Source organism: Bufo bufo, chromosome 4 (genome assembly GCF_905171765.1).
Source record: "Bufo bufo chromosome 4, aBufBuf1.1, whole genome shotgun sequence".
NCBI lineage: Eukaryota > Metazoa > Chordata > Amphibia > Anura > Bufonidae > Bufo > Bufo bufo.
Window position 1 is genome coordinate 568,349,404 of NC_053392.1, and position 144,179 is coordinate 568,493,582.

Consider the following 144,179-nt stretch of genomic DNA (forward strand, 5'->3'; position numbering starts at 1 on the left):
TGTATTGCAGCCTCTTACGTTAAAAGTGGTTATGTGTAGATCTGTCATGAGAAGATTGGTGAGAGATGCTGTTTAATAATCAGGGTAGACATGTATAGGGGTGTAACCCATGGTGAGGACAGCAGACTGAGTCTATACTGGTTAGAGTAGTTGAGAGTATGGCTACTGAGTGAAGTGAGCACATAACCTGGTAACAAGCTGAGCGCAAATAAAAGGGGGTTTAAGAAATCGAAAACAAATAGGGTAAATGAACTAGGTATATGAAACAGTAGGCGTAGTGGGTGGTTACAATTGAAAAGGTGCCACCATTGTGAGCCGTGGCTAACCATGTAGGGACCGAGAAGTGTCCTAACCCGGATCATCATAACCCACATTACCATTAACTAAAAAAAAAAAAAAAAAAAAAAAAATCAATCACCTTATGCAGGCAAATTCAAACTTGAATTAGTGAAGTAAACAATTTAGGTGGCTAAAGGAATGCACATCCAAAGCATATTGAACATGTCCTATTGCATAAGACTCCATATGGAAGGATCCATACAGTTATAAAGCATAAAACAATATATAGTAAAGGCTAATAATATGACAGAAATGACCTGTGGCGCTGTTGGCAGAAAAATCGCCTTTGCTGCAGGCGACACTGTATTAGATTTCCCAAAAGTCCCAGCTATAGAGACTCTGAAAACAGCACGTCCCAAGTTCAGATGAAATCAGGTAAGGTCTCTTCTCCCCTGTATCTTCCTGTTGTTGTGCATTTTATGATTGGAACGCGTGGACCAAGCTTCTTGAGTGAGAAGTTGTGGAAGTCTAGGAACCGAAATATCCACTGCCAGCCAGCTATCCATCTTGATGGGAGGAATGTCCAAGGTCTTCCAGGCTTGGGGTAGGTCCTGTGGAGAACGAATAGTGCAGCGTCGACCATTCCTGGCAAAGGTAACCCCGAACGGATACAGCCACTTATACAATATGTTGTGATTTCTTAAATGGTCGGTTAGGGGTTTTAAGATTCTGCGCTTCGCTAAGGTGGATGAAGCAATATCTTGATATAGCGATACTGAAGAGCCCTCGATTCTTAGGTCTGTGCTCTTGCGGGCAGCTTGTAAAATGGCTGTTGTATCCCTGAAACTTAGCAGACCACAGATCACATCCCTGGGGGCTTCACCCTCTTTAGGTATAGGGCGCAGTGAGCGATGAATTCTTTCAATAGTTATCTCTGCAGCTCTGTTTTCGGCTAGCAATTTAGTGAATAAAGACTTGGCAACTGCTTCTAGTTCAGCTGGGATAATTGATTCATCTAACCCCTTCAGTCTTATATTCTTACGTCTACTCCTATTCTCCTGGTCCTCAATCATGAGGAAAGCGTTATTGAGAGAGGAGACTTGCGCTTCCATTGCCGTTATTACATCAGCACTGTGTGACGCAGCATGTTCCTGACGGGTCTCTAATTGTTCAACCCGATTCCCCAGAGCGCGCATATCATGACTAAGGTCACGTACCTCCTGAAGCAGAGGAGCTAAGGCTTGGGACAGTGTTTCTTTGAAGAAGGCTTTGGTGAGTGTGTCGCTGTCTTTCTGTGCAGATTCCTCTTCAGGGGTATCCATATAATCAGCCTCACCTTCCTCCTGTTCAGATTCCCGCTCTGCTTCTTTCTCAATGCGGCGGGCCGCCATCTTAGCTGCACGGGCAGGGGACAGTGCCGTCTTTTTGCTGAAGAACTTGTCCATGTCTCCCTGATTTTTCTTAGATCTTGGAGTGTCAGGGGCTTCTCTGGATCTATCTTTACCGATTTTGACCATTTCGGAATCAAATGGGGTGTGCAAAAGCTATGTAATGTGGGTTTGAGGGAGAGAGCTCCTGCTCAAACCTCCGTCTTGTTCAGCGGTTAGGCTCCGCCCCCCACGCAGTGTATTTCTATGCGAGTTTGGTATCGGCTGGTACCTCGGTACCAAAGCCCACTTCAGGTTCCTATTTTAAAATGTTTTTAAAGACACAGATAGGAATACTGTTGTAATTCCCCAAAGTCTCGCACAACTTCGGCCGACACAGTTTGCCTACACGGAGCCAATACATACACAACATTAACGACTCTTTTGAACGAATTGACTTTGGATCTATGATCCGACGTTCGATCCGCTCAAGCCTAATGTTAAAGGATGTTGCATAACTGTTTGGATGAACACAACCAAAGTGAATGCTGGTCAAACGAAATAAATATAAATGGCGCCCAAAAATAGAGATTCGAATAATTAGAGTAATGGAGTACCTTAAAATGTATATTTATTAAATACCATTAAAATAATAGGCCCAACGATGAAGGATATACAACCCCTTACTAGGAGGTAACATCTGCCAACCAGAGAAAAACTGGTAGGGAAAATGAAAAATAAATGAGCCAGGTGGTGTGTACACTGGCTCACTCAGAGGGTGAGTTAGGAAAAGACAGGGATAGAAATATGGGAGGGAGACAGATGCTGGGTCTCAACCCCTCAATATGTCCCTGTATCCTAACTATAGAACATAACCCTCTCTGACTGCCCCTAGATGGCCCTCAGACCTATCCATTGACTGCCCAGCTTCGTCAGAAGCAAAAAGACCAGTCACTCACTAGGGCAGGCAGACAAGAGAAATATATGTGAACAAAAGAAAAGAAAACGTCCCTACGCGTTTCACTGACCGATGTCAGATCATCAGGGGACCAAAATATTAACACCAGGAGCGCAGGCAGACAACAACAAGACAGTATACGCCTGTTGTATCCTAAATCATAGGTTGTGGCAGTTAGTCAAACAATCCATAGAGTGCAACTGGATGTACTTAGCTTGCCCATGTAGTCAACCTGCGTCCTCGGTCCGCACCTCTCCTGCGTATGGCAGTGGGAGCGGATCACTAGCGCTGGCGTCCTTTTTAAGCCTCGCGCGTCATACACGCCCCTCCCTCCTGCCGCACATGATCAAACCCGTGACGCATGACGTATACAGTCGCGTCACCCTCAGAAGTCACATGATCGGGTGCGGCGGTGAAACTATCCCATCTACTGTTAACGTATCTCCTATGTATCTGATAGGTCCAACAGTGTAGGGGAGGGGTAGTGGGGGGGGGGGGCGGATACCTGGGTATGCACATAGCGATGTGGAGATGGGCTAATTCCACTCGCCACTAGCAACCTAATAACACGGCTGGTATAGCCTATTGGAGGTGCGTCACTCCGTATAATAACAGGAGGCGCTACCTAGGATATTCAGTGGCAGATTAAAAAGACAACATACTGGACAGGTAAAAATCAAAGTTAGTAGGGATGATGCATAATAAACTGTGCTTATGGACACCCCACATAAGGTGCCCAAACACAGAGAGAGAGCGGCCTGAAAAGAAGGGGAACATATCAAGATAGAAGACATCATAGAATAATGGAAGACATAATAGATTCAATTAGCCCAGCTCGACAACCTGGGTAATAGGCTGAAAAAACTGTGATTGAATCAGGACTAGACACAAGATGATGGTATAGTATATACCTGGCTTGTACACATTGGGCATAGTGTGATCCATATAGAGGGTGAATGAAGGATGTATTCTTCCTAAGACAAAGACACATATTCTCATATCTGGTATAGGGCTATATATATATTCATTCATAGATAGCTATAGCTGAGTGTACTATGTGGACAGATATCCAAATGAATTGTACAGGAAAGCCTAAGTTAATGAGTGGATCTTGACTCCTCAATGAAACAGCTGAATGAGAGCTGCTCATTAAGGCCTGTGGGATTGGTAGTCTTAAGCTCAAATATCCACCATGTCTCACGCTGCAATATCCTCCTATCCCAGTTACCACCTCTTTTCGAGGGAGGGATTATTTCAATGCCCATAAAGGTAATACCTCTATACAGGGAGTGCAGAATTATTAGGCAAGTTGTATTTTTGAGGATTAATTTTATTATTGAACAACAACCATGTTCTCAATGAACCCAAAAAACTCATTAATATCAAAGCTGAATATTTTTGGAAGTAGTTTTTAGTTTTAGCTATTTTAGGGGGATATCTGTGTGTGCAGGTGACTATTACTGTGCATAATTATTAGGCAACTTAACAAAAAACAAATATATACCCATTTCAATTATTAATTTTTTACCAGTGAAACCAATATAACATCTCAACATTCACAAATATACATTTCTGACATTCAAAAATTAAACAAAAACAAATCAGTGACCAATATAGCCACCTTTCTTTGCAAGGACACTCAAAAGCCTGCCATCCATGGATTCTGTCAGTGTTTTGATCTGTTCACCATCAACATTGCGTGCAGCAGCAACCACAGCCTCCCAGACACTGTTCAGAGAGGTGTACTGTTTTCCCTCCTTGTAAATCTCACATTTGATGATGGACCACAGGTTCTCAATGGGGTTCAGATCAGGTGAACAAGGAGGCCATGTCATTAGATTTTCTTCTTTTATACCCTTTCTTGCCAGCCACGCTGTGGAGTACTTGGACGCGTGTGATGGAGCATTGTCCTGCATGAAAATCATGTTTTTCTTGAAGGATGCAGACTTCTTCCTGTACCACTGCTTGAAGAAGGTGTCTTCCAGAAACTGGCAGTAGGACTGGGAGTTGAGCTTGACTCCATCCTCAACCCGAAAAGGCCCCACAAGCTCATCTTTGATGATATCAGCCCAAACCAGTACTCCACCTCCACCTTGCTGGCGTCTGAGTCGGACTGGAGCTCTCTGCCCTTTACCAATCCAGCCACGGGCCCATCCATCTGGCCCATCAAGACTCACTCTCATTTCATCAGTCCATAAAACCTTAGAAAAATCAGTCTTGAGATATTTCTTGGCCCAGTCTTGACGTTTCAGCTTGTGTGTCTTGTTCAGTGGTGGTCGTCTTTCAGCCTTTCTTACCTTGGCCATGTCTCTGAGTATTGCACACCTTGTGCTTTTGGGCACTTCAGTGATGTTGCAGCTCTGAAATTTGGCCAAACTGGTGGCAAGTGGCATCTTGGCAGCTGCACGCTTGACTTTTCTCAGTTCATGGGCAGTTATTTTGCGCCTTGGTTTTTCCACACGCTTCTTGCGACCCTGTTGACTATTTTGAATGAAACGCTTGATTGTTTGATGATCACGCTTCAGAAGCTTTGCAATTTTAAGAGTGCTGCATCCCTCTGCAAGATATCTCACTATTTTTGACTTTTCTGAGCCTGTCAAGTCCTTCTTTTGACCCATTTTGCCAAAGGAAAGGAAGTTGCCTAATAATTATGCACACCTGATATAGGGTGTTGATGTCATTAGACCACACCCCTTCTCATTACAGAGATGCACATCACCTAATATGCTTAATTGGTAGTAGGCTTTCGAGCCTATACAGCTTGGACTAAGACAACATGCATAAAGAGGATGATGTGGTCAAAATACTCATTTGCCTAATAATTCTGCACGCAGTGTAGTTACCATTATGGCTGATTTCAATGTGCTTGGCCAGTGGAGTGTCTCTTTTGTGCCTGATGTCTCCAAGGTGTTCCCCCACCCTCCGTCGAAACTCACGTGTGGTTTTACCCACATATTCCATACCACAATGACATGTGGCTCTATAGATGACTCCTTTGGATCTACAGTTTATAAATCCCTTGATGGAGTAGATTTTACCAGTGACATTACTTAGGAATTCATTACCTTTATTGATATAGGGGCATGCAAAGCAGCCACTGCAACGAAAGCACCCCGTAGGTGGTTTCAACCATCCACCTGACCGGTCCTTGATCTCGTCGAAGTGGCTGCGCACTAGGCGGTCACGTATAGATCGCCATCTACGATACGTGATGTTGGCCCTGGGTGCAACGATATTCCTAATGTCTGGATCAAGCAAAAGGATGTTCCAATGTCTAGATAGCACCTCACGTACCTCTTTTGCAGCCCCATCAAAGGTGCCGATTAGGCGAATCTGTTTTTCCTCCTTGACAACCTTGTTGGGATGTAACAGTTCTGTTCGATTTTTTAAACAGGCCCTCTGGAACGCTGTTCTAAGGGTCGAATCGGGATAACCCTTTTCCCTGAATCTTAAACGTAAATCATCCGCCTGTTTAAATTCTGTCATTGTGGAACAGTTCCTCCTCATTCGCAGGTACTGCCCTGTGGGAATGCCCCTTTTGAGGGGAAGGGGGTGATGGCTATTCCAATTGAGGAGGGCATTAGTGGATGTAGGCTTTCTATATGTTTTAGTTTGGAGTTCGCCCTGTCTCCCTCTCATTATGACAACATCCAGAAAGGGAAGGGAGTCTTTTTGGACCTCAAACGTAAATCGTAGCCCCACATCATTAATGTTGAGTGTTTCAACAAAATGCTGCAGTTGACCTTCCTCTCCATTCCACAGTAAAAAGACATCGTCGATGAATCTGACCCACGTCCCCACATTAGTGACGACATGGGCCAGTGATTCACTGAACACAATTGTCTCTTCCCACCAGCCCAGGAACAAGTTGGCATACGATGGGGCACAGGGACTCCCCATCGCCGTGCCCCTGAGCTGGTGGTAGAAGACACCATCAAAGAGGAAATAATTAGAAGTCAAAATGAATTCCAAAGGTTTCATGACAAAATCATTATGGGCATAGTGTTGTCGGCCCCTGGTCAGCAGGAAGGTCTCTGCAGCTCTCAATCCCAGATGGTGTGGAATAGAGGAATATAGCGCCTCCACATCAATAGAGGCAAGCCTAGTATCCCCCATCAATGCAGACACCTTCCAGTCGACCCAGGTGGTCACTGGTGTCCCTGATGTAAGACGGTAAAGTCTTCACAAAAGGGGCCAAAATGTGGTCCAAATAAATCCCTACATTTTGTTCTAAGCTGTTCACTCCGGCCACTATTGGTCTTCCTTTAAGGGGTGTGGTTCCCTTATGAACCTTCGGGAGACTGTAGAAAGTCGGAGTAGTGGGATATTTCTTATACAGGAACTCAAACTCATCTCCTGAAATTAGACCAGATGATTTGGCCTCACAAAGAATAATTTTTAATGTAGCTTGATAGCCAACAGTAGGATCAGCTCTGAGTTTTTCATATGTGTCAGTGTCCCTCAGTAGGTCAAGGCAGAGCTTTTTATAGTCTGGCGTGTCCAGAACCACCACATTACCCCCTTTATCGGAGGATTTAATCGTGATGGTCCCGTCACACGCCAGGTGCTCTAAGGCCTTATACTCTTTAGAGCAGTTGAATCTGGGTTTCTCCAGAGTCATCTGCTCCAAATCCTGCGATACCTGATTCAAAAACACATTGATGCAGGAGGGGTCCCCAACTGGTGGCATTCTTACACTTCTATTTTTCAAAGTGGTAAAGGGCCCTTTACCCTCCTGCATAGTACAATCACTCAGACTGAACAATAGTTTGACATCCTGTAAAATAACAGATGAAATGCCTAGCTCTTTACTCTCTCGTCTGTTGATCAAGGCATAGTGCTTGTGCCATTTGAGTTTCCTGGCAAACAAACTCAGGTCCTTGATCCAACTGAATAGATTGAAAAAGGAAGTTGGCACAAAAGACAGCCCTTTGCCCAGGATTGCCATTTCTGCCTGTTCCAATTTGCGTGAGGACAGATTCAATATCTGCCCGCACTGCTTTGACTTGGAGTTGTGGGTGATGCAGTCTGGTTGCGGTTTCGCAGATAATAGGGTATTCCTTGGTCTAAAAAACGGGCACCACTATTATCATAAGAGCCACGTGGACCACTGTTCTCATAGCCTCCCCGTGGCCCTCTACCCTTTGTGCGTCCACGACCTCTCCCACGAATGGAAGGATTACCCTCCTTCTCGCCTTCAGTTTCACTTGAGGAAATGTCAGAATCGGGTTTCCCTGTTGTTTTTTGGGTTCCACGTTCAATATTAGTATAAACTCTGTTTTCTCGGAAATCTTGCAAGTCCCTATTAAACTGACGGTGTTTTCTTTCCTTCAAGTGAAACTGAAACCTCTCTAGCGTAATCTTAAGTTGTGCCTCCTTATTAGCAAAATCCGGTTCCTGTTTAAGTTTGTTCGTAACCTCAATCTGTTCCTTTAGTTTATTATCCAAAAGGTTCAGATTGGTCCGTTCTTCCTCCAGCAAAAGAGACATAAACCGTAAGGAGCTTTTTGTTGCCTCCTCCTCCCATTTAGTCATAAGTGCAGAACTTCTGGCCTAAAATAAAACTGTGGCTGCAAATACTTGTAAAAAGTAAAGAATGTACCCTTGCCTCTAGTCCTAAATGCTATAAAAAAGGGACAACTGCCTGAAATGGGTATTTTTTTTCAAAACTCTATATTCATTGAAAACCATTTTTAAAGAATTTTTGGCTTTTGCCTTTTAATTTTGGCAGTACAATGAAAATTAAAGACGACCCGTCACCACGAAATGCACTGCATTCTGCAGGTAACATATAGAGCAGAAGGAGCTGAGCAGATTGATATATAGTTTTGTGGGAAAATATTCAACTGGTAATTTATTAATGAAAAGTTCTGCTCTTTCTGCACTTAAGACTGCTCCCCCAAATTACAAGCATCAGTGACTGACAGCTACATCTGTATAAACACATAATGCTATCAATTTCTGATTAGAATGCTCTATGCACAAATTGACTCAGAAAAATTAGATTTAAAAGTATAAAATTACAATTTAAAAAAAAAAAAAAACTCTCTTCACAAAGCTATATAGCAATCTGCTCAGCTCCTCCTGCTCTATAACATGCTGCCTCTAGATTGCATTTTTTGGTTACAGGTATTCTTTAAATACAAAATATTGTCCTTCTGTTTCATTTAGCACAGAGATAAAACTCCTAACCCAATGTTAGGCTATTGCTTCTGCTATGGAAAAAAGTGTTATATTAGTAAAATAGTAGATTAGTAGAATTAGGATAAGGCCCCTTGCAGACGAGCGAGCATTGCGCCCGCATGGAATCCGGACATATACATTCCAATGGGTCTGTGTACATGAGCGTTGGTTCACACACATCACTTGTGCGTTGCGTGAAAATCGCAGCATGTTCTATATTCTGCACTTTTCATGCAACGCTGGGCCCATAGAAGTGAATGGGGCTGTGTGAAAAATCGCATCCTCAAGCAAGTGCGGATGCGATACGATTTTCACAGATGGTTGCTAAGAGATGTTGTTTGTAAACATTCAGCTTTTTATCACGCGAGTGCAAATCGCATTAAATCGCATTGCACCTGCGCGATAACTGAACGCGATCGCAAACAAAACTGAATAAACGTGCTTGCGAAATCGCGCATGTTTCACTTTACGCATCCGGACCTAATCCGTTCACGCTAGTCTGCAAGGGGCCTAACAGTGCAGATTTATTGTACTGTTGCTCGCCCTAAATAAAGATGATCACTGAAGAGCATTGTATTTAGTGTAATGAGTGATGCTCTAAATTGAGTGACTCATTCCTTTCCCTCTCTGGTCGCAGTGAATGGGTGAGAAAGTCACGCGAGGCTTTTTGCTGTGGGGAGGACGTTAAAAAGCCAGGACAGGAAGTAGTATACATGGAGTGAAAAAATATTTTAAAAAAAACCACCTTTTTTTAAGTAAATAAAAATACATTAAATATTTAGATATAGGCTGTTAATACGTGATGAAAAATTGATTATGGTGTCCCTTTAAAGAGTTACTATACATTCACACAAATTCATTTAACAGAGAATGGTGTAATTACCAAATTTCTAAAATCGCTTAATTTTAAAAAAATATGCCTGCGCTGCATCCACCTGAAAAAAGCTGCAAAGTCATGGCCATTGGAGGATCTCACTTTCACCTATCATATTTTTCACCCCATAAGACGCACTTTTCCCCCACCAAATTGGTGGGAAAATGTCCCTGCGTCTTATGGGGCGAATACTAATGAGCGCTTCCATTATGGAAGCACTCATTATTACCAGAGGACCAGGAAGCTGTGAATGCAGCAGTCCCCGGGCTCTGTACTCAGTTTCCTGGTCTTCTGCTGTCGGATGTACTGTGACTGCGCACAGCGTGAGGAAGCTCTGTGACTTCCCGCTGTGTGCATCGGGTGCCAGTGCGCAGCAGGAATAAGAGCTGGATCCTAGGAGCGACATCTGGAGCAGAAGAGGTAAGTTTATTTTTATTTATTTGCTCTGTGCCATGGGGGTCTCATCTGAGGTCTTATTGGAGGTCATTCACATTGGGGTCTTATTAACATTGCGGTTCTGATCTGAGGTCTGATTGAGTGTCTTATTAACATTGGGGGTCCGATTGGTGGTCTTATCTGAGGTCTAATGAAAAATGTTTTTCTTATTGTCCTCCTCTTAAATGTAGGTGCGTCTTATGGGCAGCTGCATCTCATAAGGTGCATCTTATATGTCCCTGGTTACATAGACTCAGAAGATGGCCGAGAAGGAAGTGTTGATGTGTCAGAGCTAGCCAAGATACTGAACCTGATAAAAGAACTGCTTCTAAACATCACAGGAGCTTCATGTGTATCTGTCCGATTTATCCCTCCTTATCTGTTCTGTGAGCTCCAGAGCTGAAAACAAACATAGCGGGAAGTAAGAGAAAGGATGTCACAGCATGACAGTGCTGGCAGACTTCCATAGAAGGGATAAACCCACTGATTCTGAGTGAAATGCATCTAGCTGCGCAGCTGAAATAGGAAATATGGCTGAAAAAATCATTAGGGAAGCCTAAACATAACTGTTCCTTCAAAGTTCTGTTTGTACAAAGATGCACAGCCATTATTCAAACAAAAAAAAACTCTGGTACAGAAGGCAGTGCACTGCAACTTACGATGTTTTTTGCCCTATTCTGGTTACAGAGACTCAGAAGATGGCCCAGAAGGAAGTGGGGCTATGTCAGAGCTAGCCAAGATCCTGAGCCTGATAAAAAGAACCGCTTCTAAACATCACAGGAGCTTCATGTGTATCTGTCTGATATATCCATCATCATCTGTTCTTGAGTTGAAATGATATATAGTCACGATCCCTCAGTTAATTCCTAGTGCGGAGCTCACTATTTAGGACGATTATATGTTCCACAGCGATATTACAAATATCTGCAAGATATCCTATTGTTATTGTCTTGCTATATATGATATAATTGATTGTTATGCAATAGTCTTGTTATTGCTACTTTGTATATTATAATTGGCACTTCGTGTCAGTTACATTGGCGACGTATTTGTTCGATATTTAAATCAGCATTTAAATTAGGCGCAGCATGATATTTCTCCGCTTACCAGACTCCCGATGTGTTGTTTGGTATAGCTGGTAGCTAAAATACATACGTGATTCCTTCTTTCGTATGCAGCTGCAGATCTCTCATGCTGCCGATTCCCACACTTTGTCTGCACGCTAGTGCCGGCACTTACGTCTCCGCACATGCGGGTTGAAGGCTTTGAGAAGCTGACTGTGTTGAAGGCTTTGGAATGCTGAGTTCCGTAACTATGCAATTTTCTTATTACCGCAGATTCTTGTATTTTCTTTGTATCGCTGTACTTGGATGTTTCACCATAATATACAAAATAGCAATAACAATCAATTATATCATATATAGCAACACAATAATAGGATATCTTGCCGATATTTGTAATATCGCTGTGGAACATAAAATCGGCCTAAATAGCGCGTAAGCTCCGCACTACGAATTAACAGAGGGACCATGACTATATCATTTCAACTCAAGGACTATATGTATAATAATATTGTTTTTTTTTACTTTTTTTTAAGGTTTTTGTGATTTATGTAGAATATATAGATTTTTTTAAAGGGATAATAAGAATAAACTGGTATGTGCTCTGGATATGTTGTTCTTTTGGTATGAAGCCAGCCATTAATTGAATCTTATTTTTATAACAGCTAGGTGGTATAGCAGGCTGAGCTATATTCCGGGGAGCTCCCTCTATAACACTATTTTTACGCCTTACGTTTGGTTGGCTCGGTGGTTGTTGAACCCTCTGTGTGTATAAACTTGAGCTGCAAATGATTGCTAGAAAAAGGCTCCATTGAGTGAGCCTAGATTTAAAAAAAAAAAAAAAAAGATTTGTCAAAAACTCAGCTTATTGTGTGCAACTAATCGAATAGAAGACGCAGTTGAGAATTTATACCTTTTTACCTTTAAAATGGTATAATTTACCGTTATCCTAAACCATATTTCAGACCCATGGGTAGAGCTGTGGCAATCTGCATCCAGACCAGCTTAGAGATTGAACATGAGGTCAATACTCCAGCCTTCTTTAGCTTTTTCTACGATCCGTTCCAATCTACAGCGAGTTAACCACAGCCTTTATTTCTATAGCACTGAGTAATGTTAGATTAACCACACAGTGGAAAAATCATCTGCCTGAACTTCTTATAGCTCAGACATTACAGGCTCTGTTATTGTTGGTCACAGAACAGAAAGAGCTTGGCCAGAGCGACAACGATACAGGTCATGGAGCAGCTTGGAAAACAATGAATGCACATTCTTTTTTGGGGGACATGCTGGAGATGTGTTGAGCGGTCTTACACGAGCTCTGAGCCATTACCTGACAGCTTCATGAGCAGAGGAAGAGGTTTCATTGTAGATGCATTAAGCGCGGTTTTAAGTAAGAAACCAGGGCTGTTCATCGAGGACATTTGTTTCTTTTTATGCAGCTGTGTCCCTCTCTGTAACTTCCACCGTAGCGTGATAACTGGAACCTCCTTTTTGCTATTGGTTTTTGTACTTGGTGAATACCAGACTTTACTTTTCCAGTGAAATATTTTATTCCTAGTGCATTTCACAAAAACAAGGAAAGATGATAATTCCACTTTACAGTAATTTGATTTTCCATTTGCCTCAAGAACGGCACTGACAGGGACAGGAAACAACGTAGAAGTGAAGGATAGAAGTCCCCTCCCCATTATCCCGAGGGGGTAATCACATAGAAAACAAATGTGTCTCCCAAAACGAAGAAATATTATAAATGAACAGTTGGATGCTAATGTCTGTAAAGCGCTGCGGAATATAGTAGCGCTATATAAAAGTGCATAAAATAAATAAATAAAATTAAAGTACAAAAAAAAAGAGGGAATGGGTGGGAATCCCCAGAACCACTCTGCATGTTAATAAAAAAAAAACATAAAATTACTGGCAAGAGTTATTATCATCTTTTCTTGGCACCTCTACAACAGCACTGACAGGAGAATTTACAGAGAATTTTTTTTTAGGGTGTGACTGCTGAAGAGGACCTTGTGGCTGTAGCATAAGTCCTGATTTGCAAGAATGTCCAAACTTACACTTATTCAAAAAAATTACAGTAGTCATTTGATTAGCCCCGGTAGCAGTCTGATAAATCTGAGAAGCCCCCTCAGCCAAGAAGGTAGAAAAGTCAGTGAGCTTTTACCAAACGTTGCAATAATCAATCGTAGTGTGTAAATGAGGAATAATAGGAATTCTGGTCATTATGTAACCTGTATCTGGCATTTTAGCAGTTTTCCTCTGTTCATAGGGAATGTGTAATTTCTGGTTCTCTCAGATATTGTTGGCAGAGACTAGCTGACATCCAATGCACATAGAAAGTAGAGGAGAATCTGCTTCATAACCTCTCCATCATTCAGATGCCCCAGAATAACATCAGACATCATTGAATATTGACCTGTATTTTTGTGAATAAAGCACTTGTGCAGAGTTATAACCTTCCTAAGTAGCAGTCTTTGTCTATGGCTGTCTCCTGCTCAATCCTCCACCCTACCATCTCCATAGATTGGCATTGACATGTGTAATATGATTCTTCAGCAGAGATTATGGTAAAAAGTCATTTTTCAAATTGAAAACTAATTGGGGTGTTGATAAGCAGCTCATAAAAGGAGAACTAGACATTTCTCACTGATTACATATTAGAAGGTTTTTTGTGGTCGCTTGTACTATTGATTTATGCAAAGTTGTGTGAAAAGTTAGTGACTATTTAAGGTGTACTGGTGCCGACATCTCCTTTTCTTGGTGTGAGGGATACCACCCCTCGTGCCCACTTGACGTCAACTATGTCGAGCTCACGAGACGCGGTATGGTCCCGAATTACCAAGACGTGACGTTACGCCCTCCTGGAGGAGCATGCAAGGTCAGCTTGGTACAGTTTACACAGACATCTCCTGTCCACGCGGGCACAGAGAGGCAACAAGCTGAGAGAGCCTCATCACTGCCACAGCGAAACAGCACTTTCTCAGCCTGGGTAATATGCCACCAGCTTCTCGTTTGATATAAGCCCGGTCCGCTACCGGGATTATTATAGGGTGAGAAACCAACCTGCGGTAGCTTATAACTAGGCCGAAACACGGACGTGGGGATTCGTGATCGAGATACAAGACAGCACAAGATTATATATTTTATATTATATATTTAATCGCCTTAAGGGCACACTAGATAACACAATATACACTAAGAATATATACAGTGGTCTGAGGTGACAAATACAGGTAATATGGTACAAACAGGATTAAACAGAGTTCAAGTCAGTTACCGGGTAGATGAATGTTCCTTTGGGTTATGGTTAGTCCTTTGCTGTATTCACATGGAGGGCAGTGATGTCAGCTGGTTGCAGGTCCCTCTAAACACATGGCACGATGTGACCCTCCTTCAGAGAAAAGACACACCCACTTGCTGGCACAAGCTTTTTAAAACTGTAGCCGGCCCCTCTTCTGGGAAGGGTCTACTCCCCCCTCTTCTGGGCTGGCATTAAATGACCCACAAAACCCTTTAGGTGTTCATAGCTCAAGACTAGATCACAGGGGGCTTGTTCTGGGACCAACAGATCTGCCTGGGTTCCGGCTACAAGTAGAGTCCAAACATGGTACCGTTATTTGGTTTCTTTGGGGAGATATGTATATCTCCCTTCCCTGGCAACCCAACACCAAACTAAGACCATGGGCATGTTCATAGTGGCCACCGGGACACAAATATGTATCCGGTTTGCGCTGATTCATAATTCCTTATGAATCACTGGTTCCATGCTGTCTGCTAGATTTGATTGAACTGGGGAATGGCTTAGACCCCCTGCAGGGAGGTTTTCCTGCAGGATCCATGCTGTCTGAATGGGGTGTGAAATTGTAAACAAAGGTGGCCTGCAAGAAGTTCCCTGCCATATGGCTGGGGCTTTGAAACAGGGCCCTCCTGTGGAGTTCACTACCTCTGCTATCTTTCAGCAAAAGGTGGGTGTGGGGACATGGCTGACAGTAAATATTAATCCATATTCCTCACACTTGGTAAAAGAAGGAAATAGGGTGAGTTTTATCCAGTGGCTTTACTGGCAGCCAACCCTTTATTCTTGCCTTCATGCTTAAGAAAATGGTCAGATCTTCTGAAAACTTCTGTGGCCTTCAGGTAGGCCAGGACACATCTATTAACCTCAAGGTGATGGCCAAAAGAAAGGTGGCCTTGTAGATTAGCATCTTTAGAGAAATGCCCAAAAGAGGTTAAACTGGAGAGTCCATAAGGACCAACAATAAAATAAGTTCCAAGGAGGAACTGTGTAATTATGACATTCCACAAAAATTACCCAACTTCATTTTCATAAAACTACATAGGACAGCAATCTGGACTTCAAGAGTAGTGATCTGTAAACCCTTATCTACTGGGCTGCACCTAGCCTTTTATGCTCCCCTAGGCTGAAAACTAAAACGGCGCATATTTGGAGATATTGAGGGATTCCATCTGTGACCTGCAAAGGAATGATTTCTATGTTCTAAAGTAGATTTTTGATGTAATTGGCATTTGGCTATTGAGCTAAGTAGAGCCTAATGGATCAGACAGGCTCTTTAGTCTTAGGATTAACGTTTCCCCCTCAATAGTTGATAGAAGCAGTTGTGGAACACTTAGTTGAAGCACTGAGCATCAGGAGATTATTAATTGATGGTACAGTCCAGAAGTCTCCTGATGACCGCTTGAGATGAACAAACCATGCTCTTTTTGGCCACAAATCCGGAATAACCAGAGACCTACATCACAGACCTGCGGCTACCTTTTACATGAAGGGCTTATGCCAAGAATGAAAAGGGGAAGCCTGGTGCCATGCTGGAGCCTCTGTTCTCTGCACCAACCCAGTCATCACTCAAGGGGAGCCAATCGGACTATCAGTATGTTTTTGGAGAGTCATATACAAACATGGAGAGAATATGCAAGTATATGCAAAAGGAATGTAGCCAGAGCTCAGTAGTAATTCATCGATGGAGTAAAAACAACAGCACAAAACAGACAGCCCAAATATTTGTCAGTGTGTTTTGTCATTTGAATTTATTTGCTAGTATTCTAATCACAGGGCATCATAAGATATATTAGTAGTGCATATTGTTAGGCAACTAGTCAAGAGATCAAGCCTCACTTAAAGCTTTGTACGTCAGAATACACCCTTCAACATGAAAGAAATTGAAATTTGGACTTCCTTATTGATAACCTGTCATTAGGATAGGTAATCAATATCAGAAAGGTAAGAGTCCGACTCCTGGCACCACTGATGATGCGGGAACTAGAAACCAGAACTACACAGTTCCCACATACAGTGTAGTAGATGTCCATAGTTAATGCAGGGCTGCTCCCATACACAGCTCTGTTAATTCATAGGAAAAAACAAACATATGGCTGACATCTTCTGTCCATAGCAACTCATCGACACAGACCTGGCTTCAACATTTTTTGTCAGTCATCCGATTGCCAGCTGGTTAGTGCCATTTTGGTAGCCTTCTTTTTTTGGGGTCAGCAGCATTTTGGCAAAATATAACTCGTTCTGTTAAGGATTTTTTCCCTCCCATAATAGTACTTTAAACTTTTTTTTCCTCCTGCATAAACAAACTGCATCATTGGCCCATATTTACTAATCCTGTCTAATTTGTAGACAGTAAATGTAGACGGTCTGAAAAGGCACCAAATTTATCATAGTGGGTGATGCTGGAAGTTAATTCTGATGACTGTTTAGTCTACTTTATACTACCTACTTGTTGGCTTAGCTTGCGTTCAAAATGTGTCCACATGCTTGGAAACTCTCACCCAATGTGACAAATTCTGCATCACCGAGCCAAAAATGTGTCCCATTGCTCCAAAATTTCTCTTTAGACCAACTCTAAATTTGTGTTATCGGCGCCTCTGTTATGCTCCAGAAGTATGGATTTCAGCTTCATAAATGAATCAAAAACGTAGTCTAAAAGCTGGCCAAGATGCATTCTACTTTAAAACTAATGTTGGGAAAAATATATATTTTTGGGACATTTGAAAAAGGAATGTATCTAAAATGAGGTGCACCAAAAACTTTGACACAAACAATGTCAGAAAGTGGCGCTGCTATCATAGTGTTCATGTACAAAAAAAATAAACTCTTTAGGTTAAAAAAAAACATACAATTCTAGAGCAATGGAAACACCTTTATCCAGAAGCCTCAAACATCGAGGATTCTCGACGGTCACAAAAAAATAATAATTTCAGACTGAAAATAACACACAGAGCAACAGATACATAATTACTTTATTTAGATTTAAGACAGGATTATAGAAGTCAAAGCACCAAAAATGTCAGCTTTTGAGTAAAATAAAATTGTGGCCTCTAGAGTTTAATATTGTCAGAGTTATATGGAATTCACTGACAGAACAGGTTTTAACAAAACAGAGATTCTACCACAACGGTAGGAAACCTGCGGCTTTCTCCGTGGAGCACCTTCTTTTCCCCCCCAACATCGGTGAAGAGAAAATCACCCAAAAGCCTCAGATTGCCTACCGTGGTTCTACATGAACAGCATATGGATGTTAATACATCTGCATATACAATACATAAACCTTTTAACAAAATTCAAAGTTTTCCACAATAGTGAAACGTGATAGTCACCATATAAAGTATAGCATATATTTTTTTTTTCCACCGGAGTAAAATTAAAGAAAAAAATTTAATAAATAACAGAAATTGCACCAAGGTTCTGTATAAGGCATTGGGGTCATGTATCTTGAAAATCCCAACTCTAATGTCTTTTCAGATTGTGACAAACGAAAAGCGTGGCATGATTCTATTAAGAAAGGGGATCAGATCGAGGCTAAGCCATTAGATAAGTCTTTTAACATCTGCTATAAGGGATGATCTTTCAAGTGGGTTTTTTTTTTCCAATGAAAAAAATAAATATAAATAAATGACTTGCCGTGCCTTCACATGTGGCTGATTATGTTACACAAAAAAAATAAAAAATAAAAAATCAATTCTATTCATTCCATTCTTCATTCATGGCAGAAAGTGCATGGATTCCTGCAAAACCAATTTGCATAAATGGAACCGAATTTCAGTCGCAGAAATTTCTGCAACAAAATCTGCTGTGTGTGAAGGCACATGTAATTTTAATTTTTCCATCTTGTCTCAGCTTAGGCACCTACAACAGTGTGGTTTCTTCACCAGGTATTTCGAAAAGGCCATTTATTTAGGGTACTTTCACACCAGCGTTTTTCATTTCCGGCATAGAGTTCCGTCACAGGGGCTCTATACCGGAAAAGAACTGATCAGGCATATCCCCATGCATTTTGAATGGAGAGCAATCCGTTCAGGATGCATCAGGATGTCTTCAGTTCAGTCGTTTTGACTGATCAAGGAAAAGATAAAACCGCAGCATGCTACGGTTTTATCTCCAGCGAAAAAAAACCAGATCCGGCATTTTTCCCCATAGGAATGTATTCGTGCCGGATCCGGCATTCAAAATACCGGAATGCCGGATCCGTCCTTCCGGTAAAAATATGAAAAAAGATACAAGACGGATCCGTCTGTCCGCATGACAAGCGGAGAGACGGATCCGTACTCGCAATGCATTTGTGAGACGGATCCGCATCCGGTTGAGTCTCACAAATGCTTTCAGTCACATCCAGATCGGCGGGCAGTTCTGACGACGGAACTGGCCGCAGGATCACACTGCCGCAAGTGTGAAAATAGCCTTAAACGGGTAGTCCATCCAGAAGCATTTATCACTTATTCACTGGATAGGTGATGAATGCTAAATCTCTGGGACCCCTACCAATCGCCAGAAAATGGGACCTCACCAGGCACAAAAGAACCATGGCTCGGAGGAATTTTATGCAATGGCAGTTCATCATACACCCTGCCACTCTATTCAAAGTTTATGACACTGACTAAACAGCCTAGTGCTGTGCTCCCAGCTGTCAAACTTCCACCAGTAGGTCACAAAAGCTTCTGTCTGGAATACCCCTTCAACGGCGTATACTTAAAGGGGTTGTCTCACCTGGAACATTGGTGGCATATTGCTAGGCATCTGCACCTCTCTTGAACGGAGCGCACACCACACATGCTTGGCCGCCCTTCATTCAATTCTATAGAGCACCCAGCTATTTTCTGCACTCCCACAAAAATAAATGAAATAAATGAACTGCGGCCACGCATGCACGGTGAGCTCTCGTTCTTTTTGGGAGCTTCGTTCTAGAGATAGGTTCAGGTATCAGAAGTGGGACCAGCACCTGACATTGGTAGCATATCCTAGCTATATGCCACCAATGTTACAGGTGAGACCATCCCTTTAATGTAGCCATGAATGCTCGTTAGTAGCCATCAACATTGCCACGTCACTATACCACCAACATGTGCCATGATGCTCTAATGGAGATCGATGGTGTTCCAACCAATGTTAACAAGGTAGTGGTAATCCATGTTCAATCTTGAGGAGCAACCAACGTTACTTGAAATGTTGGAATCACTACAAAAAAGATTATATTGGCATTTATCAATCAATATGGTACTTGATTGACAAAAAAAAAAAAAAAAAAAAGCTGAAGGAGGGAGAGCAGTACCACTATGCTCTCAGCTACTACTATTTATAAAAATATTGACACAAGATACTCTCCAGTCCGTCTTACCGTAAGCCTCCGATATAAAAATAGTTTTGTTAAACTTATTTGGCTGATCTGCAGGATCAGCAGTGCAAGATGAAAAATCCTCCATTAAAATTCCAATATTTTTTTTTTTACTTCAAGCATTCAATTGATTTCTCTTTTAGAAATTACTTTTAATTAAAACATTCCCCCCCCCCCTCCCAAAAAAAATCCATTCTCCATAATCAATACTGTATTCTTCAGCAAACAGCTGCAAACCAACCACCACAAAATTCTAAATCTGCTAAATCATGATCTTGAGGTCTTCTCTAACCGGCACAGGATATAGGATCATGCCACTGGAAAAGGTTCACAAGTATGCAACATTGTGGAAAATATAATTCTATTATCTCCCTCCTCCAATAATTCGGAAGGTCATTTAATACTTTGGTAAGGTTGGAGATGCGTGATGTAATTTTCCATGAGATCAATGGATGGCCTAATATGCTCAAACGAAAGCATGGTAAATATTTCTACTATCATTTTCATATAATTTTTTTTTTTTTATTACATAAAATGACATTGTTCTTTAACACCATAAATGTTTTGCTCAAAGGAAATATCCAATTTTGGCTTCCCTTGCTCACTCACTCCATACACTTACCATTGATTTTTTTAGATAATTACACCAGGTATGGCCAGCCTAAGAAGAAACCGCAAACACGGCTTGAATCTAGACCACATTCTTCGAAGGTTGATCATGCATATTGAACCCATGCTCTGCCCAAATGATGTTTGACCCATTTTAGAATAAATATACAACATTTTAGGATTCTGAATCATGCAGTTATTCACGGGTTTGTGTCACAAACTACTTTTCACTCTAATGTGCATTTTCATCAATAACCTTCTTGGATTGTGTGTTTTTGTTTTTTCAAATTTACCTCAATTGCAGTTTTCTCTTATCCCCCATGCTTGAATCCTACTTCCTGGCTTGTCGTGTGTCTGCTGTCCCATCATGCCTTAGGGCAGCGAGTTGTGTCCTGACATCAGCAAATCATGTGACACTAACCACACCCCTTGTTCTTACCAATGAAGCTTCCTGCGTCCTACATTATAAGGCTCCAATGCAGGACATGACCAACAGCAACTGAAAATCAAGACTTACCTACCCCAGGGTGCAATGGTATGCTAATAACTTTTGCAAAAAGGCAGTTTCGATAAATGCTGGTATTTGGAGAAAGAGATAACAGCAATATCTGTTGGGCGGGATACATTTATATTAGTGGCACAACCCCTATAAGTACTTAAAGGTAATCTGTCACCAGTTTTATGCTGTTGGGATGCCCCAGAGCTGTGAGAACCCGAGTCCGGACATTTGCAATCTTCCGGCTCTCTCCATTACCCTGCCACTGAATGTTTTTTCCAACTGAATCAGTAGCAGGAGGGGCAGAGAAAAATCAGGGGCTCATAAATATTCAGGACTCGTCATTAGGCGATTAAGATTTAAGCAAAACTCATCCAAGTCTATGGTCATTATTTCAAGACAAACTTAGCCCCAGACTATCGTAACTGAAAAGTGTCCCGTTGACTGCCTGCTGTGGTGAAGGGAACATTTCGAAGATGAAAATAAGTCAAACGGTTATTTCCATCTTTACATTTATGGCATATGCACAGAATACGCCATGAATGTCCAACAGGTAATGAGCCATTATGGGAACTCCCATAAAAGTGAATGGAAAGAGATGTACATGCATGGCCATCTCTTTAAGTAAATAACCCCCATCATGTACAGACGAAGTTCATGATTCTACTTTATAGGGATTAAAAATATGCAACTATCACCAATATCTTAATTTACTTGAAAGCATAAAATTCCATAAATCAAGGGCAGTCACAGCAGTAGCACCCTATATGCCATAATAGCCAAGTGTTCTGGGAAGAGGGAGCACAGAACAGAAGAAACCTTCTAGCACCTGTCTAGCACCACTCTGACATGGCATTTGTTGAAGGACAGCAGACAAATACGCTACACAGATAAGCTTCACTGTAGCCATCCTGGAAGCCTAAAAAAAGATCAAAAATTGCACTAAACACCTACAAATAATAAATGTAGCCATTTTTCATGGTAGAAAACCTTTCACCAACGGCATGGAATTCGTTAAGTTGAATAGACCTCCAGGAAGCCACCCGAAAACAGTTGCATCACTGTACCCAAGACCAGCTGTACTTATCAGATTACAGTCGGCCAAACTATTGTTCAGCTGACAGCCATTACTAACAACTGCCCCATACACACTTAGCCAAGCATGCATGCATTCTCAACAGCATTCTCCTCCCATACACATTAGATGGTACTGCTGAAACTGGCAGGTTTAGCCAATATTAAACAGTGTATTGCCACCTTAAGATAAGAAATTGGTCCACTTACGCAACACAAATAGAGAACATCGAGAAGCTGCTCATCACGACCAAGATGTTGAAACAGACAATCTCATTACTTGTTGCTAACAGATTAAGAAGTTTATTTTATTTGAAAGCGTACACCATCTCGCATCGATGCTTTAAGAATATTGACTAAACCTATACAAAAGTGACTGCTGAATAGAGACTATTCTGAAAAAAAATCTAGTTCTTCACATCACACAAATAATTAGAGGGCACCCCTCTCGAGACTAGTTAGGCTGCAACTACAAGGATGGTAGTGCATGAACTTTGCTAGACACATAAAGAAACCGCAATACCAGTCACCACTGCAATTAAAGCGGGTGTGACCATTTCATCTAGAGGCCGTATGGCTAGCAGCCATGACAAGAAGAAAATAGGTTTCCTGGTTTTGGGCAAGCTTAGGTGGGGGGCATTATGCCAAATGACTAGCATGTCAGGATATGGCAACTACAGAGACAGCCAAGCTTAAACAGACAAAATATACAGATCTGGTGCAAATTCATGCTGGTGATTTCTTTTTAGGTAGATAAGCAGCTAATCTATCAGAGTACTGGTTTACACTGGTATGTACTGTACACTCACAATGGCTGAAAATACAAATCTGATACTAGCATGTATAGTTTTATAAATTTCAGGTCTATATTCAGATCCACATACACATTTTACAAACACTGGAATCTCTAGTGTTACTAAGGAGTCAAGAACCTTGTATAGCCTTGCACTACTGAGGGCAGTTATGCAGCAGCCCCCTCCGGGACGTGAAGGGTTAGTCATCCTCCTGAAATACCTATACGCTGTGGCCAAAAGGATAAGAATATGTAAATGCATGTCAGCAATTTACACTTTACAACATCAAAGGCAATTAAAGTGCACACTTAAAGAGAATTGTTCCAGCACAATTGCATATAACGCATTAGTAAAGTCTAATACACTTTGGTATACACATGAATGGTAGAAAACAGGGGGTACTATGCTTTGGTACAACAAACTGAGTAAGGGGCATTTCAATGGAGTCTAAATGATGTTCAATGCAGGAGCAATATAGGCTATGGAGAACGTTCCCCGATCAACACTTGGTTGCATTAGCACATACATGTGGGTCTTTAAGGACCAGACTGTCCCACAGCAGAAGATATTAATAGCAAATGCTAGAACCAATCATACGCAAAAGGTGTCATCTTTCCTCAAACCTTACCCCACATATCTATTTAACGAGAATTCAGACGGCAATTGCCAAGCTGGAGGAGTGCGCCTTCCCCCCCTGGCAGCTGAGCCCAGTGGAACTGCTGCCTGAGGCCATCAGAAGAGTGGATTCATTTCTCCTCTTGCCAGCTTTTAAGACCTTGAGCAACTCGCATGGCTGGCTAAAGAGCAGTCAGTCCGCCCCACTTACAGCTTTGTCAATGCCCCCAATTGGTGCAAAATTTTGTGCATTAATAATGTTATACATAATATATAAAAATATAGTTTATGATCAAACCTGATGTTGTACCCTCTGTTCGACTTTTACGTGGTTATTCTGAAAATGCCAATAGATTACCAAATACTCGATCAGATATTTTTGTTTGTGGGTTGCATATTTCCCTGCAAGCTGTTTGGGGGAACAAATTATTTGCTCCCCATGTAGTTTGCCTTGGCCTGGGTAAAGGCCATTTAAACAAGCATAGATCAACTTATTGTATATTGCCAACTGGCGCTCTTTATGGGCAAGCATCAGGGTCTTTAAGAGAACCCTAAGGCTAGGTGTCTACTTCCTAGCCCCGATAGTCATGGGAAGTTGACCGCTCAGCCAACCACTGACGCCAGCAACAATCCGCTACAGCCAGTGAATGGCTGCAGTATCGTATGTCCACATCAAGAGAGATCAGGAAGGAGAGACAGGCTGCGAACCCGGGAAGCATTGGAACTGGAGCAGCGGCAGAATGCAAGATTTTTATTTTTTTATATCTTTTTAGCGGCTGGACAACCACTTTAACATTCAAGCCCTATACTGCACCCAGCCTTGTGGAGAGAGAGAGAGCTACAGTTGCTAATACTGTAGTAATAAAATATTAACACCTCTCATATCTTGTCGATTAAGGTCAAAATAGGAGGGTGGGCCCCACGAGACAACTCGTGATAACTTAAATCTGCAAGATCTTGAAAATAATGGGACTGTATTGTTAAAATTTACATGCACAAGATATACATAATTTAGAGGGTGTGAGTCTATCAGCAGTTTTGACACAGTCTAGGAGACCTGTTTAAATATAAATATCTATTTATTAGCATCATCGAGATGTAGAGGGCACCTTGCCGTAAGGACGGGCACCAGATTTAAACTTTTTCTTTGTGACGTTGCTACTAAAGGCACCCATAGACATTAAAAGGGATTCACCCATAGACTTTGGTGAAAATCCTCCCGTGTGTGGACCTTTGGCAAGTCGGGACTTACCCCTTCATCACACCACTATCTTCACTCACGCTCCTGCCGAGACTGGATGCAGACTTTCGCTTAGGTCCTGACTGAATGTTCCTTAGTGTTCCTGTTCAGCAACATATACTGTAAATGTAACTGAACAGGAAGACTCGGGAACACAACCAGTCAGAATTTGAGTGGAAGAGCCCGCGTCCAGTTTTGATGGTCACATAAGAGTAGCAGAGACGGCAGCATGATGGAGGGTTAAGTATTGAGCAGACCATGTTCCCTCCACAAGTCAGGAGGACTTTTACCAAAGCACAGAGAAACCCTTTAAGCCGATTTCCACCATTTTCAGTGAAACCAGCCGACAGTAATGTGTAAGGGGGCCTCCTGAGAAATGTCAGGGTAAAGAGAGTTGTGGTTGGGTTCTCTCCTCTCTCGATTGAGAAACCCATACATGCCTGGCTGAACCGAGCATGCATAGATATGGGGAGTTAAGAGATTGCCGTTAGCCGAATGGACGTTCAGCTGACAGCTACTGGAGGTTTATGGGCAAAGTCAACCACATACATAAAGGTAACAGGTCTAATAACTAGTGAGGCAGAGTCATAACTGCGCAGTTCTGTCAGACTCCCCTTTAATGTACATTCACTCTGATTCTTAAGGGGTTCTCTGGGAATAAAGACTCTCTAATGCCTCAGTACATAGAAGTCATACTTACCTGCTCTCCGCCATTCTAGTCCTTATTGCTGGCTCCTGCACTTGCATGTTTCGGTCCCTGGACTGTTTACATCCAGCGCTGCATGCGCATGGTCCGGGCACTGGAACATGAACATGTAAGCCAGCGCGGAGGACCAGAGCAGAGGGGTGCTGCCAAGTATGAATCTTCTATTTTATGGATTCAAGCTTCCGATAGAAAAAGTCCATATTCCCCGAGAACCCCCTTAATGTGTTATGATTTCACTCAATTTTCAGAATGCACACCGGTTGCCTCAGTGTGCTTGATCGGAGGGAGATGGGTTAAGGCTACTTTCACACTTGTGACAAGGAACTCTGGCAAGCTGTTCCAGTAAAGCACAGCCTGCCGAAGTTCTCCGGATCCAGCATTGCCAGACACTACCATCTTCCTGCTAGACCCCAGTGCCTATAATGGGGTACTGCAGAGATCTGACAGCTGCCCGGCAAATATGTTAAATATTGGCAGGACTATGTCCAATGCACGCAGTGGTTTTTGATCGGCCAATTCCCAGCATTGCCTGCCCGGACCTGTCGGCTGGAACAACCAGCTGCAGGTGTGAAAAAAAGCCTAAAAAAGTAGATTATCCATTCACAAGTAAAGCAAATTTTTCAAGGTTCAACAGTTCAAATTAATATTTTATTTTTATCTTTTAATCTTACATTTTTAGTTTACGGTAACAATGCAAAATAAAGAAAAAAATATAACTTTTTTGGGGTAGGGGTATTGTATAGACCAGGTTACCTAGTATGTCTGGGTTTACACGTGTAAAAAAAACAAAACAAAAAAAACAAACCTGCAGTCAGATTTGAGAAATAGATGTGTAGGCCAAGAATCACATCTTATCTCAAGCCCTACTCTAGATAACCAACCGGTTGAAAGATGTGGGAGGATCAGTGTCAACGCTTGTGTAGACTTAAAAGTAAAGCACCAAAGACAAGACTAAAAAAGGGAAATAAGGGTACTTTCACACTTGCGTTGTTGAAATCCGAATGCAAACGGATAGCATTTGTAGACAAATGAATTGCAATACCGGATCCGTCTCTCTGGTGATCTCCTATAGCTATAAAAAAGGTACAGGAAGCAATAAACACGTATTGTTAAGTTTGCATAGAGATGTACCATCTCAGAACTAAACTTCAAAGGAGGATTACAGGTATGAATATTGTCTAACGGTTTCCTACTGGGCATCGATCTCAGGTTTCCACCGTGGAGACCATTTTGCCAGTTGAACCTGAATACAACAGAACACAGCCTATCAATTTACTAAGAGCTAGGATCATCACTAAGGCATGAGGCAAGGAGGCCCAGCTAGCAAAATATGCAACTTCAACCATGCTCACGAAAAAATATATACTCAAAAGAATCTGAGCAACCACGCTCATACTGACACGTACAAGGATGAACACACAAACATTTTTAGAATGCTCGGCCAGGGAGCATTTGCAACACTGTCCAATGCCACAGAAGTGTCTGTCTCAGACAGTGGCAGAGTACACTACTAACCACCCCCCACCCCCCACCCCCCTGCTTAAACCAAAGGGGTTAACATTTAAAGTGCCAATGCAGTCTTAAAAAATATTTACAATTGCAAAGAATGCACAGTACCTTCAACACTTTAAGAGTTCCGAAACGGGGAAATAAGCCGATAATTTTATATGAATCTGATGCGGAAAAGCGGAGATAAAACATGAAGTAGTGCAAGAAACATCGTCACTCGGTCTGAGCGTACTCCGAGGAGCTGGGATCTGCAGTCAAGTGATGCCATTAAGTTTACCATCACTGGTACTGCAGCCACTCTCTGTGACCCATATGCACATGGCGGAAGCATGGACATCGATGGAGGAGTTCGCAAGAGCCGGGTCATCGGCTCGACACTGGTTCATAAAGGGGGTTTAAAGAGCGGGACAGTTTTTCTTTTTTGTACACTATGTGGATCTTCCAGAAGTGGAAGACAATGGTAAGACACAAGGGCAATGGTAAGTTGAGCCGTCCGAATTAGGCTAAAATGGTGTGCACTACACTTGAAAAAAATGATAAGCCTCGTGATATAAAAAGGCAACAAAAACAGGCAAATAATAAACTTTAAACAGAAAACCGATCACCTAAACACTGTGCTCACATCCACTTGGTGGCCTAGGTCAACAATTAGCCCATCAATACACTATAGTGACATCATACAGGCGTTACATGTTCGGTTACTCCCTGTTCACATCACGTTAAGCCCCATGTTTAAAAAAGGGATTGTCCAGCCATTGATTACCTATCCCGACGATAGGTTATCAATATCTGATCAGTGAGGGTCCGACAATCCTGCCGATCAGCTGTGAGACGAGGAGGTGGTGCTCCATGCCAGCACCGCTTCCTGGTCTTCACTCTACACCTAGTCTCCTGTAGAGCGGTGGCGTAGTGTAATTACAAGCCCTGTAGAGCGTGTACTTCTATTACACTGCACTTCCGAGACTAAGTGCAGTGTAATGAACAGGAAGCGGCGCTTGTATGGTGTGCTGCCTCCTCTTGAAACAGCTGATCGGCGGGGGTGCCGGGTGTCTGACTCCCATGATCAGATACTTATGACCTCTTCTGATGACAGGTTATCAACATTAACGGATGGACAAGCCCTTTAGGTTTAAAGCTCATAGAGGCCAACAGAATACTATTTTGGGCTCTGCTGGGCCAAAGTTTTATACTTTTTTTTAAATACTGTATAGAAAAGAGTATAGTTGTATGTATGCCTATCCAACGCCATAGGTTAGAGTCTTCCAATGGTGGCATACGATGGGCAATACTCCTGAAGTATTTGATGGAAGGGTCAAATGTGATAAGAACAGGGACCAAGTCCTACAAAAATGGGAAGCCTCCACTGTGTTAAGTTGACAAGTCCCTGAAGCTCTACAGGCGCAATAGACCTAGATGCCAGGTCAATCTACCTATACCATGCGCCAACGCTGGCACGTACAGGTTACCATACAGCATAACAGCCTAGGACTTTAGTGTTTTTCTATATCTATATCAAGATTTGAATAAATGTTTCTTGAACTAACCCATATTTTATGCCCCCACTTGTGGGATAAAAGTGAGGAAACAAGGCCTGGAACAAAAAGTCAAAAGATTCCGAAAATTAAAACAATTGAAGCACTGGAAAGTGCCCAAAAAAAAAAAGAAAGTTGGTTGAACTTTCTTTTTTTGGGGGAATTTCCAGTGTTTCAATTGCCTTCATTTTTGGAATCTTGACTCTTTTACTGTGTCACATGGCACAGTAAACCATTTTATTAAATTGGTTTTGAGGAAAAAAAAACAAAAAAAAAAAAAACTATTCATTATGAAATGATCATTCTGATCAATGACGACGACGTTATTGCATAAGATACATTGGGATGTAAATGCGAATTCCCCTCCATGTAAAGAACCTCCCATTGTATTAAAGCCTGCATTTACATCCAACAGAAAGGAGCACTGAATCCATACAACGTCACTGGTACCAATAACATTCACAGGTGAAGCTGTAAAGACTAGAAGACCTCGAAGGAGCCCCACATAAGTTACTGGTCCTTTGAAACAGAGATTATTAGCCTGACTGATCCGAAAATCAATGGCTGATCAGCCTGTCAAGTAGATTTCATGTGAGGAATAGGATAGACCAAAATCGATGATGTCAATACTAGAAGAACTACAGATATCACAAAAACATTTATATGAACGACCCCCCCCCCCCCTGCAGGGTACCAACGTACATAACAGCCACTAGCTGTTACTGCGTAGAAACCATACTATAATAGGGGGAATATCGGGAGAATAAAGTCTTTCAAGACACTCCGGCAAGAACTCCAAAAACACACACCAAGCATTTTGGACTTGAATTTTCCTTTAATGTTGACCAATCTGTGAATGTTATTCATAGATGGGTCATAATGACTTTAGGTGCCTATTCAACAGCAATCTCCCCCAAATCCTCCATACAACCACTCGGTGCAGCCAAGCATGTATGTGTTTTAAATGTGGAGAGAGGAGAAAGCCGCTGCCGGACATCTCTAGGGGGAGAAGCCGCTACAATAGAACAAAGATGATTGGGCATAGAAAGTCAATGCGCTCGATCCTTCTGTCTTGACATCATGACTGGGAAAAGTCAGGAGCGTCCCCACACACACATTATTGGCCAGTCCTGACAAAAACGGGTGGTTTCAATGAATAGTGGGGGTCCTCAGACCTCTGGTAACCAATTAAATGAGCATCAGCACCAACTTCAGTGAAAACAAAAAAGGTCACATTTACCGATATTGCCGGCTACACTGAAGTTACATCCTACTGACCTTTAGCTTCACGAAAAGGCACCTAATGTATTTCCTATTAAAATCACCTGAAACGTGCCATCTTTCTAGTGTTTTATTGGGAATCTGGGATTTTACTTTGTTTTTCAGCTTGGGATTTTATTTAGTTTTTTCACTTGGGATTTTATTTAGTTGTGAACAATTAACGTTTTATTCTAAACTACTGTTAATTTTAGAAGAAAAAAATAAATAAAAAATAAAATAAAAGCCAGGTAGACACCTCAGCTCCTGCAAGAGAATGAGCATGGAGAACATCCAAGCGTTAGTACGATAAGGGTCAGCATTCGTAAGAACATGCAGCATAATCGTTGGGCTTCATAGTTCTGAAGAATGCACAGCGGCCTTCCTAACAGGCAGATTATAGGTTATTCATAGACTTAAAGCTTGAAGTGTCATACTCTATTACTTCTAAATACAGGTACATGTGCTTTGTTATCTGATACAAACTGAGCATATCCTACATCTAGGAGGTGATATTTTGGAAGGTAGAGACAGGAGGAACAGAAATGCGTTTTCTTTTTATTTCGACTTAATTGGCTCCCTCTCCAACCATCGCACTCTGACCTTTTGCTTATAATGATACTCCTTAAGGAAGTCTTGTAACATGGATGGCAGAGGAAGGAAATCAATACCATCGTAGGTGGTAGACCTGCAGATGACTGCTCTGCAGATGTACTGCAGGCTAAACGGGAAAGTTCTATTTAAAGGTACCGTGAGTAAGGGTTCAAAAAACATGCAAGAGCTAGGATCTTTATAATGCTCTAAGAGTCCTGTAACAGTGGAGGAGTGAAATACACAGGGATCATGGGCATCAAAGCTGAAGTTGTGATTCCATTGCTCAATGCGAGCGTGCAGAGATCGGTTGTAGCGACGGAAGCTCACAGAGAAAAGGTAGTCCTCTTGTGCTGAATCCCTGAGCAAAAATGTGCCTTCTGGCCTGCCTTCCAGCAATGCTTCTGCCTCATATCGATCCATGACTCCCCAGTAACAGGGGTTGCCTGTAATCTCTATTAGATCTGGCACAAGGCAGTGAATATAATCAATTTGTGTGTGGACTTTCCAAGCCCCCTGTCTATTAGTTTGCATATGGCCGTCTCCTGAAAACTGGCGCTGCTTCTGTCGACGTGACTGTAGACAGAGAGTCGTGCCATCTTCTTCGGACTCACAACCACCATGTGACACTACACTATTGTCCGCTGACATGTCTGCCATGCCAGGAGCAAGTTTTGGTCCAAGCTTATATACTGGGTTAACTTGTGCTGTAGCTTCGAATGTGTGGATCTGGGCATTGGGAGGAGGATCAACACCTTCTTCAATGCTAAGTCTACGCCTCTCACGCAATCGATCTTCTTCATCTTCAGTGGAGAGAGTCTGCTCGAAAGTATCCAATATGCTCGAGTGGGGACTGACGGGGGCTGTATGTTGTTTAATCAGGTGCCATTTCTGAGCCAGGTCAGAGCCTGGCGGAAATGGGCACTTTTCAAGCATCAGCTCCGAAAGATGAATTTTTCTCTTGGTTGCAAAGAGTGGCTTTGATGGTCTGTTGTATGTTCTAATAGGAAAGCACAACCCTACAGTCTCATTGAGTCTCTGTCTTATACTGCGACTTCCGATAGCTCTACTTGACACAACCTCCATGTCGTGAACGGATCCTACTACATGTCTTCGATCTCTTCGTGGGAGGCCACTCCTCTGTCTGACAATTTTCTTATCGGAATCAAGAGAGTTCTGGGTTTTGGTGGAGCAAGAATGTTTCTTCTTACCGCCCCATGGAGCATGGCGAGTGTAGGAGTCCCTTCGGGCCAGACGGGCGCTGGCACTGAGGCCCACATCATTGTCTTTTTCAATACTTATTTCAACTAGCTGTGGCATTTCAGACACGCAATTTGGATTTCTCCTATTTGAGCTACTACAGGCAGTCAAGTTTAGTTCAGATGAGACGCTCCTCTGCAAAAGATTTGCTGACGACACGGGTGACTGACTAAAGGAAGTTTCTGCCTTCTCCCCGCCACCCAAACACCTGTTTGCATTAACATCCACCACGTTTGTTTGATTTCCGTCATCTTCATGGCTGAATAGATTCTGGCACCGATATTTGAATGTATTCCACATCTTCCCAACTTTATCCATCGATCAGTAAACCTGACAAAAAAAAAAAAAAAAAGAGTCAGACATGGAACCCAGAATTAAAGCCCACAATTCAACAATGACTTCAGGGATTCTGCTGTTCTTAAGCGATCATTTTCCCATGAAACAACCCTTCTCAATAAGTGATGGCAAACAGCTAGGATGTTTCATCATTTTAGGATCGTGGGGGGCCAAGTGGGTCCAACACCAGGCCTGTCACCAATCTGAAAACATAAAAGGGGCTGCAGGACAACTCATAACGTGATGGAATATCCTTTGGAAATGCCATTGACTGATTTTCCCCAGACATCAGTGTTCATGGTCTCCTGGCTTCGCGGTGAATGGGCCAAAGCGATGCATTAGCACTGCGGCCTCTTCATGCTCAGAGATCAGACCTTCACAAATAATAAAGTGATGGCAGATCCTTGTGCTATGTCATCACCTTATGAGCTACGTATAGCCCTTTAACCAAACGCCAAAGGCTGTACTCTTGTCCGTGTGGGTTTCCACCCACACTCCAATGACATACTAGGGGTAAGTGCCTACCAATAAAATTTACCCTGGCGAGTGTGCAAAATATGGGATTCAGACTGAGACCCATTGGGGACAGAGGACCACGCTGGCACTATGCAAGCTACAGGAAAGGAATTCATGCAGAACAATAGTTCAGGAGTTACGTAGGGTTTCGGAAACATATTTGCAGATTCTGTAGTCAGTGTACAAGAGGCCTATGTCTCAAGGGTTAAAGGGGTTTTGTTACCTCAGCAAATGGCATTTATCAAGTAGACAGAGTTAAAACAAGGCACTTACTAATGTATTGTGACTGTCCATATTGCCTCCTTTGCTGGCCGAATTATTTTTACATCAGATTTTACACTGCTCACATCCATGGTCACGACCACTTTGCAATCCAGCAGTGGTGGACGAGCTTTCACATTATAGGAAAGAGTTGGCCTCTTTTTTTAGCCGGAATCGTGGGGGTGAACATAGGCTGGTACATTTTCCTAAAGTGCTGCTGGATTGCAGGGTGGTCGTAACCATGAAAACGAGCAGTGTATAATGCAATGGAATATGAAAGGCCGGTTCACTCAACTCTAGAAGAGTGCCCACTAATTTAAACAGCCTTGACTAAGCGATGGCCTATCCTCAGGATAGACCACGGTTAGATGATCAGCGGGGGTCCGACACTCCATTGTTTAGCTGTAGCTCCGTTGCTAGAAGTTGTCGTTGGAACACCGCCCCATCAACCTTGTAGCAAAGGGCGTTCTCTATTACAGCGCTGCCACATTTGGAGTCAATACTAAAAGCGCTGCAGTAACGAGCTCCCTCTACTACTATTTTGAAGGTGCTTTGTAGTTCTGACGCCGACTTCTGGCAATAGAGCTACACCTGAACTGCGAGGGTACAGAATGTTGGACCCCTTGCCGATCATCTAGTTATGGCCTATCCTGAGGATAGGTCATCAATTAGTCAAGGCTGGATATGCCCTTTAATGGGTTTCAGCAGTACTTCTGGGCAAGATGCTGTACTCACCGGGTGAATCTCTCTTTTCCCCAGCCTCACCTTGGTGCTTTATTTACTCGGCAGCAGAAATAGCATCACATCTACAACATTAACTGCTGCAGCCAGTCAATGGCCATTTTATAGTACCACTAAGTCCAACAAGTTCAAATGGAGGTGACAACGTTGCAGCAGAGTTAAAGCACCAGCAGCGGGGATTTACCAGGTAAGTACTGCATCTCAAGATTTTACCAATATTGCCCAATCCTGGAAGACACCTTTAATTGTTTTGAGGCATGAGAAAGAAGCCCCCATATAAAAAGGGAACCTGACAATTCTTTTGCCCATCAGTTGGAGCCAAACCAGGTGACCCACCCAAGACTGGCAACATTCAGATACTCCATGCAGCACGATGCTCGGTCGCCCTGTAAAATGAGTCTCTCCTTAGAAATCCTCCTTATTTCTAAACACGGCTGCACCACAATCATAAATGGTGACTGACCGGGCCCGATAGCTGGCGACAGCCTAACAGCATGGCCGAAAATAGAGAGTGGAATAAACACACAATGATGTATGAGTAATACCGCTACAGAGCTGCCGTAATGTGTGCGGTGACAACTAGGCTAGAAATCCAAAAACAATAGCAACCGCCCTCCACCCGTCTCACGTGTGCATCAAATAACACCGGCCGCCGTGTGGGGAAACATGAGGATAATCACATAATCCCACAACTACATGAACTCTGCATTGTGCACAGTTAGAGGGGCAGTTCTAACAAAAGTGGGTGTTTTTTACTTCGTATTCATACAAAACAACTATTTTTATAATTTTTACCGCTTTATTATTATTTCAGTAAGTACTACACCATAGAAAATGAAACAGAATATTGCCCTTCTGTAGCAGTCAGCACAAAGGAGAAGATCTTCTAGATAAATAGGTATTCCAGTCAGTGTACTGCTGCTGTGAGATATCATCTGCAGGGTAATCTTCATTATAATAGTAAAGGCGGGTTCAGATGGGCCGATGGAGCGGCCCATTGTCAGGAAGGGATAGTTGGCTGCATTTACATGCAGCGATTTCTCTACAGTATCATTGTTTCTGGGCAGCAGATCGCCGTTTAGACAGCACGATCTGCTGCCCAGAAATGATGATTGGTGGTGCCTGCACGAACGATAGGATCACCTATCCGATGATCGGCGGCACATTTAGGTGGCCAGATTATCGGTAATGAAAGGTTTGCAGGAATGTTCGTTCCCAATAATCTGGACGATTATCTTGTCATCTAAAAATCAACCATAAGTGTAGAACTGGGATATCAGTATGAGAGCTTTATTGATAGGCCTAGATATAGAGGCCTATAGATCAGCTCTGCATTGATTAGTGCAATGTGTGATGCTCTCGTTCAGTCACTACAGGGGGGGAGGGGGGGGGGGGGCTCTGCCTCCCCAGAGTGATGGTCTGAGAGTTAAAGGGGTTAGGCAGCCAGTACATATTGATGACCTATCCTCAGGGTAGGCCATCAATACCTGATCAGCGGGTGTCTGACTCTCGGCACCACCGCCGATCAGATGTTTGAAGAGGTGGCACTACGTGTAATCTCAGAGGCACATTGCAATTACAAGTGCTTGCTCTATTCACTTGAATGGGGATGAGCGATTTGTAATTACACTGCGCTGCAAGCGAGACGACGTGCAGTGTAAGGGCTCATGCACACGACCGTTGGATCTTTTGTGGTCTGCAATTGCAGATCTGCAAAATATGGATATGGGAAAGACATGAAATTTTTTTATAAATAAATAAAAATAATAATACACACACACACATACATACATACATACACACACGAGTTCCAATCTTGAAGAGGAAGCAGTGCTTGTACGAGCGCCGCCTCCTCTTCAAACAGCCGATCAGAGGGGGTGCCGGGAGTCAGACCCCCGTCGATCAGATATTGATGGCCTATCCTGAGGACATCAATTTGTACTGGCTGCATAACCCCCTTTAACCTCCTAAAAGTTACATTAAAATTGAAAAACCCCTCCCAAAAGTAATATTGTTGGTGCATAACTCCAGTGACACAATTGCATTTTTACCCCTTAGTGACGTAACTAATTTTAGCTTTAAGGACTGGTAACATCTTCCTCTATGCAGGAACATACTCTAAAGGTGCTTTAAGTTACATTAAAAAAATTCTTCAGAAAATGCTGCATCAGGATATTTGACAACCCGAAATTATTAAAGGGAACCCGTCACCAAAAAAACGCTTACTAAGCTGGTAATAGTACCTTATAGTGCTGCATAGTAGTTTCCTAATGCACTTTTTCATCGTTTAGCGGCATTTAGCCTCCCTGAGAAATCAATGTTTTATTCAGCCGCTGCCCCCTGCTTCAAGTCAGGTTTGAAGTCAAGGGGGCAGCGGCCTAGGCGTCTCCAATGCTGCTCCTCCTGCCGCCTGCGCAGTAAAGGGCTGCTGTAGTTTGACGGACAGGAAACACGGATCACGGATGCGGCTGCAAAACGGTGCATTTTCAGATTTTTCCACTGACCCATTGAAAGTCAATGGGTTCGCGAAAAAAAAAACGGAAAACGTAACAACGGCCGCGGATGCACACAACGGTCGTGTGCATGAGGCCTAAAACTGAGAAAAGTGAGGGGGGAGAGGAGAAAGAACTGTCCAAACAGGAGCAGTGAGATGAAGGATTTATGTCACATTAAACAGCATCACCAGCAAGGTGAAGGACTTTCACATATTCTCCAGAAAGATGCTGAATTTAGCATTTCAGAAGAAAAGAAAAGAAGAACTTAGTGCATAGGTGTCCGCAGTCTTTAATATCCAATCACGGGACAACCCCTTTAAATGAAAAGTAAACGCTATCCCTAGAAATTTCTATATCATCTTTGTCTAAATGTAATCTGCTTTCCTCTACTCCACACAAGCAAGAACAAGTCAAGAGTCCCACAGGACTCCTAGACCGTCCTTAGATGAGGCAGGTGAAATGTGACAGAAAAGAACACTGGTCACCAGAGTGCAAGGACCTGTGTGAACAAGCCCTTAAAGCTTACATTAGAAGAAAATACTAAGTTTTGTTTGAACCTCTCGATCAGATATGGAAAAGATTATATGACACTTGAAGTGAGAATAGGACAACGTTAGTACAGCCCTTACTAAGAAAATACAGCGGTTTAGAGCTTCTACGTTTGCACAGCTACTATGAGCAGAGGCTACATGTCCGACCTGGTCAACCAAACGGCAGGTGGGCGCTTCTTTTCCTTTGGAGGGCAGCCCCTCAAAAGGTGCAGAACTCTATTGCATAGTTCCTTTATTATTTCTACTAGATATATACAAATAAGTTTCCAACTGGGCGTTACCATTCTGCTTGCTATTACGGTGTAACCCTAGAAAGCTATAGACTGCTCTTAAACTGGATTTACAGGGTCCAATGTTCTGGCCGATTGTCAATGTTCGATGTGAATGCTCGTTCCCGATAATCCGAGGTTCAGGAACGGATTAAATGAGGCTGAGCGAGTCCTCATACTGTGGAGGTGATCGCTGCATGTAAATGCCGCACTTCACTCCTACTTAACGACCATGTCCTTCCCGACAATCGGCTGCTCCTTGCGCCTTTACTGTATATTGTCAGTCAGTGTAGGGACACCCCAAACTGATAATACCCAGTTATCAATGTATTTCTAAAGTCCCAGCAGGAACAACAGAGGGGCAGCACCATGCAGAGGTCTAAAAAGACACGTCAGTATCACTATTGTGTGTGAAATACAAAATAAGTATTTCAAGTGCTGAAACATACATCAGGAAAGGTAATTTTTTTTTTTAAAGGGAGTGTATCAGAAGAAGTAGCATTACTAGGGACTGCTGGACAATGATGGCCAGTTCGCCCGCGAACACATGCGGCTGCCATCTTTTCTCACAAGTCCGGCGAGGCACAGGTAAGCCCTTACCTGTGCCGCGAGCCGGTCTGAAACAAATGCGGTCACCGGGAGCAGGCAGTTAAGGGAACAGCCGCCGGGGGCCTTCATCTGGCTGTTCTCGGAACTGCCTGCTCCCGCTGACCGCATTTGTTTCAGACCGGCTCGCGGCACAGGTAAGGGCTTACCTGTGCCTCGCTGGACTTGTGAGAAAAGATGGCAGCCCGCATGTTTTCGCGGGCGAACTGGCCATCATTGCTGCTGGATAATTAAAGGGATTGCGCAACCCTTTTTTTTTTTTTTTTTTTAGACCTGCGATGGTGATCATACTTGCCTTGTCCCCAACTGCAGGGCATTGCCAAAGTCCGCAATTTTTGACAATCACTCCCCCAACCCCTACACTTACATATTGAGGGATGGGTCCAGCATTAAAAAGATTGCCCCACAAAACACGTCTACATTTTTTTAAACCAGCAACTGGATCTGAATACTGTTAGATTCCCTTTACGGTAATTACATGGAAATACGTCATCAGGTGTTACTATTGCAATGTACAATAAACTACCTTCTTTCCAGCAAGGGTCTTCTTTCTTTTTTTCATGTTGTCATTTAGATAAAAAAAACGTGTTTTTTTTTGGTTATGTCAATTAACCTTTAAGGTGCCCAAAGGGGCGTTATTACTCAAGCCCAAGCATGCCTCCTCATAAATAAATTTCCTCCCACAGCAGAGCTGAACGGCGCCGCTACGTCATATAATATATTCAACATACGAACCTGGCTTCATCCTTTCTTGCACATTAAATCTCGCACAGCCGCAGTATCGCCGACTGCCTTAGTCTGTCCGATCCTACGGTTCCTGAGGGCAACAGTAGTGTCACTGGGCATGCGCCGAGCGCAGTGACGTAATCAGAGCACTCAGGAGATGTAGGATCGGACAGGCGCAGGCAGTCGGCGATACTGCGGCTGTGCGAGATTTCATGTGCAAGAAAGGATGAAGCAAGGTTCGTATGTTGAATATATTATATGACGTAGCGGAGGGGGCGGCGCGGTTCAGCTCTGCTGTGGGAGGAAATTTATTTATGAGGAGGCATGCTTGGGCTTGAAATTAAGGCGTGCTGGGCACTGCAGGGGGGCGTTACTGGGCTCTAGAGGAGAGGAATAACGCCCCTCTGGGCACCTTAAAGGGACACTGACAGGCCTTCTGAGCATAGTTAGCTCTTTATATGCCCCCCTAGGTCTTATAATAAGTTCCCAATTCATATAAGTATTATCCCTGTGCGCATTATAAAACGTTAAAAATAATCTTTATAATCACCTCTCCTTTCTGCCCAAGGGGCGTTCTTTGCGGCGCATTTGTGCCCAGCTGCGCCCCAACTGCCGGGTCCTTAGACACGCCCATCTCATTAGTATTCACTTCGCTGGGCGGTATTTCTCAGTCCCCGACATTCGGAGATCATGCGCATGCGCCCGGCACCCTCGCTCGCCGGGATCACATTGCGCCAAGTGAATACTAATGAGATGGGCGTGTCTAAGGACCCGGCAGTTGGGACGCGGCTGGGCACAAATGCGCCACAAAGAACGCCCCTTGGGCAGAAAGGAGAGGTGATTATAAAGATTATTTTTAACGTTTTATAATGCGCACAGGGATAATACTTATATGAATTGGGAACTTATTATAAGACCTAGGGGGGCATATAAAGAGCTAACTATGCTCAGAAGGCCTGTCAGTGTCCTTTTAACCTCTTAATGACACAGGGCGTACAGGTATTATAACTTTAGGGGAGGAAGAGAATTTTAGGCTTTCTGGGAAAGGGAGGAATGGTATAAAAATTATGGATGAGGAATAGCATCGGGGGTGAATATCTACTGAGCACGGTTCTCTGATTACTTGTATACTGTCAACTGCACAATGACTGTAGATGCAAAATGATCTATTTGTGTTACTTCGATGACATGTTTATTGGTCGTTATGTTTCCCTACTAGTGCATTATTACTACTAAGGCCAATCTGAGTTATTAGGGAGGGGGGCGATCTGTTTAGCACTATTATTTCTGCACTATAGTGTTTTTGGGCATTGGGGAGCAGCTGGAAGAAGTTATAATGGAGGTCTGCTTTCCAAAAATGGAGAAGATGAAGAAACAATGTCTATCTTAAAGAGGACCTTTCATCGATTATTACACTATGAACTAACTATACAGACATGGAGAGCGGCGCCCAGGGATCTCACTGCACTTACTATTATCCCCGGGCGCCGCTCCGTTCTCCCGTTATGCCCTCCGGTATCTCCGCTCACTAAGTTATAGTAGACGGAGATTCCAGTCACTAAGTTATGGTAGGCGGAGTCTGCCCTTGTTCTGCTCTAGCGCTGGCCAATCGCAGCGCAGAGCTCACAGCCTGGGAGGTTATTTTCTCCCAGGCTGTGAGCTCTGCAATGCGATTGGCCAGCGCTACAGAAGAACAAGGGCAGACTCCGCCTACCATAACTTAGGGAACGGAGATACCGGAGGGCATAGCAGGAGAACGGAGCTGCGCCCGGGGATAATAGTAAGTGCAGTGAGCGCCGCTCTACATGTCTGTATACTTAGTTCATAGTGTAATAATCGGTGAAAGGTCCTCTTTAAAGACTACATCATTGGATGTAAGAGGAATGTGGGGATGTATTACCCTGTATGTTTTGTACCACTGTATGCAATGTCCATACAGACCTCACGCGCATGATCTTATTTCCGTCCCCATCCGATTCGCATTTTTTGCGGATTGAATGCAGACCTAGTCATTTCTAAATCATTGTGCTTGGGCCTCATTACAAGGCGAGACAGTGGGGCCACAAGGAGACATTAGTATAATGTATAAGGGCAACACAGACATTTTACTGTATAATCCCCATAACAGTATAATGTCTCTGTGTGGCCCCCATTCTGTATAGAGTAATGCCTCCTTGTGGCCACCAAACTATGGGGGCTCACAAGGAGACATTACTGTATAGGAGCAGCAAATAGACTGTAAGGTATACTGTAAGGGGCTACAACAATATAATGTCTCCTTGTTGCCCCCATACAGTAATGTCTCCTTGTTGTGGCCCCTAGTGTTTTGAGATATGAGATACTTCAGAAAACGTAGCTGTGCCTACTGTGGTTAGATGCTCTCAAATGCACCATGCACTCTTTTACTCAAGAAATCTATGGATGCCAAGACTGGCACAGACACAAATCTTAAAAGGAGGAGCTGTGCAGTGACAGGGGTCGGACTCCCACCGATCAGCTATCGATTACCTATCCTGAGGACCGGTCACCGATACTGAAGGGGTTGTCCAGCTGTTAAAATTAATGACCTACAGTCTGGAAAGGTCATCAAGATCTGATCGGCGGGGGTCCAACACCCGGGACCCCCGCCGATCAGCTGTTTGAAGAGGCGGCAGCGCTCCATGCGAGCTCCACTTCCTGTTCATTACACTGCACTTCGCCTTGTAAGTGCAGTGTAACACCAGTACTCGCGCCATTCAAGTGAATGGAGCGAGTGGTTGTAATTACACTACGCTCCACAGCAGACGAGGCGTAGTGTAAAGAGCAGGAAGCGCCGCCCGTATGGTGCGCCGCCTCCTTGTCTCACAGCTGATCGGCAGGGGTGTCGGACCCACACCGATCAGATATTGATGAACTATCCTGAGCATAGGTCATCAATATTACTGGCTGGACAACCCCTTTAAGCCACTGCACAACCCCTTTAAATATACATAAGAAAAAGTTAGAGCCGAAGCCTTCAGTGATGAGACCATATTAGACCGCACACTTTACACACGTGGAAAATACATCATAAAAACCGAAAAGTTGAATACGCGCCAACTGTGTAAACCCAAACAAAAGGAAGAGTAACAATAGACAGCTGCAATATTATTCAAAAACAATTCTTAGAAGTCCTAAGAGAACATCCAGCACAAAATTTTCCACCAAATCATCTCTGTGCTATGACGTGGAATCAGTCTACGCGTCACAAGGAACCTGACCCTGACGACTCCTCAGAAACAGTCCCAGAAAGCGCACTGCTTCCTGAAAGCACATTTGCAACCATTTTTCATTGCTCCAACTCATAAAACAAAACATAAATCCTCACTGTAATAAGTCTTTACCTTAAAAATATTCTCCTGCTTTAAATCTCCATAGCAACAGACTACAAACAAACCCTGTGTAGTCGTACTCTGCTTTCACTTGTTCCCCTCGTCTCCTAGCTGCAGGTCAGCAAAAGCGATACTTCCCTGTTGGAAACCTTTCTGGATGCCTGATGTGCCGCACTTTGTTCACCTTCTTCCCCACAGCTTTCTTCTTCTTCTACTACAAACACAGGAGAAGTGTTTGTGATGTACGGCCCGGGTGTATATATATTAACATTATGCTGATGGAAATTTACCAAAGTGTTATACGACAACACAAAGGGGGAAAGACGCCACTTAAACAAATCGTGTGCTTATACTACACACACACGTGGGCTGAAGAGCTCACACACACAATGCCATTTTAGATAATAACAGAGACATAAGGAAATGTAACTGGCTGAAACCAATACTTGTAAAAAGTATCCCTAAACAACCAACCTGGCAGGTACCGCAAACACCCCCGCCTGGCAGTACTGCAGGACACAAGCACAAACATAAAACTTCAGAAACAAAAGGAGAAAGGAAATGAAAGTTTCTTGCTGCGCCATGTACTGAATTGTAGGGTAAAATTAAAGGGGTGCCAATAGGCCCAAAAAAGTGCATGGCATAATACCACTAGGCAAATGGGCACCCTCACATTCAGATCCGAAGGTGGCAGCTTAAGGGTCCATTCACACATCCGCTCCACAATTTTGCAGAACAGGTGCGGACCCATTCATTTTCAATGGGGCCGGAATGTGCTGTCCGCATCCGCAAAAAAATTGCGGACAAGAAAAGGCATCTTCTATGAGAGTGCCGGCGATGTGCAGTCCGCAAAATAGGGAATGCACATTGCCGGTGTCCGTGTTTTGCGGATCCGCAAAACACATACGGACGTGTGAATGGACCCTAAGGCTACATACAAATTACCAGAAACCATCAAGACAAGTACCTACTGTATACATGTGGAAATACACGGGGGCAAACTGAGGTTACAGACCTATTAAAGGGCATCTGTCAGCAGATTTGTACCTATGACACTGACTGACCTGTTACATGTGCCCTTGGCAGCTGAAGGCATCTGTGTTGGTCCCATGTTCATATGTGTCCTTATTGCTGAGAAAAATGATGTTTTTATATATGCACATGAGCCTCTAGGAGCAACAGGGGCGTTGCCGTTACACCTAGAGGCTCTGCTCTCTTCAACTGCCGCGCCCTCTGCATTTTTATTGACAGGACCAGACATTCTGACGTTTTCACTGCCTGGCCCTATCAAGTTCCAGAGGGCGTAGCAGTTGAAGAGAGAGCAGAGCCTCTAGGTGTAACGACAACGCCCCCGTTGCTCCTAGAGGCTCATTTGCATATAATAAAACATCATTTTTCTCAGCAATAAGGACACATATGAACATGGGACCAACACAGATGTCTTCAGCTGCCAAGCGCACATGTAACAGGTCAGCCAGTGTCATAGGTACAAAACTGCTGACAGATGCCATTTTACTGTTTTGGAAAAAGCAACAACAGGAAGTGCGGCCATACTGGTTGTCACATAGGAACGAGCGTCTCAGAAACTGATAGTCATTTGCTTATAGAATGATGATTCTTAAAGTGCGGACTCACTGGGCAGCGAATGACACAAAAAAAAATAATAATAATCCTGGACTGCAGGCCCGCGCTTGATCCAATAATGAGCGCAAAGCCATTTACAAAAATGTTCCTCCCCAATAATAGGCCCAGTCCTTGTCCAGTGTAAAAGAGCCCTAAAGCTGGCCGTACAATACAGTTATTCCTCCGTACCTCCCCATACACACGCACGCTCTTTTCAGCTGAGCGTGAATGTAATCTGAATGGGAAAAAAAGTTGCCACCAACTCTGGCAGTGCCCCAAAGAACATAAGGGCCCGCCATGTTGAAATACACCAGCCTGTTATGCCAGGAGGCCACCATATACGATAGATCATCGGTGGGCTCATCCAAGATCAGTCTATTGTGCATGGCCAGTTTTCAGAACTACGGTATTCACACAAGACGCTGGCAACCATTTGAGGCTACTTTCACACTTGCGTTTTGGGCGGATCCGTTACAATAATACAACCGTCTGCATCCGTCATGAACCGATCCATTTGTATTATCTTTAACATAGCCAAAACGTATCAGTCTTGAACACCATTAAAAGTCAATGGAGGACGGATCCGTTTTCTATTGTGCCAGATTGTGTCAGAAAAAACGGATCCGTCCCCATTGACTTACATTGTGTGCCAGGACGAATCTGTTTGGCTCAGTTTCGTCAAGCGGACAGCAAAACGCTGCAGGCAGCGTTTTGGTGTCGGCCTCCAGAGCAGAATAGAGACGGAACGGAGGCAAAACTGACGCATTCTGAGCGGATCCTTTACCATTCAGAATGCATTAGGGCAAAACTGCTGCAGCTCAGGGGGGGCGTGTCCATTCTGCTGCAGCTCAGGGGGGGCGTGTCCATTCTGCTGCAGCTCAGGGGGGGCGTGTCCATTCTGCTGCAGCTCAGGGGGGGCGTGTCCATTCTGCTGCAGCTCAGGGGGGGCGTGTCCATTCTGCTGCAGCTCAGGGGGGGCGTGTCCATTCTGCTGCAGCTCAGGGGGGGCGTGTCCATTCTGCTGCAGCTCAGGGGGGGCGTGTCCATTCTGCTGCAGCTCAGGGGGGGCGTGTCCATTCTGCTGCAGCTCAGGGGGGGCGTGCCCATTCTGCTGCAGCTCAGGGGGGGCGTGCCCATTCTGCTGCAGCTCAGGGGGGGCGTGCCCATTCTGCTGCAGCTCAGGGGGGGCGTGCCCATTCTGCTGCAGCTCAGGGGGGGCGTGCCCATTCTGCTGCAGCTCAGGGGGGGCGTGCCCATTCTGCTGCAGCTCAGGGGGGGCGTGCCCATTCTGCTGCAGCTCAGGGGGGCGTGCCCATTCTGCTGCAGCTCAGGGGGGCGTGCCCATTCTGCTGCAGCTCAGGGGGGCGTGCCCATTCTGCTGCAGCTCAGGGGGGCGTGTCCATTCTGCTGCAGCTCTCTCCTTATCAGGAGGCAGTTGAAGGATGAAACAGAGCATGTACTTCCTTCTCAGTGAGCTGGACAAAATGCAAATGGCGCTGTACAGATACATGTTATTGAATATCTCAGTAGCGATACAAAATTTTAAATTCCATGCAATCACAGAAGTATTCAGATCCTGGGGCCGATTAGAAAAGTGTAGAATATTTTTCATAGGACAACCCCTTTAATCCTTCAATTACCAAACTATCTGTCTAGAACAGCAGTAGGACATTGAGGTGAAAAGCCTGAACGGGAAGAGGAGAAGCCTCGATAATTGGGTTCAGTCTCCTTTACTACTTGCATCCCGGCAATCACTCGGGTCCTCGCTCCGAGCTACATAATCAATGGCGCGTAAAAATGGTTCTATTGATCTTAGCAATATTTTATAGGTCACAGGTACAAGACATCTTCAGCATTAATCCCCTCGCAGATTCAATATAGATTCCTTTTTTACACCCTTCTCCACAAATTTTTATTTGAGAATTTAAAGGGGTATTCCCACCTGAAGAGGAGGGTCCCACCCCTGCAGCCTCACCAGGTGGGACGTGGTCCGGGGATCCTTTCTCTGGAGAGAGGGGGGACCCACATATATCAGACATTAAGGGCACATCTTATACCATATTTATCCAAGTTGGGAATAGCCTTTTAAAAAGGGAACATCTGGAATTAAAGGGAATGTTATCAAAAATGTTATCTGCCAGTTACAATCAGATACCTGTAGTTGCACATCTTTTTTTTTAAACCTGTTTTTATTTTCTGATTCCATTTTATTTTTATTCTATTCCTGATCATGATTATGTCGGCGGCCATGTTGCCTGAGCTGTTTTAACAGCATTTAGAAAGTACACTGCTCAAAAAAATAAAGGGAACACAAAAATAACACATCCTAGATCTGAATTAATTAAATATTCTTCTGAAATACTTTGTTCTTTACATAGTTGAATGTGCTGACAACAAAATCACACAAAAATAAAAAAAATGGAAATCAAATTTTTCAACCCATGGAGGTCTGGATTTGGAGTCACACTCAAAATTAAAGTGGAAAAACACACTACAGGCTGATCCAACTTTGATGTAATGTCCTTAAAACAAGTCAAAATGAGGCTCAGTAGTGTGTGTGGCCTCCACGTGCCTGTATGACCTCCCTACAACGCCTGTGCATGCTCCTGATGAGGTGGCGGACGGTCTCCTGAGGGATCTCCTCCCAGACCTGGACTAAAGCATCTGCCAACTCCTGGACAGTCTGTGGTGCAACATGACGTTGGTGGATAGAGCGAGACATGATGTCCCAGATGTGCTCAATTGGATTCAGGTCTGGGGAACAGGCGGGCCAGTCCATAGCATCAATGCCTTCGTCTTGCAGGAACTGCTGACACACTCCAGCCACATGAGGTCTAGCATTGTCTTGCATTAGGAGGAACCCAGGGCCAACCGCACCAGCATATGGTCTCACAAGGGGGCTGAGGATCTCATCTCGGTACCTAATGACAGTCAGGCTACCTCTGGCGAGCACATGGAGGGCTGTGCGGCCCTCCAAAGAAAGGCCACCCCACACCATTACTGACCCAATGCCAAACCGGTCATGCTGGAGGATGTTGCAGGCAGCAGAATGTTCTCCACGGCGTCTCAAGACTGTCACGTCTGTCACATGTGCTCAGTGTGAACCTGCTTTCATCTGTGAAGAGCACAGGGCGCCAGTGGCGAATTTGCCAATCTTGGTGTTCTCTGGCAAATGCCAAACGTCCTGCACGGTGTTGGGCTGTAAGCACAACCCCCACCTATGGACGTCGGGCCCTCATATCACCCTCATGGAGTCTGTTTCTGACCGTTTGAGCAGACACATGCACATTTGTGGCCTGCTGGTGGTCATTTTGCAGGGCTCTGGCAGTGCTCCTCCTGTTCCTCCTTGCACAAAGGCGGAGGTAGCGGTCCTGCTGCTGGGTTGTTGCCCTCCTACGGCCTCCTCCACGTCTCCTGATGTACTGGCCTGTCTCCTGGTAGCGCCTCCATGCTCTGGACGCTACGCTGACAGACACAGCAAACCTTCTTGCCACAGCTCGCATTGATGTGCCATCCTGGATAAGCTGCACTACCTGAGCCACTTGTGTGGGTTGTAGACTCCGTCTCATGCTACCACTAGAGTGAAAGCACCGCCAGCATTCAAAAGTGACCAAAACATCAGCCAGGAAGCATAGGAACTGAGAAGTGGCCTGTGGTCACCACCTGCAGAACCACTCATTTATTGGGGGTGTCTTGCTAATTGCCTATAATTTCCACCTGTTGTCTATCCCATTTGCACAACAGCATGTGAAATTGATTGTCACTCAGTGTTGCTTCCTAAGTGGACAGTTTGATTTCACAGAAGTGTGATTGACTTGGAGTTACATTGTGTTGTTTAAGTGTTCCCTTTATTTTTTTGAGCAGTGTATTAAGAAAATTGCTTTATGGCACCCCATGGTCCATAGACACAATGGTCTGGAGGGGACCTCAGTGACTTCTATGGGAGAGTTTTCTGGGCATGCTCTGACCTGTACAGAGGTCATTGTACAAGGAAAGAATAGATAAAGCTCTGACAGTCACCTATTGTGAATGGAGGATCCTGTCTTAGGCTACTTTCACACTTGCGGCAGTGTGATCCGGCAAACAGTTCCGTAGTCTGAACTGCCCGCCGAATCCGCATGTGACAAAGCATTTGTGAGACGGATCCTTCTCACAAATACATTGCAAGAGCGGATCCGTCTCTCCGCTTGTCATGCGGACAGACAGATCGGTCTTGTAACTTTTTTCACATTTTTACCAGTCTGCGCATGCGCAGGCCGGAAGGACGGATCCGGCATTCCGGTATTTTGAATGCCGGATCCGGTACTAATACATTCCTATGGGCAAAAATGCCGGCATTCAGTCAAGTCTTCAGTTTTTTTTCGCCGGAGATAAAAAAAATTAAAAAAAAGTAGCATGCTACGGTTTTATCTTACCTGATCAGTCAAAACGACTGAACTGAAGACATCCTGAACGGATTGCTCTCCATTCAGAATGCATGGGGATATACCTGATCAGTTATTTTCCGGTATAGAGCCCCTGTGACGGAACTCCATGCCGGAAAAGAAAAACGCAAGTGTGAAAGTACCCTCATCTGTTCACAGAGGTGATATCATTACAGGCAAGATTAGAACAACAGATGAGCAGATAACTGCAGTAAAGTGATCTGGGGAATGGGATCTAAACAATAGGTCTTTTTCTGATGACACATTCCCTTTAGGGTAGGATCTCATGTAGAGGCAGCAGAGATGTGGCCAAAACCCATGAAAGTTGGCACTGTTTGCAATTGCACTGGGAGTTACATGGGCCTGAGAACCCCCCATCCCAATGGCATAATCCACTTTCCAGGAGGAATAACAGAAGAACAGGAGGAATAACAGAAGAACAGCACAATTCAGCGCTATAAGGAAAGATGCTTAAGAATTGTTATTTAATGACTACATGTCGGAGAGGCAATGGGTCTCTAATATACTGTAAGAAGGATATAGTTCTACACCAAGGATCAAGAGGCACAAATAGCATCTCCAGCCTGCCACAAGGTCTGGTGCCTGGCACATGCGAAGAAATGGTAAGGTACACGCCACATGCATGGAGAAATCCAGTACAGACAGACTTCAGCACAATGTCACAGGGCACTGGAATTGTCACCGCACTCCAGATGCCAGCCATGCTCACGTGGGTATTGAGGGGCGAGGCTGAACCCCGCCTTGGTCTATGTTTGGAACTAAAGAGGGACATTTAAAAGAAATCACGCTCATGGGCTCATTATGCTACAGCTGCTCAGATTAGGCGTTTAATGCTCCCCCGTGGCAGAGACATCGTAGAGGTGTACAGAATAATGCCAACTTAAAAAGGGGTTGTCCAAAGAAAAATATTCTAGTTTTCAAACCAGCACCTGGATCTGAAATAAAATAAAAATTGTACAGCCATGAGTTAGGCCTCATGGACACGACCATGTGCCAGCCATATTGCGACCCACAAACAGCTGGTCTGCTATACACGGATACCAGCCGTGTGCGCACCGTATCACAAATGTGGACCCATTCATTTAAATTGGTCCACAATCCGTAAGATACAGTGAGGAATGTAATCGAGGCACAGATCAGAAGCCCTGCTGTGACATCACGGGCGGCTTTTTCCCGCGAGGCCGGCTGCTGACACATCACGGGCGGCTTTTTCCCGCGAGGCCGGCTGCTGTGACATCACGGGCGGCTTTTTCCCGCGAGGCCGGCTGCTGTGACATCACGGGCGGCTTTTTCCCGCGAGGCCGGCTGCTGTGACATTACAAGCAGGAACCATTTGTGGCCTCAGTATCCAAACAGTCAGATAAAAAGCTGCCTTGTTTGTTTCCCCAGAAACCAAAGTGCAGTTCAGGAAATGAACCTTGGGCTCTGATCACTTGCTATGTGTAACAAGACTTCGTTTTACCATAAAAGATGGCGGTGTGAACAGAGGCTTACATGTTTGGTCAGCTGAACAGCCCCTCAGAGCAGCTAAGTGGGTAGAAATTTCTGCTAACACTGGAAGAGATGTCCGAAGAGCGATGCTTTCTGCGCTAGTCTTGATTAGATAGGGCCTTGCGGTTCGCCCGGCGGTCGTTTCACAGTGAACTTTGCTCGTTCGCTGAACATATGGCGATGTCCGCCGGCGCCATATTCTTTTACATTGTGAAGAACTTTGACCCATGACACATCCATCAGGTGGTACAGGACAGCCAATTGAGACGTTACAGCACATGGACATACCCCCTACCTTATAAATGGGCGCCATTTTACATTCAGTCTATTGCCAGTGTAGGGAGAGGTTGCCGTGTGGAGCAGGGACAGACTGTTAGCGACACAAATTACTAGCTAATTGGTCCACAAAAGTCCTTTTAAGGACTGGTATAGGTGTGCTATCGATATGTGTGACTTACTGAGGGGTGTAATGTACTTAGAACGTATATTATAGTGCAATTGTATTGTGCAGCAATTGTGATACTGCAGCTATATAGAGGGCCAAACGCTATTGGAACAAAATTTCTACTGGTGTGATTTACCAGTTGTCCCCCCAAAAAACTGATTGAAGCGGGGTGTTATATACCAATAAAATACTTTCTATAATGTGCATTTAGGTAGTGCAGCATTTGTCTGTAGATGTGGTAACGCAGCAAAACCGCAAAGTGACAAACACTATTTGAAGAAATCATTTCTACTGGTGTGATTTACCAGTTGCCCCCCAAAAAAACTGATTGAGGCAGGGGTGCGATATACCTTCTTCCACAAATACTGCTCTTCTATAGGGACTTTTGTCACAGGGTCATTTTGAAAATGACAGGCAGAGGAAGAGGCAGGCCATTCCGCAGGGGTGGTAGGTGTCGGGCAGGTGCACCAAGCCAGAGCCTAAGTGGCAAGTTGCAGAAGGTGCGTGCGATTCGTCAAAGGACGCACCAGACTTGGTTGAGTGGCTCACTCAGCCTTCCGCTTCTGCATCCTCTTCACTCTCTGCTGTGTGCACCCCCATATCCCCTCCGCTCGAGTCAGAGGAATTATTTTCCCATCCATTACAAGACCTTACCGATTCGCAGCCATTCTTGGCATCAGATCAGGTAGAGGAGGTAACAGTCGTCACCCAGCGGTCTGACGACAGTACCCAAATTAGCTCAAGGAGGGAGGTCCCCGCTGTTGCTGCCTACTCAGATCTCTAATGTCAGTGGTGGTGAAGGTGACGAATCCGATGAGGACGTGTTGATGGACGTCACGTGGGTGCCCACAAGAGAGGAAAAGGAGGGGAGTTCAGAGGGAGAGACGGAGCAGCAGAGAGGGAGGAGAAGCAGGCAGAACTTACAGTGCACAGGAGGCAAAAAGCAGACTGCAAATGTATCTGGAGCGAGCCATCCACCATGCACGGTCACTTCTGGCGCTCCCAGGACGCAGGCACATGGTTCCGCAGTGTGGGCTTTTTATAACGTGTCAGCTGATGACAATAGTGTTGCCATCTGCAGCCTGTGCGGTCAACGCATAAGTCGCGGTAACCCCAACACTCACCTAGGCACCTGGCCTCCCATCATCGAGCCCAGTGGGAGCAACACCGTCAGAACCCACAAAGCCACACTCCTGGGGCTCCACATCCACATCCTCTTCTCCTCTCATTTGTCCTCCACTCCACCTTCCAGTCGTCGCGTTCATCTGGCAGAAGGCAGGCTCCGTGGCCCAAACGTTAGAGCGAAAAAAGAGGATGATGCCAGATAACCCACTTGCCTAAGTGTTTGCTGACTGCAAATATTAGCTGAAGGTTTTTCAGGTTCGCCTGCCATTAAAGTGAATGGGGTCTGCCGCGAACTTGCGGTTCGCGAACATTTGACCGCGTTCGCAAACCGTCCCGGCCAATGTTCGTCCATCACTAGTCTTGATATCCCCTGCTCTGCCGAAAGATGAGCCTAACTCATGATAGAGCGCATATAGGCTCTAACTCAAATTTATATATATTAAGGCTACATATAAAAAAACTGCTCCTCGTACATTTAAAGGGAACCAGTCACCATGAAAATGCTAATTAATCTGCAGGCAGCATGTTCTAGAGCAGGAGGAGCTGAGCAGATTGATATCTAGTTTTATGGGAAAACATTAAGTGTAACTTGTATTTTATTCTTTAAAATTCCTGCTCATTCTGGGCTTTGAAGTCCGGAAGGCGGTCCTATCAGTGATTGACAGCCTCCCCTGTGACTGTGTATACAGAGAGAGCTGTCAATCACCGATAGGACCGCCTCCCGGACGTCAAAGCCCAGAAGGAGCAGAAATAAAAGAAGAATAAAATACAAGTTACACTGGATCTTTTCCCATAAAACTATATAGAAATCAGATTAGCTCCTCCTGCTCTACAACTTGCTGCCCAGAAGATTGCACTGCATACTCAAGGTGAACGGGTCCCTTTAACAGGGTTTGTAATGAGCTGTTTTGAGGAAGGCTAATTAAATCTTCATTAGGTTTCACTTACACAAAAGCAAAACATGACCCAAGTTGAGAACCTGCTCTAAACAGAAGACCTAGTTTAACGAGGAGGATTAAAAAGGTGTTGTTCAGTGCACTTGGGTATAAAAGACTATTGTTCTGCAGAATCCGCAGTGTCAGCTCAGTCCTGGAGGGCGTTCAGAGCACGTGGAGGCAGCGCACGCACCTACACACACACACACACGCCGTCACATACACAAAGCACATACAAAAGAACAAAAGGTGGCCAAGAGATTAAGCCTTGCCTACGGGTGCCTACTGAAGGAATCTTCACGAGGACCTGCCATGGTGGAGCTGCTCAACCCCTGGCAATTTGCCCTTCTAGGAAGGCATGAAGGTCACTCTTGTCCAAGGGTTGTTATTGCAGCTCAGTCCTAATCAAAAACATGGATATTTATGGCATAGCCACAAAATACGGCATACATGTTGCAGGTCCCATTCACTATAATGGGGGTGGGCTGAAGGTCTTGCCGCAGAACGGCAAACATGCAGAGAGATGGCCGGACAAAAACTACAGCATGCTGCGTTTTTGGTCTGGCCGCCTCTTGGCTTGTTTGCTGTTCTGTGGTCGGACCCCGTTCTGTGGTCGTTCTGTGGTCCGGCGGTAGGATGGGCTAGAGTTACTACTTGGAACCAAACCCGCAGTGTATAATGTGATGTAAAAACAAATCCAGCCAGCAAAGGAGGCAATATGGACAATAACAATACATTAGTAAGTGCCTGTTAATAACTTTCTCTACATGATAAATGCCACTTGCTGAAGTGATACAACCCCTTTAAGACTTCAGGGCTCCAAGTAAACTGTCTGCACCCACTTGCCCATCAACCTACCCCACAAAACTTTAAAAAGAGGTGGCACTGACAGGCAGACCTTCATACAGCCTTGGCAGCGGCTGGTACGTGTGTTTACTACACACAACATTAATTAAGAACAGTAGGGCATGATGAGGATTTACATTAACCCTTCATCACTAACACTATAGTTTCAATGACTTATCATTGTAGTTGATCACCAGAGGACACAGCAGCTTGCACTTCTACTACAGCACACAAATTGTGCTCCAATGCATTAGGGTGGGCCGGCGCGGGGTTAATTGTGGCAAGACAAGTTGTACTTTTTAACACACCATTTAATATTTATACACAACCAAGTCAAGTTGGTCAAACTACTGTTAACAAATATGGGCTAGACCCTTAAATCCAATGATAATTCACAACTAGTGGGTAGCTTAGTAAAACATAACGTTTAGGCCTCATGCACACGACCGTTGTTGTGTTCCGTGTCCGTTGTTCCGTTTTCCGTGATTTTCTGCGGACCCATTGACTTTCAATGGGTCCGTTGAAAACTCGGATAATGCACCGTTTGTCATCCGCGTCCGTGATCCATGTTTCCAGTCCGTCAAAAAAATATGACCTGTCCTATTTTTTTTCACGGACAACGGTTCGAGGACCCATTCAAGTCAATGGGTCCGTGAAAAAACACGGAGGCACACAAGATTGTCATCCGCGTCCGTTTTTTTCCTATCATTTGCAAGGCAAACTTGACTTAGATTTTTTTTTTTTTCACTTTTTGTTTCTGGTGATCCTCCAAAAATCAAGGAAGACACACTGAAACAAAAACGGAAACTGATCACAGAACAACTTTTTGCGGACTGCAAAAAAATACTGTCGTGTGCATGAGGCCTTAATGATATCAAATAAAATAATAGGCCCTTTAAAAGTTAAAAATGTTGCATTGAGTACAACTAGAAAACTGCATAGGTGTCTGTAACTGCAGTATAATCAAAGAAAAGGAGGGGACCCAATTGCAGGGATAGCGGTGATATAGAGCGAGAAGAAAAAACAATAGATAGAAGGACACAATGCTAGGTCACAAACCCTAGGTGTCCCTAGGCCTATCTCCTTCCCCCCTACCTCACCCTTCCTATACATAGACTGCCCAGCTTCGTCCGACAGATAGAAAAAGGTCCAGTCGATCCTGACCCTCTACTAGCCGAAAAAGCAAAAAGACTGACAGAAATGAGGTTGGCTAAACAGTGTCTCTATTTGGCTGGTCTTAACTTTTAACACTAGAATCACTCAACACTAGGGACCTTGTGTTATCCCTAATAGTAGTAATTAAACATGTCCCAACGCGTTTCCTCAGTAGTTACCAATTCCTCAGGGGACTAGACTATATACTTATGACCACTAGGTATCAGGTCACTATTCAAATCAAGTATATACAATGAACACAAGCTGGACATGGTGTGGTCAGCCCACGTCCTTGTGACCACAGGATATCAGTCACCAGTCTGATCGAGTGTGTCAGATTATAAACTTCTGACCAATAAATATCAGGTCTCTGATCAAATCAGGTATATACAGGAAACACAAGTCCGTTGTATTTCAGGCAGCTACAGCATAATCAGCCCAAATTCATGTGACCACAAAGTATCAGGTCACCGGTCAAATTAAGTGTATCAGATAGACACACAATAGGATTATAGTCCGAGCTCATCTGATGAAATCAGCCCAGATCTAATTCCATTCAACACTCAATCAGGTGTTCACTCTCCTGCATTGAATCAGCCATCCTGGTCCAATGTTGCCAGTGGATATTATCAGCTGTTCGATGCAGTGTGCACAAAGCGCTCAGGAGCGGTGACACAAAGGCACAGAGTCGCCATTTACTTATCTGCTCAGATGTTGGATGACCATTGTGCACAGACAGGTGATGCGGATGTCTTTCCTCGGCGTCCTGCGTATGGCAGCAGCAGTGAGGATACCTTCTCGACTCATTTAAAAACGCAGCGTTTCCCCGTCCATTCGCGTCTCTTTGCATCACGTGACCGGATCACATGTAAGGACATGTGTTCCTCTCCCGGTCACATGACCGAGCGGCTCCAGGATTGAAGCATTCAGGATGTGGGCATATCTTGATTACCAGGCAACCATTCAAACATACAGACGTCACCAACGGGCGGGATCATCATGATGCAATGGGATAGTGCGCCGGGTGCCGATACCTATTCACTGCCCGGCAACCGCTATTGCCCGTCGACGTCATCAGTGGGCGGGCTCGTCGCAATGCATTCAGTTAGACCAGGGATGGGCAAACTCGGCCCTCCAGCTGTTTTAAAACTACAAATTCCATCATGCCCTGCTGTAGGCAGACTGGGAATGATGGGATTTGTAGTTTTTTGGCCAAGTTTGCCCATCCCTGAGTTAGACCAATGGGCAATCCTGGTCCTCCTCATACAGTGCTCCGATAGAAAAAATATCCTGGGAGTTTGTCAAGTCCGCAAACCCCAAGGAGGTGTAATGAAGTTTATAAGGTCGATCCTTCTGATTTCAGACATAATTATCTATACAATAACCTAGATTCAGCAGCTATCATAGTTTGGAGCCCAAATAATAGGTAATCATCTGATTTTAAGTATAAACAGTGGGTCACATCCACAACAGTGGGTGCCAGACGTGATATCACTGGTTACCTACTAGGGTATCAAAAGAGGGCCGGACAAGGTGAGGGGGGGGGGGGGGGGGTAAAAGCAGTGATTGACAGCAATCAGGGATCAATGTAACAACTGAATGACAGCTGTTTATTGATCCCCATGGGAGACACCGTGTTCAGCTGGAAGATCCACCACGTTTCTCTCTGCAAGACCCTCCTGTCCCAGCCCCCTCCTCGTCTTGGTCGTGGAACCACCTCAATCCCTATAAATTTAAGGCTGGAGAAGTCACCATTGTGTACCCCATTGATGTGTTTTGCCAATGGGGTTTCTCTTATTTCTTATATCGCCAAGATGTTTCCCCACTCGTAGCCGCAGCTCACGAGTGGTCTTGCCCTCCAGGCCACAGTCGCAATTTGCCTTGTATATCACCCCTTTGGTGCGGCAGTTTACAAAGTGTCTAATTTGATATATCTTATTTGTAACATTGCTACTGAAGGAATGTCCCTGAGCTATATGTGGACAAGCCACGCAGCCACTGCAGTGATAACATCCAATGGGACGCCGGAGCCACATTTCTTTTGTGTCTTGTGTCTCACTGAAGTGGCTGTGGACCAGGCGATCTTTTAGGCTAAGGCCCCTGCGATAATTTACTCGTACAGTTTCACAGTATCACTTTCTTGATGTCAGGGTCAAGTTGAAGGATTTCCCAGTGTTTCCTCAACATTTGCTTAACCTCTTCTGACGCGCCATCAAAGGTTCCTATGAGGCGTATAGGGCCACTGTCTGTCTTTTTAGGTTTCGGATACAGCAGCTCGTCTTGATTGCTATCACAAGCTCTTTGATATACTGATCTGAGAACTGATTCAGGATAGCCCCTCTCGCGAAATCTGCATCGCAGATCATCTGCTTGTTGTTTAAAATCCCCCCAGGTGGAACAGTTCCTCTTAATCCTTAGGTACTGTCCCACCGGGATCCCTCTCTTCAGGGGTTGTGGGTGGTGACTGCTCCAATGCAGAAGGGAATTAGTAGAGGTGGGCTTCCTGAATCTTCTTGTTTGGATCATACCTTCTGTGCCCCTTGATATTTCAATGTCAAGAAATGGAAGAGTGTTGGTTCTGAACGCTGATGTAAATTTCATGTTGATGGAATTGGTGTTCAAGTCCTGTACAAAGTCTGCAAAGTCCTTTTCCTCGCCCTTTCAGACGACAAAGATGTCGTCTATAAACCTGGCCCATGTAATCACTTGTGTAATGTGATTACTGGGTACATCACTAAATACCCGGGTCCGTTCCCACCAGCCCAGGAACAGATTTGCATACGATGGGGGACAAGAACTCCCCATCGCGGTGCCCCTGAGCTGGTGGTAAAGGACCCCGTCAAACAAAAAGTAGTTTCTCGTCGATATGAAATCAAGTAGACGCAATACAAAAACATTGTGGGGATGAAATGGTCGTCCCCTTGTGGTGAGAAATGTCTCCACTGCCTTCAATCCTAATGCATGGGGTATGGAAGAACACAGTGCTTCTACGTCAATAGAAGCCAATTATGTGCCTTCCTCCAAAAATACCCCCTCAAGACGACCCAAAAGGTCACTCGTGTCTCTCAGATATGAGGGTAGTGTCCCTACAAACGGTGCCAATATACGATCTAGGTAAATCCCAGTATTTTGAGTCAGACTATTAACCCCTGACACGATGGGGCGTCCTCTTAGAGGAGTGCTACCTTTATGAATTTTTGGCAAACTGTAGAAGGTAGCTACAGTAGGATGTTTTCTGTCTTTGCCGTCCGTAATATGAGAGCTAGTTCTTTCTGGAATTGAATAGTCGGATCCCCACTTAACTTTTCATAGGTCTCTCTATCACTTAAAGGGAACCTGTCGGGGCGTGGCCTGAGAGCGCATGGAGTAGGACGCACCGCTCACAGCTCCTGCCGGCATCCTGATTATAAGTGTGGTAGCAACGTCTATTTCGAGTAATCTTTCTTACCTGGTGGGTGAGTGAAGACCGGAGAGTGCGGGGGTGATTTTGAAAGCTCCGACATGCCGCGAAAATCCAGCAAAGGGCCGCGATACGATAGGCCGGAGGTGAGCCAGAATGGCGCCGAGGAGGAAGAGGGGCCGGCCTCCCAGTCCAAACTGAGCCAGAGTGCGGCCGCAAAGTTAAGCAAGTTTGCCCGCGCTGATAGCGGTGTGGGAGACTGGGCAGAGGAGAAGGAGACAGACGTGCATAATTCCTCTGAACAAGAGGACGGATCCCTGGAGGGGGAGACCCTGGATGCGGCGGAGTGGCCGCCATTAACCCCTGCATGTCCAGCCAAAAGCACGGTAGGCCCCAAAGATGCGGCTAATGAAGAGCCCACGTTAAAAGATATTATGGCTGCTGTGGCTAGCTGTAACAGTACCCTGAAGGTGCTCTCTGTACAAGTTGGTAGCCTGAGGTCAGATGTGTCTATAATTAGGCACGACCTACACAAGATATCTGAACGCACCTCTGAATTGGAGAAGAGGGTGTCTACTATAGAAGATGAGGTTCGGCCTCTGCAAATGGCGGCAAAAACAACTGCTAAGGACATAGCTGCTTTATATGCTAAAACTGACGATCTGGAGAACAGGTCCAGAAGGAACAACCTGCGGATTGTGGGAATGCCAGAAAAGACGGAGGGAGATAACGCTACAGAATTTGTGGAGAAATGGTTGCATCAGCTATTTAATGAGAAAGGTCTATCTTCCCTGTATGCGGTGGAGCGGGCGCACAGAGTCCCCATGCGGCCGCTTCCGCCAGGCAGACCACCTCGTCCTATACTGGCGAAGATCCTGCACTTTAAAGACCGGGACACTATCCTGCGGCAATCGAGGGACAATGAGGAGATGGTCCTGAATGGGGTGAAAGTGTCCATATTTCCGGATTATTCCAATGAAGTGCAGCGGAGGAGAAGCAGATTTATGGACATAAAGAAAAGGCTGAGAAGTCTACAAGTTCAATATGCTATGTTGTTTCCTGCTAAACTGCGTGTGGTGGCATTGGGATCCACCAGATTTTTTGAAGATCCGGAGGAGGCGGCGCAGTGGCTGGACGTCCACGAGCGACAATTGAGAAGTGGGGCCCTGAACACTTTAAGGAGGCTAAGATATAGTTTCTTATGTTCAATTTTTATTTGCATTTGCACTCTAAGGTTGCTATAAAGGTTGCACCAGTTAAGAAGTGTATTATGTAATGCTACCACGAGGTAGATCCTGTGGAGGGAGTAGGTTGCTGAGAGTAAAATGGATTTCTCAGATGTGGAGAGGATTCTCTACCTGAGAGATGTTGTTATAATCTGTTATGATTATTATATGTTGGGGGGTAAGTTGCTCTCAGATGGCCCAGTTTTAATGTGTGAGGTTGATATCAAAGGGAAAATGTTCCCCAGGTATAGGAATTTGATTGGGAAAGGGGGGGAGGGGGGCGGGAGGTTGGGTAGGGAGTTGGGGGGAAGAGATAAGGTCTTGAAATATGAGCTGAGGAAGTTGGAGTGGGATGTGAGATCCAAGTATGGTCTGAAGTTCTATCATGTCACAGGTGATTAGAGTTTTAAGTTGGAATGTGAGAGGAATGGCAGATGCACGAAAGAGACAGTGTGTTTTTCAATACTTGGGGCGGTTTCAGCCGGCTATATGTTGTCTTCAGGAAACGCATCTGATTGGTGAAAATCTACACTGGATGAGTAAAAATTGGGTGACATATGCGTTACATTCAACTCATTCTTCTCACTCTAGAGGGGTTAGTATGATTGTGCATAGTAGCATTAGGTATGAACATATGCAGGAATGTGTGGATGCGGATGGTAGATATGTATGTGTTGTGTGTAAGGTGGATGGAATACAGGTGGTGCTGGTGTCTGTGTACGTGCCCCCACCATTTGCATCCCCATTGATAAGAGAGATTATGGACTTTGTGGCGGACTTCCCTGGGTTGCCGTGGCTATTGGTTGGGGACTTTAATTGCACGCTGAATGACTCTCTAGATAGATGCCGGGTGGAAGGAGCAGGGGGTTTACCGGGGAGTGTGGCTCTTAGAAATATTATGGGTGAAATAGGTGTGCATGATGTATGGAGATTGCGTAACCCTGATAAGCGTGAATTCTCGTGCAGATCTGCCGCGCATCATTCGTTATCGCGTATTGATTTGGCCCTTGTTAATGATATAATGCTGCCACTGGTTGGGGATGTTGTCTATCATCCTCGGTCGTTGTCTGACCGTTCTTTGGTGCAGATAGACTTGTGCCTGGGGGTGCTCAGACAGGGACCGAGGCTGTGGAAGTGTAACTCACATTGGCTAAATGTGCTGGGTGATCTGTCCGGGAATTCTCTTGAAATTAAGGAGTTTTTTGCTATTAATACAGGGACGGCCTCGGTACCGGGTGTTTGGGACGCCATGAAAGCATTCCTGAGGGGAGTCTTAATGAAAGAAATTAATAAGCATAAATCTAGGTCTAGGGAGGCAGATGTTAAGGCGCATGTACTGGTGGCTGAGGCGGAGAGAGAGTTTGGTAGATCCCCCACCCTGATTAATAGCGAGGCGCTGGCGGTTGCTCAGGAGCAGCTGAGGTGTCATTTAGTGCAGGCTGCGGAGAGAAAGAGAAGTTTTTACCGTCCGAGATCATTTGAAGAAGGTGAGAAGGTGGGTCATCTGTTGTCGGTGGTATCACAGGCTCAGAGAGGCTCCTCTTGTATTCAGGAACTGAGAGATGGCAGAGGGAATAGTAGCCAGGATACGAAAGGAATATTAGATGTTCTAAAAAGCTTTTATGTATCTCTATATGCTTCCACCGGCTCTAGTTCTGAGGAGGCTCTTAAATGAATTTCTAGGGGAGGCACAGTTATCGAGGCTGTCAGAGGAGGATAGAGTAAGGCTGGAAGAGCCGATTTCACTGGAGGAACTGGAAGCTGCGCTTGGGGATATGGCGAATGGTAAGGCGCCTGGAGCTGATGGCCTCCCAGTGGAGGTGTATAAAAAGCTGCAAGGGATATTACTTCCTGAATTACTTAAGGTGCTTGAGCACTCATTGGAGGCAGGTTCGTTACCACATTCGATGCGGGAAGCTATAATTGTGGTTATACCTAAACCTGGGAAGGATCCTAAAATACCGGATTCCTACAGACAAATTTCGCTTCTCACAGCTGATGTTAAGCTCCTGGCGAAGGTGTTGGCGAACAGGCTGTCCAAAGTAATTCTGACCATAGTGCACCCGGATCAGACGGGTTTTATGCCTGGGAAATCGACGGCTATTAATCTCCGTAGGCTGTACACTAGTTTAAATATTCCGGCGGATAACTGTGGAGACAGGGCCTTGCTTGCTCTTGACGCCGCTAAGGCGTTCGATAGTGTGGAGTGGAGTTACTTGTGGGGGGTCTTGAAAAATATGGGTTTTGGAGCACGGTTCATTCAGTGGGTAAAGGTCCTATACTCTAGTCCTAAGGCGAGAATTAGAGCTAATGGAGGGTTGTCAGATTGTTTCGCTCTTGCCAGGGGCACCAGACAGGGATGCCCATTGTCGCCCTTATTGTTTGCTCTCGCAATAGAACCGCTTGCGGCGCATATTCGCTTATCAACAAATATAGTGGGGTTTAGATATGGTGGGCTGCACAATAAAGTGGCTATGTACGCTGATGACACACTGCTTTTTATGGGCGATACTGGTGCGTCCCTGGGTGCGGCCATGGCATTGATTGACAGATTTGGTAGCTTCTCTGGACTTCAGATAAATTGGCAAAATTCCTCTTTGATGCCAATAGATGGGCAGGCCTTGTCAGGCAGACAAGTAGATAGCCTGGTGCCATGGGTGGATAAATTCAAATATCTGGGACTATATATAACACCGAGACTAATCGGATTTTGAAGACCTTAATCTATCCCCATTGCTAGCTATTTTCAGGCTTAAAGTAAGGTCATGGTGTAGACTCTTTCTTTCGGTGGTAGGTAGAGTTAACCTTTTAAAAATGGTTATGATGCCCCAGTTGCTGTATGTACTGAATAATGCTCCCGTATGGATCCCCCAGGATAGATTCAAGAAAATTCATTCTATATTTAGGGATCTTACTTGGAAATATGGGCAGGCTAGGATTAAACTGGAGACATTGCAATATACTAAGTCGGAAGGGGGCCTGGCTGTCCCTAATGCATGGATTTACTTTCTGGCTTCCCAATGTCAACACTTCAAGGGATGGATTGATTTGCAAGCTCCAGATATGACAAGGCAGATATTGCAACATTGGTTGGGCAGTAGGGACCTCATGGGCATTCTGGAAGGCTCAGGAATGCATGCTGGGAGAGAAAAACTCCCTCTTATTGAACTTATGAAAAAAGTTTGAGCAAAGGTGAAGCAGCTAAGAGGTGTAGGTGGAATTAGTGAACTTTCCCCTATTGGAAAGAATCATCTGTTGCCCGAATTTTTTGCCATACCAGGACTTAGGAATTGGGAAACTTATGGAGTGACGAGAATTGGTCAATTAATCAAGGACAAGATATGTAAGTCATTTCAAAACCTGCAGCAGGAATTTAATGTTCCTAGGGGGTGGTTTTATAAATATCTGCAAATGAGGCATGCCCTTGAGGTCACACTGCGGAAAGGATGTGTGATAGCTCAAATGGAGGTGGTTCATAAGCTTGTTCTCCCGTCAGGAGGAGGGAAAAGAGGGCTGATATCACAGTTGTATGCTCTTTTATTGGGAAAATTCCTGGAGGGGTTTCCGCTCTCAAGAATGAAAAAATGGGAGGCTGACGTGGGGGTTATGTCTAAAGACAAGTGGGAAGATATATTGGAAGGGGTCCCCAAGGTGTCCTTGAGCGAACAGGGCAAACTATCCCAGCTATTTATTATACATAGAGTGTACAAAACACCGGTGTTTCTAAAAAAGGTTGGAGTAAGAATTGATGACAGGTGTCCAAAATGTATGGAAGAGGGGGCGGATTTGTTACATATGCTGTGGTCTTGCCCAGTAATTGGTAATTATTGGGAGGAGGTAAGAAATATGATTAATAGCAGAATGTCATTGAAAATCCAAAAGGACCCAAAGGTGTGTGTACTAGGATATGTGTCTGAGATTGGAGGGAATGAATCGGTTAAGGTAGCTGTGGGGAGGTTGCTATATGTGGCCAGGAAATTGATTGCCATGAGATGGATCCAGGGAAGTCCGCCTACACTGAGTGAGTTTGAACGGAAGGTGAATGACATGATGATACTTGAAAAAGGGGTGTATGTGAAGAGAGGGTGTCCGCAAAAGTTTGATAAATTGTGGAGTGATTGGTTATCTCACACTCATGTGGTTATATAGGCTCGTCATGATCAAGACTAGTTATAAGGGAGAGGGGCGTTAGGCAAGGTTGGGGGGGGGGGGGGGATTTGATATGTATAATCCTTTGTTTCAAATATTTGTTTTAACATGTATACACATTATGTACTGATATTGGATAAACTGTGTGTCGTTATTGGTACGGTTACTGTTGTACTCTGAATCCACACGGTGGATAAAAGCAAGAAAGAAAAAACAACGGTTTGTTGTAACACTCTGTATTTATTGTTTCAATAAAAACGACTTGATTTAAAAAAGGGAACCTGTCACCGGGATTTTGGGTATAGAGCTGAGGACATGGGTTGCTAGATGGCCACTAGCACATCCACAATACCCAGTCCCCATAGCTCTGTGTGCTTTTATTGTGTAAAAAAACTGATTTGATACATATGCAAATTAACCTGAGAAGAGTCCTGTCTTTGACTCATCTCAGCTTAATTTGCATATGTATCAAATCGATTTTTTACACAATAAAAGCACACAGAGCTATGGGGACTGGGTATTACGGATGTGCTAGCGGCCGTCTAGTAACCCATGTCCTCAGCTCTATACACAAAATCCCGGTGACAGGTTCCCTTTAACAAGGCCTGACATTTTTTTACTGTCAGTCGTGTCGACCAACACGACGTTCTCTCCTTTATTGGAAGGCTTGGTGGTCACGTCTTTGTTGTGTTCCAAGTCTACCAATGATTTGTATTCTGATTTGCTACAATTAAATCCATATTGAGGAGGGGTAAGGTTTGTCAGATCATGGCATACCTGGTTTACAAATACATCTATACAAGTTGGGTCCCCCAAGGGTGGCATTTTAAGACTTCTTTTTAAGGGAAGTGAAGGGACCTTTCCCTTCCTGGGGAATATTGTCACTCAGAATAAATAATAGACGGACATCTTGTAAAATATCGGGTGAGATACCCAGTTCCCTGCTCTCTCGTTTCTCAACTAGGGCAAAGTGTTTATGCCATCTAAGTTTTCTGGCAAAAAGATGGATGTCTCTAACCCAACTATATAGATTAAAGCGTGAGGTGGGGACAAAGGAGAGGCCCTTACTCAGGATGCACATTTCTGACTCCTGTAACTGTTGGCTAGAGAGATTGACTATTTGGTTGAATTGCCTTGAGGCCTGCTGGTCTGTGGTGGTGACTTGTGGAACCCCCGGTTGCGTAGTGGATAAGGTGCTTCTAAAAAATCCTTCCCACCAAAGTCGTGTCTACCTCGTTGGTGGTTCTCCCCTCTACAGCCTCGTGTCCTGTCGACCCCTTCCCCTGCCTCTATTGTAATGACCTCCTTCCTTCTCGTTCTCGGAGATGTCGGTGTCACTAGATGTAATGTCTATGTCAGGTCGTTTGGTTTGTGGTATGCCACGATCTAAAGTGGAGTATACTCGATTGTCTCTGAAGTCTTGCAGGTCCCTGTTAAACTGGCGGTATTTACGTTCTTTTAAATGGAACTGAAATTTCTCCAGAGTATTCTTAAGTTGCAGTTCCTTGTTACTAAAATCAGTCTCAGTTTTAAACTTGCGTGCGAGTTCAATCTGTTCCCTGAGTTTATTCTCCAGGGCAACCAGATTGACTTTCTCCTCATCCAGCAGGAGCTGCATAAAATGCAACGAGCTCTTAGTGGCCTCCTCTTCCCACTTGCTCATCAATGAGGTGGTTCTGCATCTACCTGCTGGGGTCAGGGTAACCCTCAAGCCTCTGGGTACAATCTTTTTTTTCAAATAGTTTTCTTTCGATTGCATCTCCCACCACGAGGTAATTTGCTCCTTGTAAATTTTAGTGAGGTCTTTGAATGCTGCTTTAAACGAAGGTACGTATTTACTCTGTACTAGGGTTTTCTCTGAGAAAACCTCACTGGCTTCAGAGAGTAATTGATCTTTGTCTACGCCAGTAGAAAGAAAACCGGCCATACTCCAAGTATGATGTAGTATTTATACACAACCAAGTCAAGTTGGTCAAACTACTGTTAACCAATATGGGCTAGACCCTTAAATGCAATGATAATTCACAACTAGTGGGTAGCTTAGTAAAACATAGCGTTTAATGATATCAAAATAAAATAATAGGCCCTTTAAAAGTTAAAAATGTTGCATTGAGTACAACTAGAAAACTGCATAGGTGTCTGTAACTGCAGTATAATCAAAGAAAAGGAGGGGACCCAATTGCAGGGATAGCGGTGATATAGAGCGAGAGGAAAAAACAATAGATAGGACACAATGCTGGGTCGCAAACCCTAGGTGTCCCTAGGCCTATCTCCTTCCCCCCTCCCTCACCCTTCCTATACATAGACTGCCCAGCTTCGTCCGACAGATAGAAAAAGGTCCAGTCGATCCTGACCCTCTACTAGCCGAAAAAGCAAAAAGACTGACAGAAATGAGGTTGGCTAAACAGTGTCTCTAACCCTAGGGACCGGGCTCATTTTCACCTTAAGGACCAGGACATTTTTTGCAAATCTGACCAGTGTCACTTTATGTGGTGATAATAGTTCAATAGTCTGGGACTATAAATTCCTGTTTACGGTCTTTTTTTACTTATTTACAAACACCAAAACAAAAAGACAGTTGAGAAAATTTAAAAATACATATGGAGGGGTACTTGATAGGGGTACGGATGTGTGACGTACTGTCACTTAATGCAGTGAAATACTGGGGATATTATCATATCCACCTATAGGTAGTGTGTAGTGGTCTTGTATGATTATTAACTTATTGGTCTGCAGTGTCACCTGGCACCGGACCTATTATAGACTAAACTACACCCTATTAGCAGATCGACCATAAGAGGGTGCTTGTCGCTACTTTAGATTGTTGTCCTACCTAGGACTAAGTTATCTCCCCTGTCGATTGCTGCTAAATACTCTGAATAGGTGTGTATTCTGCCCCTGTGGTGATAACTTTTAGGGTACATGCACACGTTCAGGATTCATGTGCGGAGAATCCGCACTGAAATCCGCAGGTGTTCGCAGGCAAATCTGTGCGGTCAATCCGCATTAATTGGTGCGGATTTGCATACGGATTTGCGTGCGGATTCGGTGCGGATTTTCCGCATGCGGATTTCACTAAGTGAATGAAGAAAATCCGGTCAGGAAAAAAAAATGATTACACTTACCGGTAATCGGATTTTCCTGACCCCACGACAGCACCACTGAGAGATGGCTCCGCCTCCAAGGACAGGAAACCTGTAGCATAAAAAAGGTGGAGCCACTCTCCCACCTCAGTGGGTTTACAGAGTATGAGAGGGACTCCCCTTTTGGTTAATACAATATCTAAATCCTTTTTTTTTTTTTTTTTTTTTGCATATCACCACGTGAAATCTTAACACCAACCACCACCTTAGGGAGGGAATTAGATGGGTGCTGTCGTGGGGTCAGGAAAATCCGATTACCGGTAAGTGTAATCATCATTTTTCCCCTCCCCCACGACAGCACCACTGAGAGAGATTTCATAGAATCTAAGGGTGGGTACCAACTTCTAACACCTTTGTGCCGAAAAGGAGGTCAGATATAGAATCAAGTTGTAATCTATAGTGCCTATAAAAGGTAGATGGAGAAGCCCAGGTGGCAGCTCTACAGATCTGATCAACTGACACACTGGACCTTTCTGCCCAGGAGGTAGATACCGCTCTGGTAGAGTGAGCCTTCAAGGATAGTGGAGGAGAAACCCCAGAACAAGAGTATGCTAGAGAAATCAGCTCTCGAATCCATCTAGCGATGGTACTCTTAGAGGCAGCATTACCTCTCCTAACCCCCGCATGTAGGATCAACAAAGATGAGGACTTTCTCCAGTCCCTGGATCTTTCTAGGTACTGGATCAGGCACCTTCTTACATCTAGGAGATGCCATTTCTCTTCATCCTCATTCTTTGGATCTGGAAAAAAAACTGGGAGAACTATCTCCTGTAACCTGTTGGTCCTAGAAGGGACTTTAGGAACGAATTTTGGGTCTGGCCTTAACACTACCCTATCCTCTCGTATAGTCATAAACGGTGGATTAATGGACAGGGCCTGGATCTCACTAACTCTTCGTGCTGAAGTGAGGGCTATCAGAATCACCAGTTTCAGAGTTAGATTTTTTATGGAGCTATCCTCGATAGGCTCAAATGGATGACAAGTTAAGGCTTTCAGAACTAAATTCAGATCCCAGGGAGGAAACCTAGGCCCCCTCACTGGAACAATCCTATCTACTGCCCTGAAAAATCTGACTATCCAGGGATCCATGGCCAGACTTCTACCACTTAATCCCGAGAGGGCTGAAACTTGAACCTTTAGGGTGCTTTTCGCTAAACCTAAGGTTAATCCCTGTTGTAAAAATTCCAACACCTGTCTAGTGGAAATCCTTTCTGGCCAAACATTAATGTCGAGGCCTGAAAAGGATAAGAATTTTCTCCAAATTCTAGCATAAATCGTGTTGGTCACTTTTTTCCTGCTTTTCAGAATTGTGGAAACGAGAGCCTCTGAAAAACCTTCCCTGATTAAGTGTGCCCTTTCAATCTCCAAGCAGTGAGATGGAGGGACTCTACCTCCGGATGCATTACTGGGCCCTGCCTTAGGAGATTCGGGATCTCGGGGAGAACCCAAGGTTCCACTACCGACATGGACCTGAGGAGGGAGAACCATGCCCTCTTTGGCCAAAAGGGGGCGACCACTATCATGTCCGACCTCTCCTCTCTGATTTTCCTGAGCACTCTGGGAAGGAGCTGAAGAGGGGGAAAGGCATACCCTAGATGAAACTTCCATTCCAATAGGAAGGCATCCACCCCAACCGGAGATTCGTAAGGGTTGAGAGAGCAAAATTTCTCCACCTGCCTGTTCTCTCTGGTGGCAAAGAGGTCTATCTCTGGGACCCCCCCATAATCTTACAATTTTTGCAAATATCAAGGGATCTAGAGACCATTCTCCCTGTCTTAATCGGTGGCGACTCAGAAAGTCGGCCTGGACATTCTCCCTTCCTCTTATATGAAGAGCGGATATGTGTGTCACCTGACTTCTTATCTCCCAAAATATCAACTCTGTCTCCCTCATTAAAGATCGGGATCTCGTACCTCCCTGACGGTTCAGGTATGCCACTACCGTCCTGTTGTCTGACATGATCCTGACATGCTGGTGATGAATCTCTGGAAGGGCTGCTCTTAGGGCCAATAACACTGCTCTCAACTCCTTCCTGTTTGAAGAGAATAGTCTCTGTAACGGGGACCACCTTCCCTGCCTTAACTGATCTTGGAAGTGTGCCCCCCACCCCCATGGGCTGGCATCTGTCGTAATGACTACCGGATCTGGGTAATTCCATGGGATACCCTGATCTAAATTCTTTACCTCCAACCACCAGTTGAGGGAGATAAGAGTCCTCCTGCACAGATTCATCTGGGAGTCCAAGGTAATCTCCTTCCGTCCAGTTACCTGCAAAATATTCTCCTGCAACTGTCTTGAATGGAACTGTGCCCACTGGACCGCTGGTATACAAGCTGTCATCAAGCCTAATAGAGACATGGCTTTCCGGACCGACATTCCCGGATTTTTCTGAGCTTTCCGGGCCTCGTTCCGAATTTTCTCTATTTTCTCTACTGGAAGAAAGGTCCTCTGTCGCAGGGAATCTAGCCGCAATCCCAAAAAGGTCTGTACCGTGCTGGGTTCTAATCTGGATTTTTTCATATTGATCATCCACCCCAGATGCTCTAGAATCCGAATCACTCTCTGGACAGATTTCTGACACTTCTCTTGTGATTCTGCTATTATTAAAAAATCGTCTAGATACGGCAGGAAAAGAATATCCTCCTTGCGGATAAATGAGGCCACTTCTGCCATTACCTTGGTGAAGGTTCTTGGTGCGCTTGATAGTCCGAAAGGCATAGCCTGGAACTGTAGATGTCTGGTCCTGCCCTTTCTGACTACCGCCACCCTCAGGAATTTCTGGAAGAAAGGATGCACCGGAATATGCAGATATGCATCTTTTAGGTCTAACACTGCCATGAAACACCCTTGGAAGACTAAATGAATTGCCGATTTTATGGTCTCCATTTTGAATTTTTTTATGACTAGGGATTTGTTTAATTGTCTTAAATTTATTATAGTCCGAAATGAACCGTCCGGTTTTTTCACCAAAAACAGAGTCGAGTAAAAACCTCTCCCCCACTCCATTTCTGGTACTGGTATCAACACCTTCTTGACTATTAATTGATCTACCTCTTCTGTCAATCTTTTGGATTCTCTGGTGACCACAAATCTTTGTGGGTAATGTCTCTTGAATTGCAGTCTTAAACCTTCCATCATAATATTTGTGACCCAAATGCCTGCTACATCTTTCCAGGCAGGAAGGAAGAATCTTAATCTCCCCCCTACCTGTAGTCTGGCGTCATTTTTTGGACATCTTATCCTTCTGGGAGGAGGAGTTCCCGAACATAAAGCCCCTACCTCCTGACCCCCTGGGTCTGGTGAACTGATCCCTGTCTCCTGACTGTCCTCTTCCCTGAAATCTTGATGTATTCCGAAAGGGACGCCTGTAGGGTCTAAATTGTGAAAAAGAGGATTCCTGTGGCATCCTCTTTTTCCTATCCGCTGCTTTCTCTAGGAGAGCATCCAGCTCTGGGCCAAACAGGAATTGACCCTGACAGGGAATACCACATAAGCGCTGCTTAGAAGCCATGTCTCCTCCCCTCCAGTTCTTCAGCCATAAAGCTCTACGGCCTGAATTAGAGATGGAAGCAGACCTGGCCGATAAACGAACCGCCTCAACCGAGGCGTCGGATAAAAAATCCGCCGCCTTCTGTAAGGTGGGTAAAGAAGCTAGAATTTGTTCCCTAGGACACTTGTCCCTTAGCTGTCCTTCTAGTCTTTCAAGCCAGATGGCTAATGACCTAGCTGTGACCGTTGCGGCTATGTTGGGCCTGAAGGAAGCCGTAGATGCCTCCCATGTATTTTTAAGGCAAGAGTCTATTTTTTTATCTAATGGATCCTTCAAAAACCCCATATCTTCAAATGGTAGGGAAGATCTTCTGGACACCTTGGATATTGCCACATCTAATTTGGGCGCTTTGTCCCAGGACGTAGTGGCCTCTTCCTCAAAAGGGTATTTTCTTTTGAAATTTTTACTTATAAACGCCTTTCTGTCAGGTTTTTTCCATTCCTGATCTATTAGGGCTGAAATGCTTTTATGTAAGGGAAAACATCTCTTTTTCTTTTCCCGTAGTCCCTCAAAAACTGTATCGGCCATGGATATGTCCTCTCTGACGTCTTCCAATTCCAAAGTAGCTCTAATGGTCTTCAGGAGTTTTTCTGTATCCGTTACTGGAAACAGAAATTTTTTCTCTTTCTCGTCTTCTGATAAGGATGAATCCTCAGACTCTTCATCCCTATCCTCCTCACTATCATCTACTGACTCCACCTCTGAATCTACTCTTTCCGCTGCTTTTTTAGGTTTTTTTGAGGTTTTAAGGGACTCCTTAACCTCCGATCTAATGAGTGCTCTAATACCCTTCATAAAATTCGGGGATTCTTCTGCCAGTGTTCTGTCAATACATTCCTGGCATAGTTTTTTAGAATAAGATGAGGACAAGGGGCATCTACATAGTGCACATTCCTTATTCTTTCTCTTTGATGCGACCTTTTTAGGTGGTACCTAAGAAATGACAGCAGATACAAAGAACACCATCAGTATTTATATCAACCGTTGCCTCTTACCCCTTCAGAAGATTCTATACCGGCATCTGCTTTTCAGCGTCCACTTCTTCTGACCTCTTGTCCTCCTCCATAATATACCTAGAGGCATAGAGGTTTTTAGGAAAAATATGAAGCAGGGAACAGCACCTCTCCTTGGAGAGTTCCACATGTTCCCCGGGAGCTTTCTTGTGCCAGAAGTCACCAACCTGGTCCGGATGCAGAGTGCTTTCTGAAAGGAAAAATGACTAGCAGCCCAGCGTTAGGAGAAATCTCTGCAGGTTCAATGGTGCCTGCCAACACTGAGAACGCTGCACCGCCTGGTCTCCCCTTTTATTTCCGGTCATCTGACCGGAACTTGTATCTGGAACGCACGTCTCACCTCTGACGTCATTCCGCGACTTCCGGTTCCTGCTCCGGTGCGTTCCACTGCTCCTGCGTCGGCAGTCTGCAGCACACACGTGCGCACCCGGAACTATCGCCCTCTGGCGTGTTCCATGCGAGCCGCTCGTGCGGCCCCACGCGGTCTCACTCCTTTGAGGGACCGGTGTCCTCAGCCTCTGGAATGAAGAATCGGCCCCGGACCGACCTCCATCGTCCCTAAACAGACCCGGCACCCGGTCTCAGGCTGGTAAGACCCATGACTCTCTAGGCTTTCCTAGGACTTCCAAGCCATGGGCCTCCTAGAAATAAAAACTACAAGTCTCCTGCTCCAGGGACAGGAAACCTCACTGAGGTGGGAGAGTGGCTCCACCTTTTTTATGCTACAGGTTTCCTGTCCTTGGAGGCGGAGCCATCTCTCAGTGGTGCTGTCGTGGGGGAGGGGAAAAAATTAATTGATATGTCGCGGATTTTAAAATCCGCACCGCAGGTCAAAATCCGCGCGGAAAAAAATCTGCATCGTGTGCATTGAGAATTTCAAATTCTCATAGAATACAATGGACATGACCTACGGTGCGGATTTTCCGCACGCAAATCCGCACGCAATCCTGATCGTGTGCAGGGGGCCTAAAACGCTTTGACTTATCCAGGCCATTCTGAGATTGTTTTTTTCGTCACATATTGTACTTCATGACACTGGTAAAATGGAGTCAAAAAAATGATTTTTTATTTATAAAAAAATGCCAAATTTACCAAAAATACAATTTCTCTACTTCCATAATACATAGTAATACCTACAAAAATAGTTATTACTTACATTCCCCATATGTCTACTTCATGTTTGGATCATTTTAGGAATGACATTTTATTTTTTGGGGATGTTATAAGGCTTAGAAGCAAATCTTGAAATCTTTCAGAAATTTTCAAAAACCCACTTTAAAAAGGACCAGTTCAGGTCTGCAGTCACTTTGCGAGACTTACATAATAGAAACCACCCAAAAATGACCCCATTCTATAAACTACACCCCTCAAGGTATTCAAAACTGATTTTACAAACTTTGTTAACCCTTTAGGTGTTCCACAAGAATTAATGGCAAATGGAGATGCAATTAAAAAAAAAAAAAAAAAAAAAAAAAAAAAAAAAAAAAACTTTGGGCAGATTTTCCATTTTAATTAAAAAAAAAATTGTTACAAAGCAAGGGTTAACAGCTAAACAAACTCAATATTTATGGCCCGGATTCTGTAGTTTACAGAAACACCCCATATGTGGTCGTAAACTGCTGTACGGGCAGGGCGCAGAAGGAAAGGAATGCCATACGGTTTTTGGAAGGCAGATTTTGCTGGACTGGTTTTTTGACACCATGTCCAATTTGAAGCCCCCCTGATGCACCCCTAGAGTAGAAACTCAAAAAAAGTGACCCCATTTTAGAAACTAAGGGATAGGGTGGCAGTTTTGTTGGTACTAGTTTTGTAGGGTACATATTCTTACATTACTCATACAGCTTCCTGCCTGAGATCGAGGGGGCTGGATCTCACAGGCTCGTCACCGTAAGGCAGCACCGATGCCTAAGGAAGGCATCACGCTTCCTTCCATGCCATCTAGTCCCCATTACAGCTGCACGGGGGACCCGATGGCACCTCCGATCACCGCAGCAAACCACAGGTCTGAATTGACCTGCGGTTTGCGGCAACTGTCGATACAGGGAGGGGGGGCCACGGGACCCCCTCGCGCATTGTCCCAGGGTGCCTGCTAAAGGATTTCAGCAGGCACCTTGTTCCGATCACCGCCAGCCGGTGATCTGAACTACACATGACGTACCGGTACGTCATGTGTCCTTAAGTACCAGGACATCATGCCGTACCGGTACGTCATATGTCCCCAAGAGGTTATCCGAGATTTTGATACTGATCACCTATCCTCTGGATAGGTCATCGGCATCTGATCGGTGGGGATCCGACACCCGGGAGCCCTGCCGATCAGCTGTTTGAGGCACTGTGGCCTTCTCGCAGCTTCCAAGCACAGCTCCGTACATTGTATAGCTGTATTGTTAGGGTATTTTTAAGTACTGATTGGTTCTCCCCTTTAATCCTGTTTAACCCCTTCCAACCCGGGCCAGTTTTGGCCCTTCTGCCCAGGCCATTTTTTTAAAATCTGACATTTGTCACTTTATGTGGTAATAACTTTGGAACACTTACTTATACAAGCCATACTGAGACTGTTTTCTCGTGACACATTGTACTTCATGACAGTCATAAATTTGAGTAAAAATATTTTACCTTTATTTATGAAAAAAATCCCAAAAACTATATATTTTTTTTACTTAAAAGGGTAACTGTCATATTTTTTATGTAATTGGATTGGTCTAAGTTTACCTTAGTTCCCTAGTTAATACTTTTGTATAGGTATTGAATCACCTAGTAATTGCAGCATGTTCTTTGCTCCCCCAAGCATTTCAGTGGTGCGGCTCAGGCTACTTTCACACTTGCGTTCAGAGCGGGTCCGTCTGATGTCTGCTCAGACGGATCCGCTCATATAATGCAGACGTTTGTATCCGTTCAGAACAGATCCGTCTGCATTATTATAACTTAGAAAAAATTCTAAGTGTGAAAGTAGCCTGAGCGGATCCGTCCAGACTTTACATTGAAAGTCAATGGGGGACGGATCCGTTTGAAGATTGAGCCATATTGTGTCATCTTCAAACGGATCCGTCCCCATTGACTTACATTGTAAGTCTGGACGGATCCGCTCGCCTCCGCACGGCCAGGCGGACACCCGAATGCTGCAAGCAGAGTTCAGGGGTCCGCTTGCTGAGCGGAGGCTGAACGCCGCCAGACTGATGCATTCTGAGTGGATCCGCGTCCACTCAGAATGCATTAGGGCTGGACGGATGCGTTCGGGGCCGTTTGTGAGCCCCTTCAAACGGAGCTCACAAGCGGACACCCGAACGCAGGTGTGAAAGTAGCCTTAAACAGCAATGCTAGGTGTCCACAGTCTCCAATCTTCTATATACAGAAGACGGAGGACGTAGTAGTGGGCAGTCCCCAACGCTGCGTGCGCGCTCCTGTCAGACCGGGATAGTGCCGATATTCGCGATTATAACATTTGCGATAAAAATTTGTGATTAGAATATTCGCGATCAACTACTCATGAGGAAGAGGGCGTGTAAGTCTGGAGAAAGCCGATTGGTTGGGGTGAGGCTGCGTGTTCCCGAGATGAGCAGAATGAATTCTGGGTAGTTAGGGAGGTCTTAGCCTCAGGGTAAGGTCATCGGCGGCCATCTTGAGAATATAGTCAGAGAGAAGTCTTGTGAGGTGCGGTTGCTATGGACGGAATCTTATTAAACAAGTGGATTAAAATATATAAATGCTCAGGGGGCACTCAAATATCTGGTGGCTGGATGGAGTTGGAAATTATATTTATTATAAAATCATAAATGATATATAATTAGTCATGCAAATACCCTAAAAAAATCCCCAAAAAAGGAAAAATTGTTGATCAACCAAAAGAATAAAAGTTTAAAAATTATATATTTTTTTAATTGGGAGTGGATACCAGTTACATAGTCCAATATCCTATATCAGGGCTCCAGGTGGCGACCAAAATGGTTGCCAATGCGACTTAGAATTTACAAATGCGACTAGACCTGCCGCCGCAGCTCTGCAGTTGAATACAGCGATGGGGCACAGGAGATGATAGTTCTCTGCCCCCACCGCCGATGTTCTCAGCAGCGCAATGGAGAAGGAGTCTCTCCCTCCCCCTGTGCTGCTGCTGCCGCCAATAAGAAGAGACAGGAGGAGGAGGGGAGGGGCTGTGGCCACTGCGCCACCAATGAAGATAACTAACCTGTTAATACAAATACAGGAGACTGGTTCCGGAATCAAATAGCCGGCACTCGACCTCTATGACAGGGAGCTGCGATCCGCTGCAGTTAACCCCTCAGTATTAAAGTCATTGGTGGTACAGTGGCAGTTCCGATCGGAGCCCCAGCAGTGTAATCGCGGGGCTCCGATCGGTTACCATGACAGCCAGGACGCTCCTGAAGCCCTGGCTGTCATAGTCAGCTCCCTGCTGCTGTGTGCACAAAGCCCAGAGCAGCAGGGAGAGTGTAAGGTCCTATTCACCCTGATAGAGATCTATAAGGGTGAAATTGTTTTTTAGTTGAACACAAACACTAAAATATTAAGTTTAAATCCCCCCTTTCCCAATTTTACATATAAAATATATAAACAATAAATAAACATATTACATAGCGATGCGTCCGAAAAGTCCAAAACTATTAAAAAAATATCTCCTATGCGGTGAGCGCCGTAACAGAAATAAAAACCATGCGATTCGCCATTTTTTGTCACCTTGTTACCCCAAAAAATAGGATAGGACTGTTCTATTATGGGTCGAACGTTTCAAAAAATGCGGCATGCACGCGGCTTTTTTTGGTGTTTTTTTCTTCTTCGCGTGGTATTGAGTATCAATACTTTTTTATGGTGTCGAAAGTGAATCCAAATTTTGGTATTAAAAACAACCCTACGCCGATCGGTGTAGCGTTGTCACGATACCAAAATTTTGATTCGGTTTCGATTTGGCGACTACAAATTTAATTTGGCTCCTAAATTTTTCAGTTCAGGAGCCAATGGCTACTAGGTATTTTTTTTTGTCTGGAGCACTGTATATGGTATAGATTATTTGTGTCTGTCACACAAGTTCAAAATAGGATGAGTATTTCATAATGCGTCAAAGGAATCCATCTCATCTGTTATCACAAGAGACTACCCTGCCTACACCTCTATATCCTCAAATCACAACTGAGGAATAGGAGTATTGCCACAGAGCATATTTAGTATGTACCCCTGATGTGTTGTCTCTATTTCTTTTCTTTTCATTTCTATGTTTTGTTTGTCTGTGGGAGTTTGTTATTTTAAATGTAATTAATATTAAAGGCTACGTTTTATAACAGGAGGTACCCTGTGACTTAAAGGGAACCTGTCACCAGGATTTTGTGCATAGAGCTGGGGACATGGGCTGCTAGATGGCCACTATCTCATCTGCAATACCCAGTCCCCACAGCTCTCTGCGCTTTTATTGTGTTAAAAAACCTTTTTTGATCAATATGCAAATGACCTGATACGAGTCCTGTATCCGGAGATGAGTCAAGCGGAAAGGAGCCCAGCACCGCCCCGCGTCCTCCGAATCTCCTCCTTGCTGGCATCACAGAGATGGAGCGCCAAAACCTTGCGATGCGCGAGCTAGCGCATGTGCAGTGTCGGCATCATGTTCATTCCCTGTGCTGGCATCAGATGTAGAAGAGCTGAATTTGTAAGGGTACGTCCAGGCGGGATGCATACAAAATCCAAGCGTATCTCCTGGAATTCTCCGTGGATTTTGTTGCAAGAGGCAAAGGGGGAAATTTATCAAACCGGTGTAAAGTAGAACTGGCTTAGTTGCCCATAGCAACCATATTCCACCTTTCATTTTGGACAACTTCTTTGGAAAATAAAAGATTGAATCTGATTGGTTGCTATGGGCAACAAAGCCAGTTCTACTTCACACCAGTTTGCAAATCTGCGGCAGATTACACCCTCTGCATTGCCAGAGTGCTGAACCTCCTTAAAGAAACCAGTCCTGACGGAAACTTATTGGCAATGCTCAAGGAAGAGAATCATCTCACCAGCGCTACTGGAAGTGGCTCCCTACGAGTCAAAAATCAGACTTTCCAACAAGCCTTAGGATTTGACAAGAGAATATGGCCAGGCATCTGCTTTGGACCCATAGGGGGCCCCTGCCCAAGAGTTGGTGCTGGTGAGATATCTCTCTTTCTTGGGAGATACCTCTTTGCTTACCCTCTGCATCGAAAAATATGAAATCTGCAGCATACCCTACCCACGTGGCCACATGGTTTTCGGCGCAAACTCTTTTATGCCATTAACAATGGGTATACCCATGTGGAAGTATGCCAGGATATGCCATCACTTTATATTGGGGGGGGGGGGGGTCAGACCCCTGGGACCCCAACCATTGCCAAAACTGATGAGCGGAGTCAGCGCTGCCCCCCCTGCTCCGCAGCCCTTTTTCTCCTGCACAGCAGTACTGATGAAAAGTGCCGTCATATCCCCGTGACATGCCGAATTATTGACATTTTACAGCCATTCCACCACAAGGGAAAACCTAAAATAAGCTACAGGATGCGGAAATAGTCGGCGACAGACTTACCGGTAATTATTTCTGCATTACAGCCCTCATGGTGGAACCTGAATGAGCGCAGCTGAAAGAGGAGTAACCCTTAACACAACTCTGCTTGTCTTCTCATCTCCAAGTGCTGGGAAGTTGCGGTGCTTGGGGGCGATGTGGCTCTATGGCTCCAAGGCAACGAGATGACAAGTGCAAGAAGAGAAAAGGCCACGTCTTCCTTTCCCGGTGCAAAATATGCCTTCGACTTAGGGTGTTACAAGCGGCGCCCCTGCAAACAAGCACAACACGAGAGGGATTACAATGGGCGCATAGGAAAACGTGCGGGAAATAATCGGCTACTTACAAACCTTTATATAAATTACATCAACTTCAGACAAAACTATCTAATGCGCCAGCATCTGCCAACTGATCTGAGGAGTGCAGAAAATCTCCGGCCCACTCTTTTTTCATATTGTAATCTGATTAATTGTTAATGCAGGTTGCACCAGATGGGGAATTAAACATATTGCCTGATCACGAAACAGAAAAGTCACTCCAACTGCTGAGGCATAGCTCTGCCGGCTGCCATGGCGTAAAGGGCAAGAAACACATGGACGAGAACAGAGTCGGGGGCTTCTCATGTCTCTGTGCTGCACAGATCCATAGCGGTGTGCGAGGACTATACCGTCCCCTCCGTATGCTTCAGATGTCATATGGACGCACGCAGATTTTTGCACTCGGGAGTCCTTAGGGCTTTGTCATATGGGCACCAGGGAACAGCGAGTAGCTGGAAGGGCTCACCGCAGAGCTAAAAGGAAACATACGCTCCTTACAGACTAGCAAGTTCCACGCATCGCATTCGCAGTGCAAGCATGCGGCAGCTCCCGTCCTGACTTCCCAGCACCGACTGGGTCGCATAGCTTTATAATGATGCTATGTAACCCTTACAGTTCTGGAATGTATTGTATAACACTGACAGCAAGGGTTACATAGCATCATAAATCAATATAATAAATGCTATGGGACTGCGTCAGTGCTGGGAGGCGAGGACGGGAGCTGCCGCATACACAATACGTGGAACTCGCTCGTCTGAAAGGGTCATACTGGCACAATGGGTGTCACGCCCATATTAATATTTCACTCTGGAGATTTAAGGAACGTTCATCCCATAAACTGTAACCTGGGAGTTCAATAAAATAACAGCATTGTTTTTCAGTGATTTTCGCAGCCTCCCCCTAGTGCTACCTTCTACATTTCTCCACAGGCAGCCATGTTTGGACAGTGTTTATTTTCGGTATAACAGAACTGGAGGATGCAACTTTGAAGTGGGTCACAGAGGCCGATGGTGATCCCCAATGCTACAGTCACAAACAGAATGGAGGAAGGTTACAAAAACAGATCTTTCATTAGGGTCACCTGTCTGTGGACGCAAATATATTTCGCACATTATTTTCTGCCAGTGAAAACCAGGAAGCGACACTTTGATCTGTTTTATTCTATTTCCTCGACATGATTATGGGGGCGGACATTTTGCCTGAGCTGTTCTGGTTGTAATCCTGCCTGTAATGATAAGCAGATAACTGCAGTGAAGTGACTTGCACAGACTAAGAAGTGGTTGCCTATTAGGCTCAGTGGCCAGTGCACAAATCGCAAGATTTTATATTTTTTGTATTATAAATAAATATTGACATGGAAAATGTTAAATAACCCCCAAAAAAATCCTTAAAAATCTGTTTAGCATAAAAATATGATTTAAACAATTGTCATTTACTGATGAATCAAGTCACTGCCTGCAGCCACCTCTAGGGGGAGTGTAGGAGCTTCTTGCATATGGTTCTATAAAAAAGCAGTATGCACCACCTTGTGGCGGCAGCACATAGAACATTTATCATGTCTATGCAAAGGATTCAGAGCTCTATAAAATCGGCAAACCAGAGCTGCAATACCTACAAAGAAATATTGGAAAATTCATGGACACAAAACATGACCAAAAAAAAAAAAAAAAAGTGGAGGTTCACTTTAAGGCCATACAGTACTAAGTGGCAATAAAAGGGCCTTCTCTGAAAGATGAGGTGTAAAGTGCTGATTCTGGCCATGCTCTGTATATTATAAGGAACACCCACAGACTTGACAAGTCAATGAGCCTTAAAGGGGGATTTAATAGGTACAAGTGTATTTTATGTAAAAAAATAAAATAAAAAAATTAACAGCAGCAGAAATACGGAAGACCTTTCCAAAATGGTTCACCAAAACATGCGGCACCAAATTCATGACAAACTAGTACAACTGTGGTCCATCAGCCATGATGTCACAGTCAAAAAAAAAAAAAAAAAAAAAGAAGGTTTCCGGTATGCCGGTCATCGGGTTAATAAGTCGGTGCTTTGCTATCCCTTCATGAAGGGTCTTTCTGACAACACGGCTGATAATTGTGCCACATTCTCCACCTAGATCTTAGGCTTCTAGGAAAGACCTTACAAAAATGGGGAACAAGAACTAATAGGCGTGCCAAGGAATCGCCATCATGCTTGACAATATAAAGTGATGGCAGCTAAATTTTATAGACGGTAAAACCAGTTTATAAAGTACACCGCTCAATGGATGCATCCCGTCTAACAAGCTTTGTAATGACATTCCGAAGAATTAAGAATACAGCTGGGGAGGCAACAGCTTGGCCCACCGACTATAAAGGGTGAACTGATACGAGTAGCTACCAAAATGTATCCAAATAAAAGATTTCACCTGAGCAAGTCAGCCAACGTGACGCTGTAGCCCAGCGGGCGCCTTCACCTTATATGACTCACCTTGCCGTTCCAGGTAGAAAAGTCACCTGTTACCCATCCTCCTCCGCTGTCACCAGCATGGCCTCTGGGCTTCTTGTAAAATCCGGAACAATTGGGGCATTAGATGATATCGTTACAGAACAAAGCAGAGCGAGCCACCTGAGCTGCAGGAAATATACTGCTGACACAGCAAAATGGGAAAAACCGTGCGGCTCGCCTGGCCAAAGCCTGGGACTGCCTAGTGCAGTGATGGGGAACCTTTTAGAGGCCGAGTGCCCAAACTGAAACCCAAAACCCACTTATTTATAGCAAAGGGACAACACAGCAAATTAATCTTAATACTCCAGTCCAATATAGTATATCTTTCATGTACTTTATCATTTAGCTATAATAACCTGCCTGCATCTAATGCGTTGCCTCTGCCGTTCATATTACGCCCTGTGCTGATGATAAATGGCGAGAAAAGTCTAAGGCATATTGGTACACCATATACTTTTTCCAGGGTGCGGGTGCCCACAGAGAGGGCTCAGAGTGCCGCCTCTTGCACCCGTGCCATAGGTTCGCCATCACTGGCCTAGTGCATGTACGCCATAAAAAAGGAGCCGCGTATTAGATGCAGTACAGCCCGAACCTGGGTCCAATATCACCTTTTTGTCTTTCTCCCCCCATCCATGTGCTCTGCGCTTTAGCCATCTCCCCACTTTTTTGCCTCCCCGTAGCTACATTCCCCTCCTGCCTAAGCAGGTCGGCAGCATCCAAGGTGAACAACCGCGGCAGAAACCGCAGTGGTTTCGGCAGTGGATTGACCCTAAGGAGGCATTCACATGGCCATATCTGTTTTGCGGATCAGCATGTCCCGGCCTTTTGTGCCTATTATGGGCCAAAAAATGACAAAATAGGAAAGGTTCTATTTTTTTTTTTTTTGCAGAGCCGCAGAATGGACATACGGATGTAGACAGAACACCGCATGCTCTCTGCATCTTTTGCAGTCCCCATTGAAATATGGATCAGATGCGGACTAAATATACATTCGCTTGAATGTCCCCTTACATTAACTCTCACGTGATTCACCTTTTTGGTGAGAAAAAAAAAATAAAAAAAATTAAGTATGCTGGTCATCAGGTTAAAAAGTCAGTGACCTGCTACCCCTTTATAAAGGGTCTTTCTGACAATACGACAGATAATTGTGCCCCATTCGCCACCTAGATCTAAAGGTGGATTTAGAAGATCTGCCCGTCTAAAGGTGTTGCCGATCACCTGATGAACAAGCAAAACAGGTGATCCTGTCGTTCGTGCAGGCGCCTAAATTACTGGGCAGCAGATTGTGCGGTCTAAACGGCGATCTGCTGCCCAGAAACAATGCAGCTGTACAGGGACTACCGATCGCAATAGCGACCCCATCCCTCGCCCTCATACTTACTTGCTTGAGCGAGAAGCTGACTGTCGGGGAGGAACACTGCTGCTCACTGCACTCTTTAGGCTTACATGAAACTTGGCAGTTCCCCTGATCAGCCGCTACCTCGGAGCTGGTAACTGCAGCACTGCCGCAACAGTTCATCGGTGGGAGTGCGGGGTGTCGGACCAGTGCCTACACTGCGTGCAGAATTATTAGGCAAATGAGTATTTTGACCACATCATCCTCTTTATGCATGTTGTCTTACTCCAAGCTGTATAGGCTCGAAAGCCTACTACCAATTAAGCATATTAGGTGATGTGCATCTCTGTAATGAGAAGGGGTGTGGTCTAATGACATCAACACCCTATATCAGGTGTGCATAATTATTAGGCAACTTCCTTTCTTTTGGCAAAATGGGTCAAAAGAAGGACTTGACAGGCTCAGAAAAGTCAAAAATAGTGGGATATCTTGCAGAGGGATGCAGCACTCTTAAAATTGCAAAGCTTCTGAAGCGTGATCATCGAACAATCAAGCGTTTCATTCAAAATAGTCAACAGGGTCGCAAGAAGCGTGTGGAAAAACCAAGGCGCAAAATAACTGCCCATGAACTGAGAAAAGTCAAGCGTGCAGCTGCCAAGATGCCACTTGCCACCAGTTTGGCCATATTTCAGAGCTGCAACATCACTGGAGTGCCCAAAAGCACAAGGTGTGCAATACTCAGAGACATGGCCAAGGTAAGAAAGGCTGAAAGACGACCACCACTGAACAAGACACACAAGCTGAAACGTCAAGACTGGGCCAAGAAATATCTCAAGACTGATTTTTCTAAGGTTTTATGGACTGATGAAATGAGAGTGAGTCTTGATGGGCCAGATGGATGGGCCCGTGGCTGGATTGGTAAAGGGCAGAGAGCTCCAGTCCGACTCAGACGCCAGCAAGGTGGAGGTGGAGTACTGGTTTGGGCTGGTATCATCAAAGATGAGCTTGTGGGGCCTTTTCGGATTGAGGATGGAGTCAAGCTCAACTCCCAGTCCTACTGCCAGTTTCTGGAAGACACCTTCTTCAAGCAGTGGTACAGGAAGAAGTCTGCATCCTTCAAGAAAAACATGATTTTCATGTAGGACAATGCTCCATCACACGCGTCCAAGTACTCCACAGCGTGGCTGGCAAGAAAGGGTATAAAAGAAGAAAATCTAATGACATGGCCTCCTTGTTCACCTGATCTGAACCCCATTGAGAACCTGTGGTCCATCATCAAATGTGAGATTTACAAGGAGGGAAAACAGTACACCTCTCTGAACAGTGTCTGGGAGGCTGTGGTTGCTGCTGCACGCAATGTTGATGGTGAACAGATCAAAACACTGACAGAATCCATGGATGGCAGGCTTTTGAGTGTCCTTCCAAAGAAAGGTGGCTATATTGGTCACTGATTTGTTTTTGTTTTTGAATGTCAGAAATGTATATTTGTGAATGTTGAGATGTTATATTGGTTTCACTGGTAAAAATAAATAATTGAAATGGGTATATATTTGTTTTTTGTTAAGTTGCCTAATAATTATGCACAGTAATAGTCACCTGCACACACAGATATCCCCCTAAAATAGTTAAAACTAAAAGCTACTTCCAAAAATATTCAACTTTGATATTAATGAGTTTTTTGGGTTCATTGAGAACATGGTTGTTGTTCAATAATAAAATTAATCCTCAAAAATACAACTTGCCTAATAATTCTGCACTCCCTGTATTGGTGGGTCATCAACATCACCGTCAACACCCTGAACCTCCTCCGATCAGATACTGATGACATAACTGGCAAACACATTTAGGCTACTTTCACACCTGCGCTCGTGAGCTCCGTTTGAAGGGGCTCACGAGCGGCCCTGAACGCATCCGTCTGGCCCTAATGCATTCTCAGTGGAGGCGGATCCACTGAGAATGCATCAGTCTGGCAGCGTTCAGCCTCCGCTCCGCTCAGTGAGCGGACACCTGAACGCTGCTTGCAGCGTTCGGGTGTCCGCCTGGCCGTGCGAAGGCGAGCGGATCCGTCCAGACTTACAATGTAAGTCAATGGGGACGGATCCGTTTGAAGATGACACAATATGGCTCAATCTTCAAACGGATCCGTCCCCCATTGACTTTTAATGTAAAGTCTGGACGGATCCGTTCAGGCTACTTTCACACTTAGAATTTTTTCTAAGCTATAATGGAGACGGATCCGTTCTGAACGGATACAAACGTCTGCATTATAGGAGCGGATCCGTCTGAGCAGACATCAGACGGACCCGCTCTGAACGGCAGTGTGAAAGTAGCCTAAATCTGAGGGAAAAGGATAAGCAGTCTGGAAGCTTCAGTTTTTCACCACAGCAGCCATGTTCCTTGACTACTACTGCACGGTGCAAGAAATCAATGTACAGCCGGTCACCATCTACCAGCTTGGATCATTTAGGTGGCATCTGGCCATGGTAAAATGGCGCAGTGTATCAGTGCCTTTACTGGTGTTATATTCCATTATTAGAATGTCTGCAGTGGTTTGTCTTTGTCATACCACACACTCAGATATCATATAAACTAACGTTGTTGGTTTCCGTTCTTGTTTTTTTGCGAATAGGATGCGGACCATTTCATTTCAATGGGTCTGCAAAAAAAGAAAAACGGACAGCACACAGTGTGCGGTCCGTTCCGTAGCCCTGCAAAAAAAAAAAAAAAAAAAAACAACACACCATGGCATATGGATGTCAGTTTTTTTTTTTTTTCCCTGGATCCGGAATTTGCAGGCCGCAAAAAAAAAAAAAAAAAAAAAAAAAAAAAAAAAATGCAGCCTAATATTGTGTAGGTCTCTCTGACATAACAGCTCACACACACCGAGGCGCTGACCCCACAAAATCTCAGAGGGTCTTGTGGTATCTGGTATAAAAAGGTAAGCATAATCCTTTAATCCCCTTTCTGACAGAGATTTTCTGTTTTTGCGGTTTCATTTTTTACTCCCTGCCTTCCCGAAGCCGTAACTTTTATTTTTCCGATCATTTGGACATACGAGAGCTTGTTTTTTGCGGGACAAGTTTCAACCATTTAATATTACATACGATGTAGTGAGAAGCTGGATAAAAATTTTTTAGTCAGATGGAGTAAAAAATAAATAAAAAATATGGATAAAATAAAATACAATTCCACCAGTTTTATGGATTTGATTTTTAAGGCGTTCCCTATGCAGTAAAACTGACCTTTTACCTTCATTCTGAGGTCAGTACAATGACACAGGGCTCCAGATGGCGACCAAAACGGTCGCCAATGCGCCTTAAAATTTGCAGATGGCGACAAGACTTTTTAGTCTTGTCGCCATTTGCGACTGTACCGCCGCGATCCTGCGCAGCCTAAGTTCTCTTCACTAGCACACGGCACAGTGGAGAAGGAAGGAGTCCCTCCCTCTCCACTGTGACGCGGCCGCCACTATTACCAATGGGGAGATAGCAGGGGAGGAGCTGTCGCCACTGCGCCACCAATGAATGTAAAACATAAGGCTGGGTTCAGACCTGAGCGTATTTGATATGCGTGTTTAACGCGCGTTTTTGTCGCGCGTTTGTGTGATTGACTGCAGTGTCCTATGGCCACAAACGCGCGTCAAAACGCCCCAAAGAAGCTCAAGAACTTGTTTGAGCGTAGGGCGTTTTTCAGCGCGTTCAAACGCGCTGTAAAACGCTCAAGTGAGAACCAGGGCCATAGGAAAGCATTGGTTTTCATGTGTTGAGCGTTTTACAGCGCGTTTGAACGCGCTGTAAAACGCTCAAGTGTGAACCCAGCCTAAGTGTCTGCAGCGGTATCACAGACCCGGCCTCAATAACAGGGCATGCGATCCGCGGCCATTAACCCATCAGGTGCCACAGATCGCATGCCCTGTTATTGAGGCCGGGTGCCGGGTCTGTGATACCGCTGCAGACAATTGTATAAAGGAGTTAAAGGACCTTTCATGGGTCCAAAGAATATGAACTTAGTAGCAGGCTGCATAGAGCGGCGCCCAGGGATCTAAGTGCACTTACTACTTTTTTTCTCCCTGGCTCTGAGTTCTGTGCTGTGATTGGACAGCGCTGCTGTCATGGAGACGGACAGACACTGGCGTCTCCTCCTCCTTGCTCTGAATGCTGAAAATACCGGGGGCCACAGCGGGAGAACGGAGCGGCGCCCAGGAATAATAGTAAGTGCACTTAGATCCCCGGGCGCCGCTCTATGCATCCTGCTACTAAGTTCATATTCTTTGGACCCATGAAAGGTCCTCTTTAATTACATTCATTGGTGGTGCAGTGCGCCCCCCCAAAGCCTCTTCCCCCCCCCCCCCCCCCCTATTATCACTGGCCACAAATCCCCCCCCCATTATCACTGGCCACAAGTCTGTCCCCCCCATTGTTATATGGTGGCCACAGGGTCCCATCCCCTTCATTGGTGGCAGTGGCAGATTACACTGCTGGGGCTCAGATCGTTACCATGGCAGCCAGGACGCTACTGAAGCCCTGGCTGCCATGTTCAGCTCCCTGCTGCTGTGTGCACAGAGCCCAGGGCAGCAGGGAGAGTGTGAGATCCTATTCACCCTGATAGAGCTCTATCAGGGTGAATAGCACAAGGGATGAAAAGATCCAGGTTCTAGTCCCTAAGGGAAGAAATGGTTATTATATTAAAAAAGTAAAAAAAAAAAACACCAAAATACTAAAAGTTTAACTTGGCCCCCTTCCCAGTTTTACATATAAAATTTACAAACAATAAAGAATAAACATATTACATATCGCCACGTCCCAAAAAGTGTGAGCAATTAAAATATAAAAAAATATTTCCGCTCGGTGAAGGCCGTAACAGATAAAAAAACCTCTAAACCACGCAATTCGCCATTTTTAGTCACCTTGTCTCCCAGAAGATGTCCCTGGATGTGAGAGGCATGTGGTGCTGTTTTCTCCTATATGTAGTGCTGGCTCACTACTGGGATCTGTCATCCTCTCAAAGTTCTTTTTTTTTTAAATGATACGCATTTTAAATTTGGCGACTAAAAAATTAAATTTGGCTCCTAAATTTTTTAGTTTAGGAGCCAATGGCTCCTGGTCATTTTTTTTTGTCTGGAGCACTGTGACAGCGACACCACATTGATATATTTTTTTATTTGTTTTAATACTTAAAAAAAAAAACTATGGAAAAAAAATATAATTCTCTTTGCATCACCATATTCTGACCGCCATAGTTTTTTCATATTCACAGTGCTGTGCGAGGACTCTTTGTCGGTCCATCTGTAGTTTTTATTGATAACAATTTGATCAGGGTGGATTTGATTTAAATCAAAACTATTTAAATCACTAGTCAGTAAGGCTTGATTTAAATCATAGTTTTCTACATAAAGACTAATTCTTGCTGGTATAACTTATAATATGCAAGTAGAAGATTTAAACAACTTTTCATATTAGTTTGATTAGGTTGATTCTGCATTCATAGGTTTGTAGAAGTTAGGATTAAGGTATTTTTCTCAACGCTGTTCATGTTCTAACATTTTTGCTGTGAAGAGGCATGTGATCTCTGCTGAGTCAAATTCAGTTTTGAGAACTGCAAAAGTAAACCAAGCATCTGTGATAATATCTTGTAGGCAGAGAAACTGCCCAATAATCTTACAAAAACCTCTGGAAGAGTATGACATTGTGAATGGATTAATGGAATTTATTTACCCAAAAAATTACACATATAGAAACATAGAATGTGTCGGCAGATAAGAACCATTTGGCCCATCTAGTCTGCCCAATATACTGCATACTATGGATAGCCCCTGGCCCTATCTTATATGAAGGATGGCCTTATGCCTATCCCATGCATGCTTAAACTCCTTCACTGTATTTGCAGCTACCACTTCTGCAGGAAGGCTATTCCATGCATCCACTACTCTCTCAGTAAAGTAAGGCTGAGTTCACACAGGCGTTGCGGGAAAATGTGCGGGTGCGTTGCAGGAACACGCGCAATTTTTCCGTGCGAGTGCAAAACATTGTATTGCGTTTTGCTCTTCACAGAAGTTCGGGCTTGGGATCGGTGTTCTGTAGATTGTATTATTTCCCCTTATAACATGGTTATAAGGGAAAATAATAGCATTCTGAATACAGAATGCATAGTAAAATAGGGCTGGAGGGGATAAAAATAATAATAATTTAACTCACCTTAATCCACTTGATCGCGGAGCCGGCATCTCCTTCTATCTTCATCTTAGCTGTGTGGAGCAACAGGACCTGTGGTGACATCACTCCGGTAATCACATGATCTTTTACCATGGTGATGGACCATGTGATGACCGGAGTGACGTCACCACAGGTCCTTTTCCTGCACACAGCTAAGATGAAGACAGAAGAGATGCCGGCTCCGCGATCAAGTGGATTAAGGTGAGTTAAATTATTATTTTTTTAACCCCTCCAGCGCTATTGTACTATGCATTCTGTATTCAGAATGCTATTATTTTCCCTTATAACCATGTTATAAGGGAAAACAATAATGATCGGGTCTCCATCCCGATCGTCTCCTAGCAACCGTGCGTGAAAATCGCACCGCATCCGCACTTGCTTGCAGATGCTTGCTATTTTCATGCAGCCCCATTCACTTCTATGGGGCCTGCGTTGCGTGGAAAACGCACAATATAGAGCATGCTGCGATTTTCACGCAACGCACAAGTGATGCGTGAAAATCACCGCTCATGTACACAGCCCCATAGAAATGAATGGGTCCGGATTCAGTGCGGGTGCAATGCGTTCACCTCCCGCATTGCACCCGCGCGGAATACTCGCCCGTGTGAACTCAGCCTAAGGCTACTTTCACACTAGCGCTCGGAGCGGGTCCGTCTGATGTTTCATCAGACGGATCCGCTCCTATAATGCAGACGTTTGCATCCATTCAGAACGGATCCGTCTGCATTATAACTTAGAAAAATTTCTAAGTCTGAAAGTAGCCTGAGCGGATCCGTTCAGACTTTACATTGAAAGTCAATGGGGAACAGATCCGCTTGAAGATTGAGCCATATGGTGTCATCTTCAAGCGGATCCGTCCCCATTGACTTCCATTATAAGTCTGGACGGATCCGCTCGCCTCCGCACGGCCAGGCGGACACCCGAACGCTGCAAGCAGCGTTCAGGTGTCCGCTCACTGAGCGGAGCGGAGGCTGAACGCCGCCAGACTGATGCATTCTCAGCGGATCCGCCTCCATTGAGAATGCATCAGGGCTGGACGGCTGCGTTCGGGACCGCTTGTGAGGCCCTTCAAACGGAGCTCACGAGCGGACACCTGAACGCAGGTGTGAAAGTAACCTTATACTTCCTGATATTACTTTTAAACCTTTGCCCCTCTAATTTAAAACTATGTCCTCTTGTAGCAGTTTTTCTTCTTTTAAATATTCTCTCCTCTTACCTTGTTGATTCCCTTTATCATATCCCCTCTGTCTCGTCTTTCTTCCAAGCTATACATGTTAAGGTCCTTTAATCTTTCCTGGTAAGTTTTAGGCCTCATGCACACGACAGTATTTTTTTGCGGTCCGCAAAAAGCTGTTCCGTTGTTCTGTGATCCATTTCAGTGTGTCTTCCTTGATTTTTGGAGGATCACCAGACATGAAAAGTGAAAAAAAATAAATCTAAGTCAAGTTTGCCTTGCAAATGATAGGGAAAAAAAAAATGGACGCGGACAATCTTGTGTGCCTCCGTGTTTTTTCACGGACCCATTGACTTGAATGGGTCCGCGAACTGTTGTCCGTGAAAAAAATAGGACAGGTCATATTTTTTGGATGGACTAGAAACACGGATCATGGACGCGGATGACAAACGGTGCATTATCCGAGTCTTCAACGAACCCATTAAAAGTCAATGGATCCGCAGAAAATCACAGAAAACGCAACAACGGACGCGGAACAACGGTCGTGTGCATGAGGCTTTATCCTGCAATCCATGTACCAGTTTAGTAACTCTTCTCTGAACTCTCTCCAAAGTATCAATATCCTTCTGGAGATATGGTCTCCAGTACTGAGCACAATACTCCAAATGAGGTCTCACTAGTGCTCTGTAGAGCGGCATGAGCACCTCCCTCTTCCTACTGGTAATGCCTCTCCTTATACACCCAAGCATTCTGCTAGCATTTCCTGCTGCTCTATGACATGGTCTGCCTACCTTTAAGTCTTCTGAAATAATGACCCCTAAATCCCTTTCCTCAGATACTGAGGTTAGGACTGTATCACTGATTGTATATTCTGCTCTTGGGTTTTTACGCCCCAGGTGCATTATCTTGCACTTATCCACATTAAATTTTAGTTGCTAGATTTTTGACCATTCCTCTAGTTTTCCTAAATCCTTTTCCATTTGGTGTATCCCTCCAGGAACATCAACCCTGTTACAAATCTTTGTGTCATCAGAAAAAAGACACACCTTACCATCGAGGCCTTCTGCAATTTTTTTTTTTTACAGATTTTTGGTAAAGTTGGTATTTTTTTTATAAATTATTTTTTTTTTTTTACTTCATTTTTCCAGTGTCATGAAGTACAATATGTGACGAAAAAAAACTATCTCAGAATGGCCTGGATAAGTCAAAGCATTTTAAAGTTATCAGCACTTAAAGGGACACTGACAGGCCCAATAAGCATAATTATCCATATATATGACTGCACAGGTCTTCTACTGTGTATTAAAAACATAAGTATACCCCCTGTCCACCTTATAAATACAGTAAACTCATGTTTTATAACCTGATGTAATCGCTTTTCTTTCTGCCCAAGGGGCGGCGTTTCAGCTTCACTTCTGCCCAGCCGCCCCAACCGCTGTTTTCAAGCGCCGCCCAGCTCATCAATATTCACTTCGCTGGGCGGCTTCTGCTGTACCCGATGTTCCGAGATCCGGCGCATGCCCAATAGAAAGCTATGGGCATCGGACTCACTTTCAGCTTCTGCGCATGCGCCCGGCACCCATAGCTTTCTATAGGGCATGCGTGGGATCTCGGAACGTCGGGGACAGCAGAAGCCGCCCAGCGAAGTGAATATTGATGAGCTGGGCGGCGCTTGAAAACAGCGGTTGGGGGGCGGCTGGGCAGAAGTGAAGCTGAAACGCCACCCCTTGGGCAGAAAGAAAAGCGATTACATCAGGTTATAAAACATGGAGTTTGCTGTATTTATAAGGTGGACAGGGGTTAGACTTATATGTTTTTAATACACATTAGAAGACCTGTGCAGTCATATATATGGATAATTATGCTTATTGGGCCTGTCAGTGTCCCTTTAAAGTGACACTGGTCATATTTGCAAAAAATCCATTTGCAAAAGTCCTTAAGGTGAAATAGGGCCGAGTCCTTAAGGGGTTAAAAAACTAATCTTTATTTCATGATGGATTAACCTTTGGATGGTAATATATTTTCTTCAAAAAACATTTTATATAAGAAAAATACGATTTAAAATAAAAAAAAAATCTGATTTTGATCACTATACTTTTTCTCGGGTAGGTGAAGCGACAAAAAAAAAAAAAAAAAGATTAAAAAAATTCAAATTGCCATTTTGACTTTTTTTCCCCCCATTATGGCGTTCAACCCACGGGATTAACATTTTTATATTTGGGGGCATTTTCAGAGTCAGCAATGCCAATGATCATTTTTTTTTTTTTTTTTAAATATGTGTTAAAACAAGTCCCCTAGGAGACTTCTATGCAATCATCTGATCGCTTCTTCCATAGACTTCAAAGGCCGAACCCATAGAAGCTTCAGGTGTCGGAGTATTCAGAAGGCCTGAAGCCGTCATAGCAACCTCGATCTCAGAGGAAGCCGTTCAGGCCCCAGGAGTGTTGCTCTCTTGTAAAAACACCACTCAAATGTCAGTGTTCACAACTGACCAAGGCATCTGAGGGGTTAAAAGTCTATGACAGGCGTCATCGACGATCACAGACTTTGTCTCCAAGGGTCTGTTGTGTAAAACCCACCGGCGACTATGGTGCCCGCTCAGTCCTGAAGCAGGCACCATCTTTAAAGACCTTACATCCGTGTACATGTATGGCGGATGTTGGTAAAGGTTTAAGGGGGTTTTCTGGGGTCTGCATTACTCATGTGCAACTCAGTGACTGAGTGAAGTTGCAGTATTTTAATGGTTCTATGCAAAATTATAGTATATCTTCTTTGTGTCTATGTATATGGGATTGTGTGTCTCATCCTTGTACATATAGGTGTACGTTCAGATGTAGCCATCTATTCCTACACCATTAATGCACCACCATAACACAAGTACTATTAGATTGGCGTGCTGCTTTAACAGTTTAGAGCGCCGTCTATCACGTCAAAGGGGTAATCCGGTTGTTTGGAGTTATCCCCTAAATAATCCATTCACACGTCCGTAGTGCACTGCAGATCAACAATACCCCCGCAGAACTGCCTATCCTCGGCCGCTCAGTTCATTTCAGAGGGCTGCAGGGGGCACGGGACCCCAGTTCTCGTCATCGGTGTGGGTCCCAGCGGAAGGACCAAGTTATCCTCCATCCTGTGGATAAGGGCTAAGTTCTAACAACCAGAATACCCCTTTAATCATCGCTACATCCCTATCTGCTGCAACGGAAGTGGGGCCCCTTCAAATTTTTAGCTATGGTGCACCACAATAACTAGTTACACCCCTGACCACGGCCCCTTGAGCCGCTTTGTGGGGCTATCAAGCGTCAGGACAGCCTGAGGATAGACAATCAATATCCTGATCCCCTGGTGAGGTGCGGCCTCCATGGATCGAACTTGTTTTCCAGTAAATCAGAACGCTCATTGGATCGAGATCTGGCAAATTTGGGGATTTTTTTTTTTTTAACTTGTCATGTTTCTCCAACCATTCTTGAACAATTTTTGCAGTGTGGTCGGGGCATTATCCTGCTGAAAGAGGGCACACTGCCATTTGGCATTTACTTCAATGGGACAGCTCCTTCCTATACACTTGAATAGTGCAGAGCCATCCCATAGAATGAATGGGTCCGCACCATTAAAAAAATAATATATATAAAAATGCGGCTCGGATGTGGAACCAAACAACGGTCGTGTGAATGAGGCCTAAACCAGTCTGAAAACCCCATTCATGCACTAGGATGCTGGAGGTCACCGCGGTCTACCACTTGGCTCTGACCCCTGTTTTTCCATAATGTTTCCAAAACACATTTTTATGAGAATGTACAAATGATTTCCTAAAGCCATGATCTGAAGGCACCTCGGCGAGGTCAACTCCTTAAAGGTACAGGGTGTTCTGGGCCCAAGAGGCCTACAGAGGAAGCGGCCCAGACCAGACCCGCCAGGGTAACTGCTCATGGTGCGTATTACGTGCAGACAATGCGCAGCGTTACACAGCACCAGCAAAGTGACTGAGACAAATAGCATCTACACCTCGCGTATTGTTTTATGTGCGGAAATTGACCTGTCGTACGGATAAAAAAATTCCGCAGCATGTTATTGTGACTCCGCACGTTATCTATAGCGATTCTATTCCCCTTAGGGCTGTATTTACACCAACAGATTATCTGACAGATCATTGGTCAGAGGGCCGTTTCCACACACACCAATTAGTGGCCTGATTGGACGGGTATTGGTCAGATAACCTGTTTGTGTAAATACAACCCTTAGGCCTCGCGCACACAAACGTATTTTCTTGCCTTGTCCGTTCTGTTCTTTTTTGCAGGCCGTATGCGGAACCGATAATTTCAATGGGTCCGCAAAAAAAAAAAACATTGTGCATTCCGTTTCGCAAAAAAATAAAACATGTCCTATTATTGTCCGCATTACGGACAAGGATAGTACTGTTCTATTGGGGGCCGGCTGTTCCGTTCCGCAAAATACGGAATGTACGCGGACTAGGGCTGCAGCTATCAACTATTTTTTTAATCAAGTATTCTATCGATTAATCCAACGATTAATTAAGTATTCTAATAACAAAAAACTAATTAAGAGAACGTTTTTCTTTATAAAAACTCATCAGCTGTCCCCCATGCCATGAGCTTCCTCCCCCAGTGCCAACTGCCCCCATCTCCCCATTCTAGCCATGTCCCCAGCGCCCGTACTTACCTTTCCTGTAGGGGCGCCGCTTCACAGCTCCTCCATCTTCTTCTCTGTGCGCTGCACTGTCGTCCTGACGTCACACACAAGCACTATGACCTGACGATGTGTCAGGAAACGGGCCAGCGGGTGACCACAGAGCGGTGAGTAATAGCAAGAGCTTCACTCCCGCTCCGTGGTCACATGACACAAACAAAAGTAAGGCTGAATGCACACAACCGTGGAAAACGGACGTGAGCGGTCCGTGGTATCCCGGCCTGGCATCCTGCTGACAGCAGGAGCGCACAGAGTCATTGGTCGCTATGGCGCCGTGCGCTTCATGCCGCCGCTGCACTACAATAATACACTCGTATAGATCATACGAGTGTATTACTGTAGTGCAGCGGCGGCATGAAGCGCACGGCGTCATAGCAACCAATGACGCCGTGCGCTCCTGCCGTGAGCAGGATGCCAGGCCGGGATACCACGGACCGCTCACGTCAGTGTTCCACGGCCTAATTGTTTCAGCCCTAACATGGACATCATCTGTATTTTTTAAGGACCGCGAAATACATACGGTTGTGTGCATGAGGCATTAGGGCCCATTCACACTCACGGCAGTATTTTTCTTTTCCAGATTTCCATTCTGTGCGGATCCATGTTTCTGCAAAAACCTTCCGTTTTTACCATTTGTACTGAAATATTAGAACTCAAAAAATTAGAATATTGTGCAAAGTTCATTTATTTCAGTAAGGCTACTTAAAGGGGTTGTCCGGGTTCAGAGCTGAACCCGGACATTCCTCCATTTTCACCCCGGCAGCCCCCCTGACATGAGCATCGGAGCAGTTAATGCTCCGATGCTCTCATTTACCCTGCGCTAAATTGCGCAGGGCAAAGGCATTTTTTGGAGATCCGGTAACATACCGGGGCTCTCCATGGGGCTGATGGGCGGGATTTAGCTCTGCCTTAGCCAGTAAAACGGCTAGGGCAGAGCTAAAGCCCGCCCCTCAGAGCCGGTGACGTCACCGAACACACTGCCGGGTGGAAGTTTACGCCCGGCAGTGTGTTATTGAAAACAAAAGAGCCCGTGATCTGCGCGATCTAGCGCAGGGCAAGGGAGCACATCGGACCATGAGATGCTCCGATGCTAGCCTCAGGGGGGCTGCCTGGGTGAAAATAAGGGTATGTCCGGGTTAAGCTCTGAACCCGGACAACCCCTTTAAAAAGGTGAAACTAACATATGAGAGAGACTCATTACATGCAAAGCGAGATATTTCAAGCCTTTGTTATAATTTGGATGATTATGGCTTACAGCTTATGAAAACCCCAAATCTCAGGTCCCCTTTGCTCAGGGGGTATGGATTAATTAGCTGACTAGAGTGTGACACTATTGAACCTAGAATATTGAACCTTTTCACAAAACTCTAATTTTAAGCTGCATAAATGCAATTCCTTTTAAGTTGCATTACTGAAATAAATGGACTTTTGCACGGTATTCTAATTTTTCGAGTTTTACCTGTATGTCGCTAGGGTACTAAAACAAATTTTCTTTTTATTTCCTGGAAACGGATCCGCAATTGCGGATGACATGCAGATAACCTATTTATGCATTGCGCAGGTCATCCGCATGTTTGCGGACCCATTGACTACAATGGGATCACGGACCGCATTTTGTGGACAATAGTAGGACAAGCTCTGTAGGAAAGCACACTGATTGCTGTCAACATTTTTTCGCGGGGCCATTGAAATGAATTGGTCCGCATTCTATTCCGCAAATTTGCGGAACGGATGCGGACTACAAAATACTGATGTGTGAATGGACCCTTGGACTTCAATGGGGTTGTTAAACAGAAAATCCACAAAAGAAAAAACGCACCAAAACCATGATAATAAGTGTGGATTTACGTGCAGTTTTGCGCACAGAAATGCTCGCTGTGTGCAGGTGGCCTCAGGGTATATGTACTCAATGCACATTGGGGGAGATTTATCCAACTGGTGTAAAGTAGAACTGGTTTAGTTGCCCATAGCAACCAGATTCCACCCTTCATTTTTCAGGGCTCCTTTGGAAAATGAAAGGTGGAATCTGATTGGTTGCTATGGGCAACTAAGCCAGTTCGATAAATGACCCCAATTATGCGTAGATTTTTATTGCGGAAAATCTACAGCATAAAGCAACACCAGCTAAGTAGATTACATTTTCAAATTCTCACATACACGGTGCAGAAAATTTCCATGCAAAAAGTGACCTGCGGTACAAATTTTGAATTTAATCGGGTGTCAATTGAATGGAGCGGTAGTGAGCAAGTGTGGCCCCCGCTCCACTAGAAGGGGAGACAAAGCAGTTTTTCTTGTGATGGCCCCAGCGATCGGCCCCCACAATCAGAACTATTGTACAGATGGGAATTAGAGAAGGCTGGGGGCTCAGGTTATTGTCCCAACGTCCCCAGCAACAAAGCAACCCCTGAGCTGCAATACCAAGACCTAACCCATCATCAATGGAGGCGCCATTTGTGGAAGCAAAAAGCAGACCTTTTCTATGGATCCTGGACAACCCCTGCAGTAACACTAGCTTCCAACGAACAACCCCCCCTTTCCCCAAATTCTGACGTATATGGTCCCCTTCCATACACACATCTCCCCAATGGAGGAAATAAAAATATTCTAGACTAAACCCATACAGAATGTGAGTGAAGAGGGGGGGCACACGGTGGTGGGGGGCAGAGGAAGACACAGATTTATTTGGATTGGAAGCAATCGCCCTCATGCGCGCAGACCTGTCATGGATTTGTATTCTAGCGCCACATCCGGAATTGTGCCATGTCCCATCGGATGCCTGACATAAGGCTGAACCGCAAGGGTTTGCTGTATGAGAAGATCTAAAACCAAAGGAATGCGGGCACATACATGGGCGCTATATGGTCCCTGGTCGCCAGTGCTAGGCTGGGTACGATACATGCACATAATGAGCGGGTCCGGTGGGATTATGCGATACATGGCGTTGTATGATCAATCGTCACCTGCAGAACCAGCGCTTGGGTGCAAGACATGGCGAGGAGCGCAAAGCAAAGAAGGGGAACAATCCACATTTTGAGTAACTCCGTGCGGTGCGGATCTTTTACACGTGGATTTTAGTGCTGAAAAACCGCAGCATAGCGCAGCACCAGCTGAGTGTAAGATCAGACAAATCTCACGTGCGCGGTGCTTTTCTTCTTCTGTGCAGAAATCGACCTCCTACGCGATTTTTTAAATCCTCGGCATGTCAATGGTGTGTAGTTTTGGGCGCGGATTTCACCCTCTTCAATGTGGCAAAACCGTATCAAATCAGCACCAAAAACCGCAAGTAATACATGCACCGTGGGTGCAGGAATATACTGCTTGTAAGGCCTCACATGCACACGACCGTTGTTGTGATCCGCATCCGAGCCACATTTTTTGCGGCTCGGGTGAGGACCCATTCACCTCAATGTGTGCTGTCCGCATCCTTTGCACCGTTCCGTGGCCCCGCAAAAAAAAAATATAGCATGTCCTATTCTTGTCCGTTTTGCAGACAAGAATAGGCATTTATACAATGGGCCGCCCAGTCCGCAAATTGCGGAAGACACACGGGCGGCTTCAATTTTTTTGCGGATCCGCGGACCGCAAAAAACGGCACGGTCGTGTGAATGAGGCCTAAGTCTACGTGCACACGGGTGCAGGTTTACAAACCGAAAATCTGCACAGATCTCTATGCGTTTCAGTACCAAATCTGCATGCGTTACGGTTTTTGGTGCAGTTTGGTGGCGGGTCTCACCCCTTGCATTTAAATCCGACGGCAGGTCAATTTCTGCAAAGAAAAGAAGCAACGTGTAGATGGGATCGGTCTAATCTCAGACACTTTGCTGGTTCCGTATATTACACTGCGGTTTTTCTGCATAGGAATCTGCACGTATTCTGCAAGGAGCCTTACACAGGGGCGCACCACATTTGGCGGGGGGCAGTCTGCCATTACTACACAGCAGGCTAAGACGGAGGGGGTCCTAAACAGGGAGAAGGCTGATGGGGGAAAAAAAATAAAATAGAGGGGAGCGGAGGGCCCGCTAAAAGCTCACCGAGTGTGCAAAGTGCAGGGAGAGGACGGGACACATCACCCGCACATCTGGTGCCCACCGCTGCTGGAAATCTAGACGGACTAGGGGGGGGTGGTAAAGTCGGGGTTAACATCTATGTGACCACTTTAGAATGCAGACAGACAAGTCGGGGGCCATGCCCGTTATGTGGGTGCTCTGCCTGGAAGGGGGGGGCACAATTAATCCTGTGCTGCAGCTATAATACTATAACTCCAATAATACCGTAAGATCCTGCACCCCTCATTCAGGGGCAGCCGCAAAGCACAGAAATAATTCAATCCCCACCCCCACCCCATAAGGCGCCGACATGTACATGTCTGTACACTGGAGGTATGGGGGGGGGGGGGTATTTTGGGGAGTACATGGCACTGGATTAAAATCAGGGGAGTCTATAGGAAGGGATACATCCCAGCCATAACCCTGACTCACATAGAGCAATGTTCACATTCACTGACAGCAGCAGTTGTACTGACATCTTACAATATCAGCCCATATGACTTTGATTTTTAATGGAGGGGAGGGTCCCTCATACAATCTCTAAACCAGGACTTTATTCACACACAGAGGAATCGCATCAAACCTCCAGTCCTGTCTCATCAGATCATATCGCGACATAACGATCACACAATCGCGGTACCAATCGGAGCGATACGATCTCGTCACCAGTCTTCCAATCTGATCGCCCCGTGACCCTAGAACAAGGGATCGTCTGTGCCCGGTCGCGCACACCACGACGACTCCGGCAGAAGTTTAGGTGTCGGGATATGTCGCGATCTTTCTCACTTACCGTTGATGTTACCAGTCTTCTAGATTAGACGCCGACATCCCCGTCACACTGCGCGGCCCAGACCCCGGCCTCCTATTACAATCTTTCCCCGCCCTCGGCAGTCAATTCCGGATTCCTTTCCACCACCACCCCGGGGCTTACTCCCAGGCCTATCCGTTCCCAGAAGCCCGCTTCCAGTGACCGAGGCGTGGGCTGCCGCTGCTGTTTCTCAGGCGGCGGTGGCGGCTCCTCCGAGGACACTATGGAGGCGGCAGCTCAGCATCCCCCGAAGTCTGACCGCGACGGAAAATAACGAAGGGGACTAGACAGGGCTGACTGACAGCAACTCGCAGCCAATCACAGCACAGAAAGGACGCTTCGACCAATCAAGAGCGGAGAGGGCCAAGACAGCGTGCCCCGAGTCCGTGCGGTTAACCAATCAGAGAGCTGTTGGCTGCCAACCATGCGTATAGTGGGCGGGACGAGCAGTAAGTTTGGTAGAGAGGGGGCGAGCATTATAACCCGGTAGCGTTACCGGGGAGGTTGTCAGTGGGTGAGACCCCCGGGCGGGGACGGTCCGTAGTACCGGCTGCTGGGCGCAGAGTCTATCAGGACTGTATACAGCTCCCTAGGCTCTGGCTCTATACAAAGCGTTCTCCATTAGGGGATATTCACATGAAGCAGATTGTATTTGCACCTGACGTTTCTGACTGCTCATCTGTATTTGTTTCAGTGGCAAATATATATTTCTGCAACAAGTCGGTGTGTGAACATGCCTCTAGGATCCATGACTCGCAATACAATCAGTAATAGACCGCCATAATAAGAATTGTTCATTAAAATCTAGGATATATAATAGATTGTCATTCTGAGTAATGTAGTCCGCCAGCTCGTGCTCACAAATACTCTGCTGTGCTATATGGGCAGTCAATGTATTGGCGGAGGATGTAATATTGATGACCTGTCCTCAAGATAAGTCTTCAATATCAGATGGTTGGGAGTCTGACATCCGGCACCCCCACCCATCAGCTGTTCGAAGGGGCTGTGGTGCTCTGTTAAAGGGGTTTCTTGAGAGATTTTAGGCTATTTTGACACTAGCGGCAGGACGGATCCAACAGGCTGTTCATCCTGCCGCTATTTCGCCGGACCGCCGCTCCGTCCCTATTGACTATAATGGGGGCGGAGCTCTGGCGCAGCACGGCGAGAGGCCGCAGGACTAAAAAGTCGGACATGCAGTACTTTTAGTCCGGCGGCCTTTCGTCGTGCACCGCCGTGCTGCACCGGAGCTCCGCCCCCGGCCCACAAAATGCAATGCAATCTGACAGAACCATATTAGAGAGCAGGAGGAGCTGAGCAGATTGATATATAGTTTTGTGGGAAAAGATTCCGTAAAACTTGTAATTTATACATTTATATCTTTGCTTTTTCTACCTCCTGTGAACAGCTATGGGTACAGGAGGGGTTATCAGTGACTGACAGCTATCTCTATGTACACCTATACACACACTGCTATCAGTCAAACACCTCCCTCCTGTACCAATAGCTGTTCACAGGAGGTAGAAAAAGCAGAGAAATGTATAAATTACAAGTTTTACTGAATTTTCCCACACAACTATATATCAATCTGCTCAGCTTCTTCGGCTCTATAACAGGGTGCTGTCAGATTGCATTGCATTTTGTATTGACAGATCCCCTTTAAGGACTGCAGCCTTCTCACAGCATACCAAGCACAAAGTGCCGTATAGTGTATAGTGTCTGTGTTTGGTATTGCAGCCCAGGCCTAATGATTTGAATAGAACTGGGCTGCACATAGGCCACGCGATTGGTGAATGTGACAAGGGATGAGCGAATCGACTTCGGATGAAACATCCCAAGTTGATTCGCATAAAACTTTGTTCTAATGCTGTACGGAGCAGGAGATCTGTACAGTTTTAGAATGTATTGGCTCCGATGAGCTGAAGTTATTGCTTCGTGAATTCTCGCGGGACTTCGCACAATGACTTCATAAATTAATTTGTACTGTAAAAAAAAAACATTTTCCGAACTCAGGTTCGGTTCCTAGGTACCACTTGGAACCGAACCTGAGTTCGGGAAATGTTTTTTTACAGTACAAATTAATTTATGAAGTTATTGCGCAAAGTTTCGCAAAGCAATAACTTCGGCTCATCGGAGCCAATACATTCTAATACTGTACAGATCTCCTGCTCCGTACAGCATTAGAACGAAGTTTTATGCGAATCGACTTCGGATGTTACATCCGAAGTTGATTTGCTCATCCCTAAATGTGACGTGACATCACACACCCGAGCACTGCAGCCTCTCAAAACATCTGACCAGGCGAGGAGGGGTGGGGATCAGACCCCCACTGATCAAATATTGATGTCCTGTGCTAAAGATAAGCTATCAACTTCAAAATCTCAGAAAACTCCTTTAGGTCTCATGAACAGGACCGTATGTATTTTGCGGAGAGCAAATTGTAGATCTGCAAACTACGGATACCATCCGTGTTGCATCCGCATTTTTTGCAGACCCTTCGACTTCAATGGGTCTGTGGTCCGCATTTTGCAGGCCAAGTGTAGGACATACCGTATGCTATCCTTTTGCAGAACAGACATACGGATGCAGGACGCACATGGATCATCTGTGTGCCTTCCACACTTTTAGATCCATTCCGCAGAAAGATAGAATATGTCTGCAAAAGGCTGATCGAGGACCCATTGAAGTCAATGGGTCCGGGGGAAAAAAATGCAGACGACACATAGACTGAATCCGTATTTTGCAGATCCGCAGTTTTTGGACCTCAAAACAGACATGGTCGTGTGCATGGGGCCTGAAAGGGATATTCCATGATTTTTGTATCATTGATGACTTATCTTCAGCATAGGCCATCAATATCTGATCATCTGGTGTCTGCTGATCAGCTGTTCCCAAGCAGAACAGAGAAAAATGCTCCATATCAACTCCAGCACTGATTTTCTGCATGTAATGCAAATCCACAGATACTGGGCAAAATCCTCTACAAATCTGCAGTGCACATATCTGCCCTTTAATATAGCATTGGGTACGGCCACCGCACACATCTCACTTTGCCATGGAAGCCACGTCTGGCCAGACATTTTGGGCCACTGCAGGAAGAATGCAGTAGTAGACGGCAGCCATTCAGAGTCCTCTACCATCTTCACCCCTCCTATTAAGTATTAGATTATACAATATATGTCCCATTTAAGCTGACATGAGTAAGGACCAAAATACAAGGGTTCGAAAGTCGTAGACCGACTATCCTGCATTTGTTGGAATTTTTTAACCGCTTGGAATAAAGAATCCTTTGTTATAAAGAGCTGAAATCCGCGCTCCTAACAAGAGGAGCAGGTGAGAGCTGCCTTTTTCTTTCAAGTTTCGCCAGCCCCATAGAAGTGAATCGAGCGATGGCTGCGCTTGTGCAGTGCGCTTCCCATTCATTTCAATGGGACTTCTGAAAATAGCCGAGCATGGCGCTCGGCTATTTTCGGTACTCCCATAGTAATAAAGGGAGGGTGGCTGCGCATGTGCAGTGCGATCTCCGGGACCTTGCAGGCTCTGTTCTAAGGTTAGGTCCCAGAGGTGAGATCCGCACCTATTAGACATTGAGGTCATAGCTTAGTGATATGCCCACAATGTCTGAGATGGGACAACCCCTGTAAACGGAGGTGTGAACCTACCCTAAGAAACCTTAAAGGGAACCTGTCACCATGAAAATGCAGTGTAATCTGCAGGCAGCGTGTTATAGAGCAGGAGGAGCTGAGCAGATTCATATATAGTTTTATGGGAAAATATTCAGTATAAGGCCGAATGCACACGGACGTGAGCGGTCCGTGGTATCCCGGCCTGGCATCCTGCTGACAGCAGGAGCGCACGGCATCATTGGTTGCTATGACGCCATGCGCTTCATGCCGCCGCTGCTGTACAGTAATACACTGGTATGATCTATACGAGTGTATTACTGTAGTGCAGCGGTGGCATGGAGCGCACGGCGTCATAGGCCGGGATACCACGGACCGATCACGGCGGTGTGCATTCGGCCCAACTTGTATTTCACTCATTTAAATTCCTGCACATTCTGGGCTTTGAAGTCCAGGAGGCGAAGCTATCAGTGATTGACAGCCTTCCCTCTATGACTGTGTATACAAATTGCTTCACTTGAAAGGGGTCCACCATCCGCATCCGACGGTCTGCATGCACTACTTTTTTGCAGTGTGGAAGCACAGACAGGAACCCCACGGAAGCAGACCGTAGTGCTTCCGTGGGATTCCGGGCCTCCGTTCCACACCGACCTTCCAGATTGCGGACCCATTCAAGTAAATGGGTCCGCATCCGTGATGCGGTGCCAGAGCGGCTGGGGCCCAGCCGGCACACGCTCGTGTGCATGAGCCCTTATGCTGTGTGTGTGATCCTGTCAGAGGAGCAGAGGTCAGAACGGGAAATCACACTTCCACACGTAGTGAATGGGTCCGCATCCGTGATGCGGAGTGCACACGGCCGGTGCCCGTGTATTGCGGACCCGCCGTATGCGGGTCGCAATACGGCCACGGGCACACAACGTTCGTGTGCAAGAGGCCTCATAGGCAAGAGGTCTTCCCGACAATCGGCTTCTCATTGCCCCCTTTAGGCCTCTTTCACAGGAATTTTAGTGAACAGCAAACTAAGCATTAAAAACCAGTGTCAGGCAGCTGCTGCCAAGGCCAATAAGATAATGGGTTGCATTAAAAGGGGCATAGATGCCCGTGATGAGAACAGAGTCCTACCACTTTACAAATCACTGGTCAGACCACACATGGAGTACTGTGTACAGTTCTGGGCTCCTGTGAACAAGGCAGACATAGCAGAGCTGGAGAGGGTTCAGAGGAGGGCAACTAAAGTAATAACTGGAATGGGGCAACTACAGTACCCTGAAAGATTATCTAGGGTTATTCACTTTAGAAAAAAGTTGACTCAGGAGAGATCTAATAACTATGTATAAATATATCAGGGGTCAGTACAGAGATCTCTCCCATCATCTATTTATCCCCAGGACTGTGACTGTGACGAGGGGACATCCTCTGCGTCTGGAGGAAAGAAGGTTTGTACACAAACATAGAAGAGGATTCTTTACGGTAAGAGCAGTGAGACTATGGAGCTCTCTGCCTGAGGAGGTGGTGATCACTTGGGAGTGAAGATGGCAGATCGCATGTGTTCCTCGGCGAACACTGCGAACTGGCCATCACTGGTGGTGATGGTGAATTCACTAAGGCCCCTTTCACACGGGCGAGTTTTCCGTGCGGGTGCAATGCGTGAGTTGAACGCATTGCACCCGCACTGAATCAGGACCCATTCATTTCTATGGGGCTGTTCACATGAGCGGTGATTTTCACGCATCACTTGTGCGTTGCGTGAAAATCGCAGCAAGCTCTATTTTGTGCGTTTTACACGCAACGCAGGCCCCATAGAAGTGAATGGGGCTGCGTGAAAATCGCAAGCATCCGCAAGCAAGTGCGGATGCGGTGCGATTTTCACGCACGGTTGCTAGGAGACGATCGGGATGGAGACCCGATCATTATTATTTTCCCTTATAACATGGTTTTAAGGGAAAATAATAGCATTCTGAATACAGAATGCATAGTACAATAGCGCTGGAGGGGTTAAAAAATAAATAAATAATAATTTAACTCACCTTAATCCAATTGATCGCGGAGCCTGACATCTCTTCTGTCTCCTTTGCTGAACAGGACCTGTGGTGACGTCACTCCGGTCATCACATGATCCATCACATGATCTTTTACCATGGTGATGAATCATGTGATGGATCATGTGATGACCGGAGTGATGTCACCACAGGTCCTGTTCAGCAAAGGAGACAGAAGAGATGCCGGGCTCCGCGATCAATTGGACTAAGGTGAGTTAAATTATTATTATTTTTTTAACCCCTCCAGCGCTATTGTACTATGCATTCTGTATTCAGAATGCTATTATTTTCCCTTATAACCATGTTATAAGGGAAAATAATACAATCTACAGAACATCGATCCCAAGTCCGAACCTCTGTGAAGAAGTTCGGGTTTGGGTTCCAAACATGCACGATTTTTCTCACGCAAGTGCAAAACGCACTACAATGTTTTGCACTCGCACAGAAAAATCGTGCATGTTCCCGCAACGTACCCGGACCTTTTCCCACAACGCCCGTGGGAAAGAGGCCTAAAAGAGTTCAAGAGGGGCCTGGATGTATTTCTGGAGTGTAATAATATTACAGGATATAGCTACTAGAGAGGGGTCGTTGATCCAGGGAGTTATTCTGATTGCCTGATTGGAGTCGGGGAGGAATTTTTTTTCCCCTTAGGCCTCATGCACACGACACTTGTTTGGGTCCGCATCCGAGCCGCCGTTTTGGCGGCTCGGATGCGGACCCATTCACTTCAATGGGGCCGCAAAAGATGTGGACAGCACTCGTGTGCTGTCCACATCCGTGGCTCCGTTAAAAAAATATAACATGTCCTATTCTTGTTCGCGCTTTGCGGACAAGAATAGGCATTTATATTGCCGTTGCCCGCTCCGTTCCGCGAATTGCGGAAGGCAACACGAGCGGCTTCGGTTTTTTGCGGGTCCGTGGTTTGCGGACTGCAAAAAACGGCACAGCCGTGTGCATGAGGCCTTAAGTGGGGAAAATTGGCTTGTACCTCACGTTTTGTTTTTTTGCCTTCCTCTGGATCAACTTGCAGGATGACAGGCCGAACTGGACGGACGTATGTCTTTTTTCAGCCGTATGTACTATGTTACAGTCAGTGTTTAGTCAGTGATTTCCATCAGGGACTATGAGCCAATACCAGGATTGGAGCCTCCACAGACATAAGGTATAAGGGCTCATACACACAAACTTATTTTTTTTCCACGTCCGTTCTGTTCGTGTTTTTTTTTGCAAAAAATGGAAACGACTCCTTGTGCATTTTGTGTCCCTATGTCCATTCCGCAAAAAAGTAGACCATGTCCTATTAATGTTAAGGATTTCATGTAATGCACACGGCCGGTATCTGTGTTTTGCGGGTCCGCAATTTGCAGACCACAAATATACGGCAACGGCCATGTGCATGAGCCCTCATGGAAAGATTTGCCCCTGTTCTGTGTTGTGTACCTAATCCTGGTTTTGGCTCACAATCACTGATGGAAATCACTGACCAAACACTGACTTTGTGAAAGCGGCCTAACAAATAATTCCTATAAAACTTGGAAAATCTCTGTCCCTCTCAGTCCCATTTTCTGCATATTGCTGCATGTGTCTCCTGTAATGACTCACAGCCTGAAAGCTTTGGCTGATCAGGTGATTATAGGCTACATCAGGCCAATTGGGACCTGAATGCAGGCTCCAATATGATTCATACAAATGGATCTGATGCGTCATGCAGCAAAAGAAGAGGACAGATGGATCACCTGAGTATTTAAGGAAAATAATGTACATATCTGGTGGAGAAAATGTGTGATAATTGCTACACGTCACAGTTACAGATCACTGTAATTAAATGTGGTTTTGATCATTTGACAATTATTCCCTTTTTTTTTTTTCCGCCTTCCCTGTAACTGTCAGTGACTACTGGTGAGCTTAGGGGTTAATAATGCGATTCCCAGCCGTGAAGGGTGGAATGTTCCCTAGAGTTAATGCTGCATACTGCTGGTAAAGTAAGGTGATTACAGATTAATTATGATATCAATAATTGCCTGTGGTGGTTTAAATGATACATTTAAAGGGGTTCTCTGGGCTTTTAATATTGATAACCTATCCTAAGGATAGGTCATCAATATCAGATTGGCAGGGGCAGGGGTGCACCACCAATGAGGCCAGGTGAGGCGATCGCCTCAGGCAGCACCAGGTAGGCACAAGAGGGGGGCAGCCGGAGAGCCATGGGCTGAAGGGAACAGGTTAGATTAAGAAATTGGCATTGTGGGGGGCGCGCCGTTTCAATTTTTGCCTCAGGCAGCAGAAAGGCTAGGCGCACGCGTGGGCGGGGGTCTTTCATCCTATGTCGGTGGAAAAAAAAGAGGCATTTTGACTTTCAACATGCCTGCTTCTATGTTCTCAAGGGAGAGCAGCTGCCGCCCGAGACGTCTGGCAGCTGCTTCTTCTCCTCTCCCCATTAAAACACATGCATACTCGGCCAAACCACGCGTGCTTGTGTATGGGAAGTTCATTACAAATAACTGCCAGCTGAACAAGCATGAGGCTGACAGCTACTGAAAGTGTAGAGACACTAGTTATCTGTTTTCAGCCTCCTGCTCACAACTATATCTATTTTGCGGTCCGCATGTGATTAAGTCATGTGATATTTCTATAGCGCTGGTTGTTACGAACGCGGCGATACCTAATATGTCAACTTTTTTATATTTATTTCACTTTAACACAATAATAGCATTTTTGAAGCTAAAAAAATGATGTTTAATGTCTCCATATTCTGAGAGCTATAGTTTTTTTTATTTTTTGGGCGATTGTCTTAGGTAGAGTCTCATTTTTTGCAGGATAAGGTGACGGTTTGATTGGTACTATTTTACACTTTTTTAATCGCTTGGTGTTGCACTTTTTGTGATGTAAGGTGACAAAAATTGCTTTTTTTGGCACAGTTTTTATTTTTATTTTTTTACGGTGTTTATCAGACGGGGTGGATCATGTGATATATATTCATAGAGCCAGTCGTTATGGACACGGAGATACCTAATATGTCTGTTTTTTCTTTTTCTATTTTTTTATTTGCTTTATTAGTACCACCAGTAAGCAAGAAAAGTACAGACTTTTGAAACACAGTTCAGATACAGTCGGTGTTACATAATTTCCAGTTTTCATAACAAACAAAAACATTCCCATAAAACCCCCCATCCCCCCCCCCCCTCGGTGACATTACATAATCTCTCCCTACAAAACAGGTAGACTTGTTGGAAGGGAAGAGCGTGTGAACCCCCCATAATTCTGACTGAACTCTTTAAAGGTTAGATATCTTTTATCAGGGATATGAAGGAGATCAAGCAAAGTCTTGATACCCTTAGCCCTCCAGACCTTGAACATCTTATTTGTACTCCCCTGTGGGAATTCTGGATGGTGCCATAACCCCAGGACCCTAGACGCCAGGAATGACTTTTTTGCCAGCTTACGTGCCTCCTTCCACGTCACAATCGTGTCACGTATAATAGCAGAGTGTTTCAAACCTGGTGTTAGGAACTGTCTTCTCGTGTGAAGCAAGTTAACCAATGGCCATGGATTAGGGTGACCACGTGTCCCGGTTTGCCCGGGATCGTCCCGTAATTTACGTTTTTGTCCCGTGTCCCGGGAGCCTTCAAACCGGGACAATAGAGAGTCCCGGAATCAACCGCCTGCCAGACTTCAGTGGCGTCGCCAGGGGGGGGCCACGGCCCCCCCTACATCATGCTGTGCCCCCCCAACTAAAATGCCCCCCCAAGTGAGCCGCCGCCGCCGGGCACAGGGAGATGAGCGCTTTCATTGCGCTCATCTCCTTAGTAATCTGCCTGTGCCAGCGGAGGTGCAGGGGAGGGAGAGGCGTGTCCCTTCCCCTTCCTCTGATAGGCTGCAGGCACTAGGCCGGCAGCCTATCAGAGGCCGGCGAAGGCGGGGCGATGACGTCATCGCACCGCCCGAGCCTTACAGCGCGGGACACAGGAAGAGTCTGCATCGCATCGCTGACACTGAGGTAAGTATAAGTGTTTTTTTTTGTTGTTTTTTTTTTTTACAATAGTGTTACTGGCATTGGGGGGGCTTATTACAATGGGGGGACTTATTACAATGGGGGGGCTTATTACAATGGGGGGGCTTAATACTGGCACATGATGGGGGGGCTTAATACTGGCACATGATGATGGGGGGGCTTAATACTGGCACATGATGATGGGGGGACTTAATACTGGCACATCATGGGGGGCTTAATACTGGCAAGTGATGGGGGGGCTTAATACTGGCAAGTGATGGGGGGGCTTAATACTGGCACGTAATGGGGGGCTTATTACAAGCACGTAATGGGGGGCTTATTGCTGGCACGTAATGGGGGGGCTTATTACTGACACGTAATGGGGGGCTTATTACTGGCACGTAATGGGGGGCTTATTACTGGCACGTAATGGGGGGCTTATTACTGGCACGTAATGGGGGGGCTTATTACTGGCACGTAATGGGGGGGCCTATTACTGGCACGTGATGGGGGGCTTATTACTGGCACGTGATGGGGGGCTTATTACTGGCACGTGATGGGGGGCTTATTACTGGCACGTGATGGGGCTCTTGTTACTGGCACGTGATGGGGGGCTTATTACTGGCACGTGATGGGGGGCTTATTACTGGCACGTGATGGGGGGCTTATTACTGGCACGTGATGGGGGGCTTATTACTGGCACGTGATGGGGGGCTTATTACTGGCACGTGATGGGGGGCTTATTACTGGCACGTGATGGGGGCTTATTACTGGCACGTGATGGGGGGCTTATTACTGGCACGTGATGGGGCTCTTGTTACTGGCACATTGGGGGGCTCTTGTTACTGGCAGTGGCACGTTATTGAGGGCACTTATTACTGGCACATTATTGGTGGGCACTATAGGGGCATCTACTGAGGCCACAAAGAAGGGGTGTTTTATATGGGGGGCTCTGTACAGTAGCATTTTATACTGGGACACATTATGGTGGGTACTATGGAGAAGGGGAGACAGGAGTACTATGGAGTCATCTACGGGGGGCACTAAGAAGGGGTATTTTATACTTGCAAATTATGGGGGACACTGAGGGCATCTACTGGGGCACGATATATGGGGCATTTTATACTGGTACATTATGGGGGGCACTAGCAGGAAGGGGGGAGAGGAGCACTATGGAGCCATTTACTGGGGCACTATATAGGGGTATTTTATACTGGCACATTATGGGGGACATTAGCTCAACTGGGGGCATTACAAGGGGGTATGTTTTGCACATTATAAAGAGAATTCTTTCTACTGGGGGGCATTATGGTGGGTTTTATTACTCCCCCATGGTATGACCCCCTAGTAGCAGCACCAGTCTCTCCCTGCTCTGCTATCCCTCTGCCCCTTCTCCAAATCCTTATTATGAAATCTTTCTCATTAGGATAAAACACAACATCAGCTCCGCCGAGCCCCCGGCCAAAGTGTTGAAGTGGCGTCCGAGACCCCCAAGGGCCAAGCCAAGTAACTGTAAGTGTTCATGTGAAATATGCTTTTTTTATATATGTACACTCCTGTGAGAGGCGGGGAGGGAGATCTATGGATGACACTGTTATAGGGAGGGAGATCTGTGGATGACACTGTTATAGGGAGGGAGATCTGTGGATGACACTGTTATGGAGGGGGAAATGGGGATGACACTATCATGGGGTGGATCTGGGGATGACACATATAGCATAAGATGCTATATACGGTATGTGGCATCCACAGATCCCCCCCATAGCAGTGTCATCCACAGATCCCCCTCTCTATAAAAGGGGATTAAGAGATGTCTAACACATTAAAAATATGACCTGTTTTAGGTAGCCAGTGATTGTGTGCAGGGCACAATCACAAATTACTGAACAATGCACAGGCAGTTATGTTTATAGCAATCTCAAGCATAACTTCGATGCAATGAACTTGCCAGCGTAAGTACAAAGTACGCCGCTGTCACTAAGTGACTTAATTTTTTTTAAAAAGTATCAAAAATCATATTTTTTGGGGAGTGGACATGGGTGCGGGGGGGCCGGGGCGGGTGTCCCTGAATGGCAGTTTGGAAATGTGGTCACCCTACCATGGATGGGACAAGTGGGTTTCTAGGTCGAAGTTGGAGAAGTGGCTAGTCCCCTGTATCCAGTCCAGGCAGTGTCTGAAAAGGCACGCTAGGTTATACATTCTAATATTTGGTATATTTAGACCACCTTTATCTCTTTGTAACATCAGCTTTGCCAATGCAATGCAAGGCTTTTTACCTGACCATAAAAATCTAGTAAAAACCGAATGAAGGCCCCGAATGTCCGCATGCTTTAGGAGTAATGGAATCGTCTGCAGGGGGTATAGCAACTTGGGAAAACATAACATTTTCAGAATATGACTTCTACCCGTTAAGGACAGTGGGAGATTTTGCCACCTATTAAGGTCGGCAGCAATAGCTTTAAATAGGGGCGGGTAATTTAGATTATAAAGGGATGATGAGGATTTTCCTATCTTTATTCCCAAGTAAGTAATATGAGAATTACTCATCATTATGTTGTTACATGACCCCGGAAGCAATTCTTTCAACTTCAGGGATGTTAATGGCAATATCACAGACTTATCCAGGTTTATTTTAAAACCCGAGACTGGACCAAAGGAGTCTAGGAGTTGTAAGACTTTCTCAAGGTCTTCAACTGGGTCCGCCATGAACAGTAGGATGTCATCTGCGAATAAAGAAGTATAGATTTCTTTATGTCCCACTTTTATTCCCCTGAAGACGTCTCTGCCCTCAAGCATGCGGGCCAATGGTTCAAGTGCTAGGTTAAACAGCAGTGGGGAAAGCGGACACCTCTGACGTGTTCCCCTGCAAAGTGGGAAGGGGGCTGATAAGAAACCTGGAATGGCTATGCGGGCACTGGGGGCAGTGTACTAAGCTGTTATGAAAGTTCTAATTGGGCCGCCAAAGTGCATTCTACTCAATACTTCATCTAGCCGATCCCAGCGAACGTTATCAAACGCCTTCTCCGCGTCAATTGCCATCAGGGGCGGCCGCGGAGAAGAGCTAAGGTTTCCCTGCACTGCATCCAACACTGTCAGAACTTTCCTAATGTTAGAGACCGCTGACCTGCCTTTAATGAACCCTGACTGAGGCCGCGAGACCAGAACTGGCATAACAAGTGAGAGTCTGTAAGCCATGATCTTCGCCCCTACCTTGAGATCTACGTTGATCAGCGATATTGGGCGATACGAGGCGGGGTTAAGACTATCTTTCCCCGGTTTGGGAATTAGTTTAATGTAAGCTAGGTTATATGTTGCAGATAACGGATTGCCTGCCAGAATGCCATTAAAAACCGCCGCCAGAGGGGTTTTAAGATCCTCACCTAACATCTTAAAAAATTCTCCTGTGTACCCGTCCGGGCCAGGGGCTTTATGTAGGTGCAGGCCTTTAATCGCTGAAAATACCTCATCCTCAGATATCGGGGAGTTCAGCGAATCCAGCTGGGTAACAGAGAGGGATGGTAGCGCCACACATTTAGACATAAAGGACGACAGGGTAGTCTTAAGTCCCGGGTCTTTATATAACTCTTTATAATAATCTCCTAAGATACAGGCGATTTTGTCAGGATTGTCATGTATAACCCCTCTGTTATCTGTCAATTTCGAGATGTGGGATTGTCGCCTGGAATTTTTGACAAGATTAGCCAGCATCCTTCCCGATTTATTACCACCTCTAAAGAATTTATTATCAATTCCAGACATGTCGCATCTCATCTTCCTCTCGTACCACAATTCATAGTTCCTTTTAGCCAGTTGCCAGGCCTTCTTGGTATTTTCATTTGGGGAGGCCTGATAAGTGGTAAAAGCAGTACGAAGGGAGAAGCTGAGATCCTGCAGTTGTAGTGTGATCTTCTTTTTGAGACCCCTCACATAAGCCATTATCCTCCCTCTAAGAACAGCCTTGGCAGTATCCCAAAACAGCGAGGGGTTAGATAGACTAGATACATTGTCTCCTCTGTACTCTAGATACCAGCCTCGAACAATATCTCTAAAATTGTCGTCATTATATAGATAAGAAGGGAACCTTACAAAGAATATCCTGGCCTTTAGGCTGTTGTTCTAAAAAAACTACAGAGATTGGAGTGTGATCCGAGATCACCATGTCGTGGATTTTTGGCTCCACTATCCTAGGTTTCAAGGTTTCCGACATTAGGAAATAATCTATCCTGGACCATGAGTCATGTGGGGGGGAATAGAAGGTAAAATCTCTGCCATCTGGATTCGCATATCTCCAGGTGTCAAGTAGGGCAGTATCACGTAGAAAGGGTTCTAACATCTTATCGCGCGATAGAATCGCCTCAGCACGGGTGTTTGACTTTTTCCTGTCTTCCACAGTGTTGACTACAGTGTTTAGGTCCCCCCCAACAATTCGCTTCGTGACAGAGTCCCTGTTGATTTTAATGGCCAAATCAGCAAAAAATTGCTTATTGTCACCATTAGGTCCATAGACATTGTAGATCATTATTTCCTCCGACCCAATTTTGATGTGTAAAACACAACAACGACCCTGATGGTCAGATTCAGTCCCCAGTACGTCACAAGCCAGATTCCTGTGAAGGAGAAACAATACTCCAGCTTTGCGATTCACTGTGGAGGAACCCACCACCATCCCCACCCATTTCTTCTTCATTCTGCAGAAGTCGCTTTCCTGCAAGTGGGTTTCTTGCAACATTGCTATGTCGGTCCCTAAATGTTTTAACCGTCGCAATATCTTATTGCGTTTTTGGGGTGAACGCAACCCTTTAACATTCCATGACACTATTTTCATATTGTATAAAAGAGGTGTTACAGGTTTCCATGGCAATTATCGACACATGATTCAGTATTACTTCCCTTCCCCCCCTTAAAACTGTCATAAACAACCATAACCAAAAACATTTATGGAGCAAAGGGAGGCACAGATCTAGAGAATGCTCCCTTCTCAGCTCCTCTTGACTTCACTTTTTTCCCCAGTGGCGTCAGACGCTAAGAGCTCTCTTGCCACTCACCACTAGCTAGAACTACCTTGCAGTAGAGACAGTGAAACCCATAAAAAAGAAAGATAATAGGCATGACTGAAAATAATAAAGGAGAGATAGATTTCAATCAGTCACCCCCGAAGTCCTGTACCGGAATCAGCCAGAACTGCCTGAAAAGTCCTCCAGGATGTCAGGAATGTCCTTCAACGATCTCCGACATGTAACCTCTCTTGCCCAGCATCTGGAGGGGGTCCATCCGGCACCTTCTTAGAAGCGGAGCGCTGATCCCGCGTGGTTGGATCCAGCTTTCCATCCAAGGCCATTTCCGCCTCTTCCGGCGAGGTGAAAGTTGAGCTGGAACCATCTAGTCGGAAAATTTTCAAAGTAGCTGGAAACAGCAGAGCGAACTTTACCCCACCCCGATATAGCTGGGAGCATAGGGGGGAGAAGGCTTTGCGCTTTTTTGTAACCTCAACGGAGTAGTCCCCAAATAAAAGGATTTTTATTCCCCGTATCAAAACAGGTTCTTTGCTGGCTTTGAACGCCCTGAGAATCGAGTCCTTGTCTGTGTAGTCTAAGTATCGCATGACTACTTGTCTTGGGCGAGTATTCCTGCGATCTTTATCAGAATAAGAAGGACCCACTCGATGCGCACGTTCAATCTTGCATAGCCGCGATATGCCCAAGGCTTGAGGCAGCTCAGTTTCGCAGATCTTAATCAGGTCTCCAGGCGGAATGGCTTCGTGAAGGCCCACAAGTCGCAGGTTGTTACGCCTGGATCTATTCTCAAGATCTTCCAATTTATCCCATAGGCGTTTGTTGTCGGCCAGAGCTGATTGCAGCTTTTGTAAAATCGACTCTGTGGTGTCCTCCATAACTTGTATACGCCCTTCCGCCTCGTCTAGTCTGCCCTCATGTTGCTGGACTGTCTCTTGCAGCTGGCGCATCACATTGGTCACAGACGCAGCCAGTGTCTCCCTCAAATCCGGGGCCAACTGCGCTGCCACTTCCAGCGCCAGTTCTTTGTAGTCGATCCGATGGGGCTGCGCTCCGGAGTCCTTTACCTCTACGCCATCCTTGTCTGCAATCAGCGATTTAGTAGGCATCTCAGTTTCAAGCACGTTAGGCGCCATCTCTGGGGGGGCTGGGGTCTCCAATCTCACGGGAGAAGTCGGTCTACCTCTGGTTTTCTTGCCCATGCTAGTCAGGAAACGATCCATACGTTTAGTAGAGCACTTGGTTTACTTTTTATGTTCCATCTCCAGCTTCACACGGGCAATATGAGTGATTTTCATCTCATATACTGCGGAGCTCACGCGCTCGACTCCCTCACATGGCGGCGCCGGAACCAGAAGTCCCTTTTTCTATTTTTTATTATAAAATCAGGCGAAAGGGGCGTTTGTTTTTTTCCTTGAAACTTTATTTTTTATTATTAAAAACCCTTTTTTTTAAAATTTTTTTTACTTTATTTCTGTCCCACTCTGGGACTTCAACTTTTGGGGGTCTCATTCCCTCTGCAATGCATTACAATGCATCTGTATTGTAGTGCATTGCCTGTTAGTGTATTAGGCCTCCTGCAGTCCGTTTTAAATGGATCCTTTTGTCCGTTTATTTGTTTCAGTAGTGTTTCCGTTTCTGTTTTGTCGTTACGTTTTTCCGTTTGGTTTCTGTTTGTGATCCGTTTTTTGCGGATACGGAAACGGAAGCATACAATGTTTAAACAGTAAGTACATAAAAAAATTGGGCTGGGCACAACATTTTAAATAGATGGTTCCTCAAAAACGGAACGGATACGGAAGACATACGGACATTCCCTAGGCCCCCCAATGCCTCTGCTTTAGGTGCACCCTCATAAGTGCCCCAGCTCCAGATGCCCCCACTCTAAATGCACCCCTAATATTGTCTCTTCTCCAGTTGCCCCCCTAATACCTCTGCTTCAGGATCGCCACTATTAGGCCCCATTCACACGTCCGCAATTTCGTACCGCAATTGCGGACCCATTCATTTCTATGGGGCCGCACGATGTGCAGCCCGGCTCCAGAAGTGCGGACCTGCACTTTTGGGTCGGCATTTCCGTTCTCGAAAAAAAATAGAACATGTCCTATTCTTGTCCGCAATTGCAGACAAGAATAGGCATATTCTATTAGTGCCGGCGATGTGTGGTCCGCAAAATGTGGAACGCACATTTCCGTGTCCATGTTTTGTGGATCCGCAAAACACGTTACGGACATGTGAATGGAGCCTTAGCCTGCCTCAGACGACCCTAATGCCTCTGCTTTAGGCCTTATGCACACGACCGTTGTGTGCACCCGTGGCCGTTGTGCCGTTTTCCGTTTTTTTTTTCGCGGACCCATTGACTTTCAATGGGTACGTGGAAAAATCGGAAAATGCACCGTTTTGCAGCCGCATCCGTGATCCGTGTTTCCTGGCCGTGAAAAAATATGACCTGTCCTATTTTTTTCACGGCCAACGGTTCACGGACCCATTCAAGTCAATGGGTCCGTGAAAGAACACGGATGCACACAAGATTGGCATCCGTGTCCGTGATTCGTGGCCGTAGGTTACTTTCATACAGACGGATCCGTCTGCATAAAAGCATTATACTTACCTGCGAGGCTGCGATGTCTCCGTGTCCGGCCGGGAGCTCCTCCTACTGGTAAGTGACAGATCATTAAGCAATGCGCCGCACAGACCTGTCACTTACCAGTAGGAGGAGCTCCCGGCCGGACACGGAGACATCGCAGCTCGCAGGTAAGTATAATGCTTCTACAAATTGCTAAGTAACCATGGCAACCGGGACTGCAGTAGCGTCCTGGTTGCCATGGTTACCGATCGGAGCCCCAGCGATTAAACTGGGACTCCGATCGGTATTCTCCGCTGCCACCAATGATAGGGGGGGGGATTTTAATTAGGAGGGGGAGGGAGGGGGGAGGGCCCACTGGCCACCAACGAGTTAACTACAAGGGAGGGGGGGCCCACTGGCCACCAACGAGTTAACTACAGGGGAGGGAGGGGGGGCCGGCCGCAAAGGAGAACAAAGAGTCAACTACAGGGGAGGGAGGGGGGGCCCACTGGCCACCAACGAGTTAACTACAGGGGAGGGAGGGGGGGCCGGCCGCACTGGACAACAAAGAGTTAAAAACAGGGGGGGGGGGTGGTCTGCCCCCTGCTGCCTGGCAGCACCTGCCAGGCAGCAGGGGGCAGTCACGTACACAGTTATTTTAGTATATTCTAATCCGATGGTATTCTAATCTCCAATCCGATGGTATATTTTAACCTGAAGCGTCCCCATCACCATGGGAACGCCTCTGTGTTAGAATATACTGTCGGATGTGAGTTTTTACTATGTAACTCATATCCGACAGTATATTCTAACATAGAGGCGTTCCCATGGTGATGGGGACGCTTCAAGTTAAAATATACCATCGGATTGGAGAAAACTCCGATCCTATGGTATATTAACTCCTGACTTTACATTAAAAGTCAATGGGGGACGGATCAGTTTGAAATTGCACCATATTGTGTCAACGTCAAACGGATCCGTCCCCATTGACTTGCATTGTAATTCAGGACGGATCCGTTTGGCTCCGCACGGCCAGGCGGAGACCAAAACGACTGTTTTTTCATGTCCGTGGATCCTCCAAAAATCAAGGAAGACCCACGGACGAAAAAACGGTCACGGACCAACGGACCCCGTTTTTGCGGACCGTAAAAAAAAACGGTCGTGTGCATGAGGCCTTAGGTGCACCCCCATTAGTGCCCCAGATGCCCCCACTGTAAGTGCACACCTCATATTGCCCCCTCTCCAGTTACCCCTGTTCCAGCATCCCCACTATTATCCTTCCTCAGGTGACTCTAATGCCTCTGTTTCAGTTATGACCCTCCGTTTGTGCCCTTTGCTCACGTTGCTCCTCTAGCACCTTTGCTTGGGCTTTGTTAAAGGTTATGACCTGCAAAGGGGGTTGGACTTTAGACTGAAATATTCTGCACAGTGCGTCACATTCTCCAGTATTGACACGTATGGTTCACATGGCGGCAGTGATGATATTCCGTATTTACAGGCATCACTGCTGGCATGTAAAAGATACTGGTGGAGTGGTGGGGGATTTAAAGACGTTGTCCAGGTTTTCAAGATATCCTCTCCACACCATAGGGCATAACTATATGATTAGTGGGGTCTGATTCTGCGACCCCCCACTGATTCTGCTCCCCTTTTTTGATGGTGTGGCATGCCACACATATGCCCTACTGCTCCATTTATTCTCTTTGGGACCACTGGAAATAGCCAGTGCTGTACTCTGCCATCTCCGGTGACCCCATAGAGAATGGATGGAGAGGCAGGGCATATGCTCGACCTGTCACTCAATCAAGAAGGGGGATCAGTGGGGGCTCCAGCGTTCAGACCCCCACAGATCACTTAGTTATCCCCGATCCTGTGGATAGAGGATAACTAGAAAAGTGGACACAGGCCCTTTAACAGGCGAGCATGTCTATTTTAGTTTAACACCCAACTTTATTATTACACCCAAAGAAAACCTTTAAGGATAGGGAATGTGAAAATGTCCAACAGCTATGACACGACAGGTGATAAGGGTCTGACTGCTGGGACCCCCATGATCAAGGGAACGTGGTCTTAAGACCCTTGTGTACATAGATTGGTGGTAATGTAATTGACTCCTGGGGGTGTTCCAGCAGTCAGACTCCCAGCAATCTGATATTTATCACCTATCCTGTAGATAGGCAATAGGTCATTATAGTAGGACAACCATTTTAATTATATTGTAGATTATGTGCAATCTGAGCAGGTTACGATTTGATAAATTTCATGCCAGACATTTATGCTTAAAGGGGTTAAAGGGTTTGTCTCACTTCAGTAAATGGCATTTATCATGCAGTTAATACAAGGCACTTACTAATGTATTGTGATTGTCCATATTGCCTCCTTTCCATCACATTATACACAGCACGTATCCGTGGTTATTACCACCGTGTAATCCAGCAGCGGTGGCCGTGCTTGCACACTATAGGAAAAGGCTGGAAGTGCGCATAGGCCAACACCTTTACCTATAGTGTGCAAGCACGGCCACCGCTGCTGGATTACACGGTGGTAATAACCACGGATACGTGCTGTGTATAATGTGAAGGAAAGGAGGCAATAAGCAGTGTCTGTGGATTTTGGATGACACACGGAGGGCAAAAAAAAAAGGATAATATAAGGATGCATTTTTTCACAGACATCAAGCGGACATGGAACTGTGAACGAGGCCTTATATTGTCAGCCCGGTGCACCACAATCACTGGGATTATCTGACTTCCAGCTATAGACATCCTAAGAAGAATATAAGTAATAGACATATCCAGGTCTAATACCCCCTTCCCTCATCCTCAAGCCACACATCTGAGTAGTGTGAACAGCTCCCATAGGCAACAATCTAATATGCATGGGTGCTGCCGAAGCCTCAAGAGTTCTCTGTGGACAGAAATGAATGGGTCATGTTTTTTTTTTTTGTAACCTGGGTTCCTCAATCTGAAGCCATGAACGATATATGTAATAGGATATATGTAATAGGATTCAGACACAGAAATTCAGACACAGAAACTGAAGCGTGCTGTAAATCTACAGACATGTGATGGACGGCCACTCCGTAAATCCTCCCACCCAGTGACAGCTAATGAGCACCAGTGTACAATACATCATTCCTATGTCTTGTGCCTTTGTTCCATTCATCTGGGCTAATTAGTGCTTCGCTTTATTATACCTATTGTGTTTTAAATTGTAGACATTTCTGAAGATTTTATTACGTCTTTACTTTAGACAAACACGTTTTTTTTAGTCCAGGGCTGATGATAAGAATGCAGTACAATACTGTATGTTGGCTCCTGGTAATTATTAGCTTTGAAGAAGAGGTTTTGGGGAATTTACCAGTGATGAGCTGCAGATTAAAGGGGTTTTCCAGGCTCCTGATACTGATGACCCATCCTCTGGATCCTATCGGTGAGGGTCCGATACACCGCACCCTCACTGACCAGCTTACGGCGCCGGAACTAGGACTTTGAACGGAGCAGGAAGCACAGTCGAGTTCAAAGTGTAGTGGCCACGCCAGGTTACTGCTCCTCAGCTACCATCTTCCTAAGGGGGCATTCACACAACCGGATTTTCGGTCCACATCCCATCTGCATTTTTCACTGACCCATTCAATTCAATGGAACTGCAAAAAATGCAGTCAGCACACAGGCCTCACAAAAAAAACTAGAACATGTCCTATTCCTGTCCGTTTCGCTGACAAGAATAGGCATTTCCAACAAAGGGTGGGATGCGCTGATCCGCAAAATGCAGAACGCACGCTGCCATTATCCATGTTTTGTGGATCTGCGATTTGCAGACTGCAAAACGGATACAGTTGTGTGAATGCCACCTTAACCACATCTCCTGCTGGAGCAAAGCATCGGGATATTGAAATCTAACATGCCTGATCCTTCGTTCCTTTGATGTGTGCCTCGGCGGAAGAGTTAGTAGGCTCCGATTAGCTGTAGATAGATGATACCACCAAAATCGGCAGGTTCGGCTGACTATTTTTTTATGTGTATGGCCAGTTTTACCTTCACAGGTCAATGTCCTTCTATTGTTGTTGTTGCTGTAAATGAAATAGTCGTGATCACTTTTATAATTTTGAGTTTAATTTTTTTATAATTTTAATTTTTATGTATTATTTTTGCTATTTTTAATATTTTAATTCTGGATTTGTACTGTAAAATTGCCTAGCATCTAAAATCCACATGTTCATGGCGGGTTCACAGTTCTCTATCCCTATTTCAAAAAGTTGAAAGGAAACTGACCTCTAGATGGATCTCATTGTTTTAAAAAAAAAAAAAAAAAGTGATGAATATGGTCCTCTTGCCTGAAAGAGCTGTGTAGCATGAAGTGTTTGTCTGTCTGAGGCCATTGATTTTTAAATGGAATACCAATGACTGGTGAACAGGGCCGGACTGGGGATAAAAACCAGCCCTGGAAAAAGTTGCATACCAGCCCCACAGCATTGTGTCCTTATTTACTTGTTTATAAAAGGAGAAAGCATTAATTTTAAAACACGTGTGTAAACACGAATATGAACTTTGCCCCACGATAGCTCTTTTGTAGAACCCCCATTGTTCATATTATCACAGTGTTTTCCCAACCAGGATGCCTCCAACTGTTGCAAAACTACAACTCTCAGCATGCTCAGACAGTGTTTTACCACGCCCTTTGACCCGCCCCTTTTTTGTTGGCCAACTATTTAATGATTGTTGCATGCAACATTTTACTTGACCAGCTATTTTAGATATTCTACGGCAGTCCTGTTACAATCCCCCCTCACCCCCAATGAGCCTTTCGACCAAATAATAAAAATATTTATAAAATTTCACCCATATGCTGCAAAGAAATCTGCAATGTAAAATCGATAATAAAGATCAAATACAAACAAACATATTTCACATGAAAACTTACAATTACTTGGCTTGACCCTTGGGGATCTCGGACGCCACTTCCACACTTTTGGCTGGGGGGCTCGGTGGAGCTGATGTTGTGTTTTATCCTAATGAGAAAGATTTCATAATACGGATTTGCAGAAGGGGCAGAGGGATAGCAGAGCAGAGAGAGGCTGGTGCTGCTACTAGGGGGCTCATGCCATGGGGGAGTAATAAAGCCCACCATAATGCCCCCCCCCCAGTAGAAATAATTCTCCTTATAATGTGCAAAACATACCCCTTTGTAATTCCCCCAGTTGAGCTAATGTTCCCATAATGTGCCAATATAAAATACCCCTTCTCAGTGCCCCCGTAGATGACCCCATAGTGCCTCAATAGATGCCCCTATAGTGCCACCCAATAATCTGCCAGTAATAAGTGCCCCAATAGATGCCCCCAATCATGTGCCAGTAAGATGTGCCCCCATAGATGCACCCCAATCATTTGCCAGTAAGATGTGCCCCCATAGATACCCCCCAATCATGTGCCAGTAATAAGAGCCCCCCCACCATCATGTGCCAGCAGCCAGAGCCCCCCCATATCATGTGCCAGTGGCCAGAGTGCCCCCACTATCATGTGCCAGTAGCCCCCCCTTATTATGTGCCAGTAGTCCCTCTTATGTGCCAGTAGCCGCCCTCATGTGCCAGTAGCCGCCCTCATGTGCCAGTAGCCACCCTCATGTGCCAGTAGCCCCCTTATGTACCAGTAGCCGCCCCTTATCATGTGCCAGCAGCCCCCCTTATGTGCCAGTAGCCCCCCTTATGTGCAAGTAGCCCCCATATCATGTGCCAATAGCCCCCTTATGTGCCAGTAGCCCCCTTATCATGTGCCAATAGCCCCCCATGTGCCAGCAGCACCCATCATGTGCCAGTAGCCCCCCTTATCATGTTCTAGTAGCCCCCCATCATGTGCCAGTAGCCCCCCTTATCATGTTCTAGTAGCCCCCCATCATGTGCCAGTAGCCCCCCCTTATCATGTTCCAGTAGCCCCCTTATGTGCCAGTAGCCGCCCCTTATGTGCCAGTAGCCCCCTTATCATGTGCCAATAGCCCCCCATGTGCCAGCAGCCCCCCTTATGTGCCAGTAGCCCCCCCTTATGTGCCAGTAGCCCCCCCTTATCATGGGTCAGTAGCCCCCCCTTTGTGCCAGTAGCCCCCCATCATGTGCCAGTAGCCCCCCCATCATGTGCCAGTAGCCCCCCTTATGTGCCAGTAGTCATCCTTATGTCATCCTTATGTGCCAGTAGCCCCCCTTATCATGTTCCAGTAGCCCCCTTATGTGCCAGTAGCCGCCCCTTATCATGTGCCAGTAAGCCCCCTTATGTGCCAGTAGCCCCCTTATCATGTGCCAGTAGCCCCCCTTATCATGTGCCAGTAGCCCCCCTTATGTGCCAGTAGCCCCCCTTATGTGCCAGTAGCCCCCCTTATGTGCCAGTAGCCCCCCCCCCATCATGATCCAGTATTGTACCTATATAAAAAAAAAAAAAAACACTTAGACTTACCTCCAGCGATGCGATGCAGGCCTCTTCCGGCCTGTGTCCCTCGCTATACGGCTCATCGCGCCGCATGCACTGGCCTCTGATAGGCTGCCAGCCCTAGGCCGGCAGCCTATCAGAGGAACAGGAGGGGACACACCTCTCCCTCCCGTGCCGTAGCAAAGACATTTGTATCGCTGTCCTGAGGACCGCGATACAGATGAATATAGAGATAAGCGCTTCCACAATGGAAGCGCTCATCTCCTGCTGTGCCCTGCCGCCGGCCTAACTGGAAATTTCCCGGAATCCTGGCAGGCCAGTCCGGCCCTGCTGGTGAAGAAAACTGGGTATGTCGTTCCCATTTTGAACTGATGCCCCAATGTGATAGGTGTAGATCTAAAAGGGCACCAGCTCCCAACCCCAATGCCTCTGCCTCGTCCCTGCTCATTGACGATCTGCTGAACCTGCTTATGACCACTTAACCTTGCCTGAATAACAGGGTCCTTTGATTCCCATGACTTTGTGAAAATGTTTGGTTTGCTTGGTTCTGACTTGGATGGTTGCTGACTATCCTATTTGATCGGTGCCTGCCCTATGTATCGTATCTGCTTGAGTCTAATTTTATAAGAGACTACTCTGAGGACACAGTGTGTGAATTGCCCTTAGGAAATCTATACACCAAGGGGGTTTATGGTGAAAATTTTGCCCCCTGTTTTAGCTGCAAGCCAAATCCATTATCATGAGAGTTCACAGTGGGTACTCAATCTGTCCACCGGCCTGTCCATCACAGTAGAACCTTATCTTGTCAAGGTCCATGCAATCTTCCAGCCGGTCCTTCAGCGCGTTCCTATTTTGAAAAACCCTATGTTATGGAGAGACAACACCAGCTATGTTTAGCTTTCTACCGACCTATATTAACCAGGTATTCCAGTGCTAGGTGAATTATGTCTGGATTTATTATAAAAACTGTAGATAGAGGGTATAATATGATTACACATTAAAACAGATAGGACCTGGTAAAGTTCGGCTTCTCCACTTAGTCCCTGAGGTCTCTATTTGACGAGGTAAACCATTTAAAGGGGTTGTCTCATCTCAGACATTGGTGGCATAACGCTAGAATATGTCATCAATGTCAGGAACAGGTCCCAGAGGTGGACCTATCTATCTCCAGAATGGGCCCCCGCAAAGTGAAGGAGAAAGTACCTTGCAATCGTGGCCACTTTACATCCAATGCAATGAGAGTTACGAAAAAAGCCGAGGGTTGCCTGAGCCATTTATGGCAGTGCCATAGAGGTGAATGAAGAGGCGGCCGTACATGTGCAGTGCTCTCTCCATACACCGCTCTGGGACTTCAGAAAATAGCCGAGTGTGCTCGTTCTGTTTGAACGCCCAATTCTGAAGATAACAGTGGGCCCCAGAGGTGGGACCCACATCTATCTGGTATTGGAGGCATATCCTAGCAATATGCCACCAGTGTCTGAGATGATATAACCCCTTTAAAGATCACATGGTTCCTGATGAGCTGGAGAGCCATGAATATGGGGGTATTTGGCTGGTACTGGCATCATATTAGCAATTAGAAATCAAGATGCCTGCCCCTCGGTAACCTACTGCGATATCACAGTGGTCCTTTATTAGGTAATCTGCTGTGACATCACAAGTTCCAGTCAGGTAGAATACTGTGACATCACAGGTGCTTCAGCCAGGAAAGCTATTGTGACATCACACATGAGTTTCCGTCAGGTAAATGGTTGTCAGTTTCTGTGACATCACAATTGTGTTAAAGTGAAACACCTGAAACATCACAACTGTGCTTCTATCTATCAGGTAATGTACTGTGACATCACAACTGTGTGTCTGTCTACACTGCGTGCAGAATTATTAGGCAAATGAGTATTTTGACCACATCATCCTCTTTATGCATGTTGTCTTACTCCAAGCTGTATAGGCTCGAAAGCCTACTACCAATTAAGCATATTAGTTGATGTGCATCTCTGTAATGAGAAGGGGTGTGGTCTAATGACATCAACACCCTTTATTAGGTGTGCATAATTATTAGGCAACTTCCTTTCCTTTGGAAAAATGGGTCAAAAGAAGGACTTGACAGGCTCAGAAAAGTCAAAAATAGTGAGATATCTTGCAGAGGGATGCAGCACTCTTAAAATTGCAAAGCTTCTGAAGCGTGATCATCGAACAATCAAGCGTTTCATTCAAAATAGTCAACAGGGTCGCAAGAAGCGTGTGGAAAAAAAAAGGCGCAAAATAACTGCCCATGAACTGAGAAAAGTCAAGCGTGCAGCTGCCAAGATGCCACTTGCCACCAGTTTGGCCATATTTCAGAGCTGCAACATCACTGGAGTGCCCAAAAGCACAAGGTGTGCAATACTCAGAGACATGGCCAAGGTAAGAAAGGCTGAAAGACGACCACCACTGAACAAGACACACAAGCTGAAACGTCAAAACTGGGCCAAGAAATATCTCAAGACTGATTTTTCTAAGGTTTTATGGACTGATGAAATGAGAGTGAGTCTTGATGGGCCAGATGGATGGGCCCGTGGCTGGATTGGTAAAGGGCAGAGAGCTCCAGTCCGACTCAGACGCCAGCAAGGTGGAGGTGGAGTACTGGTTTGGGCTGGTATCATCAAAGATGAGCTTGTGGGGCCTTTTCGGGTTGAGGATGGAGTCAAGCTCAACTCCCAGTCCTACTGCCAGTTTCTGGAAGACACCTTCTTCAAGCAGTGGTACAGGAAGAAGTCTGCATCCTTCAAGAAAAACATGATTTTCATGCAGGACAATGCTCCATCACACGCGTCCAAGTACTCCACAGCGTGGCTGGCAAGAAAGGATATAAAAGAAGAAAATCTAATGACATGGCCTCCTTGTTCACCTGATCTGAACCCCATTGAGAACCTGTGGTTCATCATCAAATGTGAGATTTACAAGGAGGGAAAACAGTACACCTCTCTGAACAGTGTCTGGGAGGCTGTGGTTGCTGCTGCACGCAATGTTGATGGTGAACAGATCAAAACACTGACAGAATCCATGGATGGCAGGCTTTTAAGTGTCCTTGCAAAGAAAGGTGGCTATATTGGTCACTGATTTGTTTTTGTTTTGTTTTTGAATGTCAGAAATTTATATTTGTGAATGTTGAGATGTTATATTGGTTTCACTGGTAAAAATAAATAATTGAAATGGGTAAACATTCGTTTTTTGTTAAGTTGCCTAATAATTATGCACAGTAATAGTCACCTGCACACACAGATATCCCCCTAAAATAGCTAAAACTAAAAACTACTTCCAAAAATATTCAGCTTTGATATTAATGAGTTTTTTGGGTTCATTGAGAACATGGTTGTTGTTCAATAATAAAATTAATCCTCAAAAATACAACTTGCCTAATAATTCTGCACTCCCTGTACTTACAATGTACTATGACATCACAATTGTGTTTTTCTCCATCAGGTAATGTACTGTGACATCATATAACTGTGTTTCTATCCATCAGGTACTGTACTGTGACATCATAGTTGTGTTTATATAATCAGGTAATATAATGTGACATCACAGCTGTGTTTCTATCCATCAGGTAATATACTGTGACATTACTGCTGTGTTTTCATCCATCAGGTATTATACCGTGACATCATAGTTGTGTTTATATCCATCAGGTAATATACTGTGACATCATAACTGTGTTTCTGTCTATCAGTAATGTATTGTGACATCATAACTGTATTTTTATCAGGTAATGTACTGTGACATCACAACTGTGTTTCAGAAGGCTATGGCTGCCATAGAAACCATTTCCACATCTGGGACCCACTCATATGAGAATGAAGCACCTTCACGTGCTACCAGGAATGGAGAGGTGGACATTTTTCTCTTTTGTAAATGGAAAGAGCCGCACATGTACGGCCATCACTACAATCCTGACAGCGTGTGACAGGGAGATAGGATTGGGCTACAGAGGAGAGAAATGGACAGAGATGTTTGGCCAGCTACTTCCTGGCTAAGGAGGGTCACCACTGCAGCCACTGGACAACCCCTTTAAGAAATCTGCAGTTCCAAATGGAGGACAGAACATTCTGCAGTATTAATAATTTCACCAAGAGTCAAAACCAACTTAGGGCTCTTAATTATTAGTTATTGTCTTCCGGCATAGAGTTCCGTCGTCGGGGCTCTATGCCGGAAGAATCCTGATCAGGATTATCCTAATGCATTCTGAATGGAGAGAAATCCGTTCAGGATGCATCAGGATGTCTTCAGTTCCGGAACGGAACGTTTTTTGGCCGGAGAAAATACCGCAGCATGCTGCGCTTTTTGCTCCGGCCAAAAATCCGCAACACTTGCCGCAAGGCCGGATCCGGAATTAATGCCCATTGGAAGGCATTGATCCGGATCCGGCCTTAAGCTAAACGTCGTTTCGGCGCATTGCCGGAGCCGACATTTAGCTTTTTCTGAATGGTTACCATGGCTGCCGGGACGCTAAAGTCCTGGCAGCCATGGTAAAGTGCAGTGGGGAGCGGGGGAGCAGTATACTTACCGTCCGTGCGGCTCCCCGGGCGCTCCAGAGTGACGTCAGGGCGCCCCAAGCGCATGGATCACGTGATCGCATGGATCACGTCATCCATGCGCATGGGGCGCTCTGACGTCATTCTGGAGCGCCCCGGGAGCCGCACGGACTGTAAGTATACCGCTCCCCCGCTCCCCGCTCCTACTATGGCAACCAGGACTTTAATAGCGTCCTGGCTGCCATAGTAACATTGAAAGCATTTGGAAGACGGTTCCGTCTTCAAATGCTTTCAGTACACTTGCGTTTTTCCGGATCCGGCGGGCACCTCCGGCAACGGAAGTGCATGCCGGATCCCAACAACGCAAGTGTGAAAGAGGCCTTAAGAGCACATGAGAATAAGAATAATTATATAAACCAATTTACACACAGTTTGGATTGACTACAAAAAAAAGCTTTTGACTCACTTCCACACAGCTGGATCATTAAATGCCTGCAATCCATTCGCATTAGCAAAAACATCACCACATTTACAAAAAATTGGATGAAACAATGGAAGACAGAACTGTCTTGGAATGTTGGAAATTAAAATTATGGGCAGGTCAACATCAGGAGGGGCATCCTCAAAGGTCAAAGGTCATTCACTTTCACCCCTACTATTCATCATCACCATGAGACCACAGTCCATCATTTTACAAAATACAAACCACAGCTACCAAACCAACATTCAGTACTGATATTGCCATGGAATTTGGCCTAGATAAATGTGCCACAAAAGCACTGATAAAGGGTAAAATCGTAGAATGTGAAGGGACTGAAATGCACTATGGCCAACCTGAGCCTACATATACCTTGGCATTCTGCAGCTGGACAACACCAAGCATGGGAAATTGAAGACCATGTTTAGAAAAGAATATATCCAGAGAGTGAGAAAAATACTGAAGAGCAAACTGAATGGTGGGAATACCATCAAGGACATTAACACCTGGGCCATACCCATCATGAGGTACACTGCTGGGATCATCAACTGGGCACAAGTAGAGTTTGATGCATTGGACATCACCGTGTTCTAGATTTCTGGGAGGAATTCGACAAGTTATGAAGACTAACACCAACTGTGATCTTGTGTTGTGCTGTATAACTTTTTCTTGAGTAAATAATAATACTAGCAGCAATAGTTTAAGATAACTTTTTTGCTGTATCTATCTACCTAGCTTTTATGCTTTTAAAGGGCAATGTCCACTTTTAGAAATGATGTAATAACTATGATCATCATTTGCTGTTTTTGTGTAGTGCTGACGTATTGATACCATCAAGATACAGAAAAGCACTGAGGAATCCTGGAGCACCAGATGGTCCAGTCCTGCTGGATTTTGGACCAGTGCTAGTTCCAGTCTTCCAAGTGCAGACTTCCACCTATGGTAGTATTACTCGCTGGAGTACAGTGCACCAGAATTATTAAGAGGCATTATTTTGCCGCATCCTTAAGTCTATGCCAACACATATTAGTAAATATGTTGGGTTGTGGATGTCCCACCCACGACCCTCCAATTCTGCCCATACTCCCCTACCCTGCCCATATCACTCCTACTTTTTCTAAAAGTGGCAAGGGTATCGGGAAAAAGGGGAAAAGCTCACAAATTTTGGCATGAAACAGGACTTGCAACAACATTTGTGACTTTTCTATGCCAGAAAACTGTTGTAGCAGTCTGACACATTCCCCCCATAGTGTTTTACCCTTTGACTGACCCTGTTCTGAGGCTCGAGGTACATGTGCAGACATGTCTGTTTGCCTGAACTTTAACTGTACAATTATTGTTTTGTCAGCTATCTCCTGAGAAAAGTAATTACTGTCATACGTAGCTATTTTACTAAGGTCCAAGGTTAGTGAGGGGCCTGAGGGCACCCTTGTATTCTGGACCTGGCTTGTTTCGTATAGGACAAGAATACATGGAGATTGCAAGTTCTGGTTTTCTCCTTGGTTTTGCCCCGTCATATGTCGGAATGCTGTTTCTATCAGTCATCACAGATACAAGGTTTTGAGATATTCATTTTGTGATAATGTTGGATCTAGGAAAAGTTTTTGTTGGTAGAAGTGTGCATGGTAAATTATGTGCTTAACCCCTTCCCGACCAGCGCTGTACATGTACAGTGCTGCTGGGACTTTAAAAATGGTGCCCGCTCATGAGTGGAGCGGGCGCCATAGCTGACGGGTGCCGGCTATTTAAAAACAAATCTATATTCCCTGCTCAAAAATAATCATTATGCAGGTATGCGGTCTGTCTCACAATATAACAACTCTCAAAACAAGACCTGGATAAATATTAAAGCATAACTATTACTAATAAAGATTAAAACAGTGTACAAAATTGTGGCGAAGTATAAAAATACCATAAGCGCCTATGGACAATATTCCCAGAAAAATGGAATGGTCTTACCAGATCTAGAAGCATGGACTGTAACTTGTGTCTATGCAGTAAGAGTTGAGGAAGCGAGTGCTTGAATCACAGTTGTTTCCCAAGGGACATGGACTACAGTGCCCTAAATAAAGACCCTGCCTACAAAATTGGGTAGGGGGCTAGTAGTCCCTGCCTAACAGTATACAGAGCACCCGCCACGATAGGCGCGACCCTGTGAGGAGCCTATCCCTGGATGGGGCCTAAAGCCCTATATCTGTCTCTCACTTAATGTCCCGACATGCCATGTTTCATCCCTAAGCAGGACTCCTCAGGGGATATATAAGTGGAGAATGTGCTATCAAAAAAGAGAGAGTAAAGAAACAAATTTTGGTTTCAAAATAACAGGAAAAGCTCCTCAGTTGGTGTCAAGAGGAGCCATAAAGAATATATATACAGTATATAGCAAGGTGTGTGCACCCATAAAACACTCACCTTTTAATACCAAGTAGTACAAGCGCAAAGAGGACACAGGTCAACGTCCCAGGCAATGGAATCAAAAAGGACAGTGGTCCGTGCCTTAGTAGAAAGATTTAAAAAAGTTGTGGGGAAATGTCCCCAACGGTCCCTGGTCACCGCTGATCTGACTATCGAGGTGAACGCTGTAGTTGGCGCCACACTCTCTTTTAAAAGGCCTCCCTAATTGCGCCCTAACTAAGCTCCTCCTAAACATGTAAGTATATTACCTGTGAGGGGCCCAGCACATGGGGGGGCTGTTTGTGAAATTAGATAACCCCTTTAAAAAAAAACTCACTGTGCTGCCTTAATCACTGCCCCTCCCCCACTTCACACGCTGCAACTGAGGGAAGAATGTCTGCAGCTCCTGAGAAACCCGGGCCTGCCCTGTACCTGCTACTCAGGATCTGCAGCTTTATCTGATGGACTCCCCCACCCCCTGCAAAATAGTAGGTTTATATGTGAAGTGTGTACATTTCATCTGTATACTGTGCAAATGGTGTGTGGTGTATACATGTGTGTACATTGTGTGTATGTTTATACTTGTGTATCTGTATATGTACAGTATGTGTTATATATGTGTATATATTTATATGTGTGTGTGTCTATCTCTGTGTGTATCTCTTATATTATGAGTTTTTGTCTGTCCCGACATCTGTCTGTCTGTTCTTTATGCGCGACCGATCTTCACCAAATTTGGTACACAGGTACATCAGGTGTCCGGGAAGGTTTTAGTCTCAGCTCTCTAGTTCCTGAGATATTCCCAAAACACGAACTGCATTACCAATGCAAGCCTGCAAGTCTTTCACTCATATCCCAACTGCCATACACACAGTCACATGTCCCTTATCAGCCAATAGAAGCTCGCAGGCCCTTAGTCTCGACATGCACACAGTTTTACTCCAGGTTTCTATAACAACCCAGCCATTTTTCTTCACTGCTGTAGGTCAGCTTTAGGCTAGGGCTACATGACGACCAGGGCCGTTTCTAGGGAATTTTACCAACCGGGCGAACATTAAAAAAGCGCCCCCCCCCCCTCCCCCTAAAGGGGTTGTCTCGCTTCAGTAAGTTGGATTTATCCTGTATCAGTATTACAGATGATAAGCTCAGATACAGTGGTTCAGCCGGCAGTATCATACACAGCCTTTGGCTGCTATCAGTAATATTTTCCTTTTAATCTACCACTGGATGTCCAGTAACAGCCTTCCCAGCACACGATGACAGCCCCACATACCTCTTACATCCAGTGACGCCTCTTTGATGTAGATGTTCTCTTTCCTCATCTTCTCCTTTCAGACCTTAGAACCAGACCATCATTTTTCAGCCATTTTTCATCTCTGCAGGTTGACAAAAAAATTTCTTAGTTTACTTTACTTTTCCATCATCCTCCCATCTTCTGGACAAATCATAATACTACCCCCAATACTGTGCCGCTGTGCTCCCCAATATTATACTGTAGAAACCGATAAATCCCCTGATAATACTAGTACCACACAGAGCCCCCCCATATAAAATACCCCTTCTTTGTGGCCTCAGTAGAAGCCCCATGGTGTTCCTCTCCCCCCTTCCCCCATATAAAATACCCCTTCTTTGTGGCCTCAGTAGATGCCCCAATAGTGCCCCCAATAATGTGCCAGTAAGAAGTGCCCCCCAATAATGTGCCAGTAAGAAGTGCCCCATAGATTCCCCCCAATAATGTGCCAGTAAGAAGTGCTTCCATAGATTCCCCCCAAAGATGTGCCAGTAAGAGGTGCCCTCATAGATGCCCCCCCAATAGTGTGCCAGTAACAAGTGCCTCTCCATGCCCCCCCAAATCATGTGCCAGTAACAAGTGCCTCTCCATGCCCCCTCAATCATGTGCCAGTAACAGGTGCCTCTCCATGCCTCCCCAATCATGTGCCAGTAACAAGTGCCTCTCCATGCCCCCCCCTCCCCCAAATCATGTGCCACAAGTATTGTCCCGTATAAAAAAAACAACCACTTATACTTACCTCTATAGGCTGCGGGCCTTCCACAATGGAAGCGCTCATCTACCCCGATCCGTTCTCCGACCGTTGGCGCTCCCCCTCTTCTTGCTGGAGACACGCGCCCCGTGTGGTCGCACCCCTCGCCCCGCTGTAGAAACGGCCCTGACGACGACTACACTGCTACATGCATCCATCTTGGATGGATTTTTTGCGACTGTCGTGACGCAGCATAGCCTATCATTATAAAAATTGTTGCGTGACATTGGCGCGACAAAATGCGCGACAGATGTCGTCATGTAGCCCTATTCGTAAAGGGGCAGGGCGCTGTAGAGGTCACTGTTAAGGGGGCAGGGGCCACTATTAAATGGGCAGCTGCTGTATAGGTTACTGTTAAGGGGGGCAGGGGCCACTATTAAAGGGGCAGCTGCTGTGGAGAACAGTCCTATCCTATTTTTGGGGGGGACAAGGTGACTAAAAAAAATGGGGAATGACGCAGTTCGGAGATTTTTATTTTTATTTTAGTAGTTTGGACTTTTCGGACGTGGCGATATGTTTATTTATTGTTTATATATTTTATATGTAAAATTGGGAAAAGGGGTGATTTATACTTGATTTTTTTTCATTTTTTTTTACTTTTTATTTAATAACTATTAGCCCCCTTAGGGTCTAGAACCTGGGATATTTTAATCCCTTTTCCTATTCACCCTAATAGAGCTATATGAGGGTGAATAGGATCTCACACTCTCCCTGCTGCCCTTTGCATAGTACACACAGCAGCAGGGAGCTGACTATGGCAGCCAGGGCTTCAGTAGCGTCCTGGCTGCCATGGTAACTGATCGGAGCCCCAGGATTACACTGCTGGGGCTCCGATCAGAAGCTGCCACTGCCACCAATGAAGAGGGGGGAGGGGACCCTGTGGCCACTGCCACAAATGATTTTAATATTAAGTGGAGGTTGAGGGGGTGGGGTCGCACTGCGCCACCAATGAGTGTAATACTGGGGGGGCCGCACTGCGCCACCAATTACTGTAATACTAGGGGGGCGGAAGGGCGCACTGCGCCACCAATGATAATTACCGTCTAATACAGATACAGGAGGTGGGTGTGGCGGCAGAATCACATAGCCTGCACCCGACCTCTATGAAAGGGTGCTGCGATCCGCGGTAGTTAACCCCTCAGGTGCAGCACCCAGCTCCCTGTCACAGAGGACGAGTGCAGGCTATGTGATTCTGCCGCCACACCCGCCTCCTGTATCAGTATTAGATGTTAATTATCATTGGTGGCGCAGTGCGCCCGCCCCTCCTCCGCCACTCTCTCCTCATTGGCAGCGACGGCACAGAGGGAGGGAGAGAGTGACTCCTTCTCCCCTGTGCTGCTGAGTGAACATGGCGCGCTGAAAGCGGCGCGCTCATGTTCTGTGATACTGGGCTGCGCAGTAGCGCAGCCTAGTATCGATAAAAGGCAAATCCCGGTACCGAACCGTTACCGGGACAAAAGTATCGATTAGGTATCGATATTTTGATACCCACAACAACCCTATGTGGATGTTACTGTTAAGGGGGCAGGTCGCTGTAGAGGTCACTGTTAAAGGGGCGGGCACTGTGGAGGTCACTGTTAAGGGGGCAGGGGCAACTATTAAAAGGGCAGATGCTGTGGAGGTCACTGTTAAGTCAGCAGGGTACTGTGAAGTCACTGTTAAGGGAGCGGGGTACTGTTGATGTCACTGTTAAGGGAACGGGGTACTGTGGCAGTCACTGTTAAAGGGACGGGTGCTGTGGAGGTCTCTCTTAAGGGGCAGGGAATAGTGGAGGTTACAGATAAGGGGATGGTCCCCTATGGTGGTCAGTGTTAAGGGGCGGAGTGCTATATAGGTCACTGTTAAGGGGGAGGGCCTCTGAGGAGGTCAATGTCAAAGAAAGTGGGGTGCTGTGAAACTCACTGTTAAAGGGGTGGGCTGCTGTGAAGGTCAAAATTAAGGGGATGGGCTGCTGTGGAGGTCCAATTTTAAAGTGGTGGGGCACTGGTGGGGGGGGCAGAGTTAAGGGGTGGGGGACTGTGGAGTTCACTGTTAAAGGGGCGGGGTGCTGTAGAGGTCACTGTTATTGGGGATACTGTCGATATATTTTAACGACACACGGAAACATTAAATTAAATAGATGAAATATACCCGTCCCAAGCGAGGTCCTTCTGCTAGTCTCCTATATATATATATAAAAATTAGTTTCTGTCTGTCTGTTCTTTATGCGCGACAAAACGACTGGACCAATCTTCACCATATTTGGCACACAGGTACATCAGGTGTCCAGGAAGGTTTTGGACTGGGTCTCAGCTCTCTAGTACATACTGTTCCTGAGATATTCCCCAAAAATGACCTGCATTAACCAATAGAAGCCTGCAAGTCTTTCAGTCATATCCCCAGGGGCGGATATACCGCATGTGCAGCCGGTTCGGTTGCACAGGGGCCCAGAGCAGGAGGGGGCCCCTTCTTACCGGCTGCAGGCGGAGATAAGCTACTCCCAGGGCCATCTTTAAAGCGGGGCAAAAGGGGCAGCTGCCCCGGGCCCAGTTGCTCCTGGGGGACCCAAGCAGGGGCTTACGTGCCTGGTGGGGGAGGGGGCCTGCTGCATGGGAGCGCTCTGACCGGCCCAGCATGAAATACAGTGAGAATGCCGGGCCCAGTCAGAGCGCTCTTCAAACATGAGGTGGTACAGAAGCAAGGAGGATGTGGGGGGTGCACTCACCCGGCCCGGCAGTTCTCGTCAATTGCCGGGCTGTTCGTTTCTATAGTAAAAGAAGGGAGACCTCTCTGCTCCATGCTTCACTGATATTCAGAGCTCAGGCGCTCCCCCTGCTGGCCGCACATTGCGCTGCTGGTTGTGGGAGAAGCGCTGAATACCCGGGAATCTGCCTTCAGCACAGCCAGCAGCGTGATGTGAGTGTGGGAGCCATTCATCAGGGACGAAGGTAAGTATTATGTTTTTTTATTCTTCCCCATAAAGCTGCAAAAAGCGGGCAACCACTAAAGTGAGGGAGCACAAAAGAGCATAACCACTGTGAGGGGGCACAGATATGCTGGCATAACTACTATGAGGGGCACATATCTGGCATAACTGTTGCAAGGCAGCTCATATCTGGCATAACTATGGGCACATATCTGGCATAACCACTGTGAGGGGCTCATATTTGGCATAACCACTGTGAGGGGCACATCTGGCATAACTGCTGTAAGAGGCTCATATCTTGCATAACTAGGGGCACATATCTGGCATAACTGCTGTGAGGGAGGCACATATCTGGCCATAACTACTGTGAGGGGGCACATATCTGGGCATAATGACTGTGAGGGGGCACATATCTGGGCATAACGACTGTGAGGAGGCACAAATCTGGCTATAACCACTGTGAGGGAGGCACATATCTGGCCATAACTACTGTGAGGGGCACATATCTGGCTTAATGACTGTGAGGGGGCACATATCTGGGCATAACTACTGTGAGGGGAACATATCTAGCATAACGACTGTGAGGGGGCACATATCTGGGCATAACGACTGTAAGGGAGGCACATATCTGGGCATAACGACTGTGAGGGAGGCACATATCTGGGCATAACGACTGTGAGGGAGGCACATATCTGGGCATAACGACTGTGAGGGAGGCACATATCTGGGCATAACGACTGTGAGGGAGGCACATATCTGGGCATAACGACTGTGAGGGAGGCACATATCTGGACATAACGACTGTGAGGAAGGCACATATCTGGGCATAACGACTGTGAGGGAGGCACATATCTGGGCATAACGACTGTGAGGGAGGCACATATCTGGGCATAACGACTGTGAGGGAGGCACATATCTGGGCATAACGACTGTGAGGGAGGCACATATCTGGGCACAACTACTGTGAGGGAGGCACATATCTGGGCATAACTACTGTGAGGGGCACATGGTCACATGTCCCTTATCAGCCAATAGAAGCTCGCAGGCCCTTAGTCTCCACATACACACAGTTTTATACCAGGTTTCCATAACAACCCAGCCATTTTTCTTCACTGCTGTAGGTCATATTTAAAGGGGCAGGCGCCATGGAGGTCACTGTTAAGTGGGTAGGGGCCACTATTAAAGCGGCAGCTGCTGTGGAGATCACTGTTAAAGGAGCGGGCACTGTGGAGGTCACTGTCAAAGGGGCATTCACTGTGGATGTTACCGTTGAGGCAGCAGGCTGCCATGGATGTTACTGTTAAAGGGGCGGGCACTGTGGAGGTCACTGTTAAAGCAGCAGTGTACTGTGAGGTCACTGTTAAGGGAATGGGGTACTCTGGAGGTCACTGTTAAGGGAACGGGGTACTGTGGCAGTCACTGTTAAAGGGATGAGTGCTGTGGAGGTCTCTGTTAAGGGGGCAGGGAACAGTGGAGGTCACAGATAAGGGGACGGATCCCTATGGATGTCAGTGTAAAGGGGCGGGTGGGTGCTGTAGAGGTCACTGTTAAGGGGGCGGGCCCCTCAGGATGTCACGATCAAAGGAGTGGGGTGCTGCGAAACTCACTGTTAAAGGGGCGGGCTGCTTTGAAGGTCAAAGTTAAGGGGATGGGCTGCTGTGGAGGTCCCATTTCAAAGTGGCGGGGCACTGTGGGGGGTCAGTGTTAAGGGGTGGGGGACTGTGGAGTTCACTGTTAAAGGGGCGGGGTGCTGTAGAGGTCACTGTTATGGGGGATACTGTCGATATCTTTTAACAACACACACAAACATTAAATAAAATAGATGAAATATAACCGTGCGAAGCCGGGTCCTTCTGCTAGTAGATATATATATATATATTTATTGTGAGGGTTAGCTCCCTTTCCAGGGTCACACTTACAGACTTCTTCTCAGACCACGTATTTTTCATATCAAAACTGTGCTTTATTGTGACACAAGCACCAACAAAATAGTACAAAATAAAAGCCTGCCCATCTGGGCTCTACCTAAACACATTCGCTAAAGCCCTGACTAAACCACAGGTTACAATTCATGCCTGGCTTCAGGCCTGGCTTTCCCAGCCAAACAGTTCTCCAGCACCCCAGGCTGTACAAATACGAGTCCCTTTGGGGGATTGTGCCCAGCAGTCCTCCCGACTCTGGCCCTGTGACCCTTGTACCGCAGGCGTCACTGCTTCCCCCAAATTACAGGCTGTCACTTAGCCTTGTAGTCCCTCAGCCTACCCTGCTGGTACCACTCCAAACCTCTGCATGTCTGTGGTACCGGATAACACACTCCCCCAGACTGACACCCTGGGAGGTGCTTTGACCCAGCCTGATTATCGCAGACCTCATCTGCGATCCTCTCTGGACCAAGGGAACACACGTCCTGGAAGGGTGTGGATTGGCAGATCCCACATCCAGTCCTATCTGCCAATCCAACTAAAATCCAGCCCAGAATATACCGAAAACAACCTTGTCTCAGCAACCTACATGCTGCTGAGACTATTGCATCCAGGATTTTAGCTATCCCACCCAACTGAGGTATCTGAGTGGGATATACACACCTTCCCGTACTGTCCACATTATTTATAGATATATATATATATATATATATATATATATATATATATATATTTATACACATATATATATACACACTCACCTAAAGAATTATTAGGAACACCATACTAATACGGTGTTGGACCCCCTTTTGCCTTCAGAACTGCCTTAATTCTACGTGGCATTGATTCAACAAGGTGCTGATAGCATTCTTTAGAAATGTTGGCCCATATTGATAGGATAGCATCTTGCAGTTGATGGAGATTTGAGGGATGCACATCCAGGGCACGAAGCTCCCGTTCCACCACATTCCAAAGATGCTCTATTGGGTTGAGATCTGGTGACTGTGGGGGCCATTTTAGTACAGTGAACTCATTGTCATATTCAAGAAACCAATTTGAAATGATTCGAGCTTTGTGACATGGTGCATTATCCTGCTGGAAGTAGCCATCAGAGGATGGATACATGTTCTCATTCTGTTTACGCCAAATTCGGACTCTACCATTTGAATGTCTCAACAGAAATCGAGACTCATCAGACCAGGCAACATTTTTCCAGTCTTCAACAGTCCAATTTTGGCGAGCTCGTGCAAATTGTAGCCTCTTTTTCCTATTTGTAGTGGAGAGGAGTGGTACCCGGTGGGGTCTTCTGCTGTTGTAGCCCATCCGCCTCAAGGTTGTGTGTGTTGTGGCTTCACAAATGCTTTGCTGCATACCTCGGTTGTAACGAGTGGTTATTTCAGTCAACGTTGCTCTTCTATCAGCTTGAATCAGTCGGTCCATTCTCCTCTGACCTCTAGCATCCACAAGGCATTTTTGCCCACAGGACTGCCGCATACTGGATGTTTTTCCCTTTTCACACCATTCTTTGTAAACCCTAGAAATAGTTGTGCGTGAAAATCCCAGTAACTGAGCAGATTGTGAAATACTCAGACCGGCCCGTCTGGCACCAACAACCATGCCACGCTCAAAATTGCTTAAATCACCTTTCTTTCCCATTCTGACATTCAGTTTGGAGTTCAGGAGATTGTCTTGACCAGGACCACCCCCCTAAATGCATTGAAGCAACTGCCATGTGATTGGTTGACTAGATAATCGCATTAATGAGAAATAGAACAGGTGTTCCTAATAATTCTTTAGGTGAGTGTATATACACACACGTGTCTGTCTGTCTTTCTGTATATAATGTGTATAGATATATATATATATATATATATATATATATATACACTTTGCAAATAACGAGGCAGCACTTCCAGCTTTCGGTGACAGGGTGAAGACCCCAAAACTTTATTCCCAGCTGGGAATAAAGTTTTGGGGTCTTCACCCTGTCACCGAAAGCTGGAAGTGCTGCCTCGTTATTTGCAAAGTACGTATCATGGAGGAGAAGCCAACCTCTGTGAGGAATTGCACCCAGTGCACGTGGTCTGACTGTGCTGCTGCGGTATTTGTGAGTATATATATATATATATATATATATATATATATTACAGTACAGACCAAAAGTTTGGACACACCTTCTCATTCAAAGAGTTTTCTTTATTTTCATGACTATGAAAATTGTAGATTCACACTGAAGGCATCAAAACTATGAATTAACACATGTTGAATTATATACATAACAAACAAGTGTGAAACAACTGAAAATGTGTCATATTCTAGGTTCTTCAAAGTAGCCACCTTTTGCTTTGATTACTGCTTAGCACACTCTTGGCATTCTCTTGATGAGCTTCAAGAGGTAGTCACCTGAAATGGTTTTCACTTTAGATTTAATAAGTGGGATTTCTTGCCTTATAAATGGGGTTGGGACCATCAGTTGCGTTGAGGAGAAGTCAGGTGGATACACAGCTGATAGTCCTACTGAATAGACTGTTAGAATTTGTATTATGGCAAGAAAAAAGCAGCTAAGTAAAGAAAAACGAGTGGCCATCATTACTTTAAGAAATGAAGGTCAGTCAGTCAGCCGAAAAATTGGCAAAACTTTGAAAGTAAGGGCTATTTGACCATGAAAGAGAGTGATGGGGTGCTGCGCCAGATGACCTGGCCTCCACAGTCACCTGACCTGAACCCAATCGAGATGGTTTGGGGTGAGCTGGACCGCAGAGTGAAGGCAAAAGGGCCAACAAGTGCTAAGCATCTCTGGGAACTCCTTCAAGACTGTTGGAAGACCATTTCAGGGGACTACCTCTTGAAGCTCATCAAGAGAATGCCAAGAGTGTGCAAAGCAGTAATTAAAGCAAAAGGTGGCTACTTTGAAGAACCTAGAATATGACATATTTTCAGTTGTTTCACACTCAGGGATGGACTGGGACAATAAAGTGGCCCTGGACTTCAGCCAGACCGGCCCACTTTATTTTTCCCAAACACACTCAAAAAAAAAAACATAAGTAAAAACATTCCACTGTAAGTATAAGTATGTTTCCATCTCCTCTGTCATCTACTATCTCATGCGTTATGTCTTCTCCTCTCTCTAATCCTCTGTCTTTTTTCAGAACTTCTCTCTCTTGTCTACACTCATGTTCCTGCTCATCTCCTCTATCGTCTTCACATTCATCGCCTGCCTCATGCTCCCTCTCCTCTCCACTCTCCTCTATTGTGGACCCAGCCTGAGAATAGACATATAGTAAGTCACAACTGTAGGCTAAATATGTTCCATAAAGTCCACAAATCTGTATGTGGTTTAAGAAGGAATAAATAATAATGTCTGACTTACCATAGCAGTCAGGCCCGCACTGCTCTCAGCTTTTGCGGACGTTCCAGCAAATAATGCATCTAATTTTACACATTTAGTGGCATCTGCCTCAAGTGCTTGCCTTTTTTTGTCTCTTAACTTCTCGGCTCCTCCCTTACGTTTAGTCTTGTGTTTTAACATGTTTGTTGTTGCAAGTCACACCTAATGGCAATAGGTAACACTTGTTGTTAACCTTACTTGCTGACGCTGTGGTGGTGGCACTGAATTATCGCTGTACTCGTACACTTTCTCGTTCCTCCTCGTTCCTCCTCGGCGGCGCTGGCTCCGCCTCCTCTTGTTGCTTGAACGGGCTCGGCTCCTCCCATACTCCTCCTCTCCTCCCGCATACGGCCGTGAGCGTGACCCCTGAGATACCTCACGTCGCTGGGAGGTGATCAGGGCCGCTCTAAACATAGGAGGAGGCGGAGCCGGAGGGAAGTGGCAGGCCAGCGCAGCTTGATGGACGCCGGTCATTGGCTGACGGCGCCGCCGACGCCAGCCGCCAGGTAAATGAATCAAAATCACACAGAAAATGACAGTGATTGACAGCCGGCCCATAATTCGATCGGCCCACCGGGATTCTCCCGGTACTCCCGATGGCCAGTCCATCGCTGTTCACACTTGTTTGTTATGTATATAATTCCACATGTGTTAATTCATAGTTTTGATGCCTTCACAGTCATGAAAATAAAGAAAACTCTTTGAATGAGAAGGTGTGTCCAAACTTTTGGTCTGTACTGTATATATATATATATATATATAGCGTGTGTTCGTGTACATATACAGTGAATATATATACACTGCTCAAAAAAATAAAGGGAACACTTAAACAACACAATGTAACTCTAAGTCAATCACACTTCTGTGAAATCAAACTGTCCACTTAGGAAGCAACACTGAGTGACAATCAATTTCACATGCTGTTGTGAAAATGGGATAGATAACAGGTGGAAATTATAGGCAATTAGCAAGACCCCCCCAAAAAAGGAGTGGTTCTGCAGTTGGTGCCCACAGACCACTTCTCAGTTTCTATGCTTCCTGGCTGATGTTTTGGTCACTTTTGAATGCTGGCGGTGCTTTCACTCTAGTGGTAGCATGAGACAGAGTCTACAACCCACACAAGTGGCTCAGGTAGTGCAGCTTATCCAGGATGGCACATCAATGCGAGCTGTGGCAAGAAGGTTTGCTGTGTCTGTCAGCGTAGTGTCCAGAGCATGGAGGCGCTACCAGGAGACAGGCCAGTACATCAGGAGACGTGGAGGAGGCCGTAGGAGGGCAACAACCCAGCAGCAGGACCGCTACCTCCGCCTTTGTGCAAGGAGGAACAGGAGGAGCACTGCCAGAGCCGTGCAAAATGACCTCCACCAGGCCACAAATGTGCATGTGTCTGCTCAAACGGTCAGAAACAGACTCCATGAGGGTGATATGAGGGCCCGACGTCCACAGGTGGGGGTTGTGCTTACAGCCCAACACCGTGCAGGACGTTTGGCATTTGCTAGAGAACACCAAGATTGGCAAATTCGCCACTGGCGCCCTGTGCTCTTCACAGATGAAAGCAGGTTCACACTGAGCACATGTGAAAGACGTCTGGAGACGCGTGGAGAACGTTCTGCTGCCTGCAACATCCTCCAGCATGACCGGTTTGGCATTGGGTCAGTAATGGTGTGGGGTGGCATTTCTCTGGAGGGCCGCACAGCCCTCCATGTGCTCGCCAGAGGTAGCCTGACTGCCATTAGGTACCGAGATGAGATCCTCAGACCCCTTGTGAGACCATATGCTGGTGCGGTTGGCCCTGGGTTCCTCCTAATGCAAGACAATGCTAGACCTCATGTGGCTGAAGTGTGTCAGCAGTTCCTGCAAGACGAAGGCATTGATGCTATGGACTGGCCCGCCCGTTCCCCAGACCTGAATCCAATTGAGCACATCTGGGACATCATGTCTCTCTCTATCCACCAACGTCATGTTGCACCACAGACTGTCCAGGAGTTGGCAGATGCTTGAGTCCAGGTCTGGGAGGAGATCCCTCAGGAGACCGTCCGCCACCTCATCAGGAGCATGCACAGGCGTTGTAGGGAGGTCATACAGGCACGTGGAGGCCACACACACTACTGAGCCTCATTTTGACTTGTTTTAAGGACATTACATCAAAGTTGGATCAGCCTGTAGTGTGTTTTTCCACTTTAATTTTGAGTGTGACTCCAAATCCAGACCTCCATGGGTTTAAAAATTTTAATTCCATTTTTAATTTTTGTGTGATTTTGTTGTCAGCACATTCAACTATGTAAAGAACAAAGTATTTCAGAAGAATATTTAATTAATTCAGATCTAGGATGTCTTATTTTGGTGTTCCCTTTATTTTTTTTGAGCAGTGTATATATATTAATATATATATAATATTTTTTTTTCAGAAGAAAAATGTAGAAAGGAACTGTAATCTCATTCTGATTTCCAGTGGTCAGATCCCTTCCAATCAGATACTTATCCTCTATCTTGTGGATAGGGGATGAGATCTTAGGCCTTGTTCACATTTCCATTTTTTACTGCATGCATGCCATAATACAGGAGGCTGGCAGAGGAAGGAGTGGGCAGAGGGAGGGATGGCTACCTGACAGCTGCATGCCGATCCCAACTTCTGCCCACTCCTTCCTCTTCCAGCCTCCTGTACTATAGCATGCAGTACTTGGCAGCCTTCCCTCTCTGCCCCGCTGCTGCGCTGTGTACTAGTGCTTACTTTGGCACTCTTACATATGCACACAAGCGGTGGTAGGATGGTCCTAGGCTGACATCGGGTGCATGCATATGTTAGTGTGCCATAATTAGCATCTCTGCCATCTGTGCAGGTCCTGGGTCTCCAAACAGCGGGGCACTTGACCACTGCAGCCAATTACTGGTTGCAGCAGTGATGTGTCACCTATGAAGCTTGTAAGTGGGTCATGTGCCAGGACTAGGGATGAGCGAATCGACTTCGGATGAAACATCCAAAGTTGATTTGCATAAAACTTTGTTTCAATACTGTACGGAGCGAGCTCTTTGTACAGTATTAGAATGTATTGGCTCCTATGAGCCAAAGTTATTACTTCACAAAGTCTCGTGAGACTTCGCGTAATAACTTCAAAAAATTGATTTCTACTGTAAAAAAACTTTTCCCGAACTCTGGTTCGGTTCCACGTAATAACTTCGGCTCATAGGAGCCAATACATTCTAATACTGTACGGAGCGCTCACTCTGTACAGTATTGAAACAAAGTTTTATGCGAATCGACTTTGGATGTTTCATCTGAAGTCAATTCGCTCATTCCTTAGCCAGGACGCATCACCACTGTGGCCAGTCATTGGACGCTAAAAAGTACAGTAAAAATTACATTTGAAAAAAGAGCAAAATAACCACATGAGTGGGGTTTTCATGGAATGAGGGGGTTGAAAAGAAGTGTGTGTTTGGTGGGGGGCTCCATACAAAAATTTGCTGCGGGGCCCAGTCAGTTCTAGCTACGCCCCGATTGATGACCTATCCTGAGGAGTATAAATGGTCTGCACAACCCCTTTGAGTACCAAACTGAGCTTTGATTGTAAGGGGTTAAAAAGTATTTTCTTCATATTATGACTGCCGATCCCCCTCTCCCCATATCCTGGCAGACATAGTACCATAGCGTCCTTTGCTATGGATTCAATATCCATAGATTTTTGAAAACCTACACAACTGGCTATTTATAGTGTGCAGATGCAAGCCTTGTCCTGTCAGTGAACATAAAGTGATTTAAAATAGAATTTATTGGGTGCACGTGCAGACGCTTTCTAATTATAAGGTTCGCACCAAGCTGGGAGTAGTTCATTTGAAGCTGGAATACAACAATTACACAATTTTTGTAGCTGGCCAGCTAGGACCTGTCCTAGGTTGCTAGTATAGCTTACATGTGTATACAGATTAATTTTGTAATGTAATGTGAGCTCAATGACACAGCAGAAACAACAGAAAGCATAGTGTTAATCTGTTGTTGAAGGGCAGAAGTCTAGACCAATCAAAGCCAGCTTCTCACACAGCAAGAGTTTTCACCAATCACAGCCAGCCTCACACACAGCCTGTCTGGGAATTCCCCTAGCAGGAGCTGCTAGAATCATTATTCACCAGAGACAGGAGCTGAAGAGACATTCACTCCACTGAGAGCTGTGTTTTTATGAAAGCAGAGAGGCCAAAATAGGTATTTAAAACAGTTTATATAATGTGCATATTGTTAGTATAGTGATTAGAACTGTATACTGAACCAGTTAGGCTACTTTCGCACTTGCGTTTGGGGTTCCGCTTGTGAGATCCATTTGAGGGCTCTCACAAGCGGCCCCGAACGGATCCGTTCATCCCCAATGCATTCTGAATGGATAAGGATCTGTTCAGAATGCATCAGTTTGGCTCCGTGCCGCCTCCATTGCGCTCTGGAGGCGGACACCAAAACTCATTTTGCAGCGTTTTGGTGTCCGCCTGGCCGTGCGGAGCCAAACGGATCCGTCCTGACTTACAATGCAAGTCAATGGGGACGGATCCGTTTGACGTTGACACAATATGGTGCAATTGCAAACGAATCCGTCCCCCATTGACTTTCAATGTAAAAAGTCAGGAGTCCCTATTAATATACCATCGGATCGGAGCTTTCTCCAATCCGATGGTATATTTTAACTTGAAGCGTCCCCATCACCAAGGGAACGCCTCTATGTTGGAATATACCATCGGATTTGAGTTAGATCGTGAAAACTCAGATCCGACAGTATATTCTAACACAGAGTGATGGGGACACTTCAAGTTAGAATATACTAAGAACTGTGTACATAACTGCCCCCTGCTGCCTGGCAGCACCCGATCTCTTACAGGGGGCTGTGATCCACACAATTAACCCCTCAGGTGCAGCACCTGAGGGGTTAATTGTGTGGATCACAGCCCCCTGTAAGAGATCGGGTGCTGCCAGGCAGCAGGGGCCAGACCCCCCTCCCTCCCCAATATTAAATTCATTGGTGGCCAGTGCGGCCCCCCTCCGTCCCCAGTATTAAATTCATTGGTGGCCAGTGCGGCCCCCCCTCCCTCCCCAGTATTAAATTCATTGGTGGCCAGTGCGGCCCCCTCTCCCTCCCCAGTATTAAATTCATTGGTGGCCAGTGTGGCCCCCCTCCCTCCCCAGTATTAAATTCATTGGTGGCCAGTGCGGCCTCCCCTCTCCCCCCCTCCCCCCATCATTGGTGGCAGCGGAGTGTTCCGATCAGAGTCCCTGTTTAATCCCTGGGGCTCCGATCGGTTACCATGGCAACCAGGATGCTACTGCAGTCCTGGCGGCCATGGTTTCTTAACAATTTTAGAAGCATTATACTTACCTGCGCTGTCTGTGGCCGGCCGGTCGCTCCTCCTACTGGTAAGTGACAGGTCTGTGCT

General features: G+C 45.5%; 1 protein-coding gene and 1 long non-coding RNA gene across 2 annotated transcripts; one reads left to right on the forward strand and one right to left on the reverse strand.

Moving 5' to 3' along the window:
- The first annotated feature begins 25,769 nt into the window (after positions 1–25,769).
- LOC120999438 lies at positions 25,770–26,679 on the forward strand. Its single transcript, XR_005778528.1, has 2 exons — positions 25,770–25,901; positions 26,148–26,679. It is a non-coding gene; the product is annotated as an uncharacterized LOC120999438 (long non-coding RNA).
- A 3,058-nt stretch (positions 26,680–29,737) lies between these two features.
- Positions 29,738–97,749, reverse strand: SOCS5 (suppressor of cytokine signaling 5). The gene is made up of 3 exons (XM_040430316.1): positions 97,469–97,749; positions 76,427–76,673; positions 29,738–31,815 (listed from the first exon to the last, which is right to left on the reverse strand). The coding sequence occupies exon 3, from the start codon at positions 31,801–31,803 to the stop codon at positions 30,193–30,195; it is 1,611 nt and encodes a 536-aa protein (XP_040286250.1). The 5' UTR covers positions 31,804–31,815; positions 76,427–76,673; positions 97,469–97,749; the 3' UTR covers positions 29,738–30,192.
- Between the last annotated feature and the right edge of the window lie 46,430 nt (positions 97,750–144,179).

What these genes read in the sequence shown, in the direction of transcription:
- SOCS5 (XM_040430316.1), bottom strand. Translation starts at nt 31,803, where the DNA reads ATGGATAAAGTTGGGAAGATGTGGAATACATTCAAATATCGGTGCCAG.